The sequence below is a fragment of the Solanum stenotomum genome, chromosome 12 (assembly GCF_019186545.1).
Source record: "Solanum stenotomum isolate F172 chromosome 12, ASM1918654v1, whole genome shotgun sequence".
Lineage (NCBI taxonomy): Eukaryota > Viridiplantae > Streptophyta > Magnoliopsida > Solanales > Solanaceae > Solanum > Solanum stenotomum.
In genome coordinates, this window is record NC_064293.1 from 19,828,699 (window position 1) to 19,972,877 (window position 144,179).

Here is a 144,179-nt window from a genome sequence, read left to right on the forward strand (position 1 = left end):
TCTTCTTCAATGGAGTTTTTTCTTAGAGAGAGAAATATTTGAGAGACGAGCTATTTGGGGTTTTGATTTGTGTCTAATGTAAAGTGACTTAAACTTGGGGGATAATGACTTAAAATTATACATATAGGTGAATAAAACCCATACAAAACGACCCCACTTAATTCTAGTTGAATAGGAATGTACTTAAAAAACCCTAAACTAGGCAGTTCCGTCCAGGCTCCACGGCCCTTGGTGGTGCCCATGGTCCCTTTACCAATGGATCCCCTCACTTGCCAATCCCCTAAAACTGTATGGCACCTTCATGACCACTTTGACGGAGCGTGGTCAAGACCACAGATCGTGAAGTGGCTCGTGGACTTGGAGCAGTAGCTTGTCCTCAAGGCCTTGCCTCCCATGAGACTAAGGGGTCTTCACGGACCCCTTCATGGACCGTGGTCAACACCACTAGTCGTGAAGGTGGTCGTGAACCCTTAGGCAGTAGCTTGCCAAGGTTGGGCAGCCTTGGCCCATTGGCTTAGGCTTGCCCTTTTGCCTTGGTACTTGCCCTTCCTATGCTCAATCAAACTCTAAATGGTCTTCTGTATTACGAGTTCTAACACGTACCTTGACGTTCAACAACTAAACCCCTCATTCTAAGCACGTAAAGTCTTGTCTACGACTCTATTTCACATACATCAAACCTAAGAACCCTAACTTGTGGCTCTAGTTTGGTCTACTAGTTTCTGGGGTGTTACAATGTCTCCCCCTTGGGAACATTCGTCCTTGAATGACCTTGCTAAACACTTCTTAAATGAAATGACTCTAGACTAGCAGCCCATCATGCATGCACTACATTTAGATGCACACAATCAAACAAGGAAACTTCAATTTCAAGCTAAATATACTCAATGCAAAACAAGGGAGTAGGAATTACATCTACCAACCCAAAATGCATGAAATTCTATATCTACTCATTTTCAAGCAGGAACTAACATCTCCTAGCTACAACATGCTCAACATACATTCATGGAGCTTAAAATGCACATTTACTCAAAGATGCTACAACATGAGGCAAAACAATGCATGTAAGTCATTTCTTACAAAACCTAGGCATTTTCATGAACATGAATATGAGGAAATCATAACAACACAAAATCACATAATAACCTTATTAGGTAGGTTCACTATCTCCCCCTTGGGAGCATGCCTACACATGCTTTTCTAAACATCATTCAAGGCAAGGACAACATCAAGTCCAATATAACAAGTCACAAAAGACAAGGAATTTGGAAAAATTACTAAAAGATTAAAACACATACCGGAAAGGACATGAGGAGATCACTCTTGATCTTCTCTAGATTGGAGAGCATAAAACATATTCTTCTTTTGAGGCTCAACATCCCCACTACTAGAGGTAACTTGCTTACCTTCTCTTCTTGTAACCTTAGCCTTAGGGCAATTTTCACCATGTGGCCACTCTCAACATAACTAAAGCAACCCTCTCTATCGGCCAAACACCTACCCTCATGCCTCTTACCACACCTAGCACAAGAGGGCCATAGGGATTCATTACTTATCCCTTATGGCCTAGGGGTGGACACCATCTCATCCTTATGCCTAGGAGCACAAGAAAAGCCTTTCCTGGAAATTCTTTGTTGATTCCTAGAACGACCATGTCCATTGGACCCATCATTTGAAAAGTTCCCATCCTCAGTTCTAGCTCTTTTCACCTCCCTATTCACTTTCATAAGCTTTTGCTCCTCAATTTGTTGAGCATGCACCATGAGATGGGAAATATTCATACTAGGGATAAGTATTACCGAACGACATTCATTGACCACTAATTCGGACACTCCCATCAAAAACTTATTCATCTTGGCCCTTGAATCCCCCACTATGGTTGAAGCATATTTGGATAGTTGGGTAAACTTAAGGGAATACTCCTTCACACTCATACCCCTTTGCTTAAGATTTATAAAGTCTTGCATTATTAGCTCCCTCAACTCTAGGGGAAATAACCTATCAAGGAATTCCCTTTTGAACTTTTCCCACTCTATTGGGCCCTCTCCTATAGGTCTACTATCTTTCCATTGCTCATGCCAAATTTGTGCTACATCCCTCAATTGGTAAGCGTCTAGATCTGCTTTCTCTACCTAAGTCAATCCCATAATGGCAAGCACCTTATACACCTCATCTACAAAACCTTGAGTATCTTCCTCCAATTTGGAGTCATAGAACTCCGGAGGGTTCACCCTAGAAGAAGCCATCCCCCTTATTGGGTTTGCCGGTACCACCACCTCTCTATTGGCTTGCGCTATCAAGGCTTGAGCCAATAATTGCATATAAGCGCTAAATTCCGCAAGAGTGGCATTCCCTATTAAAGGGTCATTTGGAACTTGAGGAGGATCTTGTGGAGGGACTTGGTTTGGAACTTGAAGAGGAACCTCTTGCTCCCCATCACCTTCCTCAACTCTCCTAGCATTAGCCCCAGTATTTGCCATAACCTGAAAAATCATAGGCAAACATTAGAAGAAGAACCTACTAGAGCTAAACTTCTATGGCACGACTAAGAGAATGAAGAAGTGAGACTTTTTTTAAGCATCCAATAGACTCCCATTCATAAAATGTGGTGCGCTTCACATTTATGAACAAGACTCTACGAGATGTGGTTTGAGACAATCCTAGAAGCATTCTAAACCTTTTGCTCTAATTACCATGTTTGTCACGACCCAATGGTACTCCCCTAGATGTAACAAGGTGTACTTCACCCCGAAGGGGTCTCATACAAACCCTTAGCATAATCATAAAATAAGAAACTAGAAAAGTACAGGAAAATTTAAAACTTTCTTTAGAACCAATCAATTGAAAACAATTTCATAAGCAAATGGAAGTCTTTACTAACTCTTTGTCTCAAACAATCTATTACAACTCTTGAATAAAAAACTGGGGACGCAAACCACATAAATGTCTAAAACATAAGGAAAAGACATAAAGGAAACATAAGGGAGTTTGTCCTCAGAGCAATGAGGACTCATCAATTCTTCAACTCTTCATTCCACTTAGAAACCTAGCCTCCAAAGCAACTCAATCTCCAACACCCTACATTTGATGAGAATGTAGGCAATATGCGTTAGTACAAAATGTACTAAGTATGAAAGCTAGAACAACATCATAAGAGCATCTCAAAATGGTTAGTCAACATAAGACATAAGCATAAGAGATAATAACATATTCATAGCATAAACTACAACATGGCATGTTATCATCACAAGTCAACATAAGACATAGTAAATGAGCATAGGATCTAAATCATATTTATAGTATAGCCTTAACTTAAACTTTCATAATTACATCCTTCAACCATTTGTCTTTCATATTACAAGAGAACTACTTCACAAGCCACCTCCAAGAATACTTGTGCAAGACAAAGATATCATCCCATAATACTATCCAAGCTAATTACCTCTCTTTGGTCATTCTTGGGCATAGTTCACCATCATAGCCAAGACCTAGGTTTTCATGTCATAAGAGCACTATACTCCTAAGTAACCTCAAGGCACACTTGTGCAATGCATGTGTCGCATCCCATAATACCACACACACTAAGCATATCCTCGAAGTCACCCTGTTCATATCTACCATCTCTAGGTGTCACTATAGACCTACTTCATATTGACAAGGAGCTATCAACTTAAGTTAATCGTATCATGGAAGGCAACTATAGCAACAATCCAAGCTAAGCATACATCACATAAGAGGACACTTCATCAGTAGCTTCAAGTCATATTTGTGCCATGTATGAATGGCATCCCTTACTACCACTCATACTAAGTACTCTTTTAGGCTAACTTACTCAATGCTTACTATTTATCATTCTAGACTATCAAAGAATAACATACTACTATGCTAGACCTAACTATCATGGAAAACACCCTATCATGCAATCCAAGCTATCCAAGAAAGGATACAAGTATTCCAACCTAGTTACCATGCAAACATTCAATATGATGCAAGATACCCTTAGGGGAGTATGAATCTTCAACCCTAAGCTATCCGAAGTATGGTGTCTCAATCCTAAGCTACCATGAAATAGTCTTGGCCTAACCAAGTCAAGCTACCATGAAGGTATTATAACAATGCTCAAGCTACCCTTAGGAGAGTGTAGATCCTCAATCCTAGGCTACCATGCCTATATTAATTCAAGCTACCATGAAAATCATCCTACCAATGCTAGTTCAAGCTAACCTTAGGAGAGCATAATTCCTCAATCCCAAGCTACCATGAGATCTAGCGTACCAAGCTACATAATTCAACTATAAAGTCCTAATTTCAATCATTTCTATTCATGGTCTAGCATACATGCATAAATCTAATTCAATTCATGATTTCATATTCCCATTATTCGATAAGTTCTATTCATGGTGACAATTCTAGAAAATCTGTCAAGAACCATCAATTCCTCATCAAAATACATAAACCCACATGCTTTGAAATTTAGGGTTAACCAAGGAATTCACATAAATTCTTCATAATGTCATGAACCAACACTAAAATAACCATATATGAGTATTATTCAACCTACTAGAATCATACCCACCTAAAACCCCTATATTGGAAGCAACCCTAGCTTGATTGGGGTTCTTCTTCACAAATTAGGGGAAATTCTAGGGGACTCTATGGGTGGAAGAACCCATAGATGAAAATCTAAACATACCTTAATCAATGCCCTAGCACAAGCTTTTAGCAATGGAGCCTTTGTTCTTGACCTCATCTTCAAGCCCTAGCTTCTTCTTCGATGGAGGTTTTTCTTAAAGAGAGAAATATTTGAGAGAGGAGTGATTTGGTGTTTTGATTTGTGTCTAATGTAAAGTGACTTAAACTTAGGGGATAATGACTTAAAAGTATATATATATATAGGTGTATAAAACCCACACAAAACGACCCCCATTTAATACTAGTCGAATAGGAATTTACTTAAAAGCCCCTAAACTAGGCAGTCCCGTCCAGGCACCACGGCCACTTTGACGGCTCGTCAAGGGAACCACAGCCTGTGGTCCCTTGACCAGTGGCTCCCCTCACTTGCCAATCCCCTAAAACTCTAAGGCACCTTCACGACCACTTTGATGGACCGTGGTCAAGACCACGGATCGTGAAGTGGCTCGTGGAATTCGGGCAGTAGCTTGGCCTCAAGACCTTGCCTCCTATGATACTAAGGGATCTTCATGGACCGTGGTCAAGACCACTGGTCATGAAGGTGGTCGTGAACCCTTAGGCAGTAGCTTGCCAAGGTTAGGCAGCCTTGGCCCCTTGGCTTAGGCTTACCCTTTTGCGTTGGTACTTCCCCTTCCCATGCTCAACCAAACTCTAAATGGTCTTCTATATTACGAGGTCTAACACGTACCTTGATGTTCAACCACTAAACCCCTCATTCTAAGCACATAAAGCTTCGTCTATGACTCTATTTCACATACATCAAACTTTAGAACCCTAGCTTGTAGCTCTAGTTTGGTCTTCTAGTTTTTGGGGTGTTACAGTATTTGAGAGAAGGTCAATACCAATATTTATTTCCCTTTTAGGATGAATACCAGGTAAATAATTGAGAAACTCTTCCGGATACTCATTAACAATGGGGACCGACTCAAGACTAGGGGTTTCGGAATCCATATCCCTCACCCTAACTAAATGGTACAAGCAACCCTTAGAAATCATCCTTCTAGCTTTAAGATAAGAAATGAACCGACCTTTTGGAATAGAATTTCCCCCCTTCCACTCTAGGACAGGCTTATTCAGGAACGGAAACTTGAATACCCAAGTTCTACTATCAATAGAAGCATAACAAGAGTGCAACCAATCCATCTCAAGGATGACATCAAAATCTAGCATATCAAGCAGTATCAAGTCAACAAAAGTAACTATATAGGGTAAGGATACCGAACATTTTCTATATACCCTTTCAACCAACACCGAATCACCAATAGGAGTAGAGACAGAGAAAGGTTCTATCAACACTTCAGGAAGCACATCAAAGTTCATAGCCACATATGGCGTCACAAAATACAAGGTAGCACCAAGATCAAGTAAATCATATACATCTAGTTGGAAAAGTTTCAATGTACGGGTAACCACATCGGGAGAATCCTCTTGTTCACCTCGAGTGTGAAGAGCATGAAACCTATTTTTTTTCTTAGGAGACTAGCACCTGAACAACTTGGACCAAATGAAGGATAGGGTTGAGCTCTACGGCGATTATCTCCCTCATTCTTAGCAACCGAATGACAATCCCTTATCTTGTGATCCGCCTTACCATAACCAAAGCAAGCATTGGAACCCGCTAGACATTTGCCCTTATGTTTTCTTCCACCCTTAGTACAATTAGGCATAGAAGGCCCAGTACCACCTCCTTGAGGCTTAGGGTTAGACACCCTTTCATTGTTGGACCTTGGAGGAGCCTTAGAAGAACCTTTCCCAGAAAACCTTTGTCAAAACCTTGAACGACCACGTCCACCGGACCTAGAGTATGACTATTTACCATCATTTATTCTTGTCCTCTTTGTTTCCCTAGACCTTTATTTGAAATTTTCCTCTTCAATTTGTTGGGCATGGACCATTTGGACGAGAATATTCATGTCATGGACAAGATAGCCATACAACACTCTTTTACAACCAGTTCGGACATACTCCAAAACGAGCTTACTCATCCTTGCCCTAGAGTCGGCAACTATAGAGGGAGCATACTTAGACAATTGAGTGAATCTCAAGACGTATTCTTTCACATTCATATTTCCTTATCGAAGATTAATTAACTCAAGCACTTTAGCCTCCCTCATCTCAAGGGAACGAACCTATCAAGAAAAGTTGACTTAAACCTCTCCCATTCCAAGGGACCCGCATCTACCGGTCTTGCCTCTTTCCATTGGTTGAACCAAATTTGAGCAACTACCTTAAGTTGATAAGCGGTCAATTCCACCTTCTCTACCGGAGTCACTCTCATGATATCTAACACCTTATAGACCTCATCAATTAACTCTTGAGGATCTTCCTTAACTTTAGAACCATGAAATTCCGTAGGATTCATCCTTGTGAAGTCCCTCACTCTTGATGCCGTCGTACCCACATTTGGGTTCACGGGGTTCAAAACCTCCCTATTGTCTTAGGCCGTCACGGCTTGAGCCAACACTTGAAAAGTTGTTCTAAACTCCGTATTGGTCACTTGGTCGGCCAAAGGGTCAACCAGAGCTTGAGAAGCTTGAGGAGGATCTCTTTGGTTAATCTCTTCTCTGTCGGTCCTTCTTGCAAAAGCCCTTCTAGTAGTCATATCATGTAGACCATCGGGTAAGGATTAGGAGAAAGACCTTATAGAGTTAAACTCTATGGCACGACTTAATAAATAAAAAAAGTGAAGTTTCCTAAGCATCTAATAGCTTCTCATTCATAAGATGTGGTGCGCTTCACACATATGAACAAGACTCTACTAGACGTGGTTTTGAGATATCCTAGAACCATTCTAAACATTGTGCTCTGATTACCAAGTTTGTCACATCCCAAGGATACCCCTAGACGTAACATGGCATACAAGACCTCGAGAGGCCTAATATAAGCCATTTAGCTTTCACAACATAAGATAATAGAAATGAGCAAAAATTTATAACATTTTTAACCAACATCAAAGTTTTATATCAAAAGCAGAAGTCTATTACACTTTGTCTCAAACCATCTAAAACATGAATATCTTGGGATATAATCCATATAATAGTGTTCAAAAAATAAAATGAAAGAACATAAGAGAAATGGTGACCATATCCTCGAATACACTAAGGAATCACCAATCTTCAATTCTTGCTCTACAAAGATCCTCGCCACGGGGATGAGAGTCGATACCGCCGGACCCTACATTTGGATAAGAAATGTAGGAAACAGTATGCATTAGTACATACATGTACTAAATATGATATCCAACATAAACATCAACGTGAGCATAAGATATAAGAACATAGGTCATAAGAATAATCATTGCACATATTATCGCCATAACATAGGTGGAATCCTTCTTGAAGTAACCTCAACTTATCCTTAGTCAAGACTTGCGTCATCCACCTCTAGTCAAGCATATCATGGAAGGAAACTCAAGCAATAATCCAAGCTCATCATACATCAGATCGTAATCTAACTTATCTTATATAGACATGGGGAATCGCCTTTTTGCCTTACTACAAAGGAACATGGGTAGTCGCATTTAGTCCTTATATGGATCATGTTTACTCGCCTCTAACCAACTTACATATGGATCATGGGTACTCGCCTCTTGTCCAACTTAACATATGGATCATGGATATTCTCCTCTTGTCCAACAACATGTGGCATGGGTATTCGCCTCTTGTCATTAAATAAGGATCATGGGTATTCACCTCTTGTCCAATCATATCAAAAGAACATGGGGAGTCGCCTCTTGTTTAACTTTAAGGAATAAGGGTTATTGCCTATTTATTCTACTTGATGGAATACGGGTAACTGCCTCATATCCATCTCATTTGTAGGTCATGGGTAATCGCCTCTAGCCTCATCAATTTCATAGTCATTAGTATTAGATTCATTTTTAGTGAGCAATCCTTTCAACCTAGAATCATTCAATGTGAGAAAGTCTTTCACATTTATTACATAAGCAATTCATGTGGGAACTATCCCTTACACAATCAATCACAACAATAGTCAACAATTGACAACATAAGGTTTACTCTCAAGCACTATATCGCATAGTCATTCTATATGCTCAATCTCAAGCAATTCAACATCATATTCATATCATAAGCTTCAATCTCAAATAAATGTAATCATGATTCATCATATAGGCTTCAATTCTAATCTATCCCATCATTCCTAGATTGAATACATCTAAATCCACAAATTATCATTTCATGGCATAAAACCATTTACATCAATTTCATCATTCTAGACATGAGTTGGGCATGGGTACATGTATATTCCTCCTAAAAACATGTAATCCTATCAATTCAATTATAAACAATCATAATCCACTCAATTGAATCAACATTCACCAATACCCACAACTTTGGAAGAAACCCTAACTCAAATTGGGGATTTAATCTTCTCAAATGGGGAAAACTTAGGAACTCCGTGGATGGAATGAATCCATGGATGAAAAGCCATCATACCTTGATTACAAATCCCACAAATGCTTGAGGAATGGAAACTTGACCTTGATCCTAACTCCAACTCTTTCTTCTTCTTCAAGTTCTAGAGAGAGAAATATTTGAGAGAAAGACTTTGGGATTTCTGTTGGGTTTTGTGAATAATCACTTGAATGGGTGAGTTTTGGGGTTAAAATGACTTATATAGGGGTCTTATTCTTAGGCAAAATGACATAGCTTTGACCTAATTAAAACCGGAAAACAACATTTAACCCCTAACTTACACTGGTCTGCCACAGGACCATGTGAGGTCCCATGAGCCGTGGTCCTCACCATGAGCCGTGGTCCTCACCACAAGTCGTGGTGCCCTCAGTGGTCCTTGGACCAGTAGCTACGGGGCACCCCCTCAATTCTCCAAAAACTAACACACCACGATGAGCATTTCCACGACCTTTGGTAGCCGTCAAGAGCAATGAAGTGGCTCGTATGGAGGAGTCTGTTTTGGGAAGTTTTCACCTAGCCACTGCCTAGCCCGTCACAAGTCACACCATGAGTCATGGTCCTCACCATGAGTAGTGATTGTGGTCGTGGAAGGTGGGGTAATTTCTATGAAAGAGTAGGCTACCCTAGCCCTCTTCCTTGGCTCTATCCCTCACACTTAGCCCTTGTTTAGTCTACTAGATTCCGAGGTGTTACACAATCTATATAATTATGAGTGGCAGCCCAGGGGTAAATGCCCAGCATGGGTCGATCCCAATTGTTGTAGAAGGATGGCAGCTCAGGGGCGAAGCCCTAGCATGGGCCAATCCCAATTTGTGTAATTATGAGGATAGCATCCATGGGGTTAAAATGTCTAGCATGGGTCAGTCATTTGTATTACAAGCCTTACAAAGATAATATCGCACAAAAAAGTAAAGAAAAGAATATAATATACATGATCCCACTAGAGTATACAAACGTGGTCTTCTATTCTTATCTATGCACTTATATATTGGTACTTAATTTCATTTAAGCCCTTGTTTTACATATGCTATTACCTTGCATATTCAGTACATCATTTGTACTGACGTCCCTTACGGGGATGCTTCATTTCACGCTGCAGGCACAGGTACTCATGCTAGTAGACCTCTTTAGTAGGAGCATAGGTACTCCGCTACTATTGGTGAAGCTCCAAGTTAATTCGGGGAATACCAGTCTTTGGCATGTATTTTGTTACTGTATCTGAGTTAAGGGTAATGTGGGGACTTGTCCCGTCCTAAGCTAAGGTTTTCTATCTTTTAGAGGCTTTGTAGACTAATGTATATAGTTCAGTTGTGTCTTGTCTATAAGTTTTGGGTTTACTACATCCTTGATGAACTTTTCACAACTCTAAATTGTCATAGTTATATATGCATAGTAAGAAAAAGTTATATGTGGGTTCTCTCGGGCCTTTAGGACATCGGGTGCATGTCCGTCTTAATGGAAATTGAGGCATGACATTAAGTTACATTCAAATCAATTCATGTTCTTAGTATTCAATCCTTAATATCACTAACAGCAACATAGTATGCTTATATAACTCCAACATGTTAACCAAAAACTACCATATGACTCCATACACTTCCTCCTCAGCAAATACATCAATCACAATGTGAGAAACTTGAGCTCATAGCTCCTTATCGCCGTCTTGTGGGTCATATCCGTAGAATATAGCTAGAATATTGAGAACATCACATATATGAGATAAGGGAATATGGTCATACCTTAATTGAAAATATACAGATCCTTAAGCTAGTATTAACTAAGGGGAAGGTTTTTATCTTTAATCTAAAGAGGGACATGAGTGAATTCTTGGCATGGTTGAAGAACAACACTTGATTTTGGGTTGATTTCTCAACTAAGGCTTTAGGAGAGGAGAGGGCTGAAGAACCAGAAACTATAAGCTTCTAAAATGACTTAGGATCTATCTAATGAATTTAAATTGTAGAATTACTATTAAATACATTTACACTGATTTAACAAGTTGTTCTCACGTGCCCAGCATGGCCAATTTTGGACTCTACGTAGTCCCAAGTAAAATACACATATCTTTTTACTCCAAAGTCGTATTAATTAAAGGTTTTGTTCATTGGAAACTAGACTCAAATATCTTTAGTTTAATATATATATAATACGGTCTTTAAATCTTTATACATTCAGAGATATGCCTGTACAAGTCAAACAATATACAAGATTGTATGAAATAATTCGTCGTAATGAGACCTTCAACTTGTACTATTGTTCCAAGGCTTACTAGTGTCTCTAACTCTGGTATAACCTTTATAGTGACGTACTATAATTAATATTTAATATGATCATCCATTTAAAACCTTATTATCTCAATAATTCATCAATGAACAACGTAAGGCAAAAAACTATAATTTTTTATGCGTACATCTTTAGTTTTGTGAATTAGTCACCTTAAAATATATAGGATGTTATAACTATGGCCTATGCTCTTGAAATCTACAGGAAATTATTGGTCCTCCTAACCTTACTCAACATTGTTGTGTGATAAAAGGAAATATCTCTTGTACTCCAATGTTTTCTAAGCATTGATGATTGAAAGTGGGTTTTGAACCTCAAGAGGTAAATTATGGACTTATGCATTGTTTTTATGAAATATATGCAAATTTTTAAGGGTGCTTTGAGAGTAAAGTACCAATAATGATGTTGTGTTGTGAAAGGATATTCTCATTAACACATAAAAGCATGATGTGAAAGGTTTTCTCACCTAATTGAATCAAAGAATAAGAGCTATCCTAATGAACTAGCTTCGTTTGGTTGTCCAAGGGCACCTTTCCATGAATAATGAAGTCAAGTAAGAAATGACTATTTCATGGAATTTATGCTTAGCACCGAGTGGATATTGATGATGGGATGGAAGCTCTCCCGTTAGTAGAGGTCGGGTTTCTAAACGCAATCTCATGAGATGGAAGCTCCCCCGTTAGTAGAGGTTCCAGTAGAAATCTCATTATCCCTTAACTATGTGCCCCCATAGGTTGATTAGCTAGTGGATCCATATAAGCTAGAATTTCATGGTTCTACCTCCGCAAGTAGAACAACCCTTTTCGGTGTGGGAGACATCGGGGGATCATGTTATAGCTCACATGGTCTCTATGTCGGTTAAGGCTAATTCTCCACAAGTAATAATGATCTATTACGTCTTGGGATGAAATTACCGAGGCATTCTACATAAGGTTTTTCCCTCCTTCAAAGATAATGGCATTGAGAGACAATATTCAGGGCTTTAAACGTTTAGAGGGTGAGCCAATCCATGAGACATGGCTGAGATTTTAGAAATTGCTACTTCAATGTCCAACTCACAGGCTGCCAAACAACGTGTTGTTACAACCCTTCTACCAGAGTCTACACTCATTGAGCAAAGGTATGGTTGATCAACTTGTCCAGGTAGGAATATCACCCTTTTCGGGGGCAGTGATGAGGACTTGCTTAGCTCCAGCTTGGATATGCTTGCCAGTACCCTCTCTATTGACAAAAACTCTGGTACCTTCAATGACCAGGTCAACACCAAGATCCCTGGGGAGATTGATGTTAGTGTTGAACATAATTATATATAAGAATAATTATGTTGGTGAAGGAAAGGACTTACTTCCAGGGGAGATTGATGGGGTTACAGTCGGAGACGGCTTTGATGAGCTTTCCATCAACAGAGATTCCATCAGTACCAACAGGCTTAACATCAGCATCGAAGATGCCGAGGGTAGATTCGTACTTGAGGAGGTGAGAGGCTTGCATGACACCGCCAGAGTCATTGATGGCAATGACATCAAGGGAAGAGTCCTTCATGCCATGGCAGCACCTCAAGAAATTCCTTCCAAATCTTCCAAATACATTGATGGCTACCTTCAATTTTGCCTCCACTACTCTACTATTATTCTTTTTTCCTCCACCCATCTACGAAACATTTTGGTATATTTTTAGTTTAAAAGCACAATGAATATATTGAAATGAATGGAATTATAATTAAAACTTACAACAGAGGTTTGGAAAGCAACAAGAGATAGCAAGTCATCGTTAATTTTCCTTCCGACTCCGAATGGAACGGCAGATGAGGTTCGAAGGCCAGTGAACTCTGAGAATGATCCTTTATTGTTGCTGACGTGGACAGAAGATTTGGCTACTGATAGAGCAGCCGAAGCCATTGATTTTTGTGTGTTTGTGTGTGTATTCACAACCCCTCTCACTATATTTAGTGAAGATAGGATGGAGTAGATGAGATTATGAATCATGCATAGCCTCTCACTCATTCTATGGCTCTCCTTTACTTTCCTACTTATTATTTCCATTAAAATAGACACATACATATTTGTTCTACTACAGGTGTAAATCAACTTTTTATAATATATAATATATTATTAAAAGTGGGAACATCCTAACCTCAAAGTTGGATTACCATTTTGCCCCAACTTTAAATTAAAGTATTAAAAATATTTAATTAATTAAATATTTTTAATAGATAAATGTCTTATACTCTTCACCATCATCAGAAAATGTTGCTTAGCAACAACCGGGCAAAGTTTCACTGCATCAAGCTCTAAAGTTGGATATTTTATACCAACTCGGCTAAATCAAAGACTGTCGTAAATTGTATCTTGAGTCTTAAAAATTGGGTCTCTTAGCCCCTTAATTGGTGCACAAGCAAAAGAATAATAAAAAAGGGGGTCTCTGGCTTATTAAGGAGCATATTAACAACACACTAGGCTAAAAATCAAAGTTTAGGGAGTGGATGGGTTGAAAATGAAAATCTAGGTTTAAATCATAAGTTTGTAAGTCTAATGATAAAGGATGTGAAGTAGCCAAAGAGAATACAATGTGATCTCCCTCCTAAAAGAATAAAAAAAATGTGTTTGTACATGTGGGAGGATGGAGCACTTGGTACGCAAAAGAGAAGAAACTAGGAGAGTAATGGTGAAATGAAGAAATTAGGGTGGTGAAAAGCTTAAGTAATAGATGATTATGTCTAAAGAAATCAATTCTTTTGTTTTCAATCTTTCATTACACATATCCACAAGTCCTAGTATCAATATAATCATGTTAAATATACCTTTTAAACTTCAACTTTATTTTCTTTATTACTATTCTCAAGTCAAACCTTGTTATAGTGTCAATGTTTTTTTTTAAATATTTGTGTGAATTATACTACAGGGTTATTTTATATACATGCATATTGACATGACGATTAAATTGCATTTAGCTATTATAAAAAAAAAATACCGCTATAATGAATGTTATTATTATAGAGAGGTAAAATATAAATGAAAAAAATAACAATTTTGGAGAGAATCAAGTCATATTTTATAGTGAAATGTTGGTTTTGTTGAAAATAAAATTGTTATAGTGAAATGTTATTATAACAAATGATTGTTATGGTGAGATCGATTGTACTATATATTCCCTTTGGTTCAACTTATATAACATTATGGGTGTGTTTGGTATGTAGGAAAATATTGAAAATATTGATAATACTTTCCTAGAAAATATTTTCTTGGAAAACAAGTGGATTTCTAACTTATTTTCTCATGTTTGATTGGTGAGTAGAAAATATTCTTTTGAAAATATTTTTTAATATTTGGTTGGTGAATGAAAAATATTTTTCAGAAAATATTTTTTATTTTTGGCTTGAGACTAAAAAATACTCTTGGAAAATAATTTATCATCCGAAAATCAACCTAGATAATTGATCTAGAACCCGACCCCGACACCCAAACTAGGACAAGACCCCGATAACCATTCCAAAATTTGATCTTGAGATTTGACCTAGGACCTGATCCAGGAGTTGGCGTAAAACATGAAAAAAAATTAATTTGAAATATTTCCCAAAAATAGTTTTTCTTAAAAAAAATTGAAGGGAATGGCCTGGGGGGAGGGGGGGTAAGAGTAGGGATAGGGGTGGGGTGGCATAAAAAATGAATTTTTAAAAAATTTGAAATATTTTCTAAAATTATTTTTTAAAAAAAGTATTTGATGGGGGTGGCGAGGGAGGAGGTGGCCTTGTTTGGGGGAGGGTGGTGGGGGATTGGCGTAAAAAACTAAATTTGAAATATTTTTCAAAAGAAATTTTTTTTGGGCGGGTAGGGAGTAGGGTTGGTAAAGGTTGGGGTGAGGTAAAAAAAAAACCTTAAAATTTGAAATATTTCAAAAATAATTTTTAAATTTTTTTTTTTTGTGGATGGGGGGTGGGGGTAGTTTGGTGGATGGATAAAAATATATTTGAAATTTGAAAAATATGAAAAAAAAATTAAAAAAATGAATGGAGAGAGTCGGATAACGGAGTATGGGTAGGGTAAGAAAAAGAATTAAAGGATGAAGTAGAGTTTTGGAAATGTTTTCCTCAATTTTGGAAGGGAAGTCATTTTTCTTAAATTTGAAAAAATGAGTTGATTTGAAAAACATTTTAAGCCAACCAAACATGTAAAAATTGGAAAACATCTCCATACCAAACACACCCTATGTCCTTATTGATTTGACTATAAAAATAAAATTAAATTTTATTGAAAATTATTTAACTTTATACTTAATATTTAATTTTAGTCAAGATATTTTTATAATCACACAAACATTATGACGGTCTTAAAAATAAAATTTCAAAATGTTTATAATCATACAAATATTATACTAATATTTTCAAGACCGAGAGTGACAGAACTGATGTAATTGCTCGGATAGTAATTATCAAGCATAGTAATTACATAATCTAGTAATTACACTGATCTATTTGGTTGTCACAATGTAGTTACAATGTAATTATAAATGTGCTATTTGGTTACACAGTTGCAATCACAATGTTATGTTAATTTTAAGAAATAAAAGTTAATAATCTAAAATTAAAAGATTTTATTTGATAAATAAGAAGCTACATAAATTATATTGAATTAAACATTTAAGATATATATTATCTTTTGAAAATAAATTAATCAACAAACATATGTTCTTAACTTATATTATAAAAAAAAAAATTGATTTATGTTTTTCAAGTTACTATATATTAATTAAATTACTAATAAAAACTAAAAGTACAAGATTTCTACAAACATCATAAGATAAATGTTTACAAAAAAATTAATACTATAAATATAATGTCTTAAATTATGAAAATATTTGTTAAAAAATAATTTATCAAGTCTAACTAAAAAATAAATATCTTGCAATATGAAATATCAAATCAATACTACTAAAACAAATGAAAGTGAAAATATAATATAAGTTTCACATTCGGAAAGAAATTTAATGTAATACTTTAATGTCAAATTTCAATATAGCATACATAAATGTGATTTAAAATAAAAGAAAAACGTAAATCTATAGCCTTATTTAACAATAAATTTTTCTTCAATTTTAAAATTAGTATACTTACAAAATTATGCTAATGAAAAATAAACACATGATTAATAAATAAAATAGATAGTTAGAAAAACCACATGGAATCAAAAGAAGAAAATGTTGAGAATGAGAAGGAAATGAAATATTAATAATATAAAATAAAAATTATATTTATAGAATAATAAAAATAAAAAATAATTTAAAATAATAAAACTAAAAATAAGTTTAAAACAAAAAATTAAAAATTAATCAGCTTGTAATTACATCATGTAATTACTAGCAATTCACAACCCTCCCTGATAATTGGACGGTGTAATTACCTCCTACTAATTACACATAATTACCTGGTGACCAAGTAATTACATGATCAACCAAACATGTCAGACAGTGTAATTACACCCAATTAAACCAAATCAAATTACCAGGTTGACTTTCCAAACAGGTCCTTAGTTAAATTACGTGACTAAATAAAACAAAAAGAATAATATATTTTGATTTGCCTCTTCCCTATATTTAATACTTCATATGTGTCATACTAGTTGATCATTTTTCTTTTAACACACATATTAAAAAATTATAAATAAGAAAATAATTTTACTAGTTCATCTCTTAAACAACATCTTAGGATATTTGCAAACAGATGTGAACACTTTCAAAAATAATTAATTGTAAAGGTTACTTAGTAAAGATTTTAATTAATGTTTTCTTGATTTAGTAAGGTGGACAACTAATATGGAATAACTATTTTTAATAAGATCAATAACTAATACGGGACGGAAGAACTAGGAAGTACTGTAACTTTGTTTTCTGCTTTAATCACATAATATTCAAAGTTAACTACTTGAATTGATTCAAATTCAACATAATCATATTATATTATAAATATTCCTTTAAGCTCCTACATTTTTTGAATTTAATTAAACTTCAATGGCAAGTCTTGAGAACAATTCTATAAGGTTCTTCGAATTTATAATTTATAATAATATTTATTCAATAAGATACGCAAAATTTTCGGGCAAGGTTCCTCTAATGCTCCTAAGTTCAACCAAGAGAGGGTGTGTAACCCTAAGCCTCAAGGAGAAGGTAATGGGTCTTTTATTGCCAGATTGTGCTAGGTGTGGAAGAAAGCATGCGGGTGAATGTCTAGCGGGTTCCAATGCTTGTTTTGGTTGTGGTAAGATGGACCACAAGATAAGACATTGTCCTTTAATTGCTAAGAATGGAGGAGATAGTCTTCGTAGGGCTCAACCCTATCCTTCATCTGGTCCAAGTGGTTTGGGTACTAGTGCTCCCAAGCAAAATAGATTCTATGCACTTCAGACTCATGGTGAAAAAGAGGGTTCTCCCGATGTGGTTACCGGTATATTCAAAGTCTTTCATGATTATGATTTACTTCATCCCGGTGCTACCTTGTCTTTTGTGATGCCATTTGTGACTATGAGGTTTAATGTGCTTACATCAGTGTTATTAGATCATTTTTTCTATCTCTATTCCTGTGGGTGATTCTTTGTTGGTTGAGAGGGTCTATAGAAGTGTCCCGTCTCCTTATCCCATAGAGTTACTCTTGTAGATTTGGTAGAGCTTGATATGCTAGATTTTGATGTTATCTTTGGTATCGATTGGATGCATTGTTGTTATACTTCTATTGATTTTAGAACCCGTGTAGTTAGATTTTAGTTCTCGAATGAGCCTATCCTAGAGTGGAAGGGAGGAATTCTATGCCTAAGAGTCAGTTTAGCTCGTGTCTTAAAGCTAGGAAGATGATTTCTAAAGGTTGCATGTACCATCTAGTTAGGATGAGGGAAATAAATTTCAGTATCGACCAACTCCAAGAAGTGAGTTTCCTTTCCAATATTGACCTTAGGTCGGATTATAATTGAGGGTGAAGGATGATTATATCTGAAAATGGCTTTTAGAACCCGGTATGCTCACTATGAGTTTTTGGTGATGTCGTGTGGTTTGACTAATGCTCCGACGGCATGTATGGATTTGATTAATAGGGTGTTTAGCTAATACATTGATATGTCCGGTTAGTAGACTCTACCAAGGGTGGTGTTATGGTTCTTAATAGTTCAGAATCGTCTTTTTGTGACTGATGTGAAAGCTAAGCAATGTATTAATCCGGCCTTACTAAAAATTGAAAGAAGCGGTACTTAGAAAGTTTGTTGAGGCTTTCTCCCAAGGGGGAGATGTTATACTTAGATATAGAAATCGTTTGTGTGTTCCTAATGTTGATGACTTGAGGGAACATTATTGTCAGAAATTGGGAGATTTATCCCAAGACATTAGAATTCCTACTTGGAAATGGAAAGAATTGAATATGGACTTCATAGTTGGTTTGCCTCGCACCCGGTGACACTATGACTCGATTGGATTTACTTGAAAATCTCATCCATGAAGGATGTAATGAGGTTTGGTAAGAAAGAAAAGCTTAGTTCCCGTTATGTATGCATGATATCAGCTTTTGAGATGTGTTGGGAAGGTTGCTTATGAGCTTGAATTGCCAAATGATTTGGCATCGGTGCATCCTATTTTCCATGCTCTATGTTGAAAAAGTGCGTTGGAGATCCGACATCTATAGTTCTCTTAGAAGGTTTGGGAGTTGATGAAAATCTTTCTTATGAGGAAGTTTCGATTGAGATTTTAGACCAGCAAGTCAAGGAATTGAGAAATAAGGAAGTTGCTTCCGTGAAAGTGTTGTGGAGGAATCAATTTGTTGAGGGTGCTACTTGGGAGGCCGATATGATTTCCCGATATCCTCATATTTTTCCTTCTACTCCTACTCTAGCTTGAGGTAACGAGTTCCTCATGATTTACTTTAGATGATTCTCATATTATGCATGTTCATGAAAAACTTATGTTTTGAAAAGAAAATGAGTTTATATGATTGATTTTCCTCATGTTGTGCATTGAGTATGAGTTGCCTATAGACTTCATGAGATGAATTGTTGAACATGCTTTAAATCGGAGTTGATATGTCCTCCTTGAATATATGCTTTTGAGTATGAATTTCATATAGGCTCCATGAGATTGTGTTGAGCATGCTTTTAGCTTGGAGATGGCAGTTCCTCCTTGAATATGAGTATTCTAGAATTTTCATGCATATTGGGTTGCTAGGTCACACAGTACGACCCTATACACATATAAAGAATAGTTTGGGTCTTGACTTAGAATTTTTTGAGGTGTTACAGGTTCAACATATTTACAAATCGATAGCCAGTAAGTCGAATCAATAAACTTCAAAAAGAACAAAATCGACCGTCACGCAACCCTAATTGTACCCCATATCTAAACTTGTAACTAGGGGTGTTCACAGTTTGGATAAAAACCAATCCAAACCGAAAAACCAAATCAAACCGATAAAATAAAACCGATTTTATTTGGGTTTGGTTTGGTTTGGTTTGGTTTTAGATTTTTGAAAACCGATAGTATTTGGTTTGGTTATGGTTTTATTTGAAAAAGATCGAAAAAATAACCGAATCGAGGAATTATATACATATATTTTATTAATATACATACTTAATATATTATTTTTATAAACACTTTTAAAGATTTTATACATACTTTCATTAAAATTTCTTTATAATTTACTGATTGAAAGCAAAAATATCCAAGATGAAACATTTATATTATTGATTTCATGTATATGAGTGTCTATGACAATTCTTTGTAGGATTGAAAATGTTATTGTCTCTTCCTTCTAGGCCAATATAGTGAGTTTTAAAGCTTTATTGATAGTAAATTTAGTGATCGAAAGTTCAGTAATTTAAGTCATTCTAACTATTTTTCGTATTGAATGGATTGTTGTCACTTTTTCACATTTTAAATGAATTGTTTCTTTTATTTTTTGTATGGTTAATAACCGAATAACCGAACCAAACCAAACCGAAATCGATAATCACCAAATCGATAAATGTATATTATATTTGGTTTGGTTTGGTTTTGATAATTTTAAAACCGATTAAGTTGGTTTGATTTTGATTTTGATCAATAACCGATCCAAACCAATCCGTAAACACCCCTACTTGTAACAATTACCCAATATAAAAGGCAGCCCAATGCATAGGGCATCTTGCATTAGCTCGGTCCAAGAAAAGGACCGAACTCCAAAAAGTGTGATGTAGGCAGCCTAACCTAATGCAAGCATTAATGGTTGCTTCCACAACTAAAATTTGTAACCTGTGGGTCACATGGAGATAACTACTTTACTATTACTCCCAAGGTCCCTTTAAATTACCCAGTATCACTTTCAGATTTTATTTGAACGTCAGTTTCTGCTTTAATAATCTAGTCTAATTGTTCTTAGCAAGACCATCAATTTCCATTTCCATACAGTAAGACATTTGTAACCTTGCCTTTGCTGCTAAAAAATGAGTGTTGAACACAAATATGATTTGAAAATCATAAACAACGATTAACTTTACAGAAATGCTGTATTTCAAATTACATACTACTACGAGTCTCACATTAATACTAACATACCCTTTCACTTCTATACAAACTTGCTCACTGCAACACCTGCCTTGGTATGTAAAGCAAAAACTTTGATCCAACTCAATAAGGGAATTTAATTTAGTTCAACCTTGTGCTATTCCTCCTTCCCCACCATTTCTTTTTCATTTTGTCACTGCCTCCTTCATCACTCCCCAGTTTATTCAGAATCACCTTTGTTTCTCTCAATCTTGATCCGTAATCTTTCTTCCAAGCTTCAAACATCTGCTTCAACCTCCTTAGCTCACGATCTGGACTCAAGTTAGCCTCAACTTGACCTGATTTTACTTCCACCAAGAACTTAGCATCGTCACCGAACACTTGACTCCTCTGCTCAAACTCCTCTGCTAATCGGCTTATGACACTAAGACCTGCGCTCATTGGTCGTACTCCATTGCTCTCTCGGGCCCTCTGGTTACTTCCTGTCTCCCAGCTAGACTCTTTCTCATCAGTTGGATTGACAGATGCATCAGAGTTCCTCCTGGAATCATCAAGGGCTAAGCTCCTTTTTGCAATGGAAAGACTTGACTGCAGCGATCTCATTTGTTTCTGCCATATTTCTTCCATGGATTTCATTTTCAACTCATACTCTGACCAACGATTCTCATACTGCTGTAGTCTCTGGTGAAGTATGTCATTATCCTCTTCTTTTTCTCGTAGAGCAGCTTCAGCTCTAAGGACTCGACGTTGTAACTCTGCCAGGAAAGAAGACTTCACCAGCACCTCTTCTGACTCATTACCCTATAAGAAGCTAACTGGGATAAGAAACCAACAGAAGAGAATGGGCCACTGCTAATTAAGATGAATGGTGTGCTTTGGTCAATAACGTCAACTAACAAACTTGAAAAGCAATGAGTGCCCAGTAAAGAGACGTCACAAAAAGTTGTCATTCCCAATTTAATGCCACCCATGATTACCTTTCTGCCTCCAAATTGTAACAGTCCAATGTCTCCTGAGCATCTTCTGACTAACCAGCCACGAATCACTGGAAAAGAAATTCCAGGAGGTTAAAAACTATAACATTAAGTATAAAAACCATGTCAAATCTATTGTATGAGCAAGTCATAATATTGTTAAAATCATAGGGTAAATATATTACATTAACAAATAAGAGGAGTCTATAATTCTACAAACCCAAAATGTACAGCTATTTGTGCAAAACTATCTTGCAGCCAATATCTGTTGTTTATCAGATCATGCAAACTAAAAACAAGTTACTCATGTCTGAAAAATACAATAAAAAATAAGTCTAATTCTACAAGCCCAAAATGTACAGCTACTCGTGCAAAACTATCTTACAGCCAATATCTGTTGTTTATCAGATCATGCAAACTAAAAACAAGTTACTCATGTGGAGCTTTAAGCAATTTACCAGATTGTATCACAATTGATGCATCATGAACATTTTCGTAAGTCTTCCTTTTGGTCCTGCCTCTTATTTGCTTTTGTATACACACAGCTGCTTTGTGTTTCTGTAGTAAGATTGCATATTCTTTTCTAGCTTTCTCACCGCGTACAACTGTACAGAGAAAGCATGCAGGAACAGAGTCATAAACCCTACAATAAGCCAATATCAGAAAAGCAAAAATTTCGAAGTTCAATCAAACCGACATGACTGAAGTGTAGCAATTCCTCTTCGAAAATGTTTGAGATCTCGGCGAGCTTGGTGACCTCTAAAACAACTTTGAACACGTAAGATGCCATGGAGAGTGTGATTTCTTGTATCTTCAAGAACTCCAATCTGAAAAGAGGTAATAAGAAAATAAATCATTTTGAATTAGTATATGGAACAAATGAATGTATGCTCTTTAGTTTGGAGAAATAATTATTTTAACATGATCTTAACTCATTTTTATCGGACAGATTCTCAAATGGCATGGTCTATAGTGGACATCTCAATAAATGACGTGATGGTTGGGAGCAATATTTCTTCATTTTTTCTTTTCTTCCTCCAATAAGTACAACAACAATAACATACCCACTGATATCCCACTAAGTGGAGTTTGAGGAGGGTAGAGCGTACGCAGACATTACTACTACCTCGTGGGGTTAGAGAGGTTGTTTCAAAAGGATCCTCGCTCAAATGCATCAAAACCAAGTACAAGAAGAACACATAGCAATTAATAAGAAAAACAGTGTAAAGTCTGCATCAAATGCATCAAAGAAACAGTAACAACAGCAAAATAGTGTGATAATCGAAACACAATAAACAACTCTTCCTCCAATAAGTAAAGTTGGAAAATAAAAGTTAGGATGGCAAAGTTCATGATAGAATGGGAAACAAAATTTCAAAAAGCTTGCTTTAGGCAATTGTGCAGCAGATCACATAATTTAGATTACTTGTTTCAACCATCTTTCTCGGGAATCCAATTTAGGAAGGGAAGACAGAAACTTGACTGACACAAGTACCAAATATATAGCATATATATGCATCAGCAGTTTCTCACTGAAACCCAAATGGACAGCAAACACAATTTTGCATAATTTAATTTATATTTACATTCATATAGATCTAACAAATACTGTAAGAAAAGAAAGTATCACACTGGCACATGTGTAAGTGAACACGAATGAGAACATCAGATGCACTTGGCCTTAAGCTAGTTCTGTTCCATCCTTCGATCACCCTTCATAGCAACAAAGAAAGACATTGGACACCAGCAATCTACAAAATGTGATCTTGATATAATTCTTTTTTTTTTTTGAGAAGGTGACAACTTGTATTCTATTCCAAAACAAAAAATCAGAACCTGCCACAATAAATTACAGGTTCTTAATTACAATTGTGGAGAGTAGCAAGAAGATCTTCAATCCTATAGCAAAATTTACAAGGAACCTAAAACATCTGTAACTAGATTTTCCGTGTACTCCTGTTTACACCAAAAAAGAAACAAAACTAAGCAGTTCATCATAATCTTCTGGATGGAATTACTCTTGTTTTGGAAGCATCTGAGATTTCTTTCTTTCCACACAGACCACCAAATACAAGTCGGAATCATTTTCCATCTCTATTTATGCCGAGTAATGCTTGCATAGTCCATATCTTCAGAGTCAGGGTAACTTTCCTAGGCATAACCAATTTCATGCCCTTCAGATTAATAAAAACATTCCACAAAATGTTGGTTATTCTACAGTGAAGGAAGAGATGGTAGACAAACTCTACTTCTTCACCACATAGAATGCACCTAGGACTCAGTTGCATATTTCTTTTCATATGATTTTCTGGGTCAAAACCGCCTGCTTAGTAAGGAGCCAAGTAAAACAAGACAATTTGTAGGGGATTTTAGTTTTCCATATCAGCCTCCATGGCCACCCATTCCCCTGACTGTTACAAGGATTAAGCTTCTTGTAAGCTCTTCTGACACTGAATTTGTCTTGATTGTGATCCCGCCATCCCAAACTATCATTTGCATCAGTAATTCCTTTGAACCGTCCCAAGACCTTGTAAAACTCCACCAACCTTTGGATCTCCTAGTCATTTAGAGGTGTCTTCCAAAACTCAGATTCCACCCTTGCTTTGACCACATCTCTGCCACAGTGGCCCTTTGCTGCTGGTTTAGGGTGAAAATATCCGGAAAAAAGGTTTTGAAAGATCCTTGTTCTAGCCATCTATCTTCCCAGAAAGAGGTTTTCCTACCATTACCCAATTTAATATTGCAATTTCCTCTGAGCTTTGGCCAATGGTTTCTAATGGCTCTCCAAAGGCTTGATCCGTAAGTGCTAGTGACCATTTTAGTTATCTAGAGATCCTCCATTTCATATTTGGCCTTTATTACATCTTTCCACAGAGCTTGCTCACTGGAAGCAAATCTCCCTAGCCACTTCATCATAAGGCACTGGTATTGGATTTTTAAATTCCTTATCCCCATCTCCCCTGCCTGTTTACTCTCAATTAGAGTATCCCACTTAACCAAGTGGAATTTCTTGGTTTTACTATATCCTTCCCACAGGTGGTTCCTCCTCAAAGCATCAAGTCTGTCAATAACACCATCAGGAATAGGGAAAAGCGACATCATATAGGTAGGCATATTGATGAGTGTTAATCTTCCTCCTAAAGAAAGGTACTGGCTCTTCCAATTCATCAACCTTTTTTCACATTTTTCAATCACCCCATTTCAGATGCCTATAGATTTGCTTTTGGCTCCCAAGGGCATCCCCAAGTATGTAGTTGGTAGATCTTCTATCCTTCCACCCAAAATCCTAGCCTGAGAGGGTAAATCAGGGACTTCATTTACTGTATACAAGAAACTCTTGTTCCAATTAATGTGAAGCCCAGAGATAGCTTCAAAAAGAACAAAGATTACCCTTAAAATCTTGAGTTGGTTCCTGTTTGCATCACAAACATCACAGAAGACGAGTGTCATCTACATATTGTGAGTGAGTAATCTCCAGATCATCCCCCACTCTACTGGATACCCTAAAACCTCTCAGCCACAACTTTTCTTGAGCGATTTTCAACATATCATTTAGCCCCTCCATAGCGATAATAAAAAGAAAGGGAGTTAATGGGTGTCCTTGTCTTAAACCTCTCTGTGAAGAGAAGAAACCTGTAGGAGAGCCATTTATTAGCACTTAGAATTTCACGGTGCTGATGTACAACTTCATCCATCTTAACCATCTACCTCCAAAACACCTTTTAGAAAGAGTCTCCAACAGGAACTTCCAATTGAGGTGGTCATAAGTTTTTTGAATGTCCAGCTTACATAGCTTACATAGGATGTCTGGGACACTGCTTCTAGTTCTAGCATCAACACACTCATTAGTCATAAGAATGGCATCCATTATTTGTCTCCCTTTTATGAAGGCAAATTGTTGGTGGTCCACCAGTTTGTGCATAACCATTTTGATTCTCTCGGTGAGTATTTTGGAGATGATTTTGTACACACTACCAATTAGGCTAAAGTCAGTGAGCTCGTTAGCACCCATTCTTTTTTGGAATTAAAGCCACGTAGGTAGAATTGAAGCTTTTCTCAAAAACACATCTCTCATGAACGTTCTTGACTGTAGCAATCACATCTTTTCCAATAACCTCCCAACAACGGGTATAGAAGGCCATGGTAAAACCATCAGGACCAGGAGCTTTGTCACTAGCACAACGTTTGACACTCCCCATATCTCGTGGTCCTCAAATTCCTTCTGAAGCATGAAATTATCTTCAGCATTAATTTTGTGATCCATCCTGCACCCACCTGAAGGTCTCCAAGTTTCTGTTTCAGAATATAAGTTCTGATAGAAAACTACAATTTCCTTGTTTATGTCTTTTGGATCTTTAATTGTTCTAAATACTTTTTTCTCCCTTTCTCTACAGATGTAGATTGTAATACAGATTGTACAACTCCCAAGTAAAATATTCGTACAATTCCATGCAAAACAAAATTTTAAATGAAAAAGAAACGAAGTAATGGACTAAATGTCTTGGGGAAGTCTAGAGGAGAGCACAAGCTAGTTGCAAAAGGGCGTATGAGCCTCAATTGTACAATACAGGATACTCATAGGTAATGACACGTGCCGGCAGTAGCATTAAATAAAGACTCACGGTCACGGATGATAGATCTACATAGATTGACCATATTGACAATTAAAAGCCCAACAGAAGTGCACACAGGGAAGGGAGGAGAGGCAAGAAAAATAGGAGCAAAAGAGATAATTCATAATAGTATCCCTCACCTGTCCAGTTCGGAAAAACAACTTTGTGAAACCAACTTGGTACATATCGGGCAGAATATTGAACTGATGCAATATTGCAACCGAGACACTGAGAGGATCTTGTGATGCAACATGGTCTAATAAAAGGAATCCATACCTGATATAGAATTCCATTGATGAGAGTAAGAACTCAAGCATACCGAGAAATAAACATAAAATTTAAAGTATTAGTGATAATACTCCATCCTACCTTCTAGCAAACTTCTGATGGGACATTCTGGTAGGAAACCCAGATCTCGATATCCGGACTACCTCTAAGACACCACAACATCGTAACTGCTGCAATACAAGTCCTTGCTCATACTTTCCAGGAGACTGAAAATTGTTGGGCTTGATACAACGTATGAAATGTGGAGTCGTGTTCTCTAGTCGTTGCATTAGTTGGAACAATTGTCCCTACCAGCAAAAAGAATCAAAATGGCAAACATAAGTTGAATCCCACTAGTTCATGAACACCCTTCCCCCAACACAGAATTAACTCCTTCATGTAGCCCCCAAATCTAGGTAAATTGCTACAGTCAAACAGTAATAATTTTGTCATATAATAACTCCTTTAAACCACCAGTCCTCCAACAAGTTTATCTGGATTAATGATTGTTGAATTTTATTTTATTTTTATTTTTTTGATGACAAGGGAAACCCGCAGCCTCTACCCTTTGGGTGCGCACAGGGTAAAACCCCCGCTCCTATGCAATAGCTCGCAAACCACATAAGAGAGGTAACCCACACTAGGCAATCCCGGTGCGACGAGCTCGGCACAAAAGGCAAAACCCTTGCTTGAGCTGGCAAGGGGTTTCGAACTTGAGACCTCCAACATGGAAGTCCCAAGCCCAAACCACTGGGCCACCCCTAAGGGTTATGATTGTTGAATATAATTGAATAAATCAATCAAATTTAATTTCTGTTAACCGGATACCCAACAGTAACGTATAAAACAAGCTTAGCAAAAATCTTTACTACATTTGACCTGTGGTTTTACTTGAATAAATATTAGGAATGAACCTGAGAGGGTAGATACAGCAATAATACATTGCATTGGTGATAATTTTACACTCACTTTTTCTTCTCTTTTCCTTCCTGTAGTTTCTGCTTAAATTTATCATATGGTGGCCCCTAAAGGTATTGTCTACGCAAGACATAAGCAGGAAGCAAGTCAGTTACTTCCCAGCTTCATTTGACACAATTTTGACTAATTAGTTTGGGGAAACCAAACTTGCTGTAATTATCACAATCTTGCTTAGGAAACCTATGAAGTTCTTTTTCTTTCTGAAGTCCCAATGTATAAGAATCCTCAACCAACGCATTCCACTTCATGTGTTAGATAGTTCCATTGAGTCTCTGCATCTATCCTTTTCTTTTGTCTGAACCTTTGTTTTATTCGGAAACAAGATTTGGCTCAGGAATGCCATTTTTGTTAATTCCAGTGTTTCTCTAAAATTGAAAGCAATAACTTAGTATGTTTCCATACCAAAGCTCAATCTTTTTGTTTTGACAAAAGCATTTGGACCATATCAGCAAGTTATCAGATTTCAAATTAACTGACTTCTGTTTTTTCTTTTTCTTTAGTTAAGAGAACAGAAGAAATATAAGAAAAAAGGAGATCCTTGTAGACATGTCAAAATACCTTGAATTTTGTGGAAACACTTAATTTCTGGGAGTCTGCTCCACCAGATTTGTACAATGGGCCAACAACAGGCTTCTCAGATTGAGAAAGCATATTTGATGCAAATGTTTGAGGAAGGTGGTACTTGCAAGAAGATAGAAGCTGAATTGAGTTGGAGTGCAGTAAATCACGATTCTTCTCAAGAAATCCAGTTGTATCATAAGTTACCTGGTAACAAAGAACTATTACATCTCCCAGAAGAAATAAGTAAAACATAAACAAGTCATTCACATCACTCACTGCATTAGATAGCCTGAAATTATTTGGGGGGTGGTGATGTTAGCAAGTGAAATGGAACAAAAACAAGTAGGTCATAAACAACCATACCTCCCCTGCATAATGGCTTACTGTAAAAGCCTTGCCTCGTTCCCCTCTGAAACAGAGATTAGAATTTAGATGCTGCTTGAGTTTATTGGCAAATGACATGTCAGTGCCATTAGGAAAGGTGGACTCCTCGTCTAACAGAGATAACAAACCCAGTGGTTTCTGCATAAAAGAGAAGTTTCAATACGCTGAAGTTCAGCTGAACCAGATATATATTCAAGAAACACTAGACATGGAAGGCCTCCATTGTGGCAACTTGGTTTCTCTATCAGCATAGAAATTTCACTTCATATTTCAGGCTTAAGATACTAAGAACAAAACTTAGGGAATAACATGATTTAACGAATGTGACAACATAAAATGTTTTATGAGAACTCCTAAAAATCGCTAAAGAAAAAGTAAAAGAAAACAATTTAAATGGCTAAGAACAGTTAGACTTATTTAAGAGACTGCGCACACGAACCTTCTCAAACAGATTTAGACAATCTTGGTTGTCATCAAAATCAACTTTAGTCCAATCAATGCCATCTTGAATATACTCCTGGAAAGAAAGTCAGCAGTTAATGAAGAGTAAAATATGGCTATATACAAATAAAACAAACTAAAGCTCCTGGAAACTGACTAAACCACAGCCACAAGCATCCTTCTAGTTGCCTAATTGGCAATTGTAGTGCCATGCATGTCATAGTAGAAGTGCTGCCCCCTAATTCCGCTTGGTGGACTAGCAAACAGTATTTATGTTTAACACCAAAATATCCTTATTCCACCATAAGCTTTGAGACTCCTTAGGCTAACAACTACAATAGGAAATCAGTATTGTCGATATATATGATCAACATGCTAAATAAGCCTTAACTAGGTAGAAGCAAATATAGAAGATCAACCTGAGGCAGGTAGAATCAAATTAAACAAAACCCCTTGAAGTCATACGTTGGTGTCACAACTATTCTTTTATTTAATTATTACTTTGATAAATTCTGTGACAATTAAAATGTTTGGAGCAAACTTACCGTATATCTTTAGTAAATGAACAAAGAACCAAAGAAAATAAATGTAACAAACAACAATAATAAAATTGATCACCTGTTTTCAAGCAGAACTGATATCTTCCCGTCACAAAATTATATTCCAAATCAAACAGGAGAAAGTATAATCAAGTAACACACCCGTTCTCCCACAAACTTTCTGTAAACCATTAAAAAGGCCTGCTTCTGTTTATCTCGTCAATTGTGATTATGCGGAGAGATGACTCACGAGAAAATATCCACCCAATTCCTAATTGAAAGATCATCCTATTTGAGATTCAAAAAGGAGGTTGAGAACAATTCTCTCATAACAATATTATCACTGTTCTCACTAGTATCTGGTGAACATGGCAACCCTTTTAATTATTCAGTATTTTTAAGCTTATTTTGGGATAAAAATAGTGGTGCAAAACGACAGAAGAAGGCATTTTTTATAGCTGTACTAAATCAAAGGTGGATATCATATGATGCAAAAGAGAAAGCAAATGTGGATAAGGGTGATGGGAGATTATCACCTCAGGAAGAGGAATCAAAATAAAGATTGGAATAATATGATACAAATATCGTTTTGGGTACTCACTTTGAAGAAGTCAAGTCAGAATCAAACTAAAGCTATCTCCATCCCATCCTTTACACAAGAGAAACTACTGAATCGTCAGGGTTCAAAATAATGAGAGGTGGGGAGATTTACAAACTTGAGCTTCTTTTCAAAATAAATATCTTTTAGACAGGATGACAAAAGTGCTCAAAACTTGGTCTGAACATTGCACAAGATGACAGACAGGTGGAAATAACAGAGTCAAATCCAAAGATAGCAACTTCTAAAATCCACAAAATGAGTACAGCGGGAAGACCAAACTAAAGGGAATAATAAGCTTATCTTGATACTCAAGAACATTTTTAATTTAAAAAAATTGGGATAAGTCCCAAAAATACTTATAACTGATGGTCTGTATTGGGGTATCATGAGATCAGGGGTAGTCTTTGATGTGTTTTGTCCCAGGGCAGTGGCTTCTGCATGGGCAGACATTTTGGGCAAATTCAAGAAGTAGTAGCCACCCACCGCTGCGGCTGCTCATCTGATTATCACAATTAGTGTTTATTCTAATCTTTCTTACAATATTAAGTGTAAATGAAAGCATATTGAGTCAAGAGTAGTGTTCTTATGTGAGATATTGTCCATATTGAAAAAACACACGTATCTTGTAGTTTATCACCTAAAAATTGGTGTGCCTTACACTCATCAAATCTAAGTTGCTCTCACTCAGGTGCGGTTGTCTGGTATGGGGGTAGATCTAGAGGTCACATCCTTGATGATCTAAATTTTAAGATTCGAGGTACTGGTCCAAGTAAAGATAAGGATGGGGGTATTCGGCTAAAATAATTCAAATATCTAAATATAGATGTGTAGAAGTACGTCTAAATTATTTGTTGCTAGTGGGAGGTGGCAGACTGGCGGGTATCAACATGGAATTAGTTGAGGCAGGTGAAAGATGATCCGGAAACCATGGTTATCAAAAAAAATATCTAAATTATGAGACATTATAAGAGAAACTTACAAGGTATTCTGAGGAGAATCTCGGAAGGAGATAAAAGGAAAAGGGCTAACATAGAAATTTCAATGTACAATGTATTCCATTTTCTTCAATCTCACCTTGACCTTTGCTTTGATTACTGAAATTATTGCATTTGTCCCAAATTCTCCGTCAATTTTGGTCAAAGTACCCAAAATTAATTGACTAGATCCGGTACGGATCCCACACCCACGTCGTGTCGACACGGGCACGGCACAGAAAGTGAAAAGTCCAAGCAATTTAGTATCAAATCATTAAGTCTTAGATATATTCTTATCTTCTAACATTGTATCAGTGTCTCAGCAATTTTGGCCAAGTCTACAGTAACTTCAGCACTTTCTCCTACCAGTGCTCTTTTGTGTCTGCTCAGCAAACTGTTCCCTTCTTTCCTTTCTTTATCAATGGCCACTTCGGCCAGTGGCACTGCATTTTTTTCCGGCTACTGCTCTAGTAGCACCACGTGTCTTTCTAGTGACCGCTCTAGAGCCTCTCCCAACCACTTTGACTTCCGGAGACATTGCATTTCTTTTCCTGTGATCGTTCAATTTCAAAATGCCACTTCCAGGTAACTGTTCTGACAGCGCTATGCAGCTTTACGGTGATTGTTCTCGTGCAAGATTTGAGGGGCCATTAATTTTCGGCAAGTTCCCCAACATGTTTTTTAGCATTATTTACTTCATGTATTTTCAAATTAAACAAACTGGATTTGGTTCTCCCACTTTATTTTGGTGAAAAGGTATTTCTTTTATTATGAAGGTCAGAATATTAAGTGTTGGCGTTTAGAAAGAATGACTAATGTTCTTGCATAAGATATCATCCCACACTAGACAAATATCATGTCTTGTTTCTAACACCTATAAATAAATGTGTCTTGTATTCATTAAGTCTTTGATAAGTTTCTTCCCTTCTCTTACCTTCTCACATCCTTCTTGAGATACTTAAGATTCACATAGATACAATGGGTGATGCTGGGTAAAGTGAAGGAAGCTTTGCAAAGTTGGACCCATAGAAGGGGGAAAAGAAGCTCAAGGGTATGAGGTGTTTCCCCTTCAGGAATCATGTGGGTCATTTGGAAAGAGAGGAATAGGAGGGCATTTAAAGGTGTGGAACTAGATTTTGTAAAAATGCATAGTGTTTTGTCTCTAGTTTCTTTTTGGTGTACCTATGCGATCCCTATTTGTATAGAGGTTTGCATCTCTCTTTTTGAGAACCATATTTTGACATAGGTTCTCTTCTTTTGGTATATGGCTCGCATACGGGGTTTCCCTCAATTGTTAGTAAAATTATTTACCTTATCAAACAAAACAAAAAACTTAAGATTCACTTTCTTTAATTAGCAAACCAACAGTAAAACTAAAAGCTTCCTTCTGCAAAGCATTAAAAAAATAGAAGATGGACGACAGACAAAACCGGGCCACCTTCACTATGGTTTACTGACTTAAGATATCTAGAAGAGTAAGGTTTTCAATACTTGGTAATTAAAATTCAAAAACCCGTGACGAAAAAGATTCCAACTCTATAGTTAATCTATAAAGATTGTTCTTGATAAAATTGAAATTAAACACTTTCACATCATTTTTTAAAACTCAATTAGGTTAACTTCCCCAAGTGAAATTATCATCTGTTGTTCCTTCCAATAACAGGAAGCTGCTATCGAATGCCTCTTATTGGAAAGAATAACTAATAGATGTTTTTAAAGCAGAACCACTACCACTGTGAAAGGAAAAAAACTTTCTTGATCTGACTTCTAAGAGGCTGCATCATGCTCAGCCGGCTTATATTGTACCACCGAACTTCTATACACTCACATTGATGATGCTATTCCTCTTGGGACATTTATTTAAAAAGGAAGTTCAAAAAGTGCATAATGTTAGTTTAAAAAGAAATCCGTTGTCACTATCTGTTTAAAAAGTGGAACTACAAAGCAATATTGTTTATCTAAAACTTTTTGATGTTAGAAAGATAGTTAAAATTCTCAACCATACTTGGCAAATGGATTATAGATTGGTATCTATGGTCTCATGCTGTAAATATAAGTACTCCCTCTGTCCCTTATTTTGTGTCATTGGTGGACTAGAAATGGAGTATAAGAAAGAAAGGTTTGAGATTTGTGGTCTAAAACAAGCCATACATTTACATGGCTATAAATCATCACATTAAGAATAAAATGGAAATTCCTAAGTTAAAATATTCTAACATAAAAAGGTAGCATTCTTCTTGGATAGACTAAAACAGGAACTCAGGAAGTGTGCCGCATATATAGCGGAGACAGGGAGTATATGAAACTACTTGATCTAATATTTACCATATGAAGTCTCACATGTCGAAATAGGCATACGGTAAGAGCTGAAATCTACTAATCCCTCCGTCTCATTTTATTTGGCGATGTGTGACTAGGCACATAATTTAATAAAGACTTTGAAACTTGTGGCTTGAAACAAGTCATAGACATTTGTGCAACTATAGATCATCTCATAAAGCGTAAGTATAGTTAAATTGTTTCTAAATACACAAAGGTGTCATTCTTTTCGGGACAGACTAAAAAGGAAAGTGTGCTACATAATTTGGGACATAGGGAGTAATATTGTATGTTCAGAGCAATGGAAACACCTGTAGCATATGATAATGGAAAACAATAGGAAACCAACCTTATCCAACCACAGCTAGCAGGATACAACACACCTATTCCACCTCCCCCCACTTTTCTCCCAACGCCAATCTCATCAGTAGCATCCAAGTTACAAGTACTAAAAATAGAGAACCTAGCAAAATCAAGAATTCAAAAGATCTGCAATCTCTAGTAATTAGACATTAATGTGCCTCAAGTGCAGATACTTATTTAACAGGTATCAAGATCTTGAAAGCCTGAAAGTCAGGTGCAAATATATTCAACCACGGCATCAGTTTCTAAAAGGATTAAGTAAGGGCTCATCACCTCCTGTTCCAACTTGAACAAGTGACGGTTAAAGTGTTGTTGCAACCTTTCATTGGCATAATTAATGCAGAACTGCTCAAAGCTGTTCCTCTGGAAAGGAAATCAAAGTCAGCATAATCAGAAATAAAAGAAAGATGAACTAACCAAGCATTATAAACACAATACCTCGAATGATTCAAAACCATAAATATCAAGAATGCTGATAGATCTTCCAGTTCGACGTTTGCCAACTGCAAGTGACTTGTTTATTTGTTCAACGAGCCAGTCAAACAGACAAGAATAAATTGATTTTGCCAATGCATCTCTTGTGTCAGTAGCCTAACAAATTGGCAGAAAGATCAATTGTCAAAGGACTTCTTAACTGGTCCATTCGGTCAAATGCAGCTAACAAGCTTTCAGCAGGCCATATAATGAATCATTACCTGAGATAGTGTTAGCTTTTGGACAATATCATCATTTCTTACTCTCATTTTTCGAGTTGATAAAGCTAGTTTTAGCTCTTCCACACCACACCCGATTAAAGTTGAAACAGTTGTTAGGCCTACAGAATTAGACATCAAATAATAACATCAAAGAGTCAACAATAAAAGCATGATACCATTGTAATTTCTTGGAAAACCATCAAAGAGTTTAAGAAGATTCTCCTAACATACTTTAGATTTGATATACAAAATAATCACCAGCATCTTAATCTCAAATTAGTTGAAGTTAGCTACATGAAACTTCTATAGCCATTCTACTTTAATTATAGCACTAATTGTTAGGCATATCCTACTTGCAGAGCTTTAATTAGTCTAGACAGACTCCTCCCTGAACATTGACCTAATATAAGTGCAACAACTAAGTAGGTGTTTGGCCATAGGATTTGGGACCCCACTTACAAGTTTTGTTTGAAATCAGCGTTTGTTTATGAAATCTGCACAAAATTTCAACTTCAATTTCATATCCCAAAGTTTCTCCAAAAGTAGGATTTCAAATTCCAAATTGTGATTTCAAATTTTTTGAAATGTAAAAACTTGACCCATAAATTTATACTTTACAAAAAAAGAACCCATCATTTTAAGTTTTACAACAAAAAAAATCATGCTCGACGTGAAGAGATTGTTCATACCATGTGGAAGGATTATATTAAAGGATAGTTGGTTACTACTATTGTTGACTAGTGGATCTTTGTAAGATCATGTGTATTTAAAGGTTTATATTTGTAAATAGCATGTAAATGCAAGCATTTCTTTATAAAAGGAAGGCATAATATATAAACATGACCCGTAACTTGACTTCAACTAACATCTATGACCTTTAACTTTGGGTGTGCACAAGTAGGCACTTAAACTTGTATAAAATTGAATAAGTAGACACACGTGTCCTATATGGCATAATACACATAGGACGCTACGTAGGACGCCACGTAGGACACAAAACTGTCATGTAGGACGGCATGTAGGATGAATGTGTCTATTTTGTTCAATTTTATACAAGTTTAAGTATCTACTTGTGCATACTCAAAGTTAAAGGTCATAGTCGTCCGATGAAGTCAAGTTAAAGGTCATAGTCGTCCGATGAAGTCAAGTTAAGGGTCATGTTTATGTATTATGCCTAAAAGGAACATGAAGTTTTGTGATTTATTAATGCGGCACCTTAGATATATATATATATTTTTTTTTTATGACAAGGGAAACCCGCAGCCGCTACCCTTTGGGTGCGCACAAGGTAAAACCCCCACTCCTATGCAATAGCTCGCAAACCACATAGGAGAGGTAACCCGCACTAGGCAAGCCCGGTCCGACGAGCTCGACCCAGAAGGCAAACCCCTTGCTTTCGCTGGCAAGGGGTTTCGAACTTGAGACCTCCAACATGGAAGTCACAAGCCCAAACCACTGGGCCACCCCGAAGGGTATGCGGCACCTTAGATATTCCAATACCTTGTTTATGAACTATGGTTTTTTGCATTTAGTAAGATTGTATAAGAGTTGGGGAAGATTGATAGTTTTCACAAATTGTGGGGCTTTTATGTTTAAAAGGAAAAATACACCTTAAGAAATCCAAATTGCATGTCCAAACAAAATTCAACTTCAATTCAATATGATTTCAAATCACAACTTGAAATTATGTCCAAACGGGCCCTAAATATGTCACAAGTTGGTATTGCTCGTGTATATCCTTTTGTTGAGTTTAGGTCCCACATAGGTATAAAGTGATACCCTAAGGATTGATACCAGTAATGTACATCCACTTTTGTTGATCAATTTTTTCCACACGATATAGGAACCAACTATTGATAAGCCCATCTGCGTACTCATAGGTCAGCATTCAAATTAAAATTGAGTTATATAATACTCAACATCTGGTGTAAAAGGCATCTTAAGGGTTTTATAAGGGGATGGGTCATTCCACCAACAGCCTTAAGGTTTGGTTAATATTCACATTCTTTCTTTCCTATTTTATCATTGTGTTATATTATAAACTAATTGGAATTGATTCCGTGAGATTATAGATCACTGAGCTTTCCTCTATAATATTATATCAATTTATTATGATGATGATTCATAATCTAATAATTTTGAAGCTAGTTGTCAAGCTATTGTAATCATCCACTTTTATCCGAACTTGGAACTGGATGCGCTTTGCAAATGACTACAAATAGAAGTTGAAAACTAGTGTTTTATGTGAGTTGAGGAAGGCAATACTAAATAATGCCTTAAGGATTCTAAAATTGTTATGCGAAGACTAAAAGTTGGTCTAGTATCACACGATCACATTACATCCAAAGAGAATGATTATGTGACTTTGCTTTATCAAATTTTTTACTTTTCTTATATGTCCCATAGTTAACTACATATTTTAACTTGAGTCAACCAAAGTGTTAGAATAGAATAGGTATACACAATCCAACACAGAATAGGAATAGTTTATAGTCTCCTAGTTGGTAAGGAATTGTATCATAGTGTCTATAAATAGGGTTCTCTATGTAATAATTAAAACACAATTCAATAATATTTTTCTCATATATTTCTCACGAGCATTGGTGAGAGCAAACAAGTCACCGTATGTCTATGTCAATTTCCGGTGGCTGTTGGGTCTGATTTCATTTTTTTTTCTTTCGGTGGGTGTTGTGTGAAAACCAACACCACCACGAGTCTCGGAAAGCTCTCGCGACCAAACCCCAGCCAGAACCATCGGAAAACATCACCCTATGCGCTCTCACGCGCCGATCGGAGGTGGTAATTTCCGACGAGATATGGCTTACGCGCCGGTGCGTGAGGGCTTTTCTGCTCATTTTTTTGACAGTTGGGGTCGTCCAGCCATTCCGACCAGATCTAATCGCTGGAATTAGGGTTCCGGCTATTTCCAGGTAGTTTCCGGTGACTTTTTCTTTGAGTTTTCTTTCTATAATCAAGTTTTTTGTTGTTTCCAAGACAAATTTAGCATAATGTCTTTTGGGTGTGATGTTTTTGGTTCTAAAAATATGGGGATTGGAAGTTCTAGCCCTCTAATCACTTCAGAACTTTTATTGGGAAGTTCAAACTATTTATCTTAGGCTTCCTCGGTTGAACTGTGGTGCAAGGGTCAAGCTGTCCAAGATCACTTAACGAACAAGACTTATGTGGTAGATGTAAAGGCAAAGACTAGTGAGGAAGATGTAAAAGCCAAAGCACAATGGGAGAAAGTAGATGCTCAATTATGTAGTCTCCTATGGCGTTCTATTGATTCCAAATTGATGCCCTTGTTTCGCCCATTCCAGACGTGTTATACAGTTTGGGAAAAGGCTCGTGCTTTATACACTAATGGCATATCTCGATTCTATGATGTGATATCTCGGTTGACCAACTTAAAGAAACAAGAATCCAATATGCCTACTTACTTCGGACAGGTACAGGCAATCATGGAGGAATTCGACACGTTGATGCCAGTTACTATGAATGTGGAAAAACAACAACACAGACAAACATTATTTCTAGTTCTTACCCTTGTTGGACTTCCTCCTGACCATGATTTTGTGCGTGATCAGATTTTAGCTAGCCCTACAATTCCTACAATCGATGAATTATTCTCTCGTCTACTTCGTCTGGCCGCGCCTCCCAGCCACAAAGTAGTTTCATCACCTACCATTGACTCATCTGCTCTCGCATCTCAAACCATAGAAAAACGAGCATATCAATCTATGGAGAATCGACGAGGAGGAGGTTGTCTTGGAAAACCTCGATCGAAGTGTAGTTATTGTCATAAGTCTGGTCACACTCGTGACATATGTCATACTTTGCATGGTCCACCACCCAGTTATGATCCTGTTGCTCTAAAGGAATATAATGAGTTCCTTCGTAATCGTGCAAGTAAGCAGACATCTCCACAAGAAGCATTTGTTGCTCCGCCTGATCGACCATCCCATAATGCTCATATTGCTCAATCAAGAATATGAGTAGTTCCTTCAACATCGAGCAAGTAAGCGTTACGTCTCCACAAGTAGCTTCGATTGTTCAACATGATGTTGTTGTTGCGGGTAATTCTTTTGCTTGTGTTTCACAATCTAATACTCATAGATCATGGGTCATGGACTCTGGTGCTTCTGATCATATTTCTAGTAACAAATCACTTCTGTCAGATATTGTTTATTCACAATTTCTTCCTGCTATTACTTTGGACAATGGGATCCAAACAAAATCAAAAGGGGTTGGAAAAGCCACACCCCTATCTTCTGTCACTCTAGACTATGTTCTTTATGTCCCTGGTTCTCCTTTTAATCTGGCATCTGTTAGTCGTTTGACACGTGCCCTACATTGTAGCATAACCTTTTTTGATGATTCTTTTCACATGCAGGACCGCAGTACGGGACAGATGATTGGCACAAGACATGAATCACAAGGCATTTACTATCTTACCACTTCAAATTCCTTCACAGCATGCTCTATTACATATCCTCCGGACCTCATTCACAAACGTTTGGGACATCCGAGTCTATCCAAACTGCAACAGATGGTGCCTAGTTTATCTAGTTTATCTAAATTAGATTGTGAGTCATGTCAACTTGGGAAACACACTCGTGCCACATTTTCACATGGTACTGAGGGGAGTTCAGAGTCTATTTTTTCATTAGTTCATTCTGATATTTGGGGTCCTAGTAGAGTTAGTTCCACCTTAGGATTTCGTTATTTTGTTAGTTTCATTGATAATTATTTGAGATGTACTTGGGTTTTCTTAATGAAAGATCGTTTTGAGTTATTTTCTATATTCAAAAGTTTCTTTGTTGAAATACAAAATCAATTTGGTGTTTCTATTCGTACTTTTCGTAGTGATAATGCCTTAGAATACTTATCATCCCAGTTTCAGGTTATGTCTCACCAAGGAATTATTCACCAAACATCTTGTCCATACACTCCTTAGCAAAAAGGTGTAGCAGAAAGAAAGAATAGGCATCTCATTGACACTACTCGCACTCTACTCGTTGATTCCCATGTTCCGCTGCGTTTTTGGGGTGATGCAGTCCTTTCATCTTGCTATTTAACTAATAGAATGCCCTCATCTTCTATTCAGAATCAGGTTCCACATTCCATACTGTATCCTCAGTCACATCTCTATTCTATCCCTCCTCGTGTATTTGGGAGCACATGCTTTGTTCATAACTTAGCCTTAGGAAAAGATAAATTAGCCCCTCGTGCTCTTAAATGTGTCTTTCTTGGTTACTCTCGAGTTCAAAAAGGGTATCGTTGCTATTCACATGATCTCCGCCGATATTTTATGTCTGCCGATGTAACATTCTTTGAATCTCAACCTTACTACACATCTTCTGATCATCTTGATGTCTTTGAGGTCTTACCCATACCTCAAGTCTTGCCTGTATCGACTTTTGAGGGACCAACAGTTACTTCTCCATCTCCAGTTGTAGTGCCACCACTCCTAACTTATCATCGGTGTCCACGTCCAACAATAGTCTCAAATGATTCATGTCATGCGCCGAAACCTGCTCCCACTGCGGCCTTGCCTCCTGCTACTAGCCAATCGATTACACTTCAAAGAGGTACACGATCTACTCGAAATAATAATCCACATTATACTTTCTTGAGTTATCATCGTTTATCTTCACCCCATTATGCCTTTGTATCATCTTTGTCCTCTATTTCCATCACTAAGACTACAGGAGAAGCACTTTCTCACTCTGGATGGAAGCGAGCTATGATTGATGAGATGTCTGCTTTACATTCAAGTGGTACTTGGGAGCTTGTCTCCCTGTAAGTCTACTGTTGGTTGTCGTTGGGTTTAGGCGGTCAAAATTGGTCCAGATGATCAAGTCGGTTGGCTTAAGGCTCGCCTTGTTGCCAAAGGGTATACTCAGATATTTGGGCTAGATTACAGTGCCACTTTTGCTCCTGTGGCCAAAATAGCATATGTCCGTCTTTTTCTATTTATAGTTGTTGTTCGCCATTGGCCTCTTCATCAGTTGGACATTAAGAATGTTTTTCTGCATGGTGATCTTGAGGAAGAAGTCTATATGGAGCAACCACCTGGTTTTGTTGCATAGGGGGAGCCTAGTAACCTTGTATGTCGATTGCGTCAGTCACTCTATGGTCTGAAACAATCTCTTTGAGCTTGGTTTGGAAAGTTCAGCACAGTAATTCAGGAGTTTGGCATAACTCGTAGTGGAGATGATCACTCTGTGTTTTATCGGCATTCAGCACCAAATCTGTGTATTTATTTGGTTGTTTACATTGCTGATAATCATTATCACCGGCAATGATCAAGTTGGTATCGCTAATTTGAAGCAGTATCTCTTTCAGCATTTCCAAACTAAAGACCTTGGCAGATTGAAGTATTTTCTTGGTATTGAGGTTGCTCAGTCTAGATCAGGTATTGTTATTTCTCAACGCAAGTATGCTTTAGACATTCTTGAGGAGACAGGAATGACGTGATGTAAACCCATTAACACTCCTATGGACCCGAATGTTAAACTCCTTCCCAAACAGGGGGAGCAACTCAGTAATCCTGAAAGGTATAGACGGTTGGTTGGAAAGTTGAATTATCTCACGGTGACTAGACCGGACATCTCTTTTCCAGTGGGTGTTGTAAGTCAGTTTATGCCTTTCCTTGTGATAGTCACTGGGATGCAGTTGTTCGTATTATGCGATATATAAAGTCAGCTCCTGGTAAAGGACTACTCTTCGAGGATCAAGGCCATGAGCTTATCACCGGATATACAGACGCTAATTGGGCAGGATCACCCTTTGATAGACGTTCTACATCCGGATATTGTGTTTTAGTAGGAGGTAATTTGGTGTCATGGAAGAGTAAGAAACAAAGTGTGGTTACTCGATCCAGTGCAGAAGCAGAATATCGAGCAATGGTTGTAGCAACTTGTGAGCTAGTTTGGATCAAACAGTTGCTTGGAGAACTAAAATTTGGAGAAACCGGTCATATGGAACTTGTGTGTGATAATCAAGCGGCCCTTCATATCGCATCAAATCTAGTGTTTCATGAGAGGACTAAGCACATTGAGATTGATTGTCACTTTGTGAGAGAAAAGATACTCTCAAGAGATATTGTTACCAAATTGGTGAAGTCAAATGATCAACTTGCAGATATCTTCACCAAGTCCCTTACCGGTCCTCGTATTAATTACATTTGTAACAAGCTAAGTACGTATAATTTGTATGCACCAGCTTGAGGGGGAGTGTTATAATAGAATAGGTATACACAATCCTACACAAAATAGGAATAGTTTATAGTCTCCTAGTTGGTAAGGAATTGTATCATAGTGTCTATAAATAGGGTTCTCTATGTAATAATTAAAACGCAATTCAATAATATTTTTCTCATATATTTCTCACACAAAGTATTACAAATCAAAAGGGGGAAAGGAAGGTGTCCAAGTGAGAATAAGAGTGACACGAGGAAATAATAGCAAACAATCCCTAAAGACATTACCCAAAAGGAAAAAACTACCGCCTACTAGGAATCGGAAAGGCTGCAAATAGTTCAAGTGATTATCTTTTTACTTTCCAAATTACCTTCATCCACAACTGGCTCAGCATGGTTTTCATTATCGACGGCTGTAAAAGAGATATTTCCAAGCCATAAAACTGCAGCTAGCATTGAAAAAACACTCTCTTGATCCTCCTTGCTGATATGGACAACATCGAGTGCTTCCTAAAACAACACTCCATATTTAGCTTCTCAACAAGTTTTAAGGAAACAAACAAGATCAAAAGTCAATTGACTTGAAGATAAAAGGTGAAATCATTTTTTCATGGAAACATGACTTAGGCGACTGGAAGAATATATTACCATTACAATACGAAATTGTTCAGCATCATCAACCCCAGAAATTGAGTGGCAATTGCTTTGCCTCAAATAGTTATACTCACTCACATCCTTCAAATTTAATTTTTCTGCAGATGACGCACAAAAAGAGATGAAATAACACCTAAGGTGTCTGACAAATATAGTAATAACTTGTAACTTCAAAACAAAGTACTCGAATTTAAGTTTTATATTAGGCATAGTACCGATCAGAAACCACTATAAATCTAGCACATACTATCTTTCAATCCAAGTTCCATTTTTGTTGAGTTGTACCTGCTTTGTACATGCAATTCTCATCCAAACCCTTTCATATATTGATATTAAGCTGCATTTACATGTGCTAATGTGCATTGTAACTAAGGCGAACTATCTTCTTCTGAAGATAATCCACAGGTAGTTAACAGTTTCAAGTGTCAACCAAAATTATGGAGCAAACATATAACAGCCACATAATAAAGGAAAAACATCTAGAAAAAATGTATTGAGAGATCATACAATGAAAATCTCACCCTCGTATATGTTTATCATTTCATACCTTTGAGAGCTCCTGGAGCTCCTGCACAGAGCTGATAAAATATATGATATGACCTTTCTCCCTCGCTACATTGAACCACTCTGGACTGTTCCATAAAACATATTCATTAAGTGTATATTACAAAAAATAAGATTTGCTGTTGATCAAGGCAACTCAAAGGGAAAAAGTACCTTTTCAAGTAGAACTGTGAAGATCGAGAAACAATGCCAGCAGTCAAAGGAAAAGTACAAATACATGTCAGCCACTTGATTTAACTTTAGTACAAAAATTTCATTTCAATGAACTCATACAGATTGCTGTCTTACATGTTTGAATATTAGCCCCAGATATTTTTCCAGTCTCACTAAAGTGAATCTCAATAAGCTTCCCCTGTCAATAAAATAGTCAGCAATTTCTCAAAGACTCGGCAGACATCTTGAAAAATGATTACAAAGTAAAAATTCAGTTCTGGTTATAGGAAAACTACTTACAAATCGACTTGAGTTGTCATTTCTTAAAGTTTTAGCATTGCCAAAGGCTTCTAAAATCGGATTTGTTTTCAGAATTTCATCCTCTATTCCACTACCACCTCCAAGGGCAGCCAAGTATTGCATTGCAATCTTTGCTGTTTCAGTTTTGCCAGCTCCGCTTTCCCCACTGGGTATGACCAAACCAAGGACTATTTTAGGATAAAGATTATATAAGATAACTTAATGCAATAAATTAGTACTCACGAATTTCTTGAAAGTCAAAATATATCACAAGCATTATAGGAAGTCAAAGAGGATCTTATGTAATAAGCAAGAAGTCTTGTAGATATAACTACTAGTCAGAGTCTACACAAAAGAACGTATATTAGTCTAACTCCAGCTAGCAGGAAATAAGCACAATAGAAAAGGCCAATAAGCCTAAATAATAAAAATGCATGCCTTCATGTAAGCCACCAAGTGAGAATAACAAATTACCAAATTAATCATCCACTTTCCACTCTGAGTTTACCAAAAGTGATCTCTGATGTGCTGGCATTTGACAGCACGTTTGATTCTTTTAGTTATGAATAATTGTGAGTTCTTGAGCAAAAAAGTGTCTTTTAATAGTGTTTCTACTGTGTTGGACAGGATTAGCCAAGACAAGAAAGTAAAATGAAGCAAAGTGTTGCTAAAGGAAAGCTCCGGCGGGCCGTTAGACCTGTGATGAGCTATCGGGGGTAGCCGTCACATTTGCAGAGAAAAGCCCAAGTTTCTGAAGTTTTCTGACGGCAAGGACGACAAACCATCAGGCCTACCACGGGCCGTCAGACCAAGCGTCACACATGCAGAGTTGATCCACTTCCAAAGTTAAAGCAGAGGTGGATCTGATGGACCGTCAGATCTCCAACGAGCCGTCAGGCTCGGCATCACACTTGCAGGGTTAAGGCACTCTCTGAAGATCAGATGACACTAAGGCGACGGCCCGTCACATCAGACGCAGCGTCAGACGAGCCTCGAGACTTCTTCTTTCTGTTTTTAAAGTTAAAATTTCCTAGAACTATAAATAGTATCTTTAGGGTTTTATTTTATGATCTTTGTTTTAGCGAAGAAGACGATAACGCTTGAACAGAGTTTGAACGAGAATTACGTTGATTAATTGAATCAAGTGTTGATTGTCTTTTAACTCTCGTAAGTAATTACTTCTTGAATGAATGCAATTATATTGCTTGTTTCATTAATCATGAGTGGCTACACCCCACAACCAAGGGTTGTGGAATCCATGACGACTGACCTAAAAATAGGGTTTTTACGAAATAAATCGGATGTTGTATTTGTATACCTTATTACCTCTTTCATCTTAATTGACTTTTAACGGTTGCAAACATTAAAACCTTCCTTAAAGTTCATCTTGTTTGAGTAAAAAGGCTAAAACTTGGGAAAAAAAGTTAAAAACAAGAATTCGAGGATTTGGACTCGTCTAATGGTTAATGTTGTAGCAAAATTAACCAACTTGAGTATTTATCTGTTGAAATGAATGCAACAATTTTAGTTCAAAAGAATAAAAGTGATATGCATTAAATGTGGTTAGAAATAATTAAGTGTCACATAAGTTTGATAAACTGATATACTAACAACGCAAGATGAAGTTCTGTAATTAACCCGAAAATGGTCAAACAGTCTTGGTGAACACAATCATGGTTAATTCTCTCTGGTTGATTCTAAATTAAGTGGTATTGTTCATTGTTACTTGTCAAAAAGTGAATCTTAAACCAAAACCCAAAATTCTCATATTTCCCATTTTGTTCTTAGATTTCACTTTATTCCCAGTGGGATTCGACCCCAACCTAGTTGGATTCTATATTTGACGAAGATTGTTTTATACTTCTTAATTGAGGTGTAATTTTGGGCGTAGCAATCTCCTTAGTATTATTTCTTTTTTTCTTAAAAAGAAAACCATTTGTGATATTATTTGTGCCAAAGTGCATACAATATGTAATGAAACAGTAGTAGTACGAAAAGAAAAAAGGGGGAGGGGGGTACAATTTGAAGTTCCTCCAGAAAATTCAGAAAAATATAGGACTCAGTAGGTAACTTCTCATTAAACCCAATCAAAAAGGAAGTTTAGACAATCCAGGCCTTAAAAACGGCCTTTACTTCTCATTGAAAAGTTATCTTTCTCTCTAACCAAATGTACAGAAACATGCATTGTAAAACTGACTTATTTTGATGAGACATACATTTAAAAATAGGACCTGATTACCCCACTATTATTTCCTGCATTTATCCAAACCTTTAAATATTTTGGCAGCATAAGACCATCAATCTGCTGTCGTTCACAGTACAGTAAAACATAGCTAACATTTCCCTCCCCTTTGATACGGAAAAGACAACAGTCACAGAGATTGCCGACTTCTATGTGTTATGTCGGAGCTGAATTGGGAAACTGATTTAGGCTTTGTCAGCATAAAGATTAAATGAGACTATGTAGAGGGACACGTGTATATGTATGGAGCAGCCAGCAAATAAAGGAAGGATCACACGAATTGTAATTGTACGGTGCAGAATTAAAATGGGAAGTCATGATCTACGGCTAAGGATTAGCATCAGCTAACTAAATACCTAACAGACTAGAGCTGGACAGTTATACGAATTCTGGTAAAAATCCTAACCACCAAATATCTTCTCTCTAATGTCTAGTTTCTCTCTCCATCTCTTCAAACCTTCTTCTTCCTAATTTTTTCAGGGAAATTACAGAGGAACTCAAGCTTGTAATGGAGTATTAAGCTTAGAATTACCCTCTTCATTTTCATCATTCAAATGTGGTTACATTGTATTGAATTCACAATCAATAAAATTCCATTTCTGTCCTATTCCTTGATTGCAATTTACACACATTGCAAGTATATCACAATTGGTATCAAAGCATAATCCTGGCCTTAAAAGATAACAATTACAGAGACAAGATCTAAATCAATGGAGGATAACATGAAGAAACTCGAGTCGCAATCGCAGAATCACATGGCTGAAATAGGAAAGAAATCTGAAGCCACTGATGTAAAGATTGATGATCCGGGAAGAAAGCTTGACATCATGATGGAAAAACTTTGCCGGTGCAAAATGGCATCTTGGGCAGTTGTTATGGTCCATTGCAAAGTCCCACATTGGTACAACAAAGTGTTAATGTGGGGTATTTATTACCCTGGGCTCTCCTACCATAATAGCTAGCTTATGGGGTGTGGTTCTCCCTGTTATACAGTGTTATACAGTGGTATCAGAGCCACCCCACTGCTCTTTGTACCCATTGTGCCTTGGATGATGATGCCAGTACGGCAGTGTTTATCCGGGGCTAGTAATGTCTAGCGCACAGCCATCAAGGACAACGGAAAAGGAGAATGGTGGGGTATTTATAGCCCTGGGCTCTCCAACCTTACTAGTTAGCTTTTGGGGTGTGGTTCTCCCTGGTTATAACACTATGACATGTCCTTGCTTTTTCTTTATCACCCAGAAATCCCCGGGCCCAATGGCCCATAGTTCAAATTAAGGTGGCCGTCTAACTTTCTCCAATTAAATACCAAGCTTTTGTCTGTGGCAAGGTTGAAACCCATAACATGTGCCTAATCCACATACCACGTGTTGCGCTCTTACACTTTGAAATTGTGTTATTTTGGAAAATAGTATATATTTCTAAAAGCTTCCCCCACTGTCAATTCCGGCCTTAACCTAAACCATCCCTAGAAAACAAGTTCACTTTGGTTTGGCATCAACTGCTGACACACCCTAAATCAAAAGGCATACACCAACAGTCTGTTGCCCATTGAAATGTGAGAAAACAATTTAGCATTTTCCTCCCTCTCATTACTAAAAAAAATAACAATGTCATGGATTTTCTTCCTTCTACGATTATGTCCTTTATACTTCTTGTAATAAAACTTAGTAGTGTACTTTCTGGATTCTCATCTAACTAATCATATCTGGTAACTAAGGAGATGGGCTCCCCTATTTGTTCCATGAACCAGCTATTATAAAGGACAATATTTTAGAAAGTTTTTATATGCATGTTCATACGATAGCTTGAATCAGATTAATCTCAGTGGGAGCAAGAAAAACAATAAGCATGTAAAATGATTCAACATTTCAAGCTAGTAGGTTCATATTTATGGATTCTTTCCTTCCAATGTGATTCTATTCTTTTGATAACGTCAATGTGGTTCTATACTTATCTAATTTCACGTGGATTAACAAGAGATTTGAGTCAGTTGAGATAATTTCCCTCCTTGACACAGATGCATGAATGGACCAGTAATTTAAACCAGTACATGCTGAGCTTGACATCATGGGCTTATGACCCAAGAGGGGGCAATAAAGTGAAGGGACAAATAACATTTACAAAAAATTAAAAAAATAGTGTGTATTAGTTAGATGAGATTCAGCTCTGAAGATACGAAAGATAATGGATATTAGAAGACAACAAACAAAATGAAAACTATAATGCATTTAACTAGCTGACCTTATAATGATAGACTGGTTCACTTCATCTGCAGAAAAAAGAGAACTATGTAAGATTTATCATGATTGCCAGGAATGATGTTCGGCCTCAATCATTATTACTGGATATACATAACTTCAGTACCTCGAACCATTTCTCTTATTGCCATATCTGTGATGGCATATACATGTGGGCTCTCAACGGATTTACGTTTATAAGCTTCAATGTACTCATTGCTATACAATGCGACTTTCTTAAAAGGATTCACAGCAACAAGAACTGGACCAGCTTTTGTCTAAAAGAGGTGAAGAGGATAAGAAATAAAGGCATAAGAATAAGAAAAATCAAGAAAAAGTTAACTACAACTTGATTAGGAAAATTTGTGCATACATAAATCATATCTCTATTGTATCTGTACTGGAGATTGTACAGCACTGATGGCTCATTTAGATAACTCAATTGCATAAGATCATCCACACCATCAAGAATATCAGGATTTGCAGGTATTAAATCATCAGCTTTAACTTTTAAGACCTGCTTTGACCAAGAACAGACAAGGTATGAGATTAAATCATATACTTGAACCTTCACTAAGCATGAAAAGTCTTTTAATTTAAAGAAGAAAGCGATGTGTTTGTAAAACAAACATGGAACAAGAACTTTAAGAAAGTTTGACAGGTAAGATATAGAGCCCTTCGATTAGGAAGAAGCGTGGAAGGGACTTGGAATCTGGGGAGGGAGAAAAATGGTGGTACATGGTTGGAGCAGGACAAGGGTAAGGTACACAGAGCCATGATGAAATGAGAATGAGAGCGGTAGATGGGTGATATAGAATAAGCATACTTCTTTTTGTTTCTAAGGCATCCCTTCTTTTCAACTTTTTGAACAGATTGACTAGAGAACTGCTGAAACAGTTCGTTTCTTTTACACAGAGCTCTGTAAGCAAAAAGATGAAAAATTCTTAGCGAACTGCCTTACTTTTCCTTCAGACAATGATATGAGAACTTCATTTCCAGATTTCGAAATGAATGTTGTCAGCTCCCAGCTCCCATCAGCTAATTGGAACCATGAATGAAGCTTCTGCAACAAGTCCACGCCAAAAGTTCAAAAAAGAAGGTAAGAAAATCATTGAAAGTGGAAATATCTTTGTGCGGTCAAACCAGCATATCATGACTACAAGCCAGTAGAAAAGATCTCATCAACCAACCCAACACATAAAATATGAGGGGGGAATGGGGGATTATCCTGTTTCAAATCATTGTAAAGGTAATAATTGCACATGTTGAACATTACTTGTATATGTTGCAACCCAAATCCAACATAAAATTCAAAAGAACTTGAATTCATACCAGCAAGAAAAAGAATTTGAAGGCTGCCATTGACTATTTTATGTCGAAGAATTTTTCCAAAAGCTGTCCACAGGTGAGAGGAACTAGGCCATCTTTTGGCTTTTGCCAAAGCTATACCAACAAATGATCCTATAAATAATTAGCCACCAGCTGTCTCACAAGATCCAACACTGTAAAGCAGTGTCAAGAACCAATAAAATATACTCCCTCCGTTTCAAAAACAGTGGCCTAGTTTCACTTGGCACGGAGTTTAAGAAAATAAAGAAGATTTTTGAATCTTGTGGTCCTAAATTCAAGTTATGTCAAATGTACATAATTGCCCTTTAATCTTGTGGCCTTAACATGTCACGTGGAAATGTTACCAAAAAAGGAAAGAGGTCATTCTTTTTGAAACAAACTAAAAAGGAAAGTAGGTCATTCTTTTCAAAATAGAGGGAGTATCTGGATTAACGAAACCCCTCTAATTGGTTGCACTCTGTCTAAATTTACAGGTTGCACAGAAACAGTGAGATGCAAGTTTATCTTAGGTGCTGCATCACAAAATCAATAAACAACCTCTGTGTTTGCAAACTTCATGAATGGTGGCAACTTCTCCTGCACGTTTCCTCCCCCTCCCTAAAATTCCAGTCTCCGGAGCCATTTCGAAGCTACTTCAGATCATTCAATATCTTTCCAGTCATTGTAACTGTGTTGAAGTATGTGACTAACTCATCCAAAAGCTTAAGTTGTTACAAAGGGAACGCTTTTATTTATTTAATCATGTCTTCAACATGCCCTCTCATGCGTAGTCTTATTCTTTTTCATGAGCTAAGAACGAGGAAAAAATTTCTAATAATAGGTAGCGGTGAGAATTGAAAACAGGACCTTTGCATGTTGTGGTACCATGTTGAAATATGTAACCAACTCATTTAAAAGCTTAAAAAATTAGGTGGCACTATTATTTATTTTACGTCTTCAACAAACTCAAAAAAGGATAACTTATTTGGTTCATGAAATCCAGCCATTTGCATGGCCTTAAAAATTGGGGAAATACCAATGGTATTGGAACTCTGAAGAGGGGATTTAAGCATGGATCTTTTGAAACAGGAGCGCAGACGAGTTTAGTATAACTATATACACTTCTCTAAAAGCATAATCACAAACTTGTACACCAGAAGAAATACTCTACAATCACTCACAATACCAGAAATTATTGAAAAGTTAAAGTCACTGATTTTCCTTCTGAAAGTTCTGTAGTCCTGTCACGATCCCATAATAACTGGTCCACTACACACATTCTACTGTACTCACAAATTGTATCCCTTCAGTGAGCAAGGATCGGACAATATGTATCGCCCCATACCTCTTGGTATGCACATAGACAGACTTTCAAGTCATCGAGCCTTTCTCAGAAGCAGATGCATCTCTCATAATTCACAAGTCAATTACATAATGAGAAACAAGGGAGACAGTCTTCTATCTAAGAACAAAAAATGCAGCATGCATTATGTTTGATTCTTCTGCTATTCACATGATGGAAAATCCATACTTCATTCCACAAGAAGAGGAATAGATAACCTCTATGTGCTGAAACTTAAATAGATTATTTTCACACTGCGTATAGTAAGTTGATCATCTTCTAACTGTAACACACGAGAAACTCCAGAAAGACATTCCTACTTAAGCCAATGTTTACAAAAAAAACTACCAAAGCAAGCCAGTTTTCAAACTAGTAGCTTAACCAAATCCTAATAGAAAGGTTGCAGATATTGATGGTTTCTGGGTCAACTTGTATGCACCTCAAGTATTCCACTGGCCAACCTATCCAGCCCACAAGCACAGGTTAATAAGGATCTTGCTCATAGTGGCTGAAGGAGATGGCCTCACACCAAGTGTCGTCACTGGGATTTGAATCCGTCATCATCAGATTGATAGTCTCGTACCTCAAACTCTAGGTCATCACCTTGGGAACAGAAAGGACGGTTGTTGATAAAGCATTCTTCTTTGTTCAGATTATGAAGATTAACATAAGCACCTCTGGGGACTTTATTTCAAGCAACCAAATCAGAGATTTCAACCTTGGACAGGCAACATATTGGAGAAAAACGTCACCATCCTTGTAAAATTCCATTGCTCGATAAGTCATCCATAGTATGAAACATTACCCTTAGTCAGAAAAAGAATATATCTCATTGTTCATAAAGCATTTTCTCCTCCGGATATTTGGGAAAAAAACAAGCTCTCTGGATGCTCCCTTCCAAACTATGGAAAAAGTTTCAGACTATAAGCCAACAAACTTGGAGAAAATGCTACCAATCCTTCTAAATTCCCATTCCTTTATGGGAGTCATCCATTGTATGGAACACTTCCTTAATTACTGTTAGAATAGAAATAGGAATAGGAATAGGAATAGGAATAAGAATAGGAATCCTAGTTGGAAAAGGATTCCAATGTAGTGTCTATAAATAGGGTCTCAATGTTAACTATTTAGATATACAATTCAATAATATTTTTCGTATACATTTCTCACATGGTATCAGAGCATTGGTGAGAACAAACAAGTCACCGTATGTCTATGTCAATTTCCGGTGACTGTTGGGTCTGATTTTGTTATTCTTTTTTCTTTTGTGGGTGTTGTGCGAAAACCAACACCACCACGAGGCTCGGAAAGCCCCCGCGACCAAACCCCAGCCAAAACCACCGGAAAACATCACCCCACGCGCTCTCACGCGCCGATCAGAGGTGGTAGTTTCCGGCGACATCTGGCTCACGCGCCGACGCGTGAGGGCTTTTCTGATCATATTTTTTGAGAATTTTTTTGACAGTTGGGGTCGTCCAGCCATTCCGGCCAGGCCCATACTGTTTTTGACCAGATCCGATCACCGGAATTAGGGTTCCGGCTATTTCCAGGCAGTTTCCGGCGACTTTTCTTCAAGATTTGAATTTTCCGACAATCAGATCTCAATAATCAAGTTTTTTTTCATTGTTTCCAAGACAAATTTAGCATAATGTCTTTTGGGTGTGATGTTTTTGGTTCTAAAAATATGGGGATTGGAAGTTCTAGCCCTCTAATCACTTCAGAACTTTTATTGGGAAGTTCAAACCATTTATCTTGGGCTTCCTCGGTTGAGCTGTGGTGCAAGGGTCAAGGTGTCCAAGATCACTTAACGAACAAGGCTTATGTGGTAGATGTAAAGGCAAAGACTAGTGAGGAAGATGCAAAAGCCAAAGCACAATGGGAGAAAGTAGATGCTCAATTATGTAGTCTCCTATGGCGTTCTATTGATTCCAAGTTGATGCCCTTGTTTCGCCCATTCCAGACGTGTTATACAGTTTGGGAAAAGGCTCGTGCTTTATACACTAATGACATATCTCGATTCTATGATGTGATATCTCGATTGACCAACTTAAAGAAACAAGAATCCGATATGTCTACTTACTTGGGACAGGTACAGGCAGTCATGGAGGAATTTGACACATTAATGCCAGTTACTACGAATGTGGAAAAACAACAAGAACACAGACAAACATTGTTTCTAGTTCTTACTCTTGCTGGACTTCCTCCTGATCATGATTCTGTACGTGATCAGATTTTAGCTAGCCCTACAGTTCCTACAATCGATGAATTATTCTCTCGTCTCCTTCGTCTTGCGGCACCTCCCAGTCACAAGGTAGTTTCATCACCCACTGTTGACTCATCTATTCTCGCATCTCAAACCTTTGAAAAGCGTACATATCAATCTATGGAGAATCGGCGAGGGGGAGGGCGTTTTGGGAAACCTCGATCCAAGTGTAGTCATTGTCATAAGTCTGGACACACTCGTGATATATGTTATATTTTGCATGGTCCACCACCCAGTTATGATCCTATTGTTCTAAAGGAATATAATGAGTTCCTTCGAAATCGCGCAAGTAAACAGACATCTCCACCAATAGCATATGGTGCTCAACCTAATCAACCATCCAATAATGCTCATATTGCTCAGACAGAATATGATGAGTTCCTTCAGTATCGTGCAAATAAGCAAACGTCTCCACAAGTAGTTTCGGTTGCACAACCTGATGTCTCTGTTACGGGTAATTCTTTTGCTTGTGTGTCGCAATCTAGTACTCTTGGAACATGGGTCATGGACTCTGGGGCTTCTGATCATATCTCTGGTAATAAATCACTTTTATCCGATATTGTTTATTCACAATCTCTTTCAGCTATTACTTTAGCCAATGGGATCCAAACAAAACCAAAAGGGGTTGGAAAAGCCAAACCCCTATCTTCTGTCACCTTAGACTCTGTTCTTTATGTCCCTGGTTCTCCTTTTAATCTAGCATCTGTTAGTCGTTTGACGAAAGCCCTACATTGTAGCATAACTTTTTTCGATGATTTTTTTCTCATGCAGGACCGCAGTACGGGACAGATGATTGGAACAGGACATGAATCACAAGGCCTTTACTATCTTACCTCTTCAAACTCCTTAGCAGCATGCTCCGTTACAGATTCCCCAGATCTAATTCACAAACGTTTGGGACATCCGAGTCTATCCAAACTGCAAAAGATGGTGCCTAGTTTGTCTAGTTTATCCACATTAGATTGTGAGTCGTGTCAACTTGGGAAACACACTCGTGCTACGTTTTCTCGTAGTACTGAGGGTCGTTCAGAGTCTATTTTTTCATTAGTTCATTCAGATATTTGGGGTCCTAGTAGAGTCAGTTCCACCTTAGGATTTCGTTATTTTGTTAGTTTCATTGATGATTATTCAAAATGTACTTGGGTTTTCTTAATGAAAGATCGTTCTGAGTTATTTTCTATTTTCAAAAGTTTCTTTGCTGAAATACAAAATCAGTTTGGTGTTTCTATTCGTACTTTTCGTAGTGATAATGCCTTAGAATACTTATCCTCCCAATTTCAGGAGTTTATGACTCACCAAGGCATTATTCACCAGACTACTTGTCCATACACCCCTCAGCAAAATGGTGTAGCTGAAAGAAAAAATCGGCATCTTATTGAGACCGCTCGTACTCTTCTCCTTGAATCCAATGTTCCACTGCGTTTTTGGGGAGATGCAGTTCTTACGTCTTGTTATTTGATAAATAGAATGCCCTCTTCTTCTATTCAGAATCAGGTTCCCCATTCCATACTGTTTCCTCAGTCACATCTCTATCCTATCCCTCCTCGTGTCTTTGGGAGCACATGCTTTGTTCATAACTTAGCCCCAGGAAAAGATAAATTAGCTCCTCGTGCCCTCAAATGTGTCTTTCTTGGTTACTCTCGAGTCCAAAAAGGGTATCGTTGTTATTCACATGATCTTCATCGATACCTTATGTCCGCTGATGTTACATTTTTTGAGTCTCAGCCTTACTATACATCTTCTGATCATCCCGATGTCTCTATGGTCTTACCCATACCTCAGGTTTTACCTGTGCCAACCTTTGAGGAATCTACGGTTACTTCTACATCTCCAGTTGTAGTGCCACCACTACTAACTTATCATCGCCGTCCACGTCCAACCCTAGTCCCAGATGATTCATGTCATGCGCCAGACCCTGCTCCTACTGCGGACTTGCCTCCTCCTAGCCAACCGCTTGCACTTCAAAAAGGTATACGATCCACTCGAAATACTAACCCACATTATACCTTCTTAAGTTATCATCGTCTATCATCACCCCATTATGCATTTGTGTCGTCTTTGTCCTCTATTTCCATTCCTAAGACTACAGGTGAAGCACTTTCTCATTCTGGATGGAGGCAGGCTATGGTTGATGAGATGTCTGCTTTACATAAGAGTGGTACTTGGGAGCTTGTCTCCCTTCCTGCAGGTAAATCTACTGTTGGTTGTCGTTGGGTTTATGCAGTTAAAATTGGTCCAGACGGTCAAGTTGATCGACTTAAGGCTCGCCTTGTTGCCAAAGGGTATACTCAGATATTTGGGCTAGAATATAGTGACACTTTCGCTCCTGTGGCTAAAATTGCATCTGTTCGTCTTTTTCTATCTATGGCTGCCGTTCGTCATTGGCCTCTTCATCAGTTGGACATTAAGAATGCTTTTCTGCATGGTGATCTTGAGGAAGAAGTCTATATGGAGCAACCACCTGGTTTTGTTGCTCAGGGGGAGTCTAGTAGCCTTGTATGTCGATTGCGCAGGTCACTCTATGGTCTAAAACAGTCTCCTCGAGCTTGGTTTGGGAAGTTCAGCACAGTAATTCAGGAGTTTGGCATGACTCGTAGTGGAGCTGATCACTCTGTGTTTTATCGGCATTCTGCACCAAGTCGATGTATCTATTTGGTTGTTTACGTTGATGATATTGTTATCACCGGTAATGATCAAGATGGTATCACCGATTTGAAGCAACATCTCTTTAAGCACTTCCAAACTAAAGACCTTGGCAGATTGAAGTATTTTCTAGGTATTGAGGTTGCTCAGTCTAGATCAGGTATTGTTATTTCTCAACGCAAGTATGCCTTAGACATTCTTGAGGAGACAGGAATGATGGGATGTAAACCTGTTGACACTCCTATGGATCCGAATGTTAAACTCCTTCCAGGACAGGGGGAGCCACTTAGTAATCCTGAAAGGTATAGACGACTTGTTGGAAAGTTGAATTATCTCACAGTGACTAGACCTGACATCTCTTTTCCTGTGAGTGTTGTAAGTCAGTTTATGACTTCCCCTTGTGATAGTCATTGGGAAGCAGTTGTTCGTATTCTGCGATATATAAAGTCAGCTCCCGGTAAAGGACTACTCTTTGAGGATCAAGGCCATGAGCATATTATTGGATATACAGACGCTGATTGGGCAGGATCACCTTCTGACAAACGTTCGACATCCGAATATTGTGTTTTAGTAGGAGGTAATTTGGTGTCGTGGAAGAGTAAGAAACAGAATGTGGTTGCTCGATCTAGTGCAGAATCAGAATATCGAGCAATGGCGACAGCAACTTGTGAGCTAGTTTGGATCAAACAGTTGCTGGGAGAACTATAATTTGGCAAAGTTGATCAGATGGAACTTGTGTGTGATAATCAAGCGGCTCTTCATATCGCATCAAATCCAGTGTTTCATGAAAGGACTAAGCACATTGAGATTGACTGTCACTTTGTCAGAGAAAAGATACTCTCGGGAGATATTGTTACGAAATTTGTGAAGTCAAATGATCAGCTTGCAGATATCTTCACCAAGTCCCTCACATGTCCTCGTATTAATTACATCTATAACAAGCTAGGTACATATGATTTGTACGCACCAGCTTGAGGGGGAGTGTTAGAATAGAAATAAGTATTTCCTACTTAGAATAGAAATAGGAATAGGAATAAGAATAGGAATCCTAGTTGGAAAAGGATTCCAATGTAGTGTCTATAAATAGGGTCTCAATGTAACTATTTAGATATACAATTCAATAATATTTTTCGTATATATTTCTCACAATTACAAAAGATATTTCCATTGTTCATCCGCACTGCTGTTTCTTTCATAATGAACAGCTATAAGATTTGGAAAGGCAACATTCTTCAAGGAGGATTTATCCACCATTTCTTTTGAGTGGATTTATTACTACCCATGTCATGAGAGTCTAGTTTACAAAATAATACTGCATTCCAATCAAATGATAGGAGTCCATAGGTAAAAGATGAACTTACAACAGAATGGTAAGCTTTCGGTATTTAAAATGGGAACAGGAATCGTGGTGATCTAGAATTTCCTAAATTTCTTTAGGTAAGACAACAATCTGCACATACACCAATTCCATTGTAGGAGAGATTTTCCCCAAAAAGGAGATTCTTTTGGATTAGTTATAAAGGGGGAGAAAATTTATTTGTTAAAAGAGCTATAGTAAAATTTACGAGCAAAAAAAAAAAAATAACCAAATACATGTAACTACCGAAAATTTTATAATGATGCCTCTTCATGTTTCGAAAAGCAGCTAAAACTACTATCCATCTAAAGCACAGCACTCAACTCCGAGCAAAATGACGGAGCAGAAAAGAGAGACAACACCAATGTTACCAAATGCGAAAAGCGCAAAAAAGCTCTAAGGTTTTTGGGGCTTTATGCACAAATGAAGATATAAATACAAGGAAATTGAATTTTTTTAACGATGAGTGAAATATCAGTAGTGTCGCCTCTTCAGGAAACACTCATTCGCAAAGAGAAGTTTTTATTAGAGCCTTGATGACAGACATTGAAAAGAACATTAAGGAGGTGAAGCGCTCAACATGTTTTCATGCTCGCTTCAGGGCTTAAGTGCGCTTGAAGCGCACCTTTGACAACACTAGACAACACAAGAAAAAAGATGATCCAGTGCTGATTTGCAGCCTACATTGCATTAATTATCTCAATATCCTAGCAAAAAGACATATCTTTATGAATCGAAAATGATATTATTAGCTTCCAGAATTCTATTTACTTTGAAGGTATCACTAGCAATATGTTGACACTCTAGAAAATTTCTTCCAAGATCTTACAGAACAGAACTTACAAACCTACATCGAAATAAAGATAATTGGTTTTAGGTTTTACAATAAAATAGCTTGTCATTTTCCTGAAAGAAATGATACCAGAGTTGTCCTCCCTGCAAAGTTTAAAATCCAATCACAGACAATGAGCCAAGAAGCTACTGATAACTCAAAAGTGGAGGGTAAGAATCAGCTTCCTAAGCTCTCAACCATTCACAGAAATCACATCAGGTTGTACAAGCCGAGCAACCATAAGTGACTTTCATCAAGTAGTTTACCAGATTAAGCCAACAATATTATAAGCTGAAGGTATTACTGATGAACCGAATATGATCAAAAAGATGGCTTATCTAAAATTCAATCAAGCAACCAACACGACAAACAGAACATCAAATCAAGAAGTTGCATACAGATGATACCAACAAACAAAAACAATCCATGAAAAAAGATTATCCAATACCTTTTTTGTCACATAAGACGTGGTGTCACTCCATTTCGATTCTACACGAGACGGTGTGAATGCATTGGTGCTCAGATCATCATCACCACTAGACAGGCTTTCCTCAACAGAAAAGTTCAATCTACTGTAAGGGGATTCCTCACTATATCCATCAGCATTACCATTAGCCTCATTCAACAATTCTCCATTCTTGGAGACAGTATTGGATGCCATTCTATGATTAGCCGCATTGACAGTCTCGGACTTGTTCAAACCAAATGCATATCCGACTGGCAGTGATTTGATGGAGTTTAGTGATGGGGTGCCTTTAACTCTCTGTGCCATTCTTCTTAGCAAGTTACTTCAAAGTAAAGCTCTAACAACACAATCAAGATTGTAATAATTGAATCAAAAAGTTAACTTTTTTCTTTCTTCTTCTCCAATAAAGTAAATCAAAAGGTCCCAGTGAGCTTATCTGCCAAACCTAATGGAGGGGACCCATAACAATCTAGCTATACACTCAACAAACAACAAATAGTGGTTCCTCACTCATCAATCACACCATACTCACCAACATCAACATCATTTCCAATTTATAGAATTCTAAAATAAATAATTGGGTCAAAAAATCCCAAAATTTTTCGATTTAATATATATCTGTAATACAAACTCTTCCCTTCAATTTTGTACAACAAACTCCTCAAAAGTGAACTGCAGTACGAGAAGAGGACAGAGCCAAGATCGATCTAGAACTTTGCCCAAAAATCAAAATGGACTACAGAAATTGAAGTAGTCAAGATATGTAAGAACATAGAAGAAAGAAAACTCGTCCTTGTACTGAGGAAAAGAGAGATGAAGGGAGGAAGGAATGGGGTGTGTGAAAAGCAAATCTAAGAAAATAGAGAAGGAACAGCTTTTGCTTTACTTCTCTTTCCCTTTTAACTTTTCCTTTTGTGAATGTTTGGTCTTTCACTGTACACAACACAGCATTTTGAAAAAAAAGAAGGGGAAGGAGAGAGTGCGTAGGGGGTGGGGTGGAGTGGGGTGTGTCACCGTGACAGCCTCCAAAATTCAATTGTTTTTTTTTATTTTTCAACACCAACCATAATGTTAATATATTCAAATTCACATGTCACAAGCCTATGAAAATGACTAAATGGCCTTCACTATTTTTTTATTTTTTTACACCACACACAATAGGTTATTTATTTATGAGGTCTCTATTTATATATATATCACAAAAGAATAAGCTTAATATTTTAACATTCATTTCACTTAGGGATCGTTTGGTTGAGTATATAAGAATAATGTTAAATAGAGTGTATTAGTAATGCTTGCATTAACAATACATATATTAGTTATGTTTGCATTAGTTATACATAGATTGTTTTTATGCATTGTTTGGTTTGATGCATAAAAATAACATGCATTACATAAAAAAAATTAATTTACAAAGATACTCTCCGCTATTATGGTGAAAATAATGTGTAAAAAAAAGTTTTGAGGGGCAATTGGATCTTTAATCATGTTAATGCATGCATTAAAACCATTGCATTGCCAATACCTAGAAATTCATGGTATTAGCAATACACACCTTAATACACAATAGAGTGTATCACTAATGCAAACTATTAATTCAAATGAAATGTCATAACCACAATTTGATTTAATTGTAACCCGTAGCAAACTGTTGACATTCGCCTCTCTCCCTAGGTTTTCTCGCTCGCCACTCTCGTCAGTCTCTCCCTCGCCTTTCTCATTTTTATATAAACACAAATTTATAAAATATGTTTGTGTTTGTATAAAGCGAGAGAAAATTGTATATATACATATATTTTCGTTTCCCTCTCCCAAATCTCGCTCGTCACTCTCCCAGATCTCTCTCGCCACTCTCACTCGCCTCTCTCACTTTAGACAAACACAAATGTATGCATTGTGTTTGTGTTTGTATAAAGCGAAAGAAAATTGTATATACAAATACATATATTTTCGTCGTATACACTTATGATTATACAAATACAAAGTTTCCCCTACCTAGTTTTTTTTTGTCTTTCTCTCTTTCTCGCTTTATACAAACACAGATTATACAATTGATTCTTTTGTATATGTATACCGAAACAGATTATACAATTGTTTCTTTCGTATATGTATAGCGAAATATACATATTAATAGTCCTAACAAACATAAAGTTTGATATGAAACGCAATTATGCAAACTATATCTATAACATACATGAATTTTATATTTGCTATATATGAAAGTTGTTCTATTTGGACTTAAAAAACTGTTGCATGGAAGGAAAGGGTAACAACAATAATAATAGCAATATCATATTAACATACTCAGCTTAATTTTATAGGTGAGATTTATGAAAGATAGAAAATATTTTATACTATTTTTGTGGATGTAAAAAGATAGTTTTTCGAAAAATCTTCGGCGCAGATAGCGTATACCAAAGTCAATCAAAAATAAAAAAATACAAAATCAAAAAAGGACATAATAAATAATAAGAAAAAACATAATAGAAAAATGAAAGAAGAAGATGTATTTCAGAATGTTATTTTACTTTGCAAGTGATATTATGGACACATAATCATAATTTTTAAATTTTGTTTTTATACCTTTTTTGTTGGTTACTTATATAATGGGGATAGATTTGAGCTACACTTTTAAATTTTAAGTCATTTTTTATTTATTATAAGTCATTTTTTATATTTGTCAAATATTTTCAGAAGTCAAAAACTGACTTAAAAGTAGGTTTTACCAACTTAAAAGTAGGTTTGATCAACTTTTAATTCAATCCAAACACCCTCTTAGAGTCCGTTTGGATTGGCTTAAAAAAATAGTTCTTAAGTCAAAAATAAAAAAGTTAAATTGAAATGAATTTTAATAAAAAAAATAAAAGTAGGGAAGACCTACTTTTAATTTTTGACTTATGTTAATCAAGTAAAAATATTTAAAATGATTCTTGATTTATGAAAAAAATGATTATATTGAGATTATAAAATATAAATTTACAATTAAATTACTAGCATAATGAATTTGACTCAAGGAGGACCGAACAAGAGTAAAGTCAATGGAGGGAGGGAGTCAAAGTCTTCTTTAACCCGTTTCAAATCTGAGCTGTTGGATTGAAATTTACGGTTGAGATTTAAACACGTGGCTTAAGATCTGTCCCTATTTGATGGGCGGCAAATGGGCTCCCTTCTATATATAGCCACTAAAAAATAGTCTAATTATTCTCCATAGCTATAGTTTGATAATTACAATTTGTAGCTACATGTTATAGAGAGGAGAGAGGCAAGCGAGACTGGAAGAGAGAGGAGAGAGGTGAGAGAGAGAGGGAAAAGAGTGGGAGAAATGTGAATTGTATATGTATATCGGCTAGATAATTGTATATTATATATATGTATTTGTATATATGGCAAGCGAGATTGGGAGAAGGAGGAGAGAGGCGAGCAAGATTGGGAGAGGAAGGAGAGAGGCAAGCGAAATTGGGAGAGGGAGGAGAGAGGGCAGAGAGTGGGAGAGAGGTGAATTGTATATGTATATTAGTTAGATAATTGTATATTATACATAGCATTTGTATATATGACAAGCGAGATTGGAAGAGGGAGGAGAGAGGCGAACGAGATTGGGAGAGGGAGGAGAGAGGCGAGTGAGAGAGGGCAGAGAGAGGTGAATTGTATATGTATATCGGTTAGATAATTGTATATTATACATATGTATTTGTATATTCTGGCGAATTATACATATACAAACGTGGCTAATTATACAAACGCGAAGTCAGCCCATGTTATTAATGTATAATGTTAGTCGCGAGTGGTAATTATAGCAAACTATAACTATAATGAGTAATTAAGTAGTATAAGTTTGCTTAACTGCGTAATTTTCCCTTACTTTAATTGCCTCTAAAATGTTTTTATTTTATTTTTCCTTTAGAAGACATATGGCACTTTCGAGACTATCACAAATATTATATGTTTTAAGGACATTTTTGTTTCAAAATTCTTCTTGTAGAATATATTTAATACATGTATTGTATTTTACATTGCTTTTGAGAAAGAGTCATATGACGCGAGAGCATAGATGGAACTAAAATTTAAAACCGTTTGGTAGTTGAATAAAGTTAAAGTAAATATATGAATAATCAAGCTATTTATGTATTAAATTATTTCATATTTGATTTGTAAATAGGATAAAAGTTATTATATATTAATTTTATACAGTGTTTAGTTGCGTTTTTTTTTTCTTTTTGTAATCTTACATAATTGATACTTATATAACTTATGAGGGAATCTATACATAATTTATACGGGATAGAATGTGAAATAAGTTATTTATGTATTAGTTATACATGTATTAAAATAATAAATTACACATTTATCCTATCAATTTACTTTTAAATGTATGTTAATTTACAACAAATCAAATTAATACATGTAAAAAAGCTCTATCAGTTTTTTTTTGGATTTTTTTGTTAGTTAATTGCTTAATTACTTTTAGTTTCTTTGCTTAACTTCTTGTTAATTATTTTCTTTGGTGGTATGGCAGTGACTATTAATTGTAATTAATTTCTTTGTATAGTTTCTCTACAACACACTGTCAATACAAATATTAATTTTTTAAATTTATTTGTTATTTACTCTAATTTAAATTACTTAATTGCTTAATCATATTCAATACAAATTACTTAATTGGTTTTAGTTATTTGTTATTTACTTTATTGTTTTTAGCTATTGGTATTTATTTAATTTATAATTTGTTATTTTTATGGGTATAATAAATATTAGCTCACTAAATATTTTTGAAATTAAGAAATAACAATTAGGTCACTAATGTATTATAATCTCTATATAACTAAATTCTGCATATATAATACTTACATAACTAATACCTACATAACTAATGTATGCGTAACTAAACCCTGCATAACTAAACCTGCATAACTAATACCTACCGTAGTAATATACTTATACCTGCATATATAACTCTATACAGCTACCTAAGGGAATGCTTTTTAGCCGTTGACATTAAGAATCAAGATTAAGAGAGCCACTTTATATATCATTCAAAAGTTAATTTTATATATTTTCCTTACCAGCGAAGATTAATTAAGTGGTATTTTATACTTTTTCCAACTTCTGAGTATATTATAATAATAAAAAAGTAGAGGTTGGTGATAAAATACAATACAGGAAAGAGAGTGGATAAACAATTTTGAGAAGAGTGTATAAAAATAAGAGTGAAGTGACAAAATATATCTAAACTATGTTTTTTTAAAAAAAATTTATATCTAGACTATTGGGAGTGAGAATTTCACACCTAAACTATCACTCATTAGTTTGAGAAACACATCTCTCTTTTTAAATATACTTTCATGATGGTGTGTGTATTGCATTCTCTCTTTTATTTAAAAATAATTGTCACATGAAGGAAATTATATCCGTTGACACCCAATTTTTGCTTGATATTTTCAAAGTTAATACTTATAAGTTACATGTATTTTATTCATTAAATAGTTCAACATACATGTTTTGCAATGTTGATGTAATTTATTAATAATTATTTTTACTTTTGAAAAGATTGGGATATTTATTAGTTTATTTTACTTAATTTCAATTATCATTGTTTTGTCATAGTCAGTTGAATATGTTGAGAATATTGTCATAGTTTGATTAAATTATTATTTTTTATTAAATTACATTTTTTATATGTGATTGATAATATTTGTTCATATTCACTTAAGTATTTCTAGCACGGTCTTGAAATGCATTTAAACACAAATAAGAATTGCATACACAAATATTTAATTAGCACATGATTTTTGGCACATAATTTTGATAGCCCATACTAATTTTAAGCTCATAATTTTGTAGAAAAAGGGATTTTAAGGAAAAATTAATGATATCCTATGTTTCCCTAATTTTTAATATTCCCTGCTATTTCTAAAAACTTCTAAAAAATGTTGTAAGTGTAGTCATTGCAAAGCCNTTTAATTAGCACATGATTTTTGGCACATAATTTTGATAGCCCATACTAATTTTAAGCTCATAATTTTGTAGAAAAAGGGATTTTAAGGAAAAATTAATGATATCCTATGTTTCCCTAATTTTTAATATTCCCTGCTATTTCTAAAAACTTCTAAAATCCCTTATTTCTCTCCTAAATCTAAACTCCCGGATACATAAATCTCAACTCTAAAAATCAGAGTTTATGACTTCCTGATTTCTCTCCTTAATCTTCTCTCCATTATCTCGACAGCTAATTCCTCTATCAATTTTCAAACTCAAGTCTCTCTCTGTCAAACCTAATCTATCAATTTTCAAAATCGATAGTTTTTCATCTCTTGAAATCCCTTTGTGACTTTATTTTTCATTTTTTGTTCTTTACTCTAATTGTTGAATCACATGGATGATTCACCATCAACTAACACTAGACATATTTATGATTATGAAGCTATTGATTAGACTGAAAACAGATCCTAAAGGCTCCACGATCCATTGTTAATGGCGAAGGTAAAAGTTGGGAAGTTGAAAAAGGATGGTCCTTCGAAAGCGCAGGTTCCTAAAACCCCCAAAAAAGGGGTCGAAAATTTGCTCCTGCAATTTTTCGACCTTGATTACCTAAGGTTAGGTTTTCGTTCTTCTTCTTTCGATTCCTTGAATGTTTTTTGTAAGTTAATCAATTGATGATATATAAATGAACAAATTCAGATTTCGTATTTTAATTTATCAGTATTATTTGTAATCAATTGATACACTAACCCTAAGTAAGTTAAGTTATAATATATTTTGTATCTAGTATTATAATAGTATTAATTCTGTATATGTCTGTAGATCTCATGTTATTTGACACAAATTTTAAAGTCAAAAATATATCATTCAAGTTTTGTTTATCCGTATGTGTATATGATATTGTAGTTTCATAGTAAATATTGTATCAGTTACAAATGGTTAATAAGTTTATGATTCAAAAATTTAATAAAATATATCAGATTTACTGGTCAATATTAAATGTTGGTAATTTTTTTGTATCATGTATAAGTCTATTGATTTGTTTCTATCAAATTAATGGGTTGGCATAAAGTGTATCATGTACAAAATGTTGGCTACTAGTGTATCATGTTTAATAAGTTGTTATTTTTTTTATCATTTATTAGCAGGTTGTTAATTTTGCATAATATTTTGTTATTTTTTGTATCATTATAGTCTATGAAGTATGTGATCAAACAAATCCCAACCCACTCTTTGAAGTTTGGTCCAACCTACGACTCTGAATTTGTAAAACATTCGAATATGTACATGGATGTCGAGGCTTTGGAGTTGTTTAGAAATTCTATTTTTGGGCCATACCTCAACATTCATACCTGCAACTATCAGGATCAAATATCAAAATGCTTGTTGCTTATTGAGATTGAGCAGGATAATAGTAATGAGCTCCATATTCGACACCCATGACCTTAAAATCCTAGATCCGCCAATGTTATTCAATAGTAGAGCAACAAATCAAAACCCTAAATCAGTTCTCCCACTTATTTCTCCCTTAAATAGGACCACCATCAGAACCCTAATATCACCGTCTTTCCTTTTCCGCTACATCTATTTCCCTGTTCCACACCAATGCTATCCAAAACCCTGTTGCCCAGATTCTCCCTTGACTCTCATAGTCTTCTCCGACAAACCCCTAACGTTGGAGAAGCCAATAGCGCCGCCAACAAGCTCACAAGCTCTGGCAAACCAAAACTCTTTGTTGCAAACCAGAAACTTCAACCCTTGTCTCTCTCAACTTCGGGAGGATCTCCAAGCTCCAAGGAAATAGAGCAAGCCAATAAACAACTAGAAACTCCACTTTTCTATCTTCGAGTTTTGGCAAAAGAAATCTAAGTGAAGCTCCAAACCCCGACGAGAACTAAACCTCATTACTCCTCTCCTTCCCCGACGAAACAATCCACAAAGTTAGATCTCAAACCAAGCCAACACTCGAGCTTGCAAGCCCATATAACCAACGACACTAGAACTCACATGCGATAAGTTCATCATTTTTATTTCTGGTTTAATTTTATTCTAGATATTGATTAATACATATGGTTGTTCTAATTCTTAATTGATTATTGTCATTTTGTGTATGAGGGGTGTGGGTGTGTGTGGGGGACGGTGTGGGTATGGGTGTCTGGGTGTGTGCGTGACGGGCGTGTATGCGTGGTGTGGCGTGACGTGCGTGAGTGCGTACGTGGGTGCGTAGGGAAGGTGTGTGTGTGTGTGTGGGGGTGCGTGTGTGTGTGTGTAGGTGTGGGTATGTGTGTGTGCGTGCGTGCGTGTGTGGTGTGACGTGTTTGCGTGTGTGCGTGCGCGTGTGCATGCGCGTGTGCAGTGTTTGTGCACACAATGTGCGTGTGTGTGTGTGTTCGTGTTCGTGTTTAGGAATGTATTTCTACTTGTTGCAAGTTTTTTAAAAATAAAATCTTCATATTTGATATATTCAGTATGCAAGTAGAAAAAGTACTTTCGTAAAAACATACGTATATATCTAACATACAACGATAATTTCTTTTTAAAAAAATAGAGTGGAGGGTTAGATGGGGTGGTAGAATTTTTTTTCTTTTCAAAAATTAAAAATAATATTAAATTTTTTTTGGGAGGAGTGGGTNGGGGGGGGGGGGGGGGAGATTGAAGTAAATTTTTTTAATAAAATACTTTTTAAAAAATAAATTAGGGGCGAGGGATTGTCGAGGGTAGGGGGAGGTGGTGTAGTGGGGTAAGAATTTTTTTTTTAATTTTATTTTTTTAAGAATTTTTTTTTTTGGATAGTGATACTTTAATCATTAATTTTTAACTGATATTAATGGTTTATTTATTTATTTTTCATCAAGGTGAAATGTTTTATCCATGTAGAGTGTCATGTGATAAGGTTTTACCCTTATTTAGAAGTGGGACTTCTAAAGGACGAACAAGGGTACATAAGTAATTTTTACCATTAGTTTTAGGGTAAATATTGTTGTGTATCTCCACTTTTTACGTTCTTCATCGTTTACATACAGCCTCCACAATCTTCCATATGCTCTCAGACTCTTCCCTGCTCTATAATCTGCCATGTTCATTTGGAATCTCTGTTTCGCCTCAAATTTCTCTTCCCTACTGATGTATTCATTAGCTACAGTAAGTTTTTCTTCCCCTTCTCCCCCAATTTTTCCTCGTAATGTGTACAACTCTTGAAAATGGACCTATAATGGTGGCTATAATTTGCTCATGCATGTTTGAAAATAGAAATAACTATGTATCTACCTTGAAAGTGTTCATCAAGTTTTGGCTTGATTTCTTACTGCTTGATTTTCTCACTTCCCCTCTTTCCTTCTGGATTATCCATTTTTTTCAGATCCAATTAGCTTAAGATTTTGACTTCGCGAAATTAATGTGGTCAGTGAAACAATTTTGCCAGGAAAACAAATTACACTATTTTCTCTATCAATTTTGCCAAGAAAATAAATTAAAGTATTTTTCTGTCTTTTTTTTTATTTGTTTTTTTTCTATTGCTAATTTTGATTTTGCCTACACGTTGTTGACCCTGTTGGTAAGACCCAATATCCCCATTAATTTTTGAATCAAATATTGAGTCTCATGCAAGGTGTCATTGTACTACTACTTGAACTTGACAGTGAATGCTACATTGACGTCTCCATAAAAATTCAATTAGGCTCAAATCCTCAAACCTTATGAAAGATATGTCTCAAATGTATGCCATTTGATTCCAGTGGTTGTCCTGTTAGAGTCATTTACTATTGAGTATTATCTAATGTCTAGTTTTTTTTTAGTGTTAATTGTATGTATTGTTTCAAGATTACATTAACCTATAAATTAATTTAACAAAGTATGAATTACTTGACACAAGAATAGACGAAAATAAAGATACTGTGACTGTCCAAGAAAGAACTGCTGACAGAAATTTGCGTCGTCGTACTAGATATGCACAGATGTTAGGCAAGAGAAAGCAATTATTTTTGTCCCAGCTAAGAGAAAAAAAAGGTTGAATCGAAAAGACAAAAACTCCATCAATCAAATAGTACTGGCGCTCTTACAATTAACACTTCTTCGTTATCTCCTCAAGAAGGTTAGCTAACCATATTGTTATCTTTCTTCTGTGAAATATTTCAATTCAAATTAAATTTATATATAGCGTGGTGTCTTCTGAATATCTATAGCTATAGTTAAACGCTTCAACTCATGTTGTCTTTTGAGCCGAGGGTCTATTGGAAAAAATCTTTCTACCTCACAAAAGTAGGGATATAAAGTCTACGTACATCCTACCCTAGGTCTTGTGAAATTACACGGAGTATGTTGTTGTTTTTTGTGTTAAGTTGCAAGGCGAGTTAACTTATATGAATGCTTTTCCCCCTTCCAGTTAATGTTTTGTTACTCCTTCAGAAAAGCTATATGTGGGTTTGTTTTCTATCATTTTGACTTGAAATCCTCTGGAGGTTGTGAAGTTGAAAAAAATCTTACTTCTACAAGTAGGTAAAAGCAGCATATGGTTTCTAAAAGCCAATAACGAGGAAAGCGTAAGGTTAAACGCATAACTGCTTATGTCGGAAGGATCAACCACATCTTTTTCTTCCGTCACTTCTTTTGACTTAAGTTAAGTGAACAATGTAACCTGTTTTGGGGCATTTCATTTCATTCTTTAGCAGTGTACTTTTGAAGGTTGTAATTGCATATTTCTCCCAATTATGGTGTAATGTCATTAGAAGGTTGATTTGATATAAGAACCTTAATATCACTTTATATTGACCTCAAATTACACATGAAGACAACAAAATAAATTCATATTGATTGTTATGGCATCTAACAGAGGAACACAACAGGTAGCTTTAATAAGCTTATTCGTCTGCAAAAGGAATCTTCATTAGTAGTCTTTCCTCTATTTAATTACACATAATAGTTCTAAAAATGAAATTGAGTTTTAACTTGATTTCATATGTTCTGGCTTCAAGGTCACAAAATATGTACTATAACAGTTGGACAAAAGTTCATCATGTCTTATTAGCCAGAAAGAAGTAGCAACCGAGTAGACAATAAAAAATTTGAAATATGCTTCTATCTAAGAAAAAAAGGAGCACATATGTTGAGAATGTGTTCATTGATCATAATTTAGCTTCTATTTTTACTCTTGAGTAATTTGAGCAGAGAAATTATATGTGTTCTTATAGCTTTAGAGTATATGTTAGTAGAATTTAAGCAACGTAAAAACTAAAACCAAGAAACTTCATTTTTGGAATAAAATTTTGTGTAAGCTATTCAAACTAGAAAACACATGATATATGTCCAATCATTTCAACTTTGTAGTGAATGCTACTGTCCTTTTGCTTTTCTACATTTCACATATTTGCATGTTGCTTTATTACCAAACTAATGGAAATAAAAAGATCAGTTATGTGACATTTTTAGCTTTTCTTTTCCATTTTCCTATTATCATCTCTCTGCCGATTTTCTTTTATTTGTTCTGTTTCTTCTCGAATTTGTAATTTTTTTGCGGTTGAAGTGGTTTCTATTGTTAAATTTTCCTTGTGTTCTCTTCAATTTTTTGCCTTTACTGGGACGTATTTAGCTAGGTTAGATTTTGTAAGCATTAATTTTGAGTTTCTGCCAATACTTTTTTTTCTTCATATTTTAATATTTTACCTTGATTTATATTTCTTTCTGAATGATATTAAAGTTGCTAACTTTGGATTGATTTCTCTAGAAAATGTCAAATTTATTTGTATTATATGCTGCCAAACTGCCAATACAATGCTGGGAATACATTGTGGTTATTGAGTTTTTAGCTGTAACAATTCAACTATTTGGAGAAGTGCTAAGGAAGAATAAATTGTTTTACTATGTGTTGCTATATCTTATGGTTCGTCGCTTTTTCGTACTCCGTAGATAGCAGAAGCTTAGTTCACTGGACTATCTTTTTATATTCTAAGAAGTAGTGTGTATCCATGGAATGTAAATGCAAGTGAAGAGTTGTAGAGCAAAGAGCTATGTACTTCTTCCAATTGGATATCATTGATCATGGATGTAAGTTTCTGAAAAGATCAGAAGAGTGTTTAGTATCTTAATTAGATTTAGAAGTCAATAAAGATAAACACAAGCATAAAAATCATAAGCACTTAGGAGAATAAATTTATCTGGTGACCAAATTGTTCGCTCCAAACAAGGGTAGTTCAAATTAGCTTCGACCCTCCCATTTAGGATCAACAACTATCCTCCTTTAGCATGTAAAAGTGTACCTTATTTGTCTTTTTTCTGATGACTCCTTATTGGATTTTCTACATACATATTTGTGTGCTTCAACTACTTGTGGAGGCCAACTTAAAGAGTGTAAGCATGTACTTCCAAGAAAAGCTATTCAAATTGTTTTACATTTGTTATGCACTTACAACTTTTTAAGACATAATACATAGATATACTCTTTAACTTGGCCTCCACAAGTAGTTGAACTTCTCAACAAATGTTTGCTCATACAATTGAAAATGTACTTTACATTTTCAGTTTCTGACAGACTTTACACTGTCTAATTACAGAAACTTGATTTTGTGACTTTTGCTAAATGAAAAAGATAAGTTTTTGAATTCTCAGTTGGCACAAGTTCGCTCAGTAGGGAGAATGAAGTAAATTGGTTATTTAGCTTTTTCGATCGCCTTGGTATTCTGTCTTTCCATGTAATATTTTATACCACATTCTTATGTGATATGTCACTTTTCTAACAGTTTCAATTCCATTATCAATCACCTCAACTTTCCAAATTTACTAACATCACACAATTTTCTCAGGAACCTCAAAGAGCTCCCTGTGCTATGATTTTTTGAATGCAGAAGATTAGCTACTAAAAATCGAACTCCGACTCAGCCCTTTATATTTGCCAAATTATGAAATAATCATGTTATATGCCAAAAGTGAAACATCTACTATATTTTTTTTAGGTGTATAACATTAGTTAATATTTGCAAATCGTTCAAGTAGATACCATATTGACGTCTGTTGTACATGTTCTGAATATTTCTAATAATATGTGATATTAACCATCTTTTGCAGTAGTTTTGACTCTTGCGTCATTAATATTTTCAGAAGCATAATAAGTACATAGTTGCTTCACAAAAATTTCAACAATATTAGTTTGAGTATTGGGCCCGTGCTTGCCACGGGCCTTTTCCATCTAGTTTTAAATAAAAGAGAGACTGTATTACACAAACTAGTGAGATGTATTTCTCAGACTAATGAGTGATAATTTAGATATGAAACTCACTGTTTGCAACAATATTTAAAGTGATAGAAAATAAATTACAATCACAAATAAAATATGAAGAAACATAACTTTATTGATAAATAGTGCGGGTACAATTATGTTCCTCCCTTGATTCTTCTCCCATAAAATATTTATCCATGATTCGAGGGTCATTTGTGGTGTATTTATCAAAGTAGGATGATTTGGATTTGATCTCTTTATGAATATTTTATGAATTTACAGAATATCTAAGATTTCTTTAAGAAATACAATATTCATTTGATGTTTTTCTGATCTCTTTGTGATTTTTCCATGAATTTATGGCATTTTCTGAGATGCCTTTTCAAGAGAATATATTATTCTTTATATAGGCATGAACTAGGGTTTAGGGTGGACTAACCTCCAAGAACCCTAATTGGAATCAAATACATCTTGTTGAGTCCAACTAGAATTGAACACGTTTTGTAGAATTTCACAAAATTTCAATGTCTACACTCATACTCCCAACAATTTAGGTATGAAACTAAAAAGAAAGTATAGTTTAAGTGTGTTTTTGACATTTCACTCTAAAAATAGTGCTAAATTGAGTGTATTAATAATGCTTGCATTAATAATGTTTGTATTAATTATGCTTGCATTAGTTATACATAGATTATTTGTTATGCATTGTTTGACATGGTGTATTAAAAATAATATGCATTGGATTAAAATAATTATTTACAAAGATATCCTCCACAATAATGGTGGAAATGATGTAAAAAAAAAGAATTTTGAGAGGTAATTGAGTCTTAAACCATGCTAATGCATGCATTAAATCCCCTTACCTTACTAATACCTAAAAATTCATGTTATTAGTAATAGTGTATAATTAATGCAAACATTATTTATAATACATACCATAAAAAAGTGTGTCAAACAAGATAGCACTAATACACAAAGCTAATTTATGCATCATTTTTGACTTTTTACTAATACATTCTACCAAACGACCACTTGAAATATAAAGAGTAGAATCTATCGTAGGCTTATTCATAATGATATTGCTTTAGCACACTATTGCTTATAAAGTAAAACTAGTATAAGCCCGTGCTGAACGCGAGCCCAATGTTGCATGTCAGTTGTTTCAGTTCATATAAACAAGAACGGAAAACATCATTTGAACAATGCTAAATTAACTCCAAAATATAAATTGAAAGTTTAGTATTTCGGTTACAAACAAATAAGGTGTTATCTCCTGTATTCAGATTAACAAACCAGAAATAATAAAAGATGAAAAGAAAAAAATACAAAGAACTATCCGAGTCCACAGATTCTACTGTGTGTCCTTAAGAAATTTAATCCCATTAAGTACCTAAGGTTTCAGATTAATTTCTCCCAAGATAAAACAGATTAACCATTAAAGAAGTAGCGGTATCTCAAACTTCAATAATTTCAACGAACTCAAAATGACAGCAACGAATCACACACAGACATGATCGATCGATATTATTTTGTAAGAAATCTATGCAAGAGAAGGGAATAATTTGATGCTGAAAAATGAGAGAAAACCTCTCTATTTATAGCCAACAAAGGGTAAAATCTCAATCTTTGGAAAGAAGACAATCTTTCAGAAATGTCACAACACTTTGGAAAAGGCACAACCTTTCAAACGGTCACAACCCTTTAGAAATGACACAACCGTTCATAAATATCACAATCCTTCGGCGTAGTCACAACCCTTCATTTCATGTTCACACCTTTAAAACCCAACAATCCCCTACATGAATAAGGAATGGTTATTGTTAAAACATATGCATGAAAAACTGTGTGATTCGTAAGTAAGGATTGATTGCATCTGGATAAGTGGCTTTCCCTTTGAACTTTCCACAGTGAACATATATTGGATATACTCGGTCAATCAGTAGATTTGATATCTTTGAACCGTCGAACTTTGGTGTATATCTAGACAACATAAGTCACACAATCAACCCATGAATTGTTTTTGGTTCTCATTATTTTGTTCGTTTCAGCCATAAACACGTCTTGGTTTATAAGTGCGTAGAGATCTGGCCTTACCAGATTCTCCTTGAAGCGACTTACACTTCACACTTACACATAGGTGATTTCTAAATGTGTTATCTTGTAGATACACTATTTGATATACCCTGTATCAAACTTAGAAACCCTTAAAAAGTCCTAATGTCTTTATCATTGTTACTGAACATTGTCTTATAATGAGAATGGACCATAATTTTTTTTTTGACAATGTTGAACTGTCATCAATGACTTTGTTTGATCTCCTTGAACCTAGATCTTGGGATCTCCAGTCTTCTAGGTAGAGTTACCGCCACAATGACTTGTCCTCGGCCATAGTCCAATTCCCTTTGATAATCTATCAACTCCCTCTCTAGTTAGGCCTTTTGCAAGTGGATCTGATACATTATCCTTTGACTTTACATAGTCAATTATGATAATTCCACTAGAGAGTAGTTCTCTAACGATATTATGTCTACGTCATTTATGACGAGACTTTTCGTTACACATCATGCTCCATGCCCTACCTATTGCAAATTAACTCTCACAATATATGCATAATGAAGCTAAAGGTTTGGGCAAAAAATCTTTCAAGAAATTTTGGAGTCATTCAACTTCTTCACCTGATTTATCTAGATGATAAACTCAGATTTATAGTAGAGCGAGCGATACTTTTATTTGGAAGATTTCCTGCTTCTCCACAAAATTAAATATGTATCCACTCGTGGATTTTACTTCATTTGACCTGGTGATTCAATTTGCATCACTATTTTCTTCCAATACTGTTGAATATTAGTTATAATGCAAACAATAGTTTTTAAGTATGTTTTAAATACTCCAAAACTCTTGTCATTGTCATCCAATGAGTTTGATTGAGATTACTTGTAAACCGATTCCGTTTACTAATAACACATGCTATATCTGATCGTGTACACTTCATGATATATATCATACTTCTCAATACTCTAGCATAATCCAATAGTGAGTCACTTTTGCCTTCATTCTTTTGAAGTACAAAGCTCATATTTATTGGAGTCTTGACAGTATTGAAATCCAAATACTTGAACTTGTCAAGTACCTTTTCAATCACATCAATAACTTTAATGTCTTTCATATCGAAGTTAAATTCTAGCATATGATTAGTAGCATTTATGTTAGAAATGTCTCTTTTGATGATCAACATGTCATCAACATAAAAACAAACAATGACCTTGTGATTTGGAGTGTCTTTAATGTAAAAACTTTTATCACATTCATATTAATCTTGAATTCATTTTCCAACATAGTTTGGTCAAACTTCGCATGTCATTATTTGGCGCCTGTTTTTAGTCTACAAAGTGACTTAACAAGTTACATACTTCCTTTTCTTTATCAGGAACCGCAAAGCCCTCGGGTTGTTCCATGTAAATTTCTTCCTGCAATTTTCCATTTTTAAAAAAAATGTTTTCACATCCATTCTGACTAATTTGAAGGCCATATACCGCAACTAGCGCAATTAACATTTGAATTGATGTAATCCTAGTTAGTGGCAATTATGTGTCAAAATAATCAAGACTTTCTTATTATCTAAAGCCTATGACAACAAGTCTTTGTATTTGTCAATAGTTTCATCAACTTTCTTTTCCTTTTGTAGATCCACTTTGAACCCAAATGTTTATTTCTTGGAGGAAGATCAATCAACTCTCAAGTGTGGTTGCTCAATATTGAATCTATCCTACTATTGACAGCCTCTTTCCAAAAAGGATGAGTCCACATAAGACATATCTTCTTCATATGGACTCATTTTCAAGAAGAAATGTTACAAAATCAAACCCGGAGAAAGTAATTTGTCCATTGACATTTACTATGACTCTAAATCTCCTTATTAAGTACATTCTCATTTGGTTCTTTCTAAGGTCGTTTAGTCAGTTCACTTGACTATCCGACGGTTTAGACTTATGAACCATAAATCAACATGCTTTACTCATTGTAGCATATCCAATAATTATACAATCCACAATCTTAGGTCCTATTTTGACCCGTTTGGGAATAGTTCCCTCATTTCCATTTCTCATATGGAATAGACTGTATTGGAAATTGTTAGATCACTATCTTTTAAGAGTTATTGCTTGTATATACTTTATGGGATGACAATCAATTCTCTATCAGGATACAACAAAGCTTGAACAAACACAACTTTTTGTTGCTCCCTTTCTTAACAAATAAAAGTTTTTTTTATTTGTTACTCCCTTTATTGACAAACAAAATTTTTGTTTCTCTCTTACTGAACATACAAACTTTTTGTTGTTCTCTTTTGCTATAATGATAGCACCCCCACAAATTTTGTGGTAAACCTGAACTTATAAGTATGACATTCAACATTTCTTTCAAAATTTGGTTTTTTTCCTGTCAACAATTTCAATAGATTGAGGTGAGTATGTGCAGTAATTTAATGGATGATTCCATTTTTTCAAATATATTTCTGCAAAAGAAGATTCATATTCTCCACATCTACCACTTATAATTATGACAATCTTTTTATCCAACTGATTTTCAACTTCAGTTTTATATTGCCTATATGTTTCCATTGCTTCATCCTTACCATTCAGCAAATAGACATACCACTATCTAGTGCAATTGTCAATAAAATTTATGAAACACTTTTTCCCACCAAGAGATAGTGTTGACTTCATATCACAAATGTTAGTGTAAATCAAGTCTAAAGGATTAAAATTCCTTTCAACAAATTTATAAGTATGTTTAACATACTTAGATTCAACACATACTTGACATTTTGATTTATTGCACTATAAGTTAGGTAAAATTTCTAAGTTGATCAGTTTTTGCAAGGTTTTTGTAATTGACATGTCCTAAGCATTCATGTCACAAACAATTTGATTCAAGTAAGTAAGAACAAACAAAAATAATGGATTTGAAAAGACCTTCCGTGAGGTAACTTTTTCCTACAAATATTTTGTTCTTTACTTTTTATAACTTTTTCAAATAGAGATATCGTTTTAGAGTCAGCACCTTGTCAGATGTCCTTTGCAGAAGGACCTTTTCATAACAATCAATTTGTTATAGAATTACCCATGACCATAGTCTCTTTGATCCAATAAGGGCAATATGACCCAAATGTTTGTTTTACAACACAAACATAACAGATCACTTTTCACCAATGTTCATGTCTATACAAATAGACATATATCATATACTAGTAAAGAGAGACTCAACGACCTCAATATCAAATATACTCCAAAACTTTTGTGGGTCTAACATTATACAAGAATGTCATTAAATTTCATATCTTGTACTTTCAAATTTAAATTAGATAGTAAGTCTAATTTTGTCTTTATCACAAGTAAAGAACCCCCACATTTTAAATATGTTCTCAAAATCATTTTTCAAGTATTTGAAATTATTTTCCACATATTTTTTCCATGCTTTCAAATTGTATACTATCAAAATATACATTGGCAACACAAAGCCTTCTTTTGGAGATTTAATCCATAGAAACACCCATTGCGGGCGCAAAAATCACTAATTTTATGTTACTAGTATTTTTTTTTCTTTCTGTCACAAGTAGACATACCACTTAGTATTTAGAATACTAACAATAAAGATCCAATCTTTATAGAACTTGTTTCTAGTTCAACGATGAAGTTTTTATATTCTTCTAATCGTTAACCGAATGAACCTTGAATTCTGATGAAATTTTTATATCCTTCGAATCAGTTTCACATTCAGACAGAGTAGTAAACCAAAAATTTAATCTCTAGAAATCTCAAATACAACATTGCTTCTGGCTAAAATGAAAATTTTATCTTTTTCAAATCATTTAGCCTTAATATTCCTGACGAAGATTTTTTGTACTCTTCAAGTCATAATATTCATTCAAACAGAGTATTTAACAAATTGGTGAAGTTTCTATATTCTTCAAGCATTTGCACAATCTATTTGTTCGTGAAGTTCTTATATTTTTCAAACCAAAGGAGTAAAAAAAAATCAGAAGATTTTAGTCTCCAAAAGTCAAACAAAATCAAATTCACATGGAGTAGAAAACTACAATTTTTTTTCTCCTCTAAACAGAATACATATTAATCATAATAAAGACATATTATGAGATCATCACATAATGACCATCTATCCTAACATTTATGAAATAAATCTCATAACTTATAAAGGATAGAAAAAGAAAATAATAATCAAGGAAAATAAAGATAGAACCTGATTTTTACTCTCACTGAATCATATTCTATCTGTCATCAATGATTCCATGCAAGTCACTTTTCTTGCTATTTTTTTCTTTTCTTAGTTTCCATCATATTCCTATTTTGCTCAAGAAGACATTTAATTTCAACAAGAAACTAAACTCATGTTCAAATATTGTTAGGAGACAACATCTGTTCATTTACTTCTTCTCATAGTTATATAAAACCAAGAATTTTGGAAAAATAATTAAAGTGCTCATATTAGCTTTTATGCACAAAATAACTTTTCTCATTGAAAAGAAAACTGAAGGGGTGCAATGCTTGAATGCACTTGAGAAGAAAATAAAAAATAATCTTACCCATCCAAGGAAAACTTACTACAAAAAATATACTCGAACATATTAAAGTAGTACTAATTCATCCCAAATCTCTTTTATCATTTGATAAAATAATTCTCTTTTTCATCTTGTTTTTCTCAATAAAAAGAACACAGAAAACATAAGTAATTTCCTTACCATAGAAAATACCAACAATTAAATTTCTTAAGCTTGTTATCTCCTGTATTCAGATTAGCAAACCAGAAATAATAAAAGATGCAAAGAAAATAAAATAAAGAACTATCCGAGTCCACAGATTCCACTATGTGTCCTTAAGAAATTTAATCCCCTCAAGTACCCGAGGTTGCAGATTAATTTCTCCCAAGATAAAACGGATTAACCATTAAAGAAGTAGTGGTACCTCAAACTTTAATAATTTCAACGAACTCAAAATGACTGCAACGAATCACACACACAGACACAATCGATCGATTTTATTTTGTAAGAAATGTATGCAAGAGAAGGGAAGAATTTGATGCAGAAAAATGAGAGAAAACCTATCTATTTATAGCCAACAAAGGGTAAAAGTCACAACTTTTTGAAAGAAGACAATCTTTCAGAAAGGTCACAACAATTTGGAAATGGCACAACCTTTCAAACGGTCACAACTCTTTAGAAATGACACAACCTTTCATAAATGTCACAATTGTTCGGCTTAGTCACAACCTTCAGGAGATTCACAACCCTTCATTTCCTGTTCACACCTTTAAAACCTAACATAAGATGTATCAAATGCACACCCAAAAAAGAGAGACTAAATGACATAATTTCCCTAATGGAATCATGCATCAATAAGAAGAAAATAATCTAAGGTTGGAAGGAAAGAACTAAAGAACATGGGTAGTTTATTTATAAAGAAGTGGTCATCCAATTCACCTTTGTTTCGGTGTCTTACTTTATTCTCTCTTTTTCACTATGCATGCACATGGAAGAAAATTAATTAGCGAACCAGGATCATTGACATATACCAGTTAACATCAAACTAATAAAAAAATAAGACAACAAGCACTGGCTTTGGCATCATCTCTAAAAGTTTATCGTTTAGCATATAAACATCACAACACTCTGCCTCATTTGGAAAAAGACTAAGATCCCAAAGAAACTATTCGATAAAAAAACACGTAAATCAGGAACTTCATTAATCTTTTTCATTTCTACCTTCATGTATATGATTTTCCTCATGCTTCAGCTTCTTATAGTTTAACAAACCATATCTAAATTTTGATGAAACGCTTCTCAATGTAGTTAAGAATACCATCCCGTAGTTCTTTCACATATTAAGGCCAACAATAACAATAAACACAACGAAATTCCACAAGTAGAGCTAGTCAGGAGAAGGTAATTTATGTTCATTCTCTTTTTACTTCTAATTACACTTGCAAAACATCAATTTCTCTTGATCCCATTTTATATGACATCATTACTACTTGACTACATTTCTTGTAATATATCTGATTGTAACTATTTTCAAGTACAAAACTCTACGGCTTTGTAACTTTTAAGTATTTAAATCCCACTTTTAAAAAATTAAATAATGTCCAATTTGAGTAAAAAAATTAATCAGTTTGATCACAATACTCAAAATCAATCATGATTTTGGGATGGAGTATTGCTGTTCAGAAGACGGTAAGTACTACTAATTGAGATTATTTGAATTATCGAAACAAAAAGAGGATACAATGAAAGTCCAAGAGATAGGAAAAAAGGTGTGAGGGTACATGATTCATTCAGCTTTAAGATAATTCAACTCATTTGTGTTTCTGTTCCCTATTTAATAAAGGTTGCATTGAATGCTTTCCCATAAGCCACACTTGTATTTCATTTGCTGCTATATAAATTTTTAATAGAGATTAATAAAATGACAAACAATAAACATACTTATATATAAATAAATTAATTACTACCAATGATTTTAAGATTGCTCTTATTTGTCTAATCAAGTCGACCTAATACTTCTGTTTCCTTGGATAAGAACAAATAAATTGTTAAAAAACTTTCATGGTTAATGAAAAAAAATAAATTCTTCACAAAAGGAAAATAAAGGTATTGATAGAGAAAAAAAGCATAAAGTAGTGCGACTTAAGTTTACGAAAAAATATTTCAAATCTGGTCCTATTGAATCTTGGACTCCCCTTTAAACCCAGTTCCTAAAATCTCAAAATCATGGCAGAAAAATGATCTTATGGGAGAATAAGACATTCATATTAATTCGATAAATAAATATGCAGAATAAGCCTCATTCTCCTTCAAACAATTGCCATTTCAGATGTATTTCTGCCGTATTGGTAAAATTGAAAGCATACAAATCTTGTGTAAAAATCAGCATCTTTTCTTAAGAAAATATAAGTCCAACAAATGACCCATATGCTAAAATGCCAAAAAAAAGAGAAGAAAACCCCTGAAAATAGTACCGGAAGTCACAAAGATAGTAACTTTAGGAGGGCATGCTTCAATACAAATTCACTTTTATATCTATTTGTACCAAAAAATTGAGTAATTGCATGAGAGACGATAAATTTAGAAAGAAGAATTCATATGAGGGAAGAAAAAAATTACAATGTCACCTCTCTTTGGGAATAACAAAAGTTTGGATAACTATGGGGAAAATTGAAATATACTTGGATAAAAGGGGTTATTTTAGAATTGAATCAAGTTAATTTGTTTTTATGCAGGAGTTACAAATATGTCAAGCAAAAATTAAAGTTGAATACCTAAAATACCATTACAGCAACTGGTTAATATTGATGACAAATTTGGTACTTTTTTAAAGGGAAGATTTTTTTTGAAAATTTGAAGTATAGTACAATCTAAACTCTTGACGGTACAATTAAGCTTATACAACACTTAAATGAGAACCCGAAAATACACCCAACTCCAGTTAAAAAAAGAGTTCAACTCTCCTTTCTATATATGTATTATGTAGTAAGTAAAGTAAAAGTATATTTTGGGTACAATGCAACAATTTTGTTGCTGGGAGACCACAGATACAACTAAATTAAATAAGAATTGAAAAAAAAAACTTAATTCTCTGTATATGTAACAATCTACATCAATGTATAACTGCTTTAAAGTTGGAAAACAGAAGCTTTACCATGTATTTGGTTAAAGTGAGGGGAAAAAAGGGAAGAAAGAATCAATGTGTTGTGGTTAGGAATCATTCAAGAAGGCTGTTTGCAAGAGCTTAGGACAGAGTCCTCTAGAAATTGGGTAAGCTGTGAAGTATACAATTCTGGGTCATTTCTGAAATGATCAATGAGAGGCGTAGAAACGAAGTTGCAAGCTCTAACATCGCGACCAATTCTTCGTTGCTCTTCTACAAAGGACTCAACCGAAACTGCAGGAATGACTCTGTCAGCACTGCTGTATATGTATAATTGAGGGCAACTTGGTTGCCGGGATGTCAATAGATCTAGAACGTCAGAAAGCCTCCTGCAATTTCATCCAACCATCAATGTAAGTACAAACACGAAACTATTTTTGGCATTTGCTATACACACTAATGACTTGAAAATGTAATTACAATCCATTGGTGAATGGACATGATATCGATAAGGTCTAGTTCGTACGTTGAGTAGAGTACAAAGGCAAAAAGTAGATTTAATTTGGTACTTCTGTTAAAAATACTGCATGCTGATAAACATTTGCATAAAAGGTAATTCTGGAAGACATCTCCTTACCTATTTACGGTGGGAAGGTTCAAAACCACCTCAAAGAACTTTTCTAGTACTAATAGCAATGCTGCTTCAGTTACTGCAGGCTTAGTTTCAACAGAAGTTTTGGCTTCTATTGTCACATCTCTATCGTTTAAAGTCATGATGCGTTTTGTTGCAACACTATTCTTCTTTAAAAAGGCAGCAGAAAATCCAGAAACCCAGACCTTGATACAAACAAAGAAGGGAACTTGAAAAAATTAGTTTAACCTTACCAAAGCAAAGATTAACATTTATTATATGCAACTACACAAGTACTAGCTTCCCCTCCCTACTCCTAATGTCCACAGCTGACCCCCAGGCCATCGACCTTCCCTTGAAGACTAAATCAAGAATGAACAACTTCCACATTATCAAGTATATGAATATATTTTGAAAAGCAGGTTGCATGTCTAAGGCCTAAATAGAAGAAAACAACATGATCAAAATAAGAGAACAACAAGTCCTGATAAAAGTACAAGAAACTGAGCAATTTCTAAATGGCTAAGCCCCGACTATATATGACACAGTTGGATTTCAATAGAAATGTATGGCTCTTAACAATTGCACTGCATTAACCTTTGGAAATAAGACTATGTTTGAAGATACACTATTCTGACACTTGCACATAAAATAGAATGATTTTTGCTTAGGTCTAATATCACCTGCAATTCGAATAAATAGCCAATTTCGTAAAGGATTGAGCCACTTATATTATTCTCAAAGAGCCTCAGCTCATAGAGCTTCTGGTATTTTTGAAGAGTTGAAGGAATGGAAAATCATATCAAAGATTTTAACAGAGAGTCTCAAGAAAGTTATGTCAAAACTAGTGGATGAACAATAAATGGCATTCATAAAGGGCAGACAAATTATGGATGCAATACTGGTGGCTAATGAATGTGTGGACATGAGATACAGATCCAAAGCTCCAGGAATTCTATGCAAGCTAGACATAGAAAAAGCTTATGATCATTTGAATTAGGAACATATGTGGAGAACATTAAGGAGGATGGGGTTTGGCAACACATGGATAAAATGGATGAGGTTCTGCATAACTACAGTGAAGTTTTCAGTTTTGATAAATAGCTCTCCAACTGGCTTCTTTTCCTCTGAGAGAGGGTTGAGACAAGGAGACCCCCTGTCTCCTTTTCTTTTCATTTTGGCCATGGAAGGTTTAAGTGACATGCTGAAGAGTGCTCAGGTGAATAACAAAATTAGGGGCTTCACTGTGAATGAAGGAAACTCTCTGGGAGTGTCTATTTCCCATTTACAATATGCTGATGACACCTTGGTAATTTGTGAAGCAGAGAAGGAACAACTAAAACACCTAAGGGTTATCTTCATCCTATTTGAAGCAGTTTCTGAACTTCATATAAATTGGGAAAAGAGTTTTATCTATCTTGTGAATGAAGTTCTAGAAATAAGTACTTTGACAAGCATTTTAGGTGGTAAGTTAGGAGAGCTTCCCACCACCTATCCTGGAATGCCATTGGGAGCTAAGAGTAAGTCCATGAATGTATGGAACTCTATGGTGGAAAGGTGTGAAAAGAAGCTAGTTTACTGGAGAAGTCAATATTTATCTTTGGATGACACAATCACACTGATCAATAGTGTTCTTGATGCCATGCCAACTTACATGATGTCCCTTTTCCCCATTCATGGGAAGATCATCAAAAAGTTGGATGCTATCAGGAGAAACTTTCTTTGGCAAGGTAATGGTGAAGGGGAGAAGAAGCACCATTTGGTTAAGTGGGAGGCAATCATAACATCCAAAAAAGAGGGAGGTTTAGGAATTAAGAATTTGAAAGCACAAAACAAGAGCCTTCTGTTAAAATGGCTATGGAGACTGGCAGCAGATGAGCAGGGCTTATGGAAGAAAATCATCATTGCAAGATATGGTAAGGAAGGACCATGGACTACTCAGGCAGTTAAAACTTATTATGAAAAGGGACTATGGAGGTCTATCAGAAATCAGTGGCAAAAAATGTGGGGTAATTCTGTGATCAAAGTGGGTAATGGCAGAAAGACCATGTTCTGAATGATATATGGGTGGGCCAAACACCTCTGAGGCAGCAATTTCCAGACATTTACAATCTCAATCAACATAAGCTATCTACTATCTCAGAGGTAATAAATGCACAAGGTTGGAATCTGTCCTTCAGAAGACTCCTCAATGACTGGGAAGTGGAGAGAATGATTTAGTTCTACAATATCTTCGAACAAGCTAAGAGTCTCAATTTTGAGGAAGACAAATTGTTATGGAGTTTGGACAAAGATGGCAAGTTCAAGGTGAAAGCAACCTACAAGATGCTGAATATCTCAACAGAAACCAAGGAATGGTGGCCATGGAAGATGATCTGGAAAGGGAAGATACCTCATAAGGTGGCCTGTTTCACTTGGCTAGTTGCAAGCCAAGCAGTTCTGACCCAGGACAACCTTATTAAAAGGGGTAGGCAATTATGCTCCAGATGCTTTTTTTGTGAAGATGAAATAGAGACAGTAAATCATTTTTTTCTGCATTGTAAAGTGACCAGAAAATTATGGCAATGGTTCATTAATTTGAGGGGTATTGGATGGGCCATGCCAATGCATACTTCAGAAGTACTAGCATGCTGGAATAGAGATGGAAATCAGTCAGAACACAAGGAGAGATGGAAGATTGTCCCTGCTTGCATATGGTGGACAATCTGGAAGGAGAGAAACCAGAGATGTTTTGAGAACAAGAGTATTCCCTTCCAAAGTATAAAGATGAACTGTTTAGCAACATTTTACTTTTGGTGTGTCCATTATGTACCTAAGGATATAGGGAAANGTGGACAATCTGGAAGGAGAGAAACTAGAGATGTTTTGAGAACAAGAGCATTCCCTTCCAAAGTATAAAGATGAACTGTTTAGCAACATTTTACTTTTGGTGTATCCATTATGTACCTAAGGATATAGGGGAAATTACCCTATTTTTAGACAGTTTATAAGGGATATAGGAAATAGATTTTCTTTTGGGCTGCCCTTTCATACTTTTGATGTAACTATGTAGGAGCACACTATTGGTATACTCCTTTGTTTATAATACCAGTTAACTTTCTCAAAAAAAGAGTTGAAGGAATGGAGCCAAAAAGATTGTTTCATTGAAGATTCAAGACATTTAAACTTGTGAGATTTCCTGATTCTGGTGGTATGGCACCTAATAATCTGTTGTAACTGAGAAAAAGTTTGAGTTATTTTGGAGAGTTTCCAAGTTCTGCTGGAACTGTTCCAGTGAAGTTGTTGAATGAAAGATTGAACTCACCAAGACCTTCCATTCCTCCACAAACCATGTGGAAATTTTCCTCGAAAATTGATTGGATATAAGAATAAAATGGCCAAGGTGTTCAGGCCAGCAAGGGAAAGTGCTAGATCTCCAGTTAAATTTTTGAACAATAAATCAAGACATCTAAGATCTTCAAGTTGTCCAAATTCAGAAGGGGTTTTTCCAGTGAAAAAATTGTTAGAAAGGCGAAGATGGGTCAGATTTTTGGACACCACTAGCTTAGATGGGATAAGACCAGAGAAGCTGTTGTTTGTCATGTCAACTGTCAGAGAATTTGAACCAGCTAGCGGAGAAATGTTTCCACTGAACTTATTGTGAGAAAAGTTAACTTTACTGAGATTTTTCAGAAGGGAAGATATTCAGGAAGTGGACTGTCAAAGCAATTGTTGTAAGGAGTAGTCAGGTCCAGCTCTAATAGAAATCTTAAAGTTGGTGGCAATTATCCTGAAAGTTTGTTATCAGCAAAGGCCAGATTTTCATGCTTCTTGCAGTACCCTAAGCTTGATGGGACTAGACTAGACAACTCATTCTGAGTTAGCTGAAGAAAAACAAGATTCTTAAGCCTACCAATGGCATAAAAAATAGAGCCTGAAAATTGATTAGCCAAGAAATCAATGCGTACTAAGCAATTTGTCAATTCTCTTGGGGTAGTTACTGACAACTGGTTTCCATAGAGGTAGTTCACACAGCCTCCGAAGCTTTCCTATTTCCACTGGAATTCTTCCGGAGAGCATGTTATGGATTAGGTACAAATCTTCCAAGTTAGTCAAGCTTCCTGTTTGAGGCAGTATATTTCCAGTAAAGTTGTTATTGTTGAAAATGAGGCATGTGAGACTTTCTAGCATGTCAAAGCCTCATGGAAGTATTCCTCCAAAGTTGTTACTGGAGAGATCCAGTAGTCGCAGGGACGTGTGCTGTTTAGTAGCTCCTAGGGGAAATTCTTCGATGGCTTATTCTCAGCCATAATAAGTAGGCTTAAAGCTTGAACCGTGAAACAAAAGTTGCTTAGAATGCTTCCTGTTAAAAAGTTGTCAGAAAGAGCTAAAGTCTCAAGATTCTTTCACGTTATCAAGCATAAGAATAGTTTTCGAAAAGCAGGCTGCATGGTTAAGGCCCTAAGATAGAAGAAAGCAACAAGATAAAAATACGAGACCAGCAGGTCCTGATTAGAGTCCAAACAACTTTGCAATTCTGAATGGCTAAAACCTGACTATATACGACACTTGTAATAGTTGTCCAATAAAAGCATGAAAAGGTTGGATTTCAATAGAAATGTATAGCTCTAAATTGCTCTGCATTAACTTTCAGAAATAAGACTACTCTCCAAGAAACACTCTTCTGACACTTGCACATAAAAATGATATCTTATCATCACAATTTTTGAGTCAGTAATACCTGTGGATCGGGAGCTGTGACAGGGGCAGAATCAACAATACAACCCTTAATCATTCTCATTAAAACATGATCTTGTTTCTGAAACTTTTCCAAAATGACACCATAACTGTAAGGCCACGAGAATAAAAGAAGTCAATCAATAATTATCAAGCTAGTATTAAGGAAAATGTAAATACTTATGTTTTTGTTCTCTTCCTAGACTAATGAGTATCATCAAGAACTCACGTTAACCATCTAGTATTGCTGAGAGTGTGGAAAACCAAGTTCTTTCCATGCTCTTCTTCCAACCAATCAACTATATGATTCACAAGCATTTCAATATCTTGCTCTGCCTTTCCCCCGACTTGATAGCTTAGAATCTCAGACATTGGGAAAGTAAATGTAGTGACATGATATCCTCTTGATGCATACCACTTTGCATATCTCTTTAGATGCTTTTGCTTTGCACCTAACCATCCCAACAATACTACCAGAGTGGTAGACTTTAGTGGTGAAGAATCAGAATTCTGTGATGCATTTGGCTCAGGTAAGTGCCATGTATACAACACCTCGGAAGGTGAAGAAGGAAGTGTATATGTATATGTGGAGGGATTAGCAGAGTTGGGCAATGCTACTGATTGATAAGAGTTGAGCAACAGAGAAGAAGTAGGAAAAGGAAAGGTTGAAAGTGAAGTAAAAGTGGTGTTATTTAGAATAGGCAGGGGGATATGTATTGTGGTGAGGTAGGAGAAGAAATGGGGTAGCTTAGAAAGAGATATGTGAGAGACCCAAGATGTTATCTTTTCCTTTTCTTGGGAATTGTTGTGTAATGACTTAGATGGCCAGAATTTTTCATGAAGATTAGTAGATACAGAAGCTATAGAAACTGCAGATGCTGCAACTATAGGTCTTTGGAGGATTCCAGACAAGTAAGCCATGATGATATATTTGTTTTGCCGGTGAAGAGAAAGAAGACGCACCTCAGAAATTGGGCTGCCAATATAGATGAACTATAATGACAACCTCACAAGCAAGACTATATAGCTGTCAAATTTTGTGCTATCACAAAAATGCACGAGATTAATTAATTAGAAGACAAGACCCAATATAATATGGAAAAGGTCAAAGTAAACGCGTGCTTGAACCTTGTTCACAAATACAATACGCCTGATGACACATACTAACAAGACAAAATATTCAATCAAACTCCCTTTTCTTACCCTAATGTTGATTTTCATCTAATTAACAATTGGTCAAAACTCAAAACTCTGTAGGAAGGGCCACAAAAAGGGAAAACGGAAAAGATAGACGTTGAGTGTTGGTTTGTTTTTATGGAAAAAAACAGGTTTGACCCATCCATCATGAGGGTGGGCGGATCGGCCTCTCAAATAAACAAACATAAGCATTATAGATTGATTGTAAGAGAACACCATACCTGAGAGACAAATAGAAAGTATCTTCTTCTTTCTTCTTCTGATAAGGGTAAAGGAAAAAGAGACGAGTCTTATATTTCTTGTTAAGATTTCCCACCTTACTTTTCCGGAATAAGAGACCACTCTTGTTTTTTTTTCAATTTCAAAATTGCTCCTTTCCCCATTATTTTACTTTACTAAATTATCTCTCCTATAAAATGCAAATATACTGCGCTACATCATTTTTTTAAGAAAAAAATAACATGCTCTACCTAACTTATACGATCTATTTATCATTCATACATCTATTCTTAAAAAACAATTCTTTTTTAAAAAATTCGTAGCGAACATTGTATTTGGTAGCAATTACCTCCCAACTAAAATCAACCCTACGTGTAAAACTCAAGCGCTATCATTCAATCCTACAAAGTCCAAGCATTGTCATTCTCCAACCATCGTCGTCACCGATAATCTGGGTTTTGGCTCCACTGTTCGAACTAAAAATCAACCATGCAATTGCCTAACTACAAAACCTAAGTGTTGTCATCCAACCTTGCAAAACACAAATATCCTCATCCTTCTACCAACCACCACCATCATCGACTATTTGGGTCTCGGATCCACCACCTATACCTCCTCCACACACATCACTGTAGGGAGAAGACGTGATAATTTAGGGAAATTGGGATCTACATCGAAAAGTATAATGTATGAGATTTGGATTTTGTTTTCTTTATCGATGGGTGGTGAATTGGATATTTGTTCTCATACTCTTCCGGTTCTTACTCTGTATCACTAGTTGGATGAATCATACTTCTAAAATCAAAATACATTGTATGAGATTGGGGTCCTAGGATACAACGTGTCTAGTAAATTGAAAATAGTGACATACAATTTGGTGATGATTGAGGTGGTTTCGAGTGATGAATACAAGTGTATTTCGTAAAATATAAGTTCGATACATTAGTATACAATAATATACAAGTGTGTGCGCGCACACACACAATATTTATATATATATATATATATATATATATATATATATCTTGTTCTTTTTATATATCTTCATTGTATTTCATTATATGCAAGAGAGACTAGAATATGATGCGCGAGCACATACAATCTATTGTGACTATATGTGTTGAGACATCAAATTTAAGTGAAAAAATATAACCTATTGTGATTGTTGTAACACCCCACCCACATAGAATGTTTAAATTAACTTGTGCCTTTGGGGAAAGTCTAAGAGTTCTCAATATCCTATGAAGGATGCGTTATGACGTATTTGACTCACACAATGGTTGTATTTAAAATTTTGAAGTCAACCGAGTGGTAAAATAAAAGTCAGCAAATAATCACAACTTACTTTCCTAAACTTTCTGAAATTTGAGTCTATCCCAATATATAAATGTTAGTGGGACCAAAACTTATCAAATCAAAAGTCTACGAGTCTAGTTTTCAACGAACTTAGCTATTTGTCCATACAACTTCAAAATATAAAGATATTCACGTTTCTGTGAGACTATATAAACAAACTCATGAAGTGGAACCCAAGGTTGGTGGAGGCCTTTACAGACCTCACCTTCTTCATTTAAAAATCATTTCTCTCATCTTAAGCCTAGAAAAATATATGATAGAACGGATTTGAGATCCTCCTTTTATATCCATGATTTCGGCATAAAAGCTTCACAAAAGTTGTTCTACAGCCCGAGCTCATCGTTTTGATATAGTTTCTCTGTAGATTGTGGCAGCGGGGGCTTAACTTCATATTCAGTATGTGGCAGTGTTTTTGACATACACTCCATTTGATTTTCAACCCAAGACTAACTACCACAATGTAATAAAAAACAAGAAGGTAAAATTGGGGGATTTGGAAAACACGAGTTTGATTCAAACACAAGTATCAATATCAATTGATCAACACAAAAGAGTTTCAACATGATGGAGACAATTAGGGGGTTTGTTCAAAGTCGATGAGGCTTCAACTCAATAAGCAATTATTAATCAATTCTAAATCAATCAAACCCTTGGATATTATTTGGTCTATGCTATATTTAATATTCTTGAGTGGGTTAGACTATCTCTAGATCATGCAAACAAAATATCAAACATTTCTTGAGTGGGTTAGACTATCTCTAGATCTACCCTTAAATGGATAAATAAATCAAATTAGACTAACTCTAGCTCTAAATCTATGAAAAATTTCTCAAGTCCTCACTAATAACGCCTTACCCAACCTTATTTTGTTTTCTCAAGCCAAAATAGAGTTATCTAGTTCAGCCAGTGTTTGTAACCATTGATTTTTAGATTAAAACTTGAAAGCATCAATAGATCCATATATGTATAGAAATTGATTTAATAACTAATTTACTACCCATTAAAGTGTAACACCTCAAAACCTAGTAGACTAATTAAGGGGCTAGGTGACAAGTCACAAGCCAAGGATTTGAGCCTGGGCACCCTCCACAAAGGTCCAAACGGGCCGTGAAGGGCACCACGAGGTATGGTGTATCCCATGGTGGCNGTTTGTAACCATTGATTTTTAGATTAAAACTTGAAAGCATCAATAGATCCATATATGTATAGAAATTGATTTAATAACTAATTTACTACCCATTAAAGTGTAACACCTCAAAACCTAGTAGACTAATTAAGGGGCTAGGTGAGAAGTCACAAGCCAAGGATTTGAGCCTGGGCACCCTCCACAAAGGTCCAAATGGGCCGTGAAGGGCACCATGAGGTATGGTGTATCCCATGGTGGTTCACATAATTGAGCTAAGGAAGGCTCCCCTCCCACGAGCACCCAAATGACTCATGAAAAGGTCAACGAGTCGTGGTGATGGCCGTGGAGGGGAGGAAGTAGTTAGCCAAAATGATGACCCTCCACATGAGCCACTAGACGGCTCGTGAAGGCCTTAACGGGCCGTGAGAAGGGTCGTGGTAAAGTGGGGTATTTGGAGTGGCAAGCCAAGCTACTGATCAAGGACCACGACTGCCACTATGGGCTATGTGGTCCTTGACGGCTCGTGAAGAGCTTCCTGAAGGGGGCTTCGACAGTTTTAATAAAGGGTTAGTTAGGTCTTTTCCATCTTTCTTTAAAAAAAAGTTATGTCATTTTACCCATTCCCAGGACACCTATATAAGTGATTTTAACCCCAAAACTTACCCATTCAAGTCATTCTCTTAAATTTACCAAAAGAAATTGGGTTCTTCCTCTCCAAAATATTTCTCTCTTTAGAAACGTGAAGAAGAAGAAGAAGGGTTGACGCTAGGGCTCAAGGTCAAGTCTCCATTCTCCAATCAATTGTGGGCTTTGATAGCAAGGTATGATAGCTTTATTCATCCATGGAATCCTTGCATCCATGGAGCCCTTAAGTTCCCCAAATTGAAAAGTAGAAATTCTCCAATTTGAGTTAGGGTTTTCTCCGAAGTTGTGGGTCATTATGAATGTTAATTCAATTGATTGAATTATGATTTTTATGCACGAATTGAGAGGATTCTATTCTTTTTATGATGAATTCCCATGTAGCCATGCTTAAACCATGTTTCTAAGATGGAATTGATGTAAATGGGTTATAATCTATGAAAGGAGAATTTTATGGGTTTGTGTGTATTCTTATAGGATGAATAAGACACATTATGAATTTGCTTTGAGATTGAAGCATATGTGATGATTATGATATGAATTGCTTTGAGAGTGAAGCATATGTTATGAATTGTTGATTATTGATGTAATTGTTGTGGAAGGGATCTTTCCCACATGATTTTCTTATGTATGAGTGTGAAAGGATTCCTCACATTGAATGAATATAGGTTGAAAGGATTGCTCACCTAAAGTGAATCTAAGCTTAGAAATCATGAGAATGATGAGGCTAGAGGCAATTACCCTTGACCTATAATGAGAAGAATATAAGGCAATTATCCTTATTCCTTAGAATTGGGCAAGAGGCGAGTACCCATGATCCTAAGTAAAAGACAAGAGGCGAGCACCCATGTCATATGATAGAAAGACAAAGAGGCGAATACCCATGCCACATGATGAAAGGACAAGAGGCGACTACCCATGATCCTATAGCAAGAGGGACAAGAGGCGACTACCCATGATCCCAAAGTAAGAAGGACCTGAGGCGATTAACCATGTTCCTTTATAATAAAGAAAGAGGCTATTCCTCATGTCTTTAAAAGATAAGCTAGAATATGTTATCATAGGTGATGAGCTTGGATTGTTGTTTGAGTTTGCCTTCTATGATGAGTAAGACTTGTAGCGGATTACCCATGTCTTGGCTAAGTATGAATTGAGGTTACTTCAAGAAGTTCTCCTTATATGTTGAAATGGTCTATTATGTGCATTGATTATACTTTATGACTTATGTTGTCGAACTTTTATGTTTATGTTATGTTTGTGCAAAGATATCATATTTAGTACTTTTTTGTACTAACATATACTCTTGCCTATATTTCTTATCCAAATGTAGGGTCCGGCATTCCCAACTCTCATCCCTGTGGCTAGGATCCATAGTAGAGGCAAGGTTGAAGATTGGTGAGTCCTCATAGCATTCATGTATTTGGCCACTATTTTCCTTATGTTCTTTCATTTTATGTTTTGAACATTGTTGCATGGGTTGTGTCCCAAGATTCTATTATATTAGATGGTTTTTGGGACAAGTGCATTAGACTTCCGCTTCATTTTATAAAACTTTTATGTTTGAAATGTTTTATATCTTATCGATTTTCTATTATCTTGACTATGAATGCTAAGTGGCTTATATGAGGCCTCTCGGGGTCTTGTATGCCATGTTACGTCTAGGGGGTGCCCCTGGGTCGTGACAAAACATGGAATAAGAGCACAAGGTTTAGTGGTTCTAGGATGTCTCAAAACCATGTCAAGTAGAGTCTTGTTAATGAGTGTGAAGCGCGCCACATTTATGAATGAAAAGCTACAAGATGCTTAGGAAACTTCATGTCCAGTGCCGATTGTGATGCAGATTCAATGTGCCCCATTCCAATTGAGTATGTGTTTGAATAAAAAAACACCGGTGTAAAATTGTTGAGCACATGTGCTTCAAACATTGATCTTCCCTCCAAGACGATGTTGAGCTGGCGGAACGCCTGTTCATTCATGCTCGATGACAGTTCCTTGCTGGTGTGTTCAGTGAATTTTCATGCCAAATCCTTCAATCTTTATTTTCTAAGAAATACATGCATACAAGAGAACAATGGCTTAAAATCCTTTTATTGGTGTTACAACATATCAATAATTTATGAATAAGAGTCTAATAAGTTGGTAAAATACCAACTCATCAAAGCCCTAAACTTAAACTATTGTTTGTCCTTAAGAAAAGCATTCACAAAGCATATGATTGACGCTCAACCACACACGATAAATGATATGCATAACTACACAATAAAACTCAAAATATTAAAAACAAAAGACTCTATATACAAACAAAACTCACAATTGATTCCATCATCATCATCATAAAGAAAATATTATCTTCCTTGAAATCAACTTTTCAAGCAAGATTCATGGACATTCATTCACACACAATTTCAAGTATCATAAGTCAATGTTATCAACCTTCAATATTTGCCTAAAATTCACACGAATTTATCGCATTCATGCAACTCAATTGAAATAAAGACCTCACCATTCACTTGAAGGATGTAATTCCACTCACACAAGAGAATCCCACTCACAATCATGGATATCATATCAAGGGATTATATATCATGCAATCAAACTCACTCTCACAAAGGAATTAAAGCATTCATACATTGAACCATATGCTTTTCTGATATAAAAATCGCAACTAATGTAGATTGGCAAAACTCAGAATCACCAAGGACTAGTATTCAAACTTTGGCTTAGGCAAAGGGTAGGATATCATTTGGTCAAAGTGACTTATAAACCTCCCTAATGCTATCACATCACACTTCAAACACCCATTTTTATTTTCACATGAGGCATGTGCACAATATGAGCTAACATCAAAATTTTCTTTTCCTTATTTTTTCTCTTTCATTCATGAATTCACTAAGCTCTTTTTGATTAAAGCTTATGGTGCTTTTAACACTTTAGCTTATCCCTCTTTTATTTTTGATGCACACACCCCCAAACTTAGACTTTTACATACATCACATTTTCAGTCTTTCTTTTCAAACTTAGGCCTTTAGCCTACAATTTTATCATTAGCAATTAGGGATATTAGGATGCCAAAGTAGAGGATTCAAAAAGGTCAAGGTGTGCAATCTTGGTGACCAAAGAAATTGGTTAAGGCTCAATGCGGTTAACTAAGATCAATTTCAAGGGAAAGAAAACTTGGGTAAAATGATTAGTCAATGAGGGTCAAGGTTCATCTTCTGAGCCAAGACATATCTAGAATTTCATCTTTTCAAGGTGATATTCTAGACAATATGCATACATAAGAATTATTCAAAATCTCACCTGAAAAGGCATTACAAACCAACAAGGTCTCAATGTAGTCTCAAAATCAATTAAATCGAATGGCTTTAGACAAACTACAATGGGTGAATCAACACTCGCTTGTAAATAACAAAGCCAAATGAAAAATGTACGAGCCCTGCCAAGAGAATGCTTTGAATTCACTTTTTCCTTCATTTTTCAAAATTCTTTCTCAAATTCCTTTCTAAAACAATTTTTTGGTGGTTTTGCTTGCAAGAAGTATGACAAAAGACTCAAAATAAGATTAAACTTGTTATTTTCTATTAAAGAAGTCTCTTATCAATCTATCATAGGGAAACACCAACTCGGTTCGATACACAAAACACAAAATCTATATTTTTTTTCCTTGGGGAAGAACCTTGGTATAATAAAAACCCTTCGATTTTATTTGATCATCTACTATTCATGAAGATGATATTTAATCTCGCGCTCATAGATCATTCAAAGAACGAGGCCTAACTAGGACACTAAGTGCAAGTAGCAAGCACATGCACTAAAAAAATTGAAGTGTAGGACCAAACCGGATAATATCAACACCAAAATAGAAAAAAGATCACACTCGACTAGGGCACCATTCAAATGATAGATATTCATCTTTCTCAACAAGGGACTTACACAAACTAACACAATAATCCGCTTGTCCTCCTAATCATTATAAATTAAATCACCTCAACTAATAATCAAGCATTGTCCCCAATGCTATATAGAATGAGAGTGAAAAAGGGAAACAAAGAGGAACTCCTTGAGTCACCATTTGAAGTTATCATTGTGCTACTTGAACGACACGCTAGACCCCACTTCACCATGTCTAGAGTGATTTGAATGCTATGATTCTTCCATTGCTTGCTTCAGATCTTCATCCTTCTCCTCTACATCGACCTCCTCATTCATATTTACCCTTATTCTATTCAATAAAACATCCACCAGTCCGGTTGAAGCAAAAGGGAAACTATGGCTTCTTCAATGTAAGACATGTCTCCGAAAGACATTGTAGCTTTTCCTTTCAATTTGCACACGTCTTCTAGAAGAATAGAAATAGCTCCTTCATTAACATCAACTCATACACACAGGTTATCCCCTTTCTTCACCAAGCCTTTCAATGCTTTTTGGGCTGCCTTATTTATCATGGACGGTAGAGCCTTAGCTAGTTTAATGAGCTAGTTCTTATTTGAAAATGTAGTTTCCACTAGATTTTGATAAGCACTATGACCGGGGGTAGTAATAGATGAGCTCCTCATCCGAGGCATGTCACAACTCAGCATGAGATAGGATCATCCTAGGTTGAAGCATTCTCAAATGCCCTCAAAGCTTGCATTTTCCTTTTTTATTTTGGGAGCTTTAACATCTCTCCTGTGATCTAGATCAATCATCCTTACAGGGAATGCAAAATCATAAGGAAAATACTAATCAAGATCAAATAAGGCATCAAGAAACCTTTTTGTTGGGCTTTTTTGCTGCATTTGAACAACCACAACCTCACCGTAATTGATATGAATGATGGACATTAGACAAGTGATGAGGATGAAATCATTATTAGGTACCCATTGACCATTCTTGGATGGTATGAGTCGGGCATACATAAAGTTGAGCCATGGCTTGGCTTCAAAATTCAAATCCTATCGAGTGATTCCACCACCCATAAAGGCCCAAGAAAGGTGTTCCACTGCAAAAACATCAACTACCCATTGAAGGTGACTTTTTTAGTAGCAGTCCTCTCTACAAATGCATATCCTTCATCAATTTTCTTTACCCAAAAGTTGGATTTAATAGCTATCGGGGTTGTGTCAATCTCTACACCCCGCACTCTAACAAAAGGAGATTAGGGAATACCTCAAATATACCATGGTGTCTTATTTGATCCTACCTCACTTGATAAGATGCATTAAACTCGATGACTAATTTTGGGAAGTATCCCCAAAGAATCTACGAGGGCCAGCAAATCGCGATTGGTGATTTGATAGACGATATTGGGGGATTTTCTCCCATGTCCTTCTAAGTTGAACTCGTTTTCTAGCATCAGAGATCGTTTGGTTTTGAACAATGTGTACTATTCCTTTATGCCTTCCACACAAAAATTTAGGCGATCATCTTCATTAGTTATGTTTGGAGTGACCTTATTCTTATCTTTTCTGTTGGAGGATGAGGAGGGCTTGCTTCCATGCTTGTCAGAGTTGCTCCTACGAGAAGTCTTATTCTATAAGAGAAATGTAAGAAAAGAATAGAACACATTTTTTTTAAATTTTCATGAAGTAATAAATGATATAACTATAAGAATCAAACCAAATAAAAAGAATTAGGATGCATGAAGGATTTCCATATATCATATATCGGAAGCATCAATGTTGGGCCAACGGTTCAAAAATGGCAAAAATTCAAGCACACCATAATTACATAGGGGTTTCGCCGATGAAGACCTATGGCTCGCAGATGTAATGTCAGTTCAAGCTGGTAGAAATTGATTCCTAGAATTGACTTGCATGGCACCTACAAAATACAAGGCAACAACCACTTAACACTGTCGGTGTACATCATTGACAATTTCAATAAAAGAGGTCCTATTTTTCAATTAAAAATTCAACAAACTCATCCAACATGATTTTTCCAAAAAGATTCACAAAGCAATTTTCAACAAACTTGATGATTTCCCTTAAGAGAAATGTCACCTTGTTCATTATTAGGAACCGTCAAGCAACACAAACACTTCTTCAAGGAAAACACTCCACTCATTTGCGACATCCTTACCACAAGATAAAAATCATTTCAAAGCATTCTTACTACAACTATGTATTCTATTCACATGATGTTTTAGCCAAAAACCGATGAATTCATATAATGACGAATTTGCTCTTAGAAATGACGTCACCCAATCCATCATATGTGTAACACCTTAGACTTCGAGAAAGGGCTAAAGAGGAAAATGGGTAAGACCTCAAACCAAAAATGGATCGTGGACCCTTCATGGCACCCTAGACAAGCCGTTTAGGGGTCCACGACCCATAAGGGCTTCGTGAGTGACCATCCAGGGTTTCCCTGGAAGGATCACCTAGATGGATCCCTAGACGGTCCGTCTAGGGGTTCACGACCCATCTAGGGCATCATGAACCACCTTCCAAGGGCTACGTGGGAGGGATTCACCTAGACGGTGCCTTTCACGGCTCTTTTCAGATATTAAACTATTTTTAGCTTCCGCATAATTCATGTTTTAAATTAACTTGTATAGATATGCCATGCCATGGATTAGCTTAGGGTCACTTGTGACACTAAGCACCATGTTGCGTCTAGGGTAGCCTTGGGAGTGAAAAATTGGTATTAGAATATTATGTTTAAGTGTCCTAGGGTGTCTGAAAGCCGCGCCAAGTACGGTCTTCTTCATGGATGTAAAGCGTTCCACACTTATAGGGGAGGAGCTATGAGACGTCATTAGGAAAAAACTTCCATTCTTTGTTTTCCAGCTCGTTCTATAGAGTATAAACTCTATTTAATCTCCTTGCTTCCCAGAAGAGCTAATGCAATGAATCAGCTGGCAGCTCCAACATTCCCATTGAATGAGAAAGTTATGCATGCTGAGTTCAGGGATGCTTTCCAAGTGCTTGCTCAGTCCATGACCACCCAGGTCAATCAACAGGCTGTGGCCCCAGCTCTGCCGTAGACTAATACTGCTGTAGCAAGAATTTGGGACTTCACTCGGATGAACCCTCCTGAGTTTCATAGGTCTAAGTCAGAAGAGGATCCACAACCCCTTCTCAGTCTCTACTCCAGTTTGTGACCCAATTGTAGCTAGACGGGTATACAACAATTGCCGAATTACAGTTTCCCAAAAAGTAATTTCAGGAGACCTTGTAGTATTAGAAAATGATAGATTTTGATATCATTCTAGGCATAGATTTGTTACAATATTTTTATGCCTCAGTCGATTGTAGAACTAGGATAGTTCAGTTTCAGTTTGCAAACAAGCCAGTGTTAGAGTGGAAGGGTAGTAATTCAGTGCCTCTAGGCCAATTTATCTCTTACCTTAAGGCCAGGAAAATGATTTCCAAAGGGTATATCTATCATATTTTTTGGGTTAAGGATTCAAACTCCGAAACCTTAACTCTTTAGTCAGTCCTAGTCGTAAATGCGTTCCCAGAAGTGTTTCCAGAAGATCTTCCCAGATTTTCTTCTGAAAGGGAAATCAACTTCAAAATAGTTCTCCTTGCAGATACCCACCCTATTTCGATTACTCCATACAAGATGGCTCCACCTAAGATTAAGAAATTGAATGAAAAATTGAAAGACCTTCTAGATAAGGGCTTCATTAGACCCTCATCTCTCCATGGGGTGCTCCAGTGTTGTTCGTACGTAAGAAAGACAGTTCTCTCAAGACTATCATTAGTTGATCATAGTCACAATCAAGTATAAATAGCCCATCCTCAGGATTGATAACTTGTTCCACCAACTTCATGGTGCTAGTTTCCTTTCTAATATAGACCTTAGATCCATCTATCATTAGCTCAGAGTCAGAGATAATGACACCCGAAGACAACCATTCAGGACTCGGTATGGTCACTATGATTGTAGTTATGTGTTTGGACTAACAAACACTGTTGAAGCTTTCATGGACTTAATGAACATGGTGTTCAAATAGTATTTGGACTTGTTCGTTATTGTCTTATTTGATGATATCCTTGTTTATTCTCGGATTGAGGAATAACATGTGACTCATCTGAGAGTTGTTCTGCAAACAGATGAGTCCACAAATTGGACTCATTTAGGGCTATATTTTAATAGAAATTGTGTCCTCAAATCCTTATTTTATCTCAATATCTGATGAAAACCCTTCAGTTTCAGGTGTTTAAAGTTTGAAGGAAAGCATGGACACTACGTAGCAAAAAGGAACGAAAAGGCTGAAAAGAACGAAGAAATAAAGGCTTGAGGACCGCTGAGTCCACTTGGCGAGTCACCGAAGGGTCTTACTTCGCCTTTTGTTCAAGTGTGCTGAGCCCTGAAGAAAAGGATCAAATCGGTGGAAAAAAAAGTAGTCGGTGCATCGCCAAGAAGTTCCACGAAGCAGTACCATGCCGCCTAATGACCCAGAGCACGACGATGCCGAACGATGGTGCAAGATGGTGATAAACTACACCAAAGGGTGAATCGCGAGTTGATCTGTGATTCCGACTAATGACACCGAATGATCCGCTGCAGCACAAATCTGTGAAAACTATAAATACTAGTTAGAGATGTAGTTTTAAGAGTCGAACAATTACTATAATTTTCATATAAAATAGTACTTTTTGATATTTTTGCTCTAAGTTTGAGAGGGTTTTGAAAACTTGAAGATCCAGAGGGTTTCATCTTCAAGATTTGGAGTTGGGTCTCTTAGATTCTTAAATTTTGGCTTGTATCAAGACTTAAATCTTCATACCCATTTGAATGCGACCTTAATTTGGTATAAATTTCTATCTCTTATACATGTGTGTCAAAAATCCCCAATTCTTGGGGTGTGATATAGCGAATATGGGTTAAAATAATTATTGGGTCTTGCTTGCTGATAGTTTAATTGTGATTTTGTTTAGTAGTTGTGAATGAATTTAATGAATTTGTAGTTGCAAATACAAGTTTATTTATGTGTTTTCAGCTTGCTCGAGAGAGAGGTCATAAAACTAAAACTACTGAATTGATTGCCGGTGGGAGTGGGTCGACATGAGGTTCAGCTCGAGTGAGTGAATCCTAGTCTCATTCCCACATACTCAGCTCGAGAGAGTGAGTGGGTTAAGGCATATGCTGGTCTTCATACGGCAAATGGGTGTCCAACAGGAACACATTTGAAACGCGGTAAGTTGCTCGAGAGAGAGCTTATCCCCTTTAAAGTTTAGCCTAGTCACAATTATTCTATGCATCTTCTCTCCAAAGATTGTACCCAATAATCTAGCTTAACCCATATTCCCATCACATCCGAAGGATACCCTCTCATTACTTTGAAATCCTTGTTTATTTTGCTATTTTACGTACTAGTGACAAAATTCCATTGTTAATTGACACTCTTGTGTCCCCCTTTAATTTACAATGTTTTTAATCGTTAATGTCTTTAGCTATGACTAGTTAGAACTACATTTTATTTTTATATTAATTCTCCAAACCACTCTCTTGGGAGCGATTCTAACCCTTGGTTGGGCTACTAAACTATTTTACGATCATAGACACTTGCATCGAAAGTTGTGTCTTGAATAAGCAAACATCAAAATGGCGTTGCTGCCGGGGAGTGGTGTTATTTGGGAATTCTTAGTTAAGTAGAATTTTTGATTCTTCTTAGTTTTAGCTTTACTAATCTAAATTGTAGTTTTGTTTTGCTTGTTTGAATATCAAAGAAGGGACATAAGAATGGATGATCATTTTGGGTAACACACAGACCATCCCCTCTTGAAACTATTGAACCTCAAGGACAACCTCCTGACGTTCAAACAAGCAGGAATGAGAGAATTCAAGAAATGTGGCTGAAGTTTCAATCAGTGCTACAACCATGCCCATCTCATGGAATGTGTGACAAGACACTGTTGGAGTGCTTCTATCGCGGTCTTGGACCTGAAAATAGGAGCATAGCCGATTAACTTTTTGAGACCGGTATGCTCCACCAGCCCTACGAAGTCATCACAACACTCCTTGATGGTATGGTTGAAATCAACGAGGAGGTCTAAAAGAAATATGTATAGGACGCACTAGTGGCTCAAGTAGATGTTCTGTCCAAACGAGTCATGGGGTTGGAAGCACAAGCCATGGAAAAGGAAAAGAACTTCTCCTTCGAGAATGTAGACACTGGAAAAAGCATGAGGATGTGCAAACTGACGATGCTCTTTTTCTGATTCAACAAACACTCGAACAACAAGAGAAGAAGTTAAATGAGCTAAAGGATAACATTGAAATGCTGAATGAAACGTCTACCTCAAACTCCATGACTATTCTGCTACAGGATGCTTAAATCACCCATTTGATGACAGGNTGAAACTATTGAACCTCAAGGACAACCTCCTGACGTTCAAACAAGCAGGAATGAGAGAATTCAAGAAATGTGGCTGAAGTTTCAATCAGTGCTACAACCATGCCCATCTCATGGAATGTGTGACAAGACACTGTTGGAGTGCTTCTATCGCGGTCTTGGACCTGAAAATAGGAGCATAGCTGATTAACTTTTTGAGACCGGTATGCTCCACCAGCCCTACGAAGTCATCACAACACTCCTTGATGGTATGGTTGAAATCAACGAGGAGGTCTAAAAGAAATACGTATAGGACGCACTAGTGGCTCAAGTAGATGTTCTATCCAAACGAGTCATGGGGTTGGAAGCACAAGCCATGGAAAAGGAAAAGAACTTCTCTTTCGAGAATGTAGACACTGGAAAAAGCATGAGGATGTGCAAACTGACGATGCTCTTTTTCTGATTCAACAAACACTCGAACAACAAGAGAAGAAGTTAAATGAGCTAAAGGACAACATTGAAATGCTGAATGAAACATCTACCTCAAACTCCATGACTATTCTGCTGCAGGATGCTCAAATCACCCATTTGATGATAGGTCGCTATCCACCGTTCATCGAGGACTCGCCTAATTACACCATGGCTGACTCCGAGGATGAAAAATAGTTGTTAACTTGCATCGTGCCACGACGTTAACTAAGGCGCTGTTTGGGAGGCAAGCCAAAACCCTTTACTACTTTATGTTGCTTTAATAAAATAATGGTGTGTTAATTGTGTAAGAAGAAGTGTGGGATGCATTTGGATAGAAAGAGATTGGCGAGGGAAATGTCAGTTGGTGAGTCACCAAAGAATTAGGTGACCCGATACACACCGCCATTTGATCCAACCCAGCTTGGGTTTGGGGTTTGTAAAACTCGACGGTCCCAAAGAAATGATTAGCGAGTCGGTGATCAGCTCGGCGACCCTAATTTGTATTGCTGTTTGGATCCCCACATTCACTAGGGGATTCTGTAAAACTCGGCGAAGAAGGTGATCGCTCAGCGTGATGCCAAATGGTTCGGCGCTCACGACTAATGTCGCCGAGTGAGCAAGAATTGGACAGTTTATCAAGCCAAAGGTTTAAAAGTTTCAATTTCCTATGCTCTCCCTCATTTTCAAACTTTACAAACTCGCACCTAGTTTACTTTCAAAATCATTGCATCTCTATTGCATTTTGATTGATTTGTGATCGGATCTTGGTTACCTTGCCGCCTAGAGTTTCAAGCATTTCATAGTCAACATAAAAGGTCGGTTTTCTATGCCCCAAATTTATTTTATTAAAATTTATGCTCATTTGCAATAACCAAATCTTGTTGAAAGTATTCTGATCCTACCGGATAGGACTGGATTGTTTACACACATGCTTTAATTTGACAATCTTGATCGAGTAGTTGTGACTGTTGAATTCTAGTGAATGTATGCCTTAACTCCATGGGCCAGGGGATTTTGCAGAGTTGTGCATGTCTTTCTGGCAGACTCACAATCAACAGACCTTGGTGAACCTGACACTGCTTTTCCCCCTGAGGTGACCTCAGGCACTAATGCCCAAGCTCAGGGTAAGGCATCGGGAACTGATGCCCAGATATATGGAGCGATCAATTAGCCAGGATCCCCTCTTTACCTCCCTCGTCTTTCTTTATTTTACCTTTCAGATTCTGTGTTAATTGCATTTGAGCACAAATTGCTTTTATTTGTGGTGGGGTGAGTTCCACCTTTGTGTGCTAGTTGATGTTCGTATGTTATGTATATTTGGGCTTTGTTCTTAAATTATGTTAAATACTGCTTTTTGTGGATGTTGGAGCTTGAGGCTCCTTTTATTTTTAATTGCAAAATAATTTTAACATGTCTGAAAATTTTTGCCACCTCTCGTGTGTTGAATGTGGCTGTTCTTTTGCAAAAAATTGAGTCTCAATTTGACCAATACCGATGACTTGAATAGTACTCTCAATCGAGCGAACATAAATGCGCCACTACGATGAGGCCAAATGAAGCTGCATAGACAATATGTGAACTCTTTGCATCTCGTTATGACTGGCCTTTATCGAATTGATTCTCTTGTGATGATCATTGCACTCTAGCGATAGTGTGGATTCTTGTTTGACTTATAGTGTTAATGCTTAATGTGATGAGCTTACCTGTGAACTATGCATGATAGATCCTAAAATTTTCCCCGCTGGTCCGGTCTACTAAGTGATGCTATATCTTGATATGATCTTAGGCAATTTTTATGAGTGTGAGCCAATTTGACATCTACCTCTTTTNCTAGCGAAAGTGTGGAGTCTTGTTTGACTTATAGTGTTAATGCTTAGTGTGATGAGCTTACCTGTGAACTATGCATGATAGATCCTAGAATTTTCCCCGCTGGTCCGGTCTACTAAGTGATGCTATCTCTTGATATGTTCTTAGGCAATTTTTGTGAGTGTGAGCCAATTTGACATATACCTCTTTTGTGATTTACCTTGTGAGTTGAGTTTTCCCTTTTATTTGGAAGAAACTTGATGAAAGCAAGGACCTTTCTTTATCCATCACCCATAATCCTCATGAAGTTGTGGGTAGTTGAATAACCAACTTAGGCCAAAAGCCTAAGTTGGGGGTGTGGTGAAAAGATAGGGCCAAGTCAAGAAGTGAAAGGAAAGTTTCCTCTTACCCATGGTTTTGAGAAAAATGGAACCCCTTCATATAAAAAAAAGTGAAAAGAGAAAAGACAGAAAAGAAAAAGAAAACGAATGAAAAAAAAAGTTGTGGAATAAAGTGCAAAAGAAATGGGGTTTCCAAACAATTCATGGAAAGTAAATGATAGGATGACTTATGAGCACTAAAGAGAATAATGAAGGAAAAGGAAAGGAAGTGTTGTGAGCACCACATTTCATGAGGATGAAAGTCACTGAGCCTAAATGACCATACCTTTGCACTCAGCCCCATTACAAGCCTTGAAAATACCATTTTGATCTTGAGTGAGCTGAAACAAATGTTGATTGGAAAATACGGGCAAACCTATGGGTGAAATTATGCATTATGTTCTTCTTTGTGAGTGTGAGCGTTGCATCTGATTCCGAAGTTTTAAACTGTGAAACCATTGTGTGAATGTGGAATCATTCTTTGTGTGAGGGCATTTGAACACTATAGTTGAGCTTGAACTTGCTTTTGAAGCAAGTATTGAGAACATGAGATTCGTTGATATTGGTGAGTCACAACTTGAATCTTTGAGTGCACATTTGATCTTTGCATAAGTAAATTGAGTCTTGTTGTGTGCATTCATGATTGAGTCTTTTGTAGCACTATTCGAGACACCCTTTTTGAACGGCTGAACTTGAGTTTGCTTGAGGACAAGCAAACGTTTAAGTTGGGGGTGTTGACGAGTCCACAAAAATTGTACTCATTTAGGGCTATATTTTTATAGAAATTGTGTCCTCAAATGCTTATTTTATCTTTATATCTGATGAATACCCTTAAGTTTTAGGTATTTAAAATTTGAAGGAAAGCATGGATATTACTAGCAAAAAGGAACGAAAAAGCTGAAAAGAACGAAGAAATGAAGGCTTGAGGATCACTGAGTCGCCGAAGGGTCTTACTTCGCCTTTTGTTCGAGTGTGCTGAACCCTGAAGAAAAGGATCAAGTCGGCAGAAAAAGGGAAAAGTCGGCGCATCACAGAGAAGTTTCGTAAAGCAGTACCATGCCGCCCAATGATCCAGAGCACGATGATGCCGAAGGCTGGTGCAAGACGTCGATAAACTACACCAAAGGGCGAATCGCCTAGTTGATCGGCGATTCCGACTAACGACGCCAAATGCTCCGCTGAAGCACAATTATGTGAAAACTATAAATACTAGTTAGAGTTGTAGTTTTGAGAGTCGAACAATTATTATAATTTTCATCTAAAATAGTACTTTTTGATACTTTTGCTCTAAGTTTGAGAGGGTTTTGAAGACTTGAAGATCCAAAGGGTTTCATCTTCAATATTTGGAGTTTGGTCTCTTGGATTCTTAAATTTTGGCCTGTATCAAGACTTAAATCTTCATACCCAGTTGAATGCGAGCTCAATTTGGTATAAATTTCTATCTCTTTTACATGTGTGGCTAAAAATCCCAATTCTTGGGTTGTGATTTAGCGAATATGGGTTAAGATAATTGTTGGGTCTTGCTTGCTGATAGTTTAATCGTAGTTTAATTGTGATTTCGTTTAGTAGTTGTGAATGGATTTGTAGTTGCAAATAAAATTTTATTCATGTGTTTTCGGCTTATTTGAGAGAGAGGTCGTAAAACTAAAACTTCTAAATTGATGGCCGGTGGGAGTGGGTCGACATGAGGTTCAGCTCGAGAGAGTGAATCCTAGTCTCATTCCCACACACTCAGCTCGAGAGAGTGAGTAGGTTAAGGCGTAGGCTGGTCTTCATGCGGCAAGTGGGTGTCTAAGAGGAACACATTTGAAATGAGGTAAGTTTCTCGAGAGAGAGCTTATCTCCCTTAAAGTTTAGCCTAGTCACAATTATTCTATGCATCTTCTATCGAAAGCATGTACCCAATAATCTAGCTTAACCCGTATTCCCATCACATCCCAAGGATCCCCTCTCATTACTTAGAAATCGTTGTTTATTTTGCTATTTTTACTTACTAGTGACAAAACCCCTTTGTTAATTGACACTCTTGTGTCCCCCTTTAATTTACAATGCTTTTAATCGCTAATGTCTTTAGCTACGACTAGTTAGAACTAAATTTTAGTTTTCTTAATTCTCAAAACCACTCTCTTGAGAATGATCCCAACCCTTGGTTGGGATACTAAACCATTGTACGATCGTAGACACTTGCATTGGAAGTTGTGTCTTGATTACGCAAACATCAAAAACCCTAAAAGATTGCCAACTATTTGCTAATTTCAGCAAATGTGAATTCTTGTTACAGTAGGTCACTTTCCTTGGTCATGTGGTATCTAGTGAGTGGATCCAAGTGGATTTTCAGAAAATTGAGGTAGTACATTACTGGCCCAAACCCACCTCTCCGACTTATATAAAAAATTTCTTGGGTTTGGACGGTTACTACATGAGGTTTGTTGAAGGATTTTCATCCATAGCTGCCCTATTGACCAAATTGAATAAAAAAAAATTTCAGTGGTTAGATGAGTGTGAGATAAGCTTCTTAGAACTGAAGACTAGGTTTACTACAACTCCCATCTTGACTCTACTAGAGGATTCAGATGGTTATGTTGTTTATTGTGATGTATCTAAGGTCGTCCTAGGTTGTGTGTTAATGCAGCAGGGTAAGATCATAACTTATGCTTCCATACAACTTAAGGCCCATGAGAAAAACTACTCGATTCATGACCTCGAACTTGCAGACATCGTGTTTGCCCTAAAGATTTAGAGACAATACTTGTATGGTATTTATGTTGATGTGTTCACAGATCATAAGAGCCTCCTATGTTTACCCATAAATAATTAAATCTTGGTTAGAGAAGATAATTTGAGTTCCTCAAAGACTATGACATGAATTTGCTCTATCATTCAGGTAAGGCCAACGTAGTGGCTGATGCTCTCAGTAGACTGTCTATGTGTAGTGTGTAACACGTTGAAGATGAGAAAAAAGAATTAGCCAAAGATGTTCACATGCTCATCCGCTTAGGAGTTTGCCTTATGGACACGTCAGATGGTGGTGTGGTAGTCCAGAATGAATTATAATCTTTATAGGTAGTGGAGGTTAAGGAGATACAAGATAGTGATCCTATATGTCTTTAGTTGAAGGGTGGAGTTCATCAGTAAAGAGTTGAAGTTTTCTCCCAAGGGGGAGACTGTTTGATCCGTTACCAGGATCTCTTATGTTTCCTTAATGTTGGCAAGTTAAGGGATCATTATATTCTATTCATTCGGGTGCCACTAAGTTGTACTGTGATCTACGAGAAGTCTATCGGTGGAAGGACATGAAGAGAGACATCATAGACTTTGTGGCTGGGTGTTCGAACTGTCAACAGGTTAAAGTAGAACATCAAATACCAAGAGGTGTGGCTTAAGAGATTAGCATTCGTGGAAGTGAGAAGTGATAAATATGAATTTCATTACGGGTTTATCTCGTACTCGAAGACAACATGACTCCATTTGGGTGATAGTGGACGCAGTCACTAAGTCAGCTCACTTCTTGGTAGTCAAGATGAATTATTCACCGGACGATTATGCTACACTCTAGATTATCGAGATAGTCAAGATACATGTGGTTTACTTTTCCATCATCTCTGATAGGGGTCCTAAGTTTACATCTCATTTCTGGAAGTCATTTCAGAATGGTCTTGGTACTCAAGTAAATGTTAGTACAACATTTCATCCGCAGACGGATGGTCAGGCATGGTGTACCATTCATACCTTAGAGGCCATATTGAGGCCTTACATGATCAATTTTAAGGGTAGTTGGGATGAACACCTACCTCTAATAGAGTTTGCTTACAAAAATAACTTTCATTCCAGTATTTAGATGTCCTCTTATGAGGCACTGTATGGGCATTGATGTAGGGATTTGGTTGGTTGGTTTGAAGTAGGTGAAACATCCTTGATTGGGCCAAATTTGGTTCATGAGGATATGTAGAAATTTCAACTCACTAGAGATAGACTTAAGACAACTCAAAGTTGTCATAAGTCATGCAAATGTGAGGAGAAGGGACTTAGAGTTTTCAATTGATGATTTGGTTTTACTAAAAGTGTCACCCATGAAGGGGGTGATGAGATTTGGCAAGAAAGGGAAGCTCAATCCTTGGTATGTAGGTCCCTACAGAATCTTGAAAATGGTTGGTACTGTGGCTTATGAGTTAGAGTTGCAAACCAAACTAGCAGTTGTCCATTCAGTCTTTCACATTTCCTTGTTAAAGAAGTGTCTGGGTGATCCAACATCGATAGTACCCTTTGAGAGTGTGGCAGTGAAGATAGCCTCACCTATGAGGAGATTCCAGTTGAAATTCTTGACCGCCAGGTTTGTAGGTTGAGAAATAAGGAGGTCTCTTCAGTAAAAGTTTTGTGCAGGAGTCCGTCCTAGAGGAAGCTACTTGGGAAGCAGAAGCAACCATGATGGCTAAGTACCCTGACCTTTTTTCTTCCGATTGTATTTCAGCTTGAGGTAATTGTAACACCTCGAAAATTTAGTAGACTAAACTAGGGCTAAGTGTGAGGGCTAAGGCAACCTACTTTTCCATAGACACTGCCCCACCTTCCACGACCACCACCATGGTTCATGATGAGGACCAAGAATCGTGGTGTACTAGGTAGTGGCTAGGTGAAACTGCCCAAAATAGTCCTCTTCACATGAGCCACTTCACGGCTCGTGAAGGTCACCACTGGCCGTGGGAAGGCTCGTGGTGGTGCCTTAATTTTTGGGGAATTAAAGGGTGGTTGCTTAGCTACTGGATTAGGACCACGAGAGGGACCACGACTCGTGGATCCCCTCATGAAGGATGGGAAGATCACTGAAAGTTGAGGGTTAATTGGGTCTTTCTGGAATTAATTAGATTAATACCATGTCATTTTTTCTAAGCCTAGGACCTTTATGTAAGTCATTTTAACCCCAAAACTCACGTCATTATTCCCAAAATCCAAAAGAAATCCCAAAGTCTTGGTCTCAAATATTTCTCACTCTAGAACTGGAAGAAGAAGAAAGATTGGAGCTAGGATCAAGGTCAACTCTACATTTCTCAAGCATTTGTGGGATTTGTAATAAGGGTATGATGGCTTTTAATCCATGGATTCCTTCCATCCATGGAGTCCCTAAGATTTCCCCAATTGAGAAGATGAAATTCCCTAGTTTGAGTTGGGTTTCTTCCAATGTTGTGGGTATTGATGAATGTTGATCCAATTGAGTGGATTATGATTGTTTATTCTTGAATTGAGTAGATTCAATGGTGTTAGGATGAAATTACATGTACCCATGTCTAACCCATGTCCAAAATGATGAAATTGATGTAAATGGGTTTTATGCCATAAAAGGAGAATTTATGGGTTTAGATGTATTCAATCTAGGATTGATGAGATACATTAGAATTGAAGCCTATATGATGAATCATGATTAGGATTGCTTTGAGGTTGAAGCTTATGATATGATTATGATGTTGAATTGCTTGAGATTGAGCATATAGACTGACTATGAGATATAGGGATTTGAGAGTAAAACTTATGTTGTCAATTGTTGACTATTGATGTAATTGTTGTGGAAGGGATAGTTCCTACACGAATTGCTTATGTTATGAATGTGAAAGGTTTTCTCACATTGAATGAGTCTAGGTTGAAAGGATAGCTCACCTAAAATGAATCTAATGCTAATGACTAAGATATTGATGAGGCTAGAGACGATTACCCATGACCTCCAAATGAGATGGATAGGAGGTGATTACCCGTATTCCATGAAGTAGAATAAAGAGGCGATTATTCTTATTCCTTAATGTTGAACAAGAGGCGACTCCCCATGTTCTTATGATATGATTGGATAGGAGGCGAGTACCCATGATCCTTATAGTATGACAAGTGGCGAATACCCATGTCACCTGTTATTGAACAAGAGGCGAATACCCATGATCCATATGTTAAGTTGGACAAGTGGTGAGTACCCATGATCTATATATTAGGTTGAACTAGAGGTGAGTACCTATGAAGACTAGCGGTGACTACCCATGTTCCTTTAAATTAAGGCAAATAGGTGATTTCCCCATGTATATAAATGATAAGCTAGATTATGTATGATGAATGATAAGCTTGGATTGTTGCTTGAGTTTCCTTCCATGATATGCGTGACTAGAGGTGGATGACCCAAGTCTTGACTAAGGATAAGTTGAGGGTACTTTAAGAAGTATTCCTCCTGTGTTATGATGATTTATGTGCATTGATTATGCTTATAACTTATGTTGTTACCTCTTATGTCTTTGTTAATGCTTATGCTATCTATCATATTTAGTACATGTTTGTACTAACGCATACTCTTGCCTATACTTCTTATCCAAATGTAGGGTCCGACAATCTCGACTCTCATCCCCGTGGCTAGGATATTAGTAGAGCAAGGCTTGAAGATTGGCGAGTCCTCATAGCAATCGAGTATATAGCCACCATTTCTCTCTTGTGTTCTTTCATTTTATGTTTTGAACATTATTGTATGGGCTGTGTCCCAAGATAGTCATGTTTTAGATGGTTTGAGACAAAGTGTAATAGACTTCCACTTTTTATATAAAACTTTGATGTTGGTTGAAAACTGTTTTAAATTTCCGCTCATTTCTACTATCTTATGTTATGAAAGCTAAGTGGCTTATATGAGGCCTCTTGGGGTCTTGTATGCTGTATTACTTCTAGGGGGTACCCCTGGGTCATGACAATTTTAGTTCCTGTCCAGTCTTTCAGTTTACTCTGGTGTAATTCAGTTTCAGTATCTTGTTCCCTTAGTTATCCTTGCATTTCAGTATATTTGCATGTTCATGAAACTCAATTTAGTTAGATATTAGTTTCTAGTACTCAGTGGTAGGGATTGCAGATGTTTCCTCTAGATTCAGCTTGTTTAGTCTTTATTAAAGGACAAATGCTCCCAAGGGGGAGATATTGTAACACCTAAAACTTCAAGAAAGGGCTAAAAAGGAAAACATGTATGACCACGAACCCAAAATGGACCATGGACCCTTCACGGCACCCTAGACGGGCTGTTTTGGGGTCCACGACCCATTAAGGGCGTCATGAGTGACCATCTAGGACTGCCTATTAGGGGTCACATAGACAACATCCTAGATGGTTACAGGTTCAAGGCCTATCAAGGGCATCGTGAACTACCCTCTAGGGGCTGGCTACGAGGGAGTCACCTAGACCTGTGCCTTTGATGGCCCGTGGTGACTTGGACGACCCGTCAAGGGGTCCGTACAAGTTAACCCATATGGTGAGTCTGCACCTACAACCATTGTGAAGGACCACAGACATCTAGATGATCTATGAAGCTTCAAATGGACCGTGAAGTTTTCCATGAAAGAGACTTTTCAGACTTTGAGTTTTGGGTCAACTTCAAATGATCATATCTTTAGGAAAAAAATGAACTAGGTGGCTCATGACCTATCAAATTAAAGGTCTTTGAGTCCTCTTTCTAACACACCAAGTTTACCTAATTCCTAGCCCAACGTAAAAAGTCATTCTCGGTTTATTGAAGACCTATTGGGTAGGGCAACATGACGACCCACTAGACGGACCATCATGCCTTAAATGGCATGTCAAGCCCCTCGTGAAAGTCATTTTGTAGGCTTCAAGTCAGGGTCGTATCGGTCTTCCCCTATGCATTTGGTACTTAAACTACATTCTTCGGTACATAAATAACGCCATTTTACTTAGTCTAAGCCTAAGTAATTAGTCAGAAGCTACCTAAAACCCTCATTCTCCTAAAATCATCTAACTTAGAAAGAAAAGAAGAGAAAGAGGCGATAATTTCTTCCAAGAACAAGCAGAGGTCTTCTTCAAGTTCATCCCCCAAAATCCAAAGAATTTCTCCATATTTTTTGTCACCAGGTATATGGGATATCACTAGTGGGTTTCTTTCACCCATTAGGTCCCTAGAATTCAGTCAATTCTTCTGTTTCTCCACAAATTGTTCAGACCTAGGGTTCCTAAAACATAGGGATCCATTGTAATTCAGCTGCTATAGTCTCTATAATGTTAATTACACGTTTCTTGCAGAATTAGTGCCATCCCATGTATAGAACTCAGAAACCCTATCTTGTGTTAGTTATCAATATTTCATGAATTTTACTTGCTGGGCAAATTAGTCTGACAATAATGCTTCATAATTCGAATGCCATATATTTTAGTACATATATTATGCATTCTCAAATAATTATCAGTATTTTGAGCTACTCAGTATTTCATTTGCATTTTAGCTTTACATTAAGTTGGGAGTAGACTTAGCACCGAGTTTTACTAGGGTTCACCGTACCCTCAAGTCCTAGAACTACATGCCTCCGTAGCTCTGTTGAGAAATAGTTTTAGTGATCACACCAGAGTCATGCCTTTATACTTGACAAGGTATATTGGGCACTCTCAATGGGGCGTATATATCAGACTCCACGTTTAGCTCATGTGGTTATGTCGGTTAATAATATCTCCCAAAGTCAGATTCGTATTGCATTGACTATGTATTCAATATTTACTTCAATATTCAGTTCAACATGTTATCTTCATAAGTAGTACTTGGTCATTGCATCCACCTCAGTTCAGTTATACTTCAGTATATCTATTTCTTTCTTTAGTTGTTATATTATTCAGCTTAGCATATATCCCGCAATCTCAGTACATTCAAAGTACTGACACATACTTTTGCACTACATCATTGTATGATGTAGTTTCAGGCGCTCAACATCCAGACTACGCTTAGCTTGACAACAACTTCAGTGGTGAATCCTCATAGTTTGAGGATGAAAGACATGTTTTTTTTCCAGTATTCACTTTTCAGTTTTAGTCTTGTTAGAGTTAGTTTGGGGCATGTCCCATCAACTCAGATTGGTTAGAGGCTTTCAAACATAAAGTAGATTCAACTTGAGTTGTTAGTGTTATTTTCAGTCATCACTATACTCTTCATATATTTTATATATTTAGACATGTTGGAATTTTCCCCATTTCAGATATTAAACTAGTTTTAGTTTCCGCACAGTGCATGCTTTGATTGAACTTGTATAGATATGCCATGCCAAGGGTTAGCTTGGGGTCACTTGTGACACTAAACACCGTGTTCCGTCTAGGGGGTAACCTCGGGGCATGACAATAGGTACAAATCATGCACCACATAAACTCATATGCATTACTCAAACCTTACCCCAACTAACATTTCAAGCTTTTATGGAAGTCTTATATTATGCATTTTTACTAAATCTAGCATATTCAACCTAGATCTACATTTTTAAAGCACATAACCCCTATTTCTTGGAACAAAAAAAAAAAAATCATATAATTAAAGCGTTCGGGAAATCTCTTAAGCATGTAGTCATTCTAAAAATATGAAGTTATTAAAGCTTGAAGATTAGTAAAATGAAGCAACATACTGAACAATAAAAATGGATTGTGAGCTTAAAGCTTGGAGTCCTCAAATGGAGGTTTTGAACTCAACCCAAAGGATTCTTTAGACCTTAAAACTAGAACTTTTAGAGAGGAATGGAGTTTGTGTTTCATAAGGGTATATTAATGGGAGGCTTTATAAGAGAATAATTGAGGATGAATGTGGATAGGCTTATGAGAAAGTGGAAGGAGTGGAAAGAAGGAGTGGGGAGATGGGATGTATAGGAAGGAAGAAAAGGGTTTTTCAACCCTTGATCTTTGGTCAAAATTCCAGATAGGTCTCTAATGAGTCAAAATTAAAGCTCTTCATTCATACCCGACTTGCATTGGACTACGGTTTCTCTGGAGACGTAGCTTCAACGCAGTAGTTAAATTGTTTTTTCATTTTCTTTCTAACTACTTTTCACATGTGTTGAAATGCTGTTGGACATTTTTATATCAGTTATTCACTGAACTGGCATATGTACAACTCTTTCTTTGTAGTTCACTAGTTAACACCTGGGATAAACTGGCATTGGACAGTTTGTAATCGGGATTCGCCCCATCTGGCACTGTTGGCCATGCCGACCAACTTCATCATTTTCACTTGTTATCTCCCCATATCCTTGATACAAATAAAATACAACTGGAAGAGAAGAAAAGAAGGAATTGAAAAATACATATGCGTTTTCTTTAATGTCGCGAGACAACATAAGTACCTTATTGATCAACCTATGTCCAAGGATACTTCTTCCTCATATGAAACTTCAACCAAATCATCCATGGATTCAAGTACCAATACCACCCTACACTTGTTTGATGGTTTCATTAGCTTGCACACATTAATGCCACCATATCACTACCAACTCTAAATTTTAGCTCTCTCAGCTCCAAACCTACTAAAACTCACCTTATGGAAAAAAATAGTCGGACTAAGATTATAGACACCTTAATATCAATATCATACTATAGTACCATAATTTCATCCAAGAGAATGAATTTATCAACTTTGACCAAGATGTTTAAGAGAATTCCCACAAGCCGCTTTGGAGCATGCGTGATTGGTTTCGAGGTACGCTACAACTTACTATCCCTAAACCTTGTTTGTTGATTTTATAACATTCTAATTATCTAAGTGTGGGTTATAATTCTAGCATGATTCCTTGTTATGTTCCCTACTTTTATCATTTTGGCCTTTTTTGTGGGTATTTTGGGTAATTCTTGAGATTCTTATGACTTGTTGATATAATGTTTGTGCCCATTAGTTAAATTTAGGCTAGAATAGTCTTAGTGTTGTTAATTTGTAGCCTTAGCCTAGGTTAGGCTAGTGTTTCTTTAGATGTCAGTTTTCAAAGCTTGTGGAGCTTGTTTTGGGATTAGATTTGGGTTAGATGTGACCCTCTATGCTAGTTTATGACCTCTAGATAGCCCTATTAATACCTATGATTGGTGGGTTATGGTGAGTGGTTACCTAAACATATTCAGGTCCCCCCCTTTTCAATTTAATGTTATAGTTGACCTGAGGTGAGATTTCGTGAGGGGCTATCTAGTGTTGTTACTATTATGATGTCAGATTATAGAATAGCCTAGGGTTTTATAATGCTGATCTAGTTTAATATTTTGAGAGTTTCTAGATGTTTATATGGCCATTTGATGTAAAATATGGGGTGGGATCAACCTTTCTAATGTAAGATTTTGGGGACTATTGGTTTCTTGTAACACTTCCCAATGTAAGATTCCAACAAGGACTAGTTATTCCGATGTAAAATTCTAAAATATGTTAGTTTATATCAAGGCTTTCCGATGTAAGATGCTAGGGTAGGACTAACCTCTCTAATGTAAGATTTCAGGGATTGTTGAGTTCTTATAAGGATTTTTGATGTCAGATTTAGGGAAAGAATAACTATTCCAATGTAAGATTTTGGGATATGTTAGGTTATATCAAGGCTTTACGATGTAAGAATTCGGGAAGGAATAGCCGTTCTCATGTAACATTCCGGGGTGTGTTAGGTTCTGTTAGGGATTTCCGATGTAAGATTATGAAAGGGACTAGCTATCTGATGTAATATTCTAGGGTTCGCTAAGTTTTGCTAAGGCTTTTTGATGTAACATTCTTGGAAGGACTAGCTATTCTAACATAAAATTTTGGGAGATTCTAGGCTCGAGATGTTGGTGGTCATTTCAGAGGTTTGCCTTATAGTGTAGCCTTTAAGTGTGTCCATCAGGCTTTTGGGGGTTAGGCTAGGTTATTACTTATATGCTTTATTGTTGTTATACCTTTGTATGCCTTGTGGGGTAATACGGTCTTGTCAGATTTATATAACTTTTACTCCTTTCATTAATTACTATAGTAGCTTTACCTCGATGTATGTCTAGTTATGGCTTTACTTTCTTTCTGTTACCTTGTTTTACTCACTTTTTATCTTGTCATTGCAATCACAAGCTTGGCCAGCCTATGATGCCTACTAGGTACCCATACTTTTGGTACTCATACTACACTCTATATCTTTTTCATTGGTGTCAATCCGATCTCTAGTTGAACACAATGATTCTTGTGCCGTTATAGCTGATATTCCAGAGCTTGAGGGTGAGCTTACTGGTGTTTTGGGTTGACTCATCTACTTCTATAGTTTTAGATAGTCTTTTGTATTTCGAGACATCTTATATTTTTGTTGTGTATGTCTAGTTTGTACTCTCCTTTTGTAGTAGCTTTGCACTTACATCCACCAGGTTTTGGGTTTGATTTTGTATTTTTATCCTTGTCCGAGGGTTGTACACACACACACATATTATATCTTCTTCTATTTCTATGTCTCATATTTTAATTATGTATTATTATGCTTCCTTCAATCTCTTCCATTCCGTATGCCTGTTATCATTGGTTTGGGGCTATGGAATATAGTAGATGCCATCATGACCTTAGTTTTTTTGTCGTGACAAGTTGGTATCATAGATCCAGGTTCATCAGTGGTGTTGGTGCAAAGCTAATTCCTAGTGAAGTCCTGCACATTGGTGCGGAGACGTCAATAACGTATCTTAGGAAGGCAATCATACATCTTTTAGGAAGATTATTTCATATGATTCTATATCGTATGTTTTTAGTCTTGTTAGTTTATAGAATTCTCATTTGTTTCATTCTTTCATAGATGGTGCGCATGAGAGATGCAATAGCTGGGGAAAATGCTCTAGGGTAGGATGTAGAGCCCTATCTAGGATCAGGGCTTTAGGTCGACCCCGAGGTCATGCATGAGCGGCAACACTTGCTTAAGATTGTAACACCTCAGAACTTTGTAAGTTGATATTGGAAAGGAAAATTATGAAATAGACCACTGATGCAATCTGATCGAGACCACCTACAGACCGTACAAGGCCCTACGTCCGTAGAAGGGTTATTGAAATTTGGAAAACGTCAAGTCCCAAAAGAATTTCTATAGACTACAAGGACGGTTTGTAGAAGGTTATACAACATGTAAGAAATGTTCGCAGGAGAGGTGTCAGACTTCGTAAAATATTTTAGAATCTTGAGGTTGTAGTAGAAGGGCTAACCACCCATCAAGAGGTCTACAGACCGTGGAACTGGCTCATGGTTTGGACTTGGATTTTTGGACTTTCGATATCTTGCCCTACAGACTACCAGGACGATCCGTAGAAGGACCAATGGTCCTTAGGTGGGTTTGTATGTTTAGTGTAATAGTTTTAAGGGTATTTTGGTCTTTTACTACCCTTTTAACACCTAAACTATATCATTTCTAGAATATTCTAAGGTCCTATATCAACATCTACTCTTCCAATCTACCTACTTTCCTCTCATTCACTAAAATCTCCAAAACCCCTAAAAGGCCTTTTCTCTTTAAATCTTCTCCAAAGCTCTCAAGAAAGATTCTAGGGTTTTCAAGCTTCAGGCTTCTTCTTACAATTCTAAGGCTTTGATTACCCAAGGTATGTAGGAAGTTCATTAATGGATTCTCTTTCATCCATTGAGTCCCAAATATTTTGTCCAATTCTTTTTTTAAGATTTCACCCAAATTTCTAGTGTTTTGTATGATTCTTTATGAGTTCACTTATATATGATTCAATTGAATATGTTTAATCTTATTATGCATGGTTTGATTCAAATTACATGTTTTCAATGCCTTTCATTTGAACACATGCTATATGCATATTTTACGACATGAATTGAATTTTGAAGATTATGCATGTATAAAGAAATTGTAGTGATTATGATTTTAGGGTGATTTCGTACAAGGTCCTACGGTCTATAGGAAAGCAGTCGTAGAAGGGTTATTGAAATGTGAAAAATGTCAAGTCCTTAAAGAATTCCAACCGACCACCAGGACGATCCGTAGAAGGTTCGAAAGAAGTGGTTGTAGGAGAGGTCTCAGACTTGCTAAAATATTTTAGATTGTTGAGGTTTAACAAGAAAGGCCTACATCCCGTAAAAGGTCTATGGACCGTAGAAGTGGCTCGATTTTTATGATAACGCTCAAATCACCCTTCAAAACCAATTAAAAAGCTGAGCTGATCGTAGTCAGTAAAAACCCAACGAAGAGTCAGGGTTGAATATGATAAACGCTCAACTACACCTCATCCAATACTAGGTGTAGGCGCTCGTAATCTAGTATAAACCCTAACGAAGAGTTGAGGTCGAACCCACAGGGAGCGGTACAAGTTCGAACTCACTTACGAAGTTATAACCGTGGTCTAATCGGTTATATGAATAAAAATTATCGAAAACATTTAGATAAATCAAAGGGGTGACACGAGTGTCAACAGGGGGAGTTTGTTTGTTAGTTAACAACTATAACTATTACGAAAACAGGGGAGTCAATAAGTAGAGAGGAATTCTTGGGGATACAATCGATTATAGGCTAATTTCGCTACATGGGTAATTGGAGTTCACTAATAATTGCTAAATCTCAGCGAGTAGGCTAGACTATAGATGCAATAGTTTTCTCTCGAACAACTATTACGATCTATTACGATTCAAGCGAGTTCTCTCGAACCTCGACAAGCTTAACACTATAACCAATCCAATACCTCAATTTATCTACTCACTCGAGCTAGATAGGTAGAATAGAGTTTAGGATTCACTCTCTTGAGCTAAATCCACATCAACCCAATAACTACAATCATCAATCAAAAACCTTAGCTCTAATCTCTTTCTCAAGCAAGCCAAAACACTAAGTTAGAATTGCATTTGCAACTATAATTCATAGTTTAATACACAACTATCAATTAAGCCAACTTCAATTAAGCATTTAAATTAGTAAACAATAATATCCATAAGCTAATTAAAACCAATAATCACATGATCACACCCTAAGAATTGGGGTTTTAGCCACACATCATAAAAAGTAAGAAACAATTACCAATTATGTAAGTCAACCATCGTCGACCAAGTCGGCGACACACCCATTGCTCCATTCCATCGCCGGTTTGCCTTGGCCTTTTGTCCTTAGGGTCCTTTAACTTTGGGAGAGCTGGATCGAAGTCGCCGATCCAGTTGGCCGCCAACTGTCCATTTCCATTGCCAAGTAGATTCTCCCCCAGGGATGACATGCTGGAAGTTTTGGCGAGCTAAAGAGCCACTCAGCGGCTTGCCGAGTGGTCTTGGCGATCACTATGATTGCATTTTTTCAACTTCTTTAGCTTTTTTGCTCCTTTTGCCTGGTAATGTCCTTGCTTTGCTCCTTAGCCTTTGTTGCTGCAAAACAATACTTTAACATCAGTTTAGAGCATAAATTATGCATTGAGGATAATAAAACTTATGAAAACAAAGCCCTAAATGAGTCGAAATGTCAGACTCATCAACCACCCCAACTTAATCTTTTGCTTGTCCTCAAGTGGAACTCAAGATCAATTAGGTCAACAAGGATGTCTACAAACAGTGCTACTCAAGACTCAACACAAATGCACACAAGAGGTTCAAATTTCACATGCAATGCTCAATTGTGCACTCTAAGTTTCAAATTGTGACTAACCATCATCAAATAGACTCAAGCTCACAATACTTGCTTCAAATGCAAGTTCAAGCTCAACAAAAGCATTCAAATGCCCTCACATCAATAATGATTCCATGATCACACAAAATCCATCAACAATTTATAATATCGGAATCAAATATAACTCTCACACTCACAAAGATGAACACAAACATAATTTTACCCATAGGCTTGCCCTTATTTGCCAATCAACATTATTTTCAGCTCACTCAAGATCACGAAGGTCTTTCAAGGTTTGTAACGGGGCTGACTGTAAAGGTATGATCATTTTGTCTTAGTGACTTCTACCTTCATGAAGTATGACCTGCAAAACCCTTTTTCTCCTTCTCTTTCACATTCTATGATGTTCACAATCCATCCTATTATTCATTTAAACACAACTCATTGGTTACCCCCATTTCTTTTTCTCCTTTCACACACTGAATTTTGCAAACTCTTCTCTTTTCCAATCTTTTTCTTTTCTTTCTCTCCATCTTTTTTTTAATCATGATTTCAAAAGGGGAATTTTCATATTCCTTGATTTTACTTCTTTCTCACAACAACCCCAACTTAGGCTTTTGGCCTAAGTTGGATATTCAAACAAACCAATACTTCATAAAGGTTATATGTGATGGGAAAAAGAGGTCAAAGGTGTTTAAGTTTCTCCCAAAGAAAATGATAGGCTCAAAAGGTGCCAAGCAAGGTTCACACTTCTCATAAGTTGGCCACAAAGAGGTATAACGTCAATTTTAGTTCACTCTTAACAAATTTGTGCCTAAGATCATTTCAATCGCTTATTTCAATCAATTAATTGGACTAACGGGGCATGTTTTAGGTGTCCTCAAGCATAATATGCAAGACAACCTCACCACCCATGGCATTCTATACAATTAACAAACTAGACTCCACACTTTCTAGCTAGCGTGCAATGATCATCACAAGAGATTGACCCGACAACCGGTTAGTCACAACAAGATACTAGGATTTCACATATGAGCTATGCAACTCAGTTTGCCTTATCGTAGACGCACATTCATATAGTTCATTGAGAGAAATAGCTATTCAAGTCATTCGTATTGACCACAACCAACACTCGAAAATGCAAGAGAACAACCACAATCAAACACAAAAGAGGTGGCAAATTTTTTTAATATCGGTTCAAAACCATTTGCAATTCAAAACAACAGACAAGCACAATAGCTCAAAACCATATATATATAAAACATAAAATGATCCAACATTCACAAAACAACAAAACAACCCAAAAGAGGTAGGTATAGAAATACCTCACCCTGCCAAACTAATTTAGTAGTTGTCCTCAAATGGAAAGAAATAGTAAAATAGTCTAAAAATTAATAGAACTGAAGTCAAAAGAATCATCCTAATATGCTAAGCCTGGGGTGAAATCTACATGTCTTTAACTCCATCTGTCGGGGCATCAATACCCGGCTCAGGAACCTCTTTGGCTCCACTAGAGCCCACCATCGATGTCTCTCTGAGTGATGCCTGCACACAATACTATGGAGCCCTCCAGATCTGCTAGATCATCATACCTGACATCGTCTCTAACACAAAGCTCTTTCTCATCGGTCTCCACCTCAGACTCAACATCTGCATCATTAGCCCAAGCAACATCTCCAGTCGTAGTCGCTAGAGGAACCTCAAAACTTACCGAAATATCAGTGCTCGGGACCTCGGGAATCTCCACCATACTAAACAACATCAATAAGTCAGTGGACTTCAGCTCGTCCACATCTCTCCTCAACCTAGCAACATTGACATTTAAGGCATCACAGTGGCAAAATCACCCGAACCTTGCTCGCAAGCATCTACCCTTACAACAAGGGCATTTAGTGCAAGTCGGTGACCACTAATCAGCTCCCGATACTCTTTCATCTCAACTCTAATTGGGGCCAAGGTGGCAGCAATCGCCCTCTCTATCATCCCAGGCACAACAACCTCAACCCGGGAGGCACACACATAAGCAGATTGGGCTAGATGGCCCATCTTGTATAACATGGCCTGGCTGATAGGGGGTCGGGAAGCAGTAGCAGCAGCAAATGGAAGGGTTGTAGTAGATGAACTAGAAGGACCAGATGTACCTTTAGGCTCACTGGCGTACAGAGAAAGTATTGCCTTGGTCGACATCATATCAACATCAACTACTGGGGACATATCCATTGGTGCAGCTCTACTCCTATCGCCTTTATCCCTCAAGTACTCGGCTTCGATACGTCGGATGTCAGTGGAAGAGATTGGTGTCACCTACACACCTGTCTTCTTATTCCTAGGGACACGATCCTGTCGATATAATTCACTGATCAATATGGGGAAATAAAGAGGGTTCCAGGTCTGCTTAGCCTTCATGGCCATCTCTTGCTCAATGAGCAGACCCTAATTTAACCTCTGTCGACCCACAATTGAACCTAGACAAGTAGCTTTCAGATGTCAAAGGATTGATTCATTCTGTGAAGGCATGATGGTGCTGCTAATAAACCCGAGCCAATATCTGGCAGCAACGTTCATGTCCTTTTTCTTAATCGGTGCACCTGCCTCGATCCACCTCGATGTTATGTCAGAGATGAGAGGTGCCAGCCAACCCTTTAGATCATCTAGGGTCTTCTTCTTGATGTGGTCAAGGTAATCATACATGAAGTCCCATGAACACCCGAGTACCTCATTTATCTCCGTGATGCTATACTTGACCTTCTTCCCCCGAACAACCACAAAGTCAACTGGCTTGAAGGCACTTGCCTTCTTCTTCCCCTTTGGCACCAACTCTCCGTATGTCGAATAAAACTCCCGGACCCAAGTAGGAATGTAAGGGCCTCGGGGTTTAGTAAAAACTTCAAATTTGTGGAACTTTAAGGTGTTCCACACCTCAGGATACCTATCCACCACACCGTTGATAGAAAACCACTTTTCTTCCAAGATGGTCCTCCAACCCTCGACCTTTAGTCTATTGAGTGACCGGGGTGGAGGACCCTCAACTGGTGGGGGCCTGTACCACTATCTAAGTTGGAGATGGAGGAGGCGTAGGAGGCACCGGAATCCTAGATGGATCATTCATAGCTTTGGAGCATAGCTCTGCTTTCCTAGCTTGTGAGAGTTGGTCATCTTTCGACTCAGAAATGGATGTCGGAGAATTGTCCTCAGACTGACCCTCACTGCTAGAGGGAGTGAGTTATGTGGAGTAAATACCCTCACTATCAGAGCTTGCCTCCGCAGGTGTTGGTTGCACGGGGCCCTTGCCATTTCCCCCTCTTGGAGGAAGTTTGGTAGTCGAGGCATGGGAGGCAATAGCTTTCTCATTGATCACTATTCCTCGTGCCCACTTTCAGTGTGTTCATTCCTTCCTATTACTTTGGGTCTAGCCATTTCTGCAACACAAAATCACACACGTTAGGTGCAATTCAAAGAAAAACCAAAGTAATAAAATTGTACAGAAAGACTTGTCGAACCATTCGGTGAGTCACCGAACCCCTTTGGCAAAGCCAAACTAGTCTCGTTGAAAGTTCTTGAATAAAATCACTCAAAAATAAAAGCAGGTCGGCGATGTCCAAGGCCAATCGGTGGATCGCCGACACCATTCGGCGAACTAGAAGTGGTTCACCAAAAGTTACAGTACAATATCAGGGATTAGGGGAACAGAAGGGCGATTAGAAGGTACTTTTGGCGAGTTGCCGAGTGAACTCGGTGAGCCCAGGCTTATCGCTGAAAGTTACTGACTCAAACCCACAAAATAGAGAATTAAAAAGGTGATCTAGAGGACTTTAGGCGAACCACCGAACAACTCGGTTAGCTCGACCCAGATCGCCGAATAGTCCAACCTGCCAGTTTTCAACCCTGATCTTTAAAATCTAACCCTCAGCCCATGAAAACCAAATTAAACTATCTCTTCATACAATTCAACTAAGACCCATAAGACCCATGCCCACGGGGTACTCAGACTTCCTCCGATTTGGCCAAATCTGGCCAATTGTCATCTTTTGCCCTTAAGAATGACGTCAACCACTCTATCATTGAGCAAAAATTTGACAATTAGCAAAATTTGGGGTTACTCAGACTTCACCCCACTAGACCCACAACAAATTCAATACAACCCAACAATTTTAACATGCATATACACGAGAATTCACTATCTAAGGCCAAGTAATCACTATTTCAACAAAATACGGGCAAATAAACGACCACACGATAAAAAAATCAACACTAAACATAGATAACAACCACAAAATGATCATGCATTCAAGTACAACCAAATGTAGAGCGGGGTTCAGAGAACCAACCTTGTATGCTGAATATTTAAAATGCTAGGCAAGCAAAGAATCCAAAAATCCTCCCTGAGTCGTAAATCTCACACAAAAAGTAAGAAAATGAAATACAAAAGCAAGTACAAGCGGTTGTGAAAGTATGGAAGTCGAAAAATATGAAAATGAAGAGATTTTGAATTTAGAATGGTTTGGCTCTTAAAGACTCTTCAGTTCGCACGCTATTCGATGACCACGACTTAAGTCGCCGACCCACTCGGCGATGCGCCAAGTGGTACTTTAGTCCGCCGAGTTTTATAGATTTCCTAGCAAGCTAGGTGGTTTCGATGGCGGCCCAAGTTGGGGCTCGCCGACCTGTTAAGCGAATCACCGAAGGGAGCTTTGGCTCGCCTAACTTCCATTTTCCCAAATTTTCAACTTTTCAACCTGCACATTCAACACCTGTTATTCAAACGACAATATTAAAATCTTAAAACACTTGGGTTGCCTCCCAAGAAGTGCCTTATTTAACCTCGTTGCACGATGTTGATTTGCTTTTCAAGGTTTGTTTTTCGGGTTAGCCAAGGTATCACTTGGTAGACCCCCTTTTGGCCTTGGGTTCAAATGAGATGAGATTTGACCCATTTGCATTTCCAATTGTTTGATAGACACTAAGTGCAAGGTGATCATCTGATTGAGTATGGAGACATCCTATTTCATTTCTTTTAGCACCTTGTCTGACCCTTCCACTTTATTTAGAATGCGTGCAAGCATGTCTTCCATGCGAAATTTCTCGGGGTCAGTCCTTTGCTCCTTGGGCTTTTGACATTCATGGGGTGGAACGTATATTTCCTTGTCACCATCCCATTCCTTCCAATTAGTCCCACAGTCACACCATTCTCTGTCACGGTCTCTCCATCCATCATCCCTTTCTCTATTCCAACCTGGAATCCCACCCGGCCTTTGATAGCTCGAACGAAACCTCCTCCTTGATTTGCAAGGAAACACACTTCTTCATTATATAAAGCCTCAAAGTTTGCATCCTTAGGGTTTGTTCCACTAACACCAACAAAATTCACAGCTCTAGATCCACTACCCATCACATTTTTCGCTAAAATATCCGGCTATGTCATCATTCTGGCCATGCATTGGTCTCACTCTTTATCCTTCTCGATCTGCTCTTTTGTAATCCTAAAAGTTATAGGAGACACTTGGTCCTCCTGAGTGTACCATGCTCTGTTAATCTTTGTCATCCCATCGAGGAGATTAGATGCGATTTTGAAAGGCTGTTGCATTATACCCCCTTGGACAAGTTGATTAGCCACACCTTTGTTGACCGAGTCTAGACTCCGATAGAAGTGTTGTAACAACACGTTGTTTCGAAGCCAGTGAGTCAGACATTGAAGTAACAACTTATAAAATCTCAGCCACGTCTCAGGGATTGCCTTACCCTCTTAGCGTTTGAAACCCTGGATATTATCTCTTAATGCCATCATCTTTGAAGAAAGAAAGAACCTTATGTAGAACCCCTCAGTAAGTTCATTCCAACTGATAATTGAATCCCTCGGTAGATTAGCTAACCATTTGGTAGCTTCCCCCATTAAAGAAAAAGGGAACAACCGGAGACGAACTGATTCTTGTGAGATGTTTTTGAATGAGAATGAACCACATACGTCCACAAAGTTACTAATATGATCATGGGGATCCTAATGAGCTAGCCCTCCATACAATCCTTTCATTTGCATGAGTTGCAACATTGTGCTAGTCATGTGGAAGACAACATTCCCTTCAACAGGAGGTAAACGTATAGCACCAACCCCACCCAATTGAATTGGGTCATTGACATCATTCAGATTTCCGATGTCATCTTGGTGACCAAGTTGACTACCATTACTTCTATTTACACTTTTCTCGTCCTTTGTTAACAAACAACCAACAACAAATACAAAACAAGGTAAGTCAATTCAACGACAACACAAAAATACACAATTTAAGCTTCAACAATAGACTTCTAAACACCACTCCCTGGTAGCGGCGCCATTTTTGTTAAAAGTTTAACTACATCTCATCCAATGCTAGGTGTAGGCAATTGTAATCTAGTACAACAAAAAGTTGGGGTAGAACCCACATTGAGCGGTACAAGTTCGAATTCAGTTATGAAGTTATAAACATTGTCTAATCAGTTATAGGAATAAAAATTATTGAAAATATTTAGATAAATCGAAGAGGTGACACGAATGTGAGATGGGGGAATTGGTTTGTAAGTTAACAACTACTGGAATTACGAAAACAGGGGAGTCAATAAGTAGAGAGGAATTCTCGGGGATGAGATCGATTATAGGCTAATTCGCTACATGGGTAATTGTAGTTTACTAACAATTGCTAAACCTCAGCGAGTAGGCTAGACTATAGATGCAATAGTTTTCTCTTAAAATACTATTATGATTCAAGCGAGTTCTCCCGAAACTCGACAAGCTTAACACTATAAACAACCCAATACCTCAAGATATCTACTCTCGTGAGTTAGATAGGTAGAATAGAGTTTAGGATTCACTCTTTCGAGCTAAACCCACATCAACCCAATAACTACATTCATCAATCGAAAACCTTAGCTGTAAACCTCTTTCTCAAGCAAGCCCAGAAAACTAAGTTAGAATTGCATTTGCAACTACATTTCACAGTTTAATACACAACTATCAATTAAACCCACTTAGTAAACAACAATACCCATAAGCATATTAAAACCAATAATCACATGATCACACCCCAAAAATTGGGGTTTTAACCACACATCATAAAAAGGATGAAACAATCACCAATTATGTTAGACATGAACTGGTAATGGTTCCCAAATCTCTACAATGCTGAATATCAACTTAATTCAAAAACCCAATTAGAAATTCCTAAAATCAAGTCTCAAAAGCTCTAAGTTCTTCAATAGAAAACTCAGGAAAAATTGGATTCAAGACTTCATAACTCTCTCTTTTTTTGTTCAAATTTCAATTTATAGTTTCCCATATTTTGATCTTCAGGACCATTAGGCGAAGTAACTGCCTTGGTTTTTTGTCCTCAGGGTCTTGTAACTTTAGGCGAGCTGGATTGAAGTCGTTGATCTAGTCGGTGCATCCATTTCCATCGCCAAGTAGATTCTTTCCCAGGGCTGGCATGCTGGAACTTTTGGCGAGCTAAAGAGTCACTCGGCGGCTCGCCGAGTGGTCTTAGCGATCACCAGAAATGTCTTTTTTCAACTTCTTCAGTTTTTTCGCTTCTTTTTTCTTGGGAATGTCCTTGCTTTGATCCTTAGCCTTCATTGTTGCAAAAAATACTTTAACATCAGTTTAGAGCATAAATTATGCATTTAGGACAATAAAACTTATGAAAATAAAGCCCTAAATGAGTTGAAATCTCAGTCTCATCAGAATCCCATAGGGCACAGTATATCGTGGAGAATTCTTTATTGAGAAATTTGGATTCTTAATCAACTCATTTGGAGTAGTTAAAACAATTGGGTGGATGATACCACCAACTTAATGTAAAGCTTTGTATTCAATTATCAAAATTAAACTAATATTTGAATGAAATCCAGAGTTATCAAGAAATCTAGGGGTGTTGGGATTGGATATCAATGTCATATAGGAGTAAATATGTTACTCTATAGTGATGTGCATATATGAATAGGCTAAGCCATCGTCAATGACGCTAATCATCTTTCAATCTCAAAGCATCTATGCCTAGATTCTCATTTCGGTCTCATCTAATTGCAATTGTTAACAACTCAATATCTTACTGTGTTCGCTCTTTCAAGAATAGGGTAAATACATCCAAACCATAACCTCTCTTTCAAGCAAGTAAAGGACATCAAACCTGAATTGCTAGTATTGAACTCATTACCCACTCCAATTAATCTCTTTTGAGCATCAACTAGAGATTGGAAGTAGGAATTAATTTTGCAACCGTAACCCTTAAGTTAACCCCATGGTAATTAGACCAAATTCATGCATGAACAACAACAAAACAGAGCATAGTAATTGACCCACTATATTAAATTAACATCCAACCCCATTAGAGCACCCCTAGATCTTGGGGTTTTAGCCACCCATCACAAAAAGTAAAGAAAGTATACCTTCCAAAAAGCATCCACAAGTAACTTGAAATCAATCAATTAAGAGTAAACCCACTTTGGATTGAACTTCAAATTATCAAATTCAAGATTCAAATTGTAAAACTCTAAGAAGGCTAGAAAAAATGTTCTAAAAATTGAAGTATTTTCTCTCCAATATTTTTTCTCAAAGTTCTTTTACTATCTTATTGAACTCCCTTAAAACTCTGTCATTTGGGCTATTTATATTTTTCAAAAATTTGGCTAAAAAATCCACTTCGCAACCAAATCAACCACATTAGTTAGGCACGCCTAACTCACTCGATGAATTGCCCTCCGTTCTCTAGTGTTTGAACCTCAGCTGGCGAACTCTATTGAGTTAGCCTTTCATGTTTGGGCATCACCGAATAACACCTTAGTTCAATGTTCGAGCATTAAATTTTTGCCTTGCACACTGTTACTTTAGGCGATGTGCTTCGATCCACCTTTCTTATTCGGTGTATCACCTTTTATAATGGAGTTTGCCTACCTACTTTGTTAAATTAATGTGCTATGTATTGTCATATTGGGAAAAGTCTAGCTCAGTCGGCAATCCGCCCTTCATGCTAGGCAATCAACTATGCTAATTTTGCACTTCTTTTTTGCATTTTTGGCCATTCTTTCAATCTTTAGTTAATGCCTTGTCCAATTGCCTTCATAGCTGCAAATCATCAATATTTGATTAGAAAAAGACAAAGTTAGGCTTTGAGGACCCAATTATTGAGCTAAATGGACCTTAAATGAGTGCAAATATACCACTCATCAACACCCCAACTTAAACTTTTACTTGTCCTCGAGTAAATCAAGAACACAATAAGCTCAATAAGGGTGTCTACAACAGTAATCTAAAAGAGTTAACATTCCAGTGCCATGCTACTCTCAATAGTATTTACCCTAAATCATGACAAAAAAGTTTCAATTAATTACTAACTATTCTTAACGCAAGCTCAAGCTCACTCTAGCTCCTTATATAATGAAAGAACATGTTTCAACAAATGCATTCAAGTGCCCTCACATCAAGAACGATTCCATGCTCTCACAAAGAAAATCAACAAAAGTAATAGGAATCAATGCAAATCTCACTCTCTCAAAAGAGAAATACATGCGAGCTTTGTCCCATAGGTTTTCCCATATTTTCCAATCATTACACAACCTAGTTCATACAAGATCTCAAGGGTCGTTTAGGCTTGTAATGGGACTGCGAGTTAAGGCATGGTCAATTTGGATAGGTGAGTTTACCTTTTCAAATCATTGTTGCTTTCATCATCACCTCTTCTCAAGTTATTTTTCTTCTTTTCCTTTGAGAACTCATATTAGACTTTCCACTCAAATTATTTGGAACTCTCCTTTATTTCATTCACTTGTATTTTTCATTTTTATTTTCCAACAAATTGATGACAACCACACACACATTTTTTATAAGGAGGGGTTCCTTCTTTTTATGAAACTTTCTGATTTTGGTTCTCATTTCTTTTTTCTTTGCCCTTCACTTGGCTATAATTCATCCTTCCTAGACATACCCCAATTTAGGCTTTTGATCTAAGATGTCTATTCAAACATCACAACACTTCAAAAAGGATTTTAGATGAGAAGGTCTACAACTTGGTTCAAGAGGCTTCTTTTGGGTTGTCAACAAATAGGTTAGGCCCAATTGGTGCCAACATGGATTAACACCCTCACAAGGTAGTCACAATAGGATTTATAGAAATGTTGGCTCCTTCATGGAACTTTGCCCAAGATCATGTCCTATATTCATCAAGACTCACACAATTGAAATAACAAGGAAAATTCTAGGACTACACATGCATGTTTTCAAGTATACCTCACCACACATGGAACTTTGAAATATGCTCATCTTGCACATCTTGAAAAGATCAAAAGCGTACGTGTGATGTTTATTGCAAGGCTCGTATCCAAATGCAGCTAGTCAATAATAGATTCAAAGGGATCATTCAAATTATATGAATGAAAACCTTAAGCATGTCACAATTTTTTGAAAACTCATGGGGGGTTGCATTTATCAAGAGAGAACAAACACTGAAGTAAATAGACACACTTTCCCAAAAGAGAAGCACTCTAATATGAAAAAAATATTAATTACAAAAGTTCAAAATACGAAATAAACAAAATACAAGCAAAAGGGGAATATTGGCACGAAGGCCTTCACCCTACCAAAAATAAAAAATAGTGTTCTCAATGCTAAATAAATGAAAATGCTAGGAGGCTGATATATAGGATCCCCCTGAAAGGCTATGACTTTGGAGAACTCTCATTTAGAGTCTTTGGTTGAGACACCTCAAATGGGGCATCTATGCCCGACAATAGGATCACGGAAGGTGGCAAGGAAGGATCGTCAGGGGCATTAGTGCCCGACATAACAATGTGATGTGTGGGGGAGTCTTGAATGAACTAGACCTAACAACTGAAGTCTCTCGGAGAGATCTCTCTAGGGTGGCCATAATAATGACCTCCTCTGTCTCGCACAGCTCTGCTAGGGTCTCAACAATCCCATCATCATCCTATTTCAACCCCTTCTCACCGATCTCCTCAGCTAATTCCTCATTCTCAATATCTACATCTACAACAACCTCATGAGCAGAAGAGGAAGGTGCACCACTAGGCATCTCTGGTGTAAGGGCAACAACATTTGAAATGGGAACATCACCCCAAAACGTCTAGATGTCCATGGACTAAATCTGGACCACCTCAGCCCTCAATGTGGCAACCTCAGCCCTAAGGGTGTCTAACACACTGGAACTACCCTCAGTCTTCTCCAAAATTTCTATCCTCACAGTCAAATCATCTAACCTCAGAGTGTGGCTCTCAATCGTCTTCTCACATTTGACCACCTACTCAGTCAGAGGACCCATGACATTCTAGATATCATGTGAGCCAACGCAAGTCTTTCTCAACTCGGGCAACTCTAACATCCGCTGATCGAGAAAGACTACCCAACTGGTAAATAAGGGCCTAGGTCAAGGAAGGATGGGCAATTGAAGAAGGGGGAGACCTCACACTAGCATCAACCACAAAAGTAAAGGGTGCAGAAGCAATAGAGGAATCAAAAGGTCCAGCAATAGATGATGGAGTAATAATACCCGCCTTCTCCAAAGAAGGATTAATTGTGCTGGTCTCAGGAATCAAGGTCGCAGGGTCGACCAATGAAGTGAAGTCTGATGGTGGTGGCTTCCTACGAGCTGCATCATCTCTAAAAAACTTAGCCTCGATCCTCTGAATATCACTTGAGGAGACTGGCGTGATCTTGACATCAATTTTTACTCTAAATGGCACTCCAGGTTTCTCTCAAAGCTGGGTATTGAGCACCAACAAGGGAATAGAGGCCTTCTCATGTATGGGTCACATTAATATCTCTTCTATAATTATTTCTCCCACATTAATTTTCTCCCTCTCCATGATGGAACCCACTAATGTTGCCTTCGAATGCTTGAGTAATAGACTCATTTTAGGATAGCATTACATTGTTACTGATAAATCCAAACCGTTACCTCGCCACTATGCTCAGGTTCTTCTTAATTTTGGAACCTTCAGCCATCCAAGACGGTGAAGACTCACCAGATATCAGAGGGGCCAGCCACTCTTTCAATTGATCCAAAAGTGTGGCTATTTGGTTCTTATATTCGTCAGTCAGATTATCTGGGTGCCCAATACTTCATTAATCGCACTGCTATGATACTGCACCATCTTTCCTCGAACTTCAATTTCATCCACTGTCTTCCAAGCAGTCCCTTTCCTCTTCTTCAACAATTCCCTTGCATTGACATCATAATTATCTCGAACCCCTTTGGGTATGTATGTATTCCGGACTTTTTTAAACTGTTCCAACTTGTGTAATTTTATTACTCTTTATATTTCAGGATACTCACTCATAACCCCATCAATAGAAAGTCAGTGCTTCTTCAAAATTGTGCGTTTCGCATCTGCCTTGAGCCTATTCACATCTATTAGAGCTATAATTGGGAGAATTCACGAAGCATGGTTGGGGTCTTGTTCTGGTGACACTAACTTATATTCATCTGTTTCTTTGCAATATGCTTCCACTCTTTTTTACCCCTACTTGTAGATGTCTGAGCATTTGGAGTCTCAAAAGGTTCATTGATTGAAAGACCGTTTTGTTTCTTTTGAGGAGGGGGAGGATGCGACTCCTTGTCTGATTCAGTATTAGAGTTAAACATGTTCTTACCCTTTATTCTCCCCATTACCTGCATTGTACACATTAAAGACATGATTTGTGAAGGTTAGTTGAAATCAAAAGCCCTTTGAATCAAGATAAAAAACATTCCTAAGGCTTGCCTAATGGGAAGGTGTATCACTTAATAGGATCGGCGAGGTCGGGTGAGCTCGCCTAATCAGATAGTTGCACAAATCTAAGGGATCAATCACAAAAGGTGGTGTCAATTCCAACTCGGTGATTTGCTGAGTTGGTTTTGGCGGACTAAGAGAAGTCCACCAAAACTGACAGTTCAAAAAGGAAAGACATAAGCATCAATGTCAATATCCTCTCCCACTCGTCAATTTTCCAAATGAGTTCAGTGGACTAAGACAAGCTCTCATAATGCGACAGTACCCAAGGGCACGCATAAGCTCAAGAAGGCGAGCTAGGTCTTACTTGGCAATTTTCCTATCTTCCTTGGCGAGCTAAGACAAGTCCACCTAACAAGAATTTTCAACCTAGTGCATATTTTTCAAATTCAAATCTAATATGCACAACAAATACAAGTTCCCCTCAACACTTATAATTCACCTTCGTGTTTTTCTACCCATGGGTACTCAGAGTTCCCAAATTTCTCACTTTGTGTTGCTCTATTTGATGATTTACCCTTAAGAAAGTAGTCACCCTGTCTATCATCGGAAAAAATCATGCAATGGTTCAACACTGAGCTACTTAGACTTGACTCACATTCAATTAAACACTGACCCATCAAATATATTGAGTCAATTTAGAATTCTAACCAATACAATCATGTTTCACCATTTATACATGCATTCACAGTCAAAATCACATGGGTACAATTCAAATTCAACAATAAGTTGCTATCCAACAAAATTAAGCACTTCATTTCAGTTTTAGGGCTCAAGCCCACACCCCATATGCAATTTAAAATCAAAATTATCAATGAGAAGTTGAAACACCAACCTATTTGTTGAAAAGCAATAGAGAAATTAAGGAATCGGGGTTTGGTTGACTCAAGATCGGATCAAATGCACTCCCATAAATTTAAACACAGTCACAAGAGGCACAAAATCACTCAAAATGCACAATGTAAAGAGCAGGATCAAAAAGGCTCCACAAATTCAAAGGGTTTTGATTTTTTAAATTAAAATAACCTGGGACCTTTTATAGTAGACCCGTTTGGTGCACTTACTAACGTCACCAAACGTGTTTGGCGTATCACTGTCTGGAGCTTAAGCTTGCCGAACATGTCTAAACAATTACCAAACATCAAGTTGATTCAACGGACCCGATGGAGTCCGCTTTATGCACTATGGTGATCACCCTTTGGAGTTCTACTCGGCGATCCTGATAGTGCAATTTGCCACATTTTTATACTGAAAGGACGGACACGAATCTGTCCACCTAGTGTTTTCGGCGCATTACCCTTTCGGTTATGGCCTCGCCCAATCTACACTTATCTATCTTTCAATCTCTTTTCAACCTACACTCACAATACACGTTCTTCAAAAGAAAATAAAAACAAAAGTAAAGACTTGGTTTTCCTCCCAAGAAGTTCCTTATTTAATGTCGTGGAACTACGTGGCCCTCAAACTTCAACAATCATTCTTGGGATTTGGGATGGTATCACTAGGCAAAGTTTCATTTTCCCTTGGATTAAGATTAGTGGTAATTTGACCAAGTTGGGTCTTTAGCTACTTGATCAAAACTGAATGTGAAGTCACCGTTTGGGTTAAAGTGGAGAAGTAATTTTTCAAATCCTTCAACACCTTATCAGATCCTTCAACCTTATTATAGATATTCATAAGCATGTCTTACGTCTTGCTTCCTTCTAGACTAGCTGGATCTTTTAGGCGTGGAAGATCATGGGGAGACACGTATCTATGTTTTTCCAATTCCGTGTCTCTCCACTTTCCACTCCTCCAATATTTCCAACCACTATCTCAATCCTTTTTCCAACCTTGGCTCCCATCTTAACATTGATAATTGTTGTGAGAACCCCCCACTTGATTTCCCAAGTATTGAACCTCTTCATTGTATAATGCCTCAAATTTGGCATCATCTAGACACTTCCAACTGTTTGTTCCAATCGCATCTACTAACTTAGTTCCACCTTCCATGAGATGTTTGGACAAAAAATCAATTTGGGTCATCATTGTGGAAAAAATTTCATCCCTTTAGTGGTCCCTTTTGATTTGTTCTTTACTCATTCCCACTTGTGGAAGGGGTGTTTGGTCTTCTCTTGTGTGCCATGCTCGGTCAACCTTAGTCATTTTAACTAGAATTGATGCATCTACCTCATACAGTTGTAGCATCAATCCACCATGGACCAATTGATCAACCATACTTTTATGGACTGAATTAAGGCTCCAATAAAAGTATTGCAACAACAAATTGTCTGGAACACCATGTGTTGGACATGGTAAGAGTAATGATGAGTCAGAGGTTTGGACTCATTTAGGGCTTTGTTTATATAGATTTAGTGTCCTAAAATGCTTGATTTGTGCCATAAACTGATGAAAAATCCTTGATTTCCAAGTACATGGATTGAGGAACAAAGCAATGACACAAACATGTAAAAAGGAACAAAATAAACTGAAAGAATGAAGAAACGCAAGCCTGGTGATCGCCAAGGTCACTTGGCGAATTGCTGAATGGCTATCTGACCACCTAAAGTTCCAATGTGCCAAGTCCTGAGGAATGAAAATAAGTTGGCGATACAAAGGAGTCGACCAAACTCCGAGTAGTTTCGCGATGCAGTGATAGATCGCCTAAACTTACAGAACCCAAAGATGCTGAATGATAAGTTTAAAAGGCGATGGAGGAGAGCAAAGGGCGACTCGCCGAGTGGTTTAGTGAGCCCTGACTTACTTCACCGATTCACTCTTCGCAACACATTTTTGGCGACTATAAATACGTTTTTGAACATTTAATTTGCAAGTTTTTGAGACATCTAAGACTTTATTATTAAGTTTTGATCATCTTGAGACATATTCTCTCTAGATTTTTTCCTTTTTCTTTGAGCGATTGAAGAAATTCACTTTTGGGAAATTGGAAGTGGGTCTTTAAGATTCATCAAATTGGAGCATTTTAAGGAAGAAATCACTCTTACCTAGTTGATGTATAATCAATTCGGTAGCTGTTTTTGCCCTTTTATAATGTCTAGCTAAAACACCAATTTCTTGGGGTGTGATTAAGGGCTAATTCAGCTTATGGGTATTGCTAATTGTTAGTTTAAATGCTATTTAAAAGTGAGTTCAATCATTAATTGTGGTTTAACTTAAGAATTGTAGTTGCAAATGCAGTTCTATGTTTGGGTTGATCTGGGTTTAGCTCTAGAGAGTAAATCCTAAACCCAATTCCACACATTAGCTCGAGAGAGTGAATAGATTAAGGTGTGGGATGCTCTTAATTTGAGTGCTTATTGATGTTCGAGAGAAACCACTTGATTTAGGGTAATTGTTCGATAGAAAATTACCTCCCTTATAGCCTAGCCTACTCACTAATATCTAGATATTTACTAATAGTTGAAATTACCCATATGTCTATATTTGCCTATAATCGATCACATCCCAAGAACCCGTCTCATTATTGTTAATTCCTAGTGTTTGCGATTGCTTTTAGCTGACAATCAAAACCAAAACCCCCCATTTGACATTCGTGTCACCCCTTGATTTGAATGATGTCTTTATTCGATAATTTTTATTCCTATGGTTGATTTGACCACATTTGTACTTCCTAATTGAATCTGAAACACGTACCGCTCCCTGTGGGATTTGTCCCCAACTCATTTAGTTAGGTTTTATACATATTTATGATTGTTGACACTAAGAATTGGAAGTAGTATCTTTCAAGCATAATTAATCAAAATGGCGCCGATCCCGAGGATGGGTGTTATTTGAAATTCTTTTGGTGAAGTTGAATTGTGTTCTTTTTAGTTATAGTTGAATCTACTTACTTTTAGTTTTGGTTTTTGGTCTTGCTTGTTAAAACAGAGAAAATGAGTGCATATGGTAGCATTGGTAACCAAGTGGACCACCATCCTTCGAAGATGATGATTCTTAGGGATAATATCCTAGATTTCAAGCACTTGGAGGGTGAGACAATCCATGATATGTGGCTGAAATTTAAGACACTATTGCTGCAATACCCAACTCATGGAATCCTAGATAAAATGCTGCGGGACTGTTTCAATAGAGGTCTGGGTCGTGTGAACAGAGGAATGGCTGACCAATTTTCTCCGGGAGGTATAATGCGACAATGCTATGCAATAGTATCCCAACTCCTCGATCGCATGACCAAGATAAACAAGGATCAAGAGAGGGACCAAAATTTAGCCAAAATGTTGACCCAGCTGGATCTCTTGGCCAAAAATATCATGGAATTTGAAGTGCTGTACAAAAAAAAAGATAGGTGCATTCCTCCTCATGAGTGTAAAAAGCTTTTGGATTATGAGGTCGGACATATAAAATAGATATTGTCACACATTCTCCACAAAGTTGAAGAACACGAAAAAGTGTTAAAAGATATAATAGAGAATGCCTCAATGCTAAATCAGATGATTACTTCTCATTCCATATCTATTAAGCTACTGGTGACCCAAATGGACCATATTTCGTCTCATCTCAACTCAAGACAGCAAGGAGGGTTGCCTAGTGACATAATGGCAAACCCCAAGAACGAAGCTTGGGTGGGTACTTTCATTGTGCCACGATGTTAACTAAGGCGCTTCTTGGGAGGTAACCCAAGTTTTTAATGCTTTGTGTTAGTTTTTGAATAATGGGTGTTGGTTGAAATGTGGGATGTGTTGAAAATGTGCAGATTGGCGAGCCAAGAGTCCAGTCGGTGACTCGCCGAAGAGGTCAGCGAGTCCAACTTAGACCACCGTTGGACTTAGAAAAATATCAGGTTGGAGTCTATAAAACTCGGTGGGCTTTCAGACAAATTGGCGACTCGTTGAATAGGTCGACGAGCTCGACATTGTCCGCCGTTTGTACCACCAAGTTGATTGGAGGTCCTGTAAAACTTGGTTAGGTAAGTCACCACTTGGCGCATTGCCGAGTGTTTCGGCGAGGATGACTAATACCACCGAAAGGGCCACGAACTAAGAGGTTTTATAAGGCCAAACAGTTTAAACTTTCAAATCTTTCATATTCCCTCATTTTAGCCTTGTACACTTGCATCCACACTCTAGATTATTCAATCTTTTTCTATTTTTATCATTTTTTTCTCATTGATCTCGTGCTCGGAGTTGGATTACATTGCCGCCTAGTATTTCAAATTCCTATTTCAGCTTAAATATTGTTTTTTCAAACCTCAAACTCTTGATTTGTAGTTGAACTTGAATGCAATTGTTTAAATCTTATTTTTGTGTGCTGGGCCTGTACTGAAATCATAGTTGTTGTGCAAGTTTGCCTATTTTAGTTTCGTAAATGTGCTTAAATTGCTTAAAATGATAATTCCCCAAATTTTGTGCCTTGAAACTGATTGTAGTTTTTTCGGTTGCGGTAAATGTTTGTTGGGTATAGTTGGGTGAAGTCTAAGTAACCTCAATTGTTCTAAATGGTGTACCTTACCCAATTATGAAGCGTTTGCTGTCATTCTTAAGGACAAAAGTCATCAAATGGCCAATGTTGGCCAAATCGAGGGAAGTCTGAGTACTCCGATGGCATGGGTCTAGTGGGTCCAAGCTTAATTGCATGAGTGTGTTGTTTGATTTTGATTTCGGGGTCTGCGGGCTTGATTTTAGGAAACGGGGTTGAAAATTGGCACGTTGGGCAGTTTGGCAAGCTGGGTCAAGATCGCCGAACCGTTCGGCGATTCACCAACGTCCCCCTAGATCACCCTTAATTTCATGTTTTGGCTAGATTAGAGTCTGTAACTTTCAGCGGGAAGCCTGAGCTCGCCGAGTTCACTTGGTGACTCACTGAAGGTCTCCCTTGATTGCCCTTTCTGCGCCCCTAACCCCTAAAACATGCTGTAAAATTCTGTGGGTTAGTCTGAGCTCGCTGAGTGGTGTCGGTGATTACCAAAGGGTCCCAAACATCCGATTCACCGAGCGGTTTTGCGAGTTTTTCTGCAAAAGCAAAAAAACTTCCTACCACAAGTGGGAAGGGTAAAGGAAAGGGAAATGCACCTATTTCTGAGTCACCAGAGGTTAGCTCCGATAGTGAGGGAGTTTATGCTACTCACCTCACCACTTCTGAGAATAAGGGAGAGCATTAGGACCCTCAGGCTAACATTTCTGTCCCGAGGATGATCAGTTGCTACTAGCCCGGAGAGCTGAAATGCGCTCCAAGAGGTTGAATGATCCGTTTAGGATCTGGGTATCCCAGGCTACCACTCCTCTCCTGTTCCAAACCAAGTTGTGGTACCAGCACCTCCTGCACATGGTCCTCTTTCCCGATCTATCAACAAGCTAAAGACCAAGGGATTGAGGACTATTATTGAGGAGAAGAGATTGTCCATAGACGGTGTGGTGGACAAATACCCAGAGATCTGGAGCACCCTCTAAGCCCACAAGTTCCAGATTTTTACTAAACTCCATGCCCCTTACATTTCTAATTGGGTCTGAGAGTTTTACATGACCTATGGTTCTTTGGTGCCACATGGAAAGAGGAAAGCCGCTACCTTCAAGCCAGTGGAGTATGTGGTTTTCCGGGCAAAGAAAGTGAATTGTGACAGTGATAATATTAATGCAGTTCTAGAGTGTACAAAGAATATTGTTGATGACTACCAGAGTATGATCAAGACAACTTCACTGGAGGACATGAAAAGTTGGCTGACACCTCTACTTTAAGATGACACTCCTAGGTGGATTGATGCTGGATGCCCATAGAGAAGAAAGAGTTAAATATGGCGGCGAGGTAATGGTTTGAATTTATCAGCAGCACAATCATGCCATTCCAAAATGAGTCCATCCTCCACCACACTAATGCGACCTGTCTTAGCTCTATCATTGCTGGGAAGGGCCTCAATTTAGGCATGGTCATTAGACATGTTATGTCCATAAGGGCTAGGCAGCGTCAGACATCGTTCCCATTCCCGGTGTTGATCACTGAGTTTTGCAGACGAGCCCGAGGGCTCCGAGATGAGAAGAAGGACCTGGAAGTGATTCCCACCTCCTCTACCGACATCCGGTGCATTGAGGTCGAGTACTTAAAGGATGAGGCTGTGAAGAAGAAGGCAGCCCCAGTGGATTCATCCTTGGCTGTGGACATTGAGACTTTACCTATAGAGGTAGTATTTCCTACTTTGGCCCCTGGGCCTTCAGGTGTATCTAGTGCTATCCCTTCCATGACTTTGAGTTCTTCTACCTCTCCCCTACCTCCTAGGTTTGTTTCTAGTACTGCCACTTCTCGACCTCCCATCACCCAGGCTGCGATACAACAGATGGGGAATCTAGCTCATTCTACTAATATGCGTACCTCTGAGCTAGAGGCTATAGTCCCTGGAATGATTGAGAGAGCCCTCACTACTACTCTGACACCTTTTAGTGTGTCTATTGATGGCCCCACGACAAGGATATATGTGTGTGAGAGAGGCCATGGGCCACTCATGAGGTGACTGCCTTAAAGACCGCTATTGCTGAGTTGAGAAAGGATGTGGACCAGCTGAAGTCCACGGATATGTCGATGATTTTTGGGACCATAGAGATCCCTGATATGCCATATGATTCTAATGTGCCTCCGGCTATCGCCAGAGATAAGGTTCGAGTTCATGAGGTGGGCTACCGAGTCTGAGGCAGAGACTGATGATGAGTAGCTAGGTCCCCAAGAGGAGACCACATATGAGGGCCTGACAGAGGTTGAGGAAGCCATGGTGCATTCAGCCGTACAAATTTCATTGGCAGATACGTCCATGGCAGGATCTAGTGGAGTCAATGTTGATGTTACCCCGGACATTGATGCCCAAGATCAGAGTGTGATGGCATTGATGCCCCGACAGATGGAGCGACTGAGTAGACAGAATCATTCTTTACCTCCTTCTATGTTGCTTTTATCATTTTTAGGTTCTTAGTTGCATATGAGGAAAATTGCTTTTCGTTTGTGGGTGGGGTGAGGTATTTCCATACCTACCTCTTTTGATTACATTTTATGTATATGTATTGGGTTTTTGTGTTTTAAATTGTGTTGATTCTATCTTGTGGATATTTGAGCTTGTGGCTCCTTTTTATGAATGAAAATGGTTTTTGACACATCTGAAATTTTTTGCCACCTCTTGTTGTGTGTAAATATGGTTGTTCTTGTGCAAATTTGAGTATCGGTTATGATCAATACTAATAACTTTAATAGTGCTCTTAATCGAACAAAATGAATGCGCGGCTACAATGAGGCCAAATGAAGTTGCATAGACAATATGTGGACTTTTTGCATTTTGTTGTGACTAGCCGGTTATCGAATGGAGTCTCATGTAATGAACATTACACACTAGATCAAATGAGTCTCGTTTGATAGTGGTGCCAATGCCTTGTGTGATGAGCTTACCTTGAATATTGTGTGTGGTGACACCTAAATTTGCCCCGTTTGTTCGGTTCACTAAGTGATGCAAGCTCTTGATATGATCTTATGCAACGATTTTGAGGATTGAAACCATTTGATAATATACCTCTTTTTGTGGCCAACCTTAGTAGATGTGTGAACCTTGCTTGAACCTCTTGAGCTTTATCCTTTTCTTGGAAGATACTTGAACAATTGTGACCCCTCTTAATCCCTTCACCCATAACTCTCATGAAGTGTGGTTTGTTTAAATAGCCAACTTAGGCCAAAAGCCTAAGTTGGGGGTGTGGTGAAAGATGAGGCATATCAATAAGTGTCAAAAATTCCTTGTGAGCCATGAGTTTGAAAAAGATGGAACCCCTCCATGTAAAAAAAAGAGAAAGAAAAGAAGAAAGCAAAAGAAAATGAATGAAAAAGTTGTGAAACAAAGTTGTGAAGTTACAAAGGATATGGGATGTCCGGTAGTCCATTAGAAGTTGAATAATGGGGTGAATTATGAGCATGAGTAAAATGTTGAAGAAAAATAAGGAATTGATGTTCATACCACATTTCATGAGAGTAGCTGCCACTAATCCTAAATGACCATACCTTTACACTCAGCCTCGTTACAAGCCTTGAAAAGACCTTCTTGATCTTGAGTGAGCTAAAACAAATGTTGATTGGAAAATAAGGGCAAACCTATGGGTGAAGTCATGCATGTGTTCATCTTTGTGAGTGTGAGAGTCGTATGTGATTCTGAAACTATATATTGTTGAGACATTGTGTGTGAGAATGGAATCATCTTTGTTGTGAGGGCATTTGAGTACTTTTGTTGAGCTTGAACTTACATTTGAACCAAATATTGTGAGCTTGAGCATCTTTGATAATGGTGGAGTCACATCTTGAATCTTTGAGTGCACAATTGATCATTGCATGAGTAATTGAGTTTTGTTGTGTGCATTCATGTTGAGTCTTTTGTAGCACTGTCTGAGACATCCTTTTTGAACTGCTGAACTTGAGATTTACTTGAGGACAAGCAAAAGTTTAAGTTGGGGGTGTTGATGAGTCCGAGGTTTGAACTCATTTAGGGCTTTGTTTATATAGATTTAGTGTCCTCAAATGCTTGATTTCTGTGATGAAATATCCTTGATTTCCAGGTACATGGATTAAGGAACAAAGCAAGGACACTAACATGTAGAAAGGAACAAAACAAATTGAAAAAATGGAGAAAGGCAAGCCTGGTGATCGCCAAGGTCACTTGGTGAATCGTTGAATGGCTATGTGACCACATAAAGCTCCAGTGTGCCAAGTGATGAGGAAAGAAACCGAGTTGGCGATAGAAAGGAGGAGTCGGTGGATTACCGAGTAGTTCCACGATGCAATGATAGAACGCCTTAAGTTACAGAACCCAAGGATACTGAATGATATGGCAAAAAGGCGATGGAGGAGAGCAAAGGGCGGCTCATCGAGTGGTTTGGCGAGGCCGACTTACTTCGCCTATCGACTCCTCACAACACATTTTTGGCCACTATAAATACGTTTTTGAACATTTAGTTTGCTAGTTTTTGAGACATCTAGGACTTTATTATTAAGTTTTGATCATCTTGAGACATATTCTCTCTAGAGTTTTTCCTTTAGCTTTGAAGGATTGAAGAAATTCACTTTTAAGAAATTGGAAGTGGGTGTTTAAGATTCATCAAATCGAAGCATTGTAAGGACGAAATCACTCTTACCCAGTTGATGGATAATTAGTTCGGCAATTGTTTTTACCCTTTTATAATGCTAGCTAAAACCCCTTATTCTTGGGGTGTGATTATGTGATTATGGGCTGATTTAGCTTATGGGTATTGCTAATTGTTAATTTAAATGCTATTTAAAAGTGAGTTCAATCATTAATTGTGGTTTAACTTAAGAATTGTAGTTTGCAAATACAGTTCTATGTTTGTGTTCTTGGCTTGCTCGAGAGAGAGGTTTTAGAACTAAGGTTTTTGATTGATGGTTTGTGGGTATTGGGTTGATCTGGGTTTAGCTCGAGAGAGAAAATCCTAAACCCAATCCGACACATTTAGATCAAGAGAGTGAATGGATTAAGGTGTGGCCTACTCTTAATTTGCATGCTTGTTGATGTTCGAGAAAAATCACTTGATTCAGGGTAATTGTTTGAGAGAAATTACCTCCCTTATAGCCTAGCCTACTCACTAATATCTAGCTATTTACTAATAGTTGCAATTACCCATATGTCTATATTTTCCGATAATCAATCACATCCTAAGAACCCGTCTCATTATTGTTAATTCCTAGTGTTTGTTATTGCTTTTAGCTGATAATCACAACCAAAACCCCCCATTTGACATTCGTGTCACCCCTTGATTTGAAGGATGTATTTATTCAACAATTTTTTATTCCTATGGCTGATTTGACCACATTTATACTTCCCAATTGAATTTGAAACACGCAACGCTCCCTGTGGGATACAATCCCAACTCATTTAGTTGGGTTTTATACTGATTTACGATCGTTGACACTAAGAATTGGAAGAAGTGTCTTTGAAGCGTAATTAATCAAGTAACTTTTTGAACCTCAACCATGTTTCTTCAAGGGTTCACCTCCAAGACTATTGAAATTTAGGATTAGGAGACGAAGTTTAACCATCTTTGAGTGTGGAAAGAATTGTTCTCAGAATTCCTCTGTTAGCTCATCCCATGAAGTAGTAGAATCAGTTGGTAACTGTGCCAACCATCTTGTAGCCTCTCCCGTTATTGAGAACAGGAATATTCTCAATCATATGGATTCTTGGGAGATATTATTGAACACAAAGGGTCCACACACCTCTTGATAAGGATGAAAGAAATAAGAAAACATATGTGGAATTATCGAAATCTAATAAAATTTATTAGCAACAAAGGACTTTATACCTTCCCATCTCAATTGAATTTGATCAAATAACAATAACCCAAACTCAAACAAAAACAAGAAAACTAAATTGAATCCACAAAGAGGATAACTCGATGATCTATTAAGCTGGAAGAAGTTAACTATCAATTGTAAGAGTTAACCACTAATTACTCACTAATTCCTTAAGGGAATTAAACTAACACTAAATTAGCAACTAAAATTTGAGAACATTCAATTTCAACATTCAACATACTCTAAGTCTTCAAAAATGAAAAGAGACTAATATTTATACTAAGATAATAAAAAAAGACACTTCTTTGACAATTTACCCTTAATGACATAAGGGCTTTGTTTGGTTGCCTTCTTTTGTAAATTCTTGAGTTTAAGAGATGACCATTTGCACAAATGGCCTCTTTCTCTTCACTTTGATGGACCTTCCACACATTGTATATCTTTATTTTGTTTCCAACAAGCTCCTCTAAAGCTTTCATGTGATCCATGCTATCTTTTTCATTATCATCCTCCCCTTCTGGAAAAGGATTCATCCTTGAATCCAAACCCTGCAAAACCATGAAAAGGACAAACAACAAACATATCCTCATAGCATGATGGTTAGTACAATAGTTAGCATAAAAACATTACACCAAGGATACTCAATCTCAAGGAACAACCAAGTATCCTCTATTATCATGATTATTAAGCCCATAGATGGAGAACAAGGACATTGCATATACCTCACATCAAAAGGACAATACAGCCTAAAAGATAGAACTACTACAAGCTCAAATACTCCCAAACATTCACCATGCTCAAAATGGTAATAGGTCCCTTAATCTGGTCATACAAATAAGTATATACCTCAATTATAGCCCGACCCAAATGCAATGGACATTTAAGACAAATATGAGACTCATGATATGTAAAGAGATAGTAGAGAATGATGTCATGCACATTGGGGTCATCTAAGGTGTTCTATATGCA

General features: G+C 37.0%; 4 protein-coding genes and 1 long non-coding RNA gene across 5 annotated transcripts; 2 read left to right on the top strand and 3 right to left on the bottom strand.

Moving 5' to 3' along the window:
• Positions 1-12,526: 12,526 nt before the first annotated feature.
• Positions 12,527-13,328, bottom strand: LOC125848306 (glyceraldehyde-3-phosphate dehydrogenase A, chloroplastic-like). The gene is made up of 2 exons (XM_049528160.1): positions 12,757-13,328; positions 12,527-12,683 (listed from the first exon to the last, which is right to left on the bottom strand). The coding sequence occupies exons 1-2, from the start codon at positions 13,059-13,061 to the stop codon at positions 12,542-12,544; spliced, it is 447 nt and encodes a 148-aa protein (XP_049384117.1). The 5' UTR covers positions 13,062-13,328; the 3' UTR covers positions 12,527-12,541.
• A 4,245-nt stretch (positions 13,329-17,573) lies between these two features.
• Positions 17,574-17,990, top strand: LOC125847211 (uncharacterized). Its single transcript, XM_049526878.1, has one exon. It carries the CDS (start codon positions 17,574-17,576, stop codon positions 17,988-17,990), a length of 417 nt encoding a protein of 138 aa, XP_049382835.1.
• A 2,874-nt stretch (positions 17,991-20,864) lies between these two features.
• LOC125848310 (myosin-1-like) lies at positions 20,865-59,144 on the bottom strand. The gene is made up of 23 exons (XM_049528165.1): positions 58,199-59,144; positions 48,946-49,047; positions 48,358-48,501; positions 48,112-48,262; positions 47,989-48,016; positions 43,503-43,668; positions 43,338-43,401; positions 43,203-43,216; positions 43,033-43,117; positions 42,480-42,583; positions 42,203-42,341; positions 34,628-34,746; positions 34,371-34,523; positions 34,206-34,295; positions 29,135-29,212; positions 28,675-28,833; positions 28,309-28,515; positions 26,875-27,080; positions 26,646-26,781; positions 22,590-22,719; positions 22,351-22,497; positions 21,896-21,963; positions 20,865-21,719 (listed from the first exon to the last, which is right to left on the bottom strand). The coding sequence occupies exons 1-23, from the start codon at positions 58,520-58,522 to the stop codon at positions 21,060-21,062; spliced, it is 3,474 nt and encodes a 1,157-aa protein (XP_049384122.1). The 5' UTR covers positions 58,523-59,144; the 3' UTR covers positions 20,865-21,059.
• Positions 59,145-67,205: 8,061 nt separating this feature from the next.
• LOC125848312 (uncharacterized) lies at positions 67,206-71,234 on the top strand. The gene is made up of 3 exons (XR_007444502.1): positions 67,206-67,336; positions 68,139-68,285; positions 70,990-71,234. It is a non-coding gene; the product is annotated as an uncharacterized LOC125848312 (long non-coding RNA).
• Positions 71,235-81,031: 9,797 nt separating this feature from the next.
• Positions 81,032-87,446, bottom strand: LOC125848311 (uncharacterized). The gene is made up of 4 exons (XM_049528166.1): positions 86,638-87,446; positions 86,413-86,518; positions 81,699-81,898; positions 81,032-81,450 (listed from the first exon to the last, which is right to left on the bottom strand). The coding sequence occupies exons 1-4, from the start codon at positions 87,327-87,329 to the stop codon at positions 81,180-81,182; spliced, it is 1,269 nt and encodes a 422-aa protein (XP_049384123.1). The 5' UTR covers positions 87,330-87,446; the 3' UTR covers positions 81,032-81,179.
• Positions 87,447-144,179: the final 56,733 nt, after the last annotated feature.

Excerpts from the sequence above, each read along its gene's own strand:
- LOC125848306 (XM_049528160.1), bottom strand. The coding sequence starts at position 13,061 with ATGGGTGGAGGAAAAAAGAATAATAGTAGAGTAGTGGAGGCAAAATTG. Across the intron at positions 12,684-12,756 it reads CCCATCAATCTCCCCTGGAA|GGATCTTGGTGTTGACCTGG; the intron begins GTAAGTCCTTTC and ends CAATCTCCCCAG.
- LOC125847211 (XM_049526878.1), top strand. The coding sequence starts at position 17,574 with ATGGGTCTTTTATTGCCAGATTGTGCTAGGTGTGGAAGAAAGCATGCG.
- LOC125848310 (XM_049528165.1), bottom strand. The coding sequence starts at position 58,522 with ATGGCACAGAGAGTTAAAGGCACCCCATCACTAAACTCCATCAAATCA. Across the intron at positions 48,017-48,111 it reads AATAAGAGAAATGGTTCGAG|ATGAAGTGAACCAGTCTATC; the intron begins GTACTGAAGTTA and ends TTTTTTCTGCAG. Across the intron at positions 42,342-42,479 it reads AACAATTTCGTATTGTAATG|GAAGCACTCGATGTTGTCCA; the intron begins GTAATATATTCT and ends GTGTTGTTTTAG.
- LOC125848311 (XM_049528166.1), bottom strand. The coding sequence starts at position 87,329 with ATGGCTTACTTGTCTGGAATCCTCCAAAGACCTATAGTTGCAGCATCT. Across the intron at positions 86,519-86,637 it reads AGCAATACTAGATGGTTAAC|TTATGGTGTCATTTTGGAAA; the intron begins GTGAGTTCTTGA and ends GTGGCCTTACAG. Across the intron at positions 81,899-86,412 it reads TCACAGCTCCCGATCCACAG|GTCTGGGTTTCTGGATTTTC; the intron begins GTATTACTGACT and ends GTTTGTATCAAG.